Source organism: Colossoma macropomum, unplaced genomic scaffold (genome assembly GCF_904425465.1).
Source record: "Colossoma macropomum unplaced genomic scaffold, Colossoma_macropomum, whole genome shotgun sequence".
In the NCBI taxonomy this organism is placed as follows: domain Eukaryota; kingdom Metazoa; phylum Chordata; class Actinopteri; order Characiformes; family Serrasalmidae; genus Colossoma; species Colossoma macropomum.
This window is the reverse complement of record NW_023494806.1, coordinates 30,149,381-30,293,559: the sequence shown is the minus strand read 5'-3', so window position 1 is coordinate 30,293,559 and position 144,179 is coordinate 30,149,381. Positions and strand designations below refer to the sequence as shown.

The following is a 144,179-nucleotide window of genomic DNA, read 5'->3' as shown; positions in this document are numbered from 1 at the left end:
ACAGTGTGCAGATGCAGCTCTGCAGGATCTTTAACTACAAAAGCAGCACTGACCCCAGTTAAAGACTTATAATAAGTTTCTTGATAATGTTATGTATATGTGTGTGTGTGTGTGTGTCGGTGTGGGTGTCCGTCAATTCAGTCTGTGGGATTTAAAGAGTCTGATGGCTTGTGGAAACAAGGCTTTGCACAGTCTGGCTGTGAGGGCCCAAATGATGCTGTAGTAGCTACTTCCAGATGACAGAAGAGAGAACAATTCGTGTGAGGGGTAGGGCTGGGTGATAAAATGATAACGATAATTACTGCGATATACCTTCCTCGATAGAACTATAAGAAATGTTCGATAAATGTTCGTTATAATAGACCATTCTCACACTTCCACGTTCTAGCGACAGCCCTGGTGGTGTTTTTATACTGCAAGGAAAGCGACACTACTCTGCTGTCGCCACAAGAGTTGTTTTACATGATTAGAGAGGGAGGCGGTGACGAGTAAAACGAGTCGCCAAATATACTTTAGCAATGTCTGACACGTGGAGTTATACATTCCCTGTTTGAGTAGAGCGATCGGCGATCTGTTCTCCTGTGACCAAGTGTGATTGACGAGATAAGCGGCGTAACTGTACTGGCCTGAGGCGAAATCGCTTCTATCGTAACATCCTAACAAGTCTTAGCAACATTAAATCATGTCTGAATCTCACAACTACAGCGCTGTGTTACAGTGCTCAGTCATATTTTAGTATTAGTGCATTCCCAAGCAACAAAAGTGAAAGTGAAACTGAAAGTGAAAGTGAACTGATTTAAATAAACTGAGAATGTCTGTGTGGCATTGGAGAGTGGGAGAACGCTAGTTTCCCAGGCTAGCTGTTTTTATCAGCTGACTAACTTTAAGCAGCGCTCTGTCACTCACACAGCACAGCGAATTGATGTTACTGTAGATCAAACAAGACAAAAAAGCACTGATTTCAGTTTAAACTTAACTAAAAGGATGACTTTGTTTGTCTGGTGTGAGAGAATCACACTGCAGTTAATGCTTTTACAAGCGAGGGCCAGATATATTGCAGTTCACCCCTCAAACTATTACGACAGAATAGAGAAATCCAGATGTCGGCTAGCTTGTGTTTGAATACTGTGATATGCTCTGACATTGATGTGGTAGGAGTGATGGCAGTAAGGCGGTGTGATCCATCACTGACCTACCAAGCCAGCTAATATTTGCAGTTTGTTCGTACAAAGTTGTTGAGAAACTAAACAGTTTAGCACTAGTAACCAGATAGCCTAGCACTCGTCACCAGACAGCTAAAAATAATCTGTTTTCTTTACTAAATTATGGCAATTACAAAAATTGCAGCCATGCTTTTCCAGCTGGTAACAGCTAAACAGAAACTTCCTCTCACTACCCCATGACAGATTTGTGAAATGTTCCACTGTTTGGCAAGTGTTTGTCATGTTCCGATCATAAAGGATAGTTTACCACTCAAAAATCGGCCTTCAAACTTAATTCAAAATAATGATTTGACATTTATCGTGATATGTATTGTTATCGACTGACATTTTTGGTCATATCACCCACCTCTAGTGAGGGGCATGTGTGGTCGTTTACAATGCTGGTGGTTTTTCGAAGGCAGTGTGTGATGTAAATGTCCATGATGGAGGGAAGAGAGACCCCGACGATCTTTTCAGCTGTCCTCAATATTTCCTGCAGGGCCTTGCGGTTGGAAGTGTTGCAACTCCAAACAAGGCAGGAATACAGCTGGTCAGTATGCTCTCTATAGTGCCTCTGCAGAATGTGGTAAGAAGGGTGGGATGGGAAATGAGCTTTCCTTACTTTCTGCAGGAAATAGAGAAGCTGCTGGGCTTTTCTGGGCTTTGTTCAGGGTCCAGGTGAGGTTCTCCACTAAGTGAACACCAAGGAACTTGATGAGGAGTTGTTGATGGTGAGTGGTTGCTCTGTTCTCTCCTGAAGTCAACTACCATCTTTGCCTTGTCCACATTCAGATATAGATTGTAGACTTTGCACCAGTCTGTCACCAGTCACCGTAACTCCTCTCTTTACGCTGACTCATCATTCTTGCTGATGAGACCAACCACAGTAGTGTTCTCAGCAAACTTCATGATGTGGTTTTAACTGTGAGCTGCCGCACAGTTATGAGCAGGCAGAATGAACAGCAGTGGACTGAGCACACTGCCCTGGGGGGCTCCAGTGCTTAGTGTGATGGTGTTAGAGATGCTGCTCACAATCCGGACCGACTGTGGTCTCTCAATGTGAAAGTCCAGGATCCAATTGCAGAGGGAAGTGTTCAGGCCTAGCAGGCTCAGCTTTCCAATCAGATGCTGAGGAATGATGGTATTGAATGCTGAACGGACGTCTATGAACAGCACTGTAACATAAGTATCCTTTTTCTCAAGATGAGTAAGGGCCAGATGAAGAATGGTGGCTATGATGTCATCTGTAGAGTGGTTGGGGTGGAATGTAAACTGGAGAGGGTCCAGTGAATGAGGCAGCTGGGTCTTGATGTGCCTCATTACGAGCCTCTTGAAGAAGATTCATCGCTCCCCAAAATACGTTTACACTGGTCCATGTTCAGTGGCGGCATGCTTTACATCACTCCATCTGACGCTTGCTATTGTGTGTGGTGATGTAAAGCTTGAATGCAGCTGCTCAGCCATGGAAACTCATGCCATGAAGCAGCACAATTTTTGCGCTGATGTTAAAGCTAGAGGAGATTTGTAACTCTGCAGTTATTGAGCAGAACACTAGCGATTTTTATGCACTATGCACGACTTTACATGGTCTTTATGGCCGAGTTGCTCTGATTCCTAAACCCTTCTTCTTTTCAGTAATACCACTCACAGCTGATTGTGGAATACTTAGAAGGGAAGAAATTTCATAAACTGAGTTGTTGCAACGATGGCATCCTATTACAGTACCTATTACAGTCAAACTCGGTGAGCTCTTTAGGATGACCCATTCTTTCACAAATGTTTGTAAAGGCAGACTGCATGGCTGTGTGCTTGATTTTATACAGCTGTGGCAATGGGACTGAATTAAACACCTGAATTCAATGATTAAGAGGTGTGTCCCAATTGTTTAGTCCATATAGCGTATCTCTTTAGCTTCTTTTGCACTAGCTCTTCCATTTTTAATATCTTTATTCATTCTATTTATCATATTCTATATATTTTTCACTAAAAAAGACTTTTACTTTCTTTTTTTCTCTTTAATATTTCTTATAGTTCATATACTTGTCTGGTCTGTTTCAGTGTGTTACATGTGATACCTGTGTGCACTCATTATGACCGATTGCTAGTACGTGTAAGTCTCCCTCCATTATGTCAGATAGTGCGCCAGAATCCTTCAAACGGCTGTATTACCAGCCAGTTTTTGCCAAAGAAAACTAAGAAACCCCGGATCTGAAGCTAAAGCAGGTTAAAGCTTTTCTTGTGTTGGAAAGATTTACCACAGCATGACTAAAAAAAAAATGTACAAATTTTAGAAAAACTGTGATGTGATATATCCCAAAAACTAAAGAAAAGACGAAAGTCATTGAAAGAAAAAAATTTTAATCAGGCCCGGAAGCACCATTCCCTGGAGACTTTTACTCCTGGAATGTGTTAAAGTTACACTTCTTATTTTACTTGCAAACAATGCATGTATGCTGGCCAAGTATGCAAAGCAAGACCCCACCTCATTGCCAAAGACCTGCAGGAAGATATGGCTGGAACAGGAACAGTAATGCACTGGCCTATAGCCCATTTATATATAATGTCTTTATTTTACTTGTATTTCTCTTTTTAATATTTCTTATCTGTATAGTTGTCTGCTCTGTTTCAGCATGTTAGAGGCTACTCACCAAGACAAATTCTTTGTTTGTGTAAAACACTTAACAAAATAAAGTGATTCTGAAGTAGATTACAGTATGAAACAAAATTAAAAATAAGTTTGCATCTATTAGTTTATACAGCGTAGTGGAATACAATAAATGGCTGTATTGCCTGCCAGTTTTTAACCAAACAGAAATGCAAGGTGGTCTAATGTTGGACAATATACCACAGCGTGACTAAGATCAAATTTAGAAATAGATGAAAAATACCTATTCATATTTTTTTATGATTTGATATACCCCAAAGGCTAAAAAGAGTAGACCATCAGTGGTAGATCATAAAGTTTAATATGATATTTTTCAGGTTTACAGGAACATAAAAGAAAACTATTATTAAAAGAATAAAAATAGATAAACATGGAGAAAAATAATCTCAACAGGTTCACACATTGACAAACACACGAATAACCTCACATGTAAAGGCTTAACTTAAAGGCTTTAAGAAAGAAATTAGCAAGCTAAAACAGAGAGAGAGAGAGAGAGAGAGAGAGAGAGAGAGAGAGAGAGAGAGAGAGAGGGAGGAAGTGAGTGTGGCAGAAGTTAAGAGCACCTGCAGGCGTCTTCCCACCTAACACAAACTTGGTCAAAGTTGTTGCACCTTTATGCAAATAATGCAAGTTAGACAATGTACATATAGAATTGCATACAAATACTGAATTATAATTACAAATCAAACCTCTTATAATGCACACATGGATGGGTTTAGGAACATAACTGGACACAGTGAGGTTTAGTCAACAAAGAAAGTGTCCATCATGCACATCCTAATGATGTCAGCAACAGTTGCTCTTACTCAGGCCCGAGGCCTTTAATGTCCCCAAATGCCATAACCAATTCAACAATGCAGGAGATATCCAGTTCCAACTCCTGTACCATAGACCACCGCTATGTCTTTTAAGATAAACTCCTGTAGGGCATTGAAGTCTTGTAAAGCATAAAGTCCTTATTTCATGTCACAGTGCCCTTCTCAAGGAACAATCGCTCTCCAAGCATCTCAAAAAATATGAACACAAGTCTTTAAAAAAGAAAAAAAGTATTTGAAAAGAGTAATAAAAAGGTCATGGAAGAATTTCAGTCTGGCCTGTATGCAACTTTATACCATGTATAACAGACATTTGTAGGCCATACTGAGGAGAGATCACCAGTACATCTGTCAGATAGCTTCATACATCAGTGACTCCATTACAGGATTGTTCAGTTCTGTCCAGCACAGCAAAAACTTCACCATTGCAATCTTCAGGGTCATATCCGCTTCATTACAGTCCTCAATAAGAACACTCCAAACAAAAAGCCTACGGAAAACATCTAATGATTAAAAAGGAAGACAATGTGGCACTTTACTGCAACAAGCTAGTAGTTAACATGTAGGAATCAAAGGAGCAAAAGAGGGGATCAAGAAGCTAAGCACACTGTCAAACATTCATTAAAACATCCATTATCACATCAGACACACTATTGTATGTAAAATATACTAAATTAGTAGGTAAAGAATTTCTTAGTATTGAATGTGGAGCTTCTCGATTGTTTTCAACATAAACTGAATATGAAACTAATTTCGGGGGAAATTTGAAGTACCACTCCTTCTCACTGGGTGTATAAGCTGTAGGCTTGACTGGGTGTTCAGCACAGGAAGTTATGGTTAATTTTTTGCTCATGTTTTTGAAGCAGCGCAAAACAACAAAAGGTGGTTTTCCCTCAAAAAACAGTTTCAAATCTGGGCTGCAAGCACCATTCCCTGGAGAACTGTATTCCCAGAATGTGTTACGGTTATAACTATTATTGTCCATTTCCACCACTGCTCTTAGTGCACTTGTGTGTCTTCACAGTCTTTGAATGCCTGAAACTCTTCCCACACTCTGAAGAGTAACATGGTTTCTCTCCTGTGTGAATGCGCTGGTGTCTTTGGAGATGATTCAGACGATTAAAACTCTTCCCACACTCTAAACAGTGATACGGCTTCTGTCCTCTATGAATATGCATGTGTTGTTGGAGATTACTCTTTTGATTAAAACTCTTCCCACACTCTGAGCAGTAATACGGTTTCTCTCCTGTATGAATGTGCTGGTGTTGCTGAAGATGACTCTGACGACTAAAACTCCTCCCACATTCTGAGCAGTAATACGGCTTCTCTCCTGTGTGAACGTGCTTGTGTTGTCGAAGATGACACTGTTGATTAAAACTCCTCCCACACTCTAAGCAGTGATACGGCTTCTCTCCGGTGTGAATGTGCTGGTGTATTTGGAGGGTAGCCTGTCGAGTAAAACTCTTCCCACACTCTGAGCAGTGATACGGCTTCTCTCCTGTGTGAATGCGCTTGTGCTGTCGGAGATGACTCGATTGATTAAAACTCTTCCCACACACTAAGCAATGATACGGCTTCTCTCCGGTGTGAATGTACTGGTGTATTTGGAGAGTAGCCTGTCGAGTAAAACTCTTCCCACACTCTGAGCAGTGATACGGCTTCTCTCGGGCGTGAATGTGTTTGTGTTGTTGAAGATGACTTCGTTGATTAAAACTCTTGCCACACTCAGAGCAGTGATATGGTTTCTCTCCTGTGTGAATGCGCTGGTGTATTTTGAGACTACTCTGAAGAGTAAAACTCTTTCCACACTCACAGCAGTAGTGAGTTCTTAAATTGCTCTGTTTCTGTGTTTGTCTGTGAGATGTGCTCGTGTGGAGGGTAACAGATGATGTTTGCTCAGTACTGGAATGTTTTCTGGATGCCATACTCTTATATTTAACCTGTTTCAGCAGCTTAACATTCCTCCTGGTGGAATGTCCTGATGAGTTTACAGAAACACGTTTAAGCTGGGTAGGAAATTGCAGAAGACGACTTGAAACAGGACATCTTTTATTTCTGGAAAAAGAAAAAAGAAAATCTAAACTTAACGTGCAAAGCAACAGAAGTAGTCTGATCCAAATCATGAATGCTCCTCTAACATCAACTGAGAAAATAAAGTATCTGATATGAAAAAGGCAAATCACATAATTACTCAAACGACATATAAAACACTTGTGTTGTGTCATCATGCTTTAGCCAGCATCACGCCAATACTGGAGACTCCAAGCTAAGCTGGGTTTCTCCATGACAAAAATGACGGATTATTCGAAAACCTCCACTATTACGTAAAAACAATTACTTCAAGCTCTATAGGTTTAATGTATATTTTCCACTGAACGTGAGAGAATTCTATGCTTTACAAGGTCGTTAAGAAGCCAAAATATGAATTTTGCTTATTCCTTAATCCAAGTAATGTATAGACAATTTCAGATCATAGCAAATTATGTTATCTTTCAGACCTTTGGGTGCATACACTTCACAGCCATGGGCTCAGCTAAACAGCTGAAACTAAAAGCAATTGATTCTTAGAAAGCAAGAGAAGAATATATCTGAGTAAATCCTGCTTATAAACTTTCACTTTCACTGTCTAAAATGACATTAAGAAATATTACTGAAATCAAGGCAAGACTTGACAGACCCAGAAGTTTCTCTGAAAGAACTGCTTGTTGACTGGCCTACTGTGCACTGTTGTTGCACTAACATCATCTGCACACTCTAAAAAAATGCTGGGTTATTTTTTCTACTCAAGTGCTGGGTTCAGGCAGTTGGGTAGTTTTGCTGGGTTATTTATCCCTCACCCTCCTTTACATTATCTAACATTTGTGTTTATGGTATGAACCAGTCGCCGAGTTGTTTTCTTTACGTAGCAGTTGGGTTACCACTCCCCATCGCCATTTGTTACCTTTCCATACACAAGTTTGAATTTCTAACGGAGGCCTGGTGTCACAGATTTAAAGTGACTTAGTAATTTTGTTAAATTACTGCTTGTGAACTATTTTTTTTTTTTTTGAAAAAACAAAGTTGCTTTTTGTTTAATTACAGTTTTCATTTGGCTTTGTGAACTGAGACAGAGTCCCTGTCTGTACAATATCAGCAAACTGTAAGTTAGCTGAAGTAGTTAAATATCAGGGCAAACATATATAACATTTGTTTCTGCTAACTAGCTAACAGAGAACTATTTAACTAAAAGCTGAATTCAATGAATCAAGGATCAGCCAATATAGTCATCTTTGGAAACTAGTTACTAATTAGTTATTAAGAAATTAACTATCAAAGTCAGCAACTTTGCTTATCTCGCAGATGTTGGTTAGCCAGCTAGCTATCTAATATCCAGCGTTTTTTTGTTTTTTGAACCCCAGCCAATATCCACCACACCACTACTCCCCTGTTTGGGGACAAAAGTTATTTTCCTTTACATTATTGTTATTGACAATCATAGTGATGGTGTAGACATTCATGATGGTGTAGATATCATATTTATTACAAGTAGTCGCGAAGCTGTGTACCCCACCCAACCATTAGCCCCACCCTCCAAACACACCCAAGGGAATAAACGATAGATGGTGAAGAAAAAGGGGGAGGGGAGAAGAAAAATGGGGAAAAAGTGAATAAAAATAAACAACAACAGACAGATAAGGCATTAGACAAACTGGGCAGATATATGAAACAGAGATGAGCGCACAGATCAACAAGCAGAACTTGAAAATACAAATTCATATGGATTTTATCAGATGTGTTCCATCACATTATGAAGGGAAAAAAACGTTTGCTGTATGTGGGAGAAGGCTTTTTTCCCTCCACCTTTTGATGTTTTGACCATGACGTGGGTTAATAAAAAAATTATGCGTTTCTAACATTTTCACAGAGAGTATGGGACGAGGAACTAGCCCTGTACATACTGCAGAAAATGAGACCAGGCTTCCTTAAATAATTTAGCTGCTGTGAGTTTTTCAGGTTGGAGTAATCTGTTAGGAGGTTGAGTTGAGGCTTTTTGGAGATTTGGGTTCTGTCTTTCCAGTTTAGTTAAAATCTTTTTGGCAGCGATGAGTAGCATTAAGATAAAAGGTTTAAGTTGGGTAGGTACTGTTAGTGAGATGTTACTGAATAGGAATTCCACTGATTTTTGTCTTATTTGTCTGCATAATGTAATGTTTAAGATGTAAACAAAGACATTCAAAGTGGTCTGATGTGAAACTTACATTTCTTTACAGTCAGATTTCTTTACATAGGTCACCAGAGATCACAACTACCAAAACAGTATAGCCATTTACAAACCCAAACCGACAGTGAACCTACATGTGTCCGAGTTTTAATACATAATGTTGATAATGGTAAAATAGTGATAAATCTGAGCCATAGATTTTCTTTTCTGTAGGGACTATTTTGCCTTATGACACCCTGCATCTTCCTCTCCATCATGAATATGTTTAAAAATTGCGTTAAACTAAAACCTAATTGCAAAACTATTGTAAAAGAATGTCCCAGACATCAGACAGCATATACATAATCATGTAATAAATCATAATTCATGTAATAAAATTCTAAAAGGACATTTTAGAGCAGGAGTGTCCATCAGAGGGCAGATGTGGTTGCAGGTTTTCGTTTCAACAAATCAGAAGCTCACATAATCAGTTGTTTGAAGACTGTTTGGAATGAAAACCAGAAGCCACGCTGGTCCTTTGGATTGGATCGGACACCCCTGTTTCAGAAACATTAAACTCTTCAGACGTCTTGGTAAGCTTCTCTAGAATGGAGCACTTCACACTAAACCACTTTGAATTCATTTGTTTGCATCCTAACCATTTAATTTTAGTGAATTTTTGAAAAATCAGGGGTATTCCCTTTTAAATAGTCCTACAGTGGGGCAAATGGGGATGCCAAAGCCTAGGATCTTGGATAACTGGCTAATGACCTCCAAACAGAAATCATGGATATCAGGACAAAGCCAGTAATTAGTAAATGACAATAAATTACAGTACTGGTGTTCTGAGACTGGGAAATGTGGGTGTATTACTGTGGCTAAATCCCATAAAGTGTAGTTTATGGGTTGTAATGTGGGTTCTAATGCTAATCTTCTCCTTGTAGCGTTTTTTGGAGACTTTATCTGAAGCATCTACATATGTTTTCATCGTTTTCTCGGTCTTCCTGAACCATTTTGCTTGGCTTTTTGTCCACCTGCAAGGTTGTAGACATTCATGAGGCGAGTTCTGTCAGAGCACAGTCAGAGTTGCAGCTTGCCTACCAATATGGCGACGTGGTAATCTTAACGGCGTAACCGAAAACTATGAACGAAGAAAAGCTGAACGGCCCAAAGGCTGACACAACCACTAATAAACGGCCGTGTAACGTTTAGATTTACTGGACTTTTTCACCTTCCGCAGTTACAGTAACTGGAACAACGGATTTGGATCCACAAACTCCCGAACCACCGAGTGGAGTAACAACCTGAACATGTTGACGTTACCTGCTCTTTCATCCGTATTTATCTCCGTTTTGGCATTTTCTACTCAAGGTAGCTAGCATATTAGCAAACTGTCTATGTTCAGACGAACTGCGACACCTTGTCGAAATGTCCTACAGTAGCGCATATTTATAACATAAAACTGTACCTCGGATATTCTGATAGCCTAAACCTCAAGCTGAAGCTTCTTATTCTCCATCCTATTGTTCAGATTTCCCGGTCCACCTTAAATGGGGCCGCAGACACGCTTTGGCGCCTCAGATCACAGAGACACTCAGGGACTATTTAAGGTGGGACGGCAAAATTTCGAAGAAGCTGGAGAATGAGACGCTTATTTGAGACAGGTATAAATCATAAGTAGTAATATTAATCTGATTATGTACTGAATTAACATTAAAACACAATAAGACGTTTAATACACTGAGTTCGACGTAATATCCTGTTGATAAGCGCACACTCGGCAGTGCCACTCGAAAGGGAGGGTATAACGTTACCTGGCTAGTTAGCAAACACTACTGTTTTACTGTGCGACATTAAGGCCCACAAAAATCCAGATTAGCTCAGACGAATCTTACATTTACACTGAAAAGGCAGTCAATCTAATCTAAAGTCTTCGAGAGAAACAGATAAGTAAGCGATAATCGTCTCAGCTGATCAGCGGTCACAGCTTAACCTAATTTACCTCGGACCTCCTACGTTTTAGCTGAAAAACAGCACCGAATAGGAAAAGATGATGTTTATGTGCAAACAAACCAGGCCATTAAAGTCTGATTCTTATTCTGATTACTCTGCTGCCCGAGGTGTGGATCTGGAATAAACACAGAGGCATCAAGTCTGACATTGATGTCAAAGTCTAGATGTTGTTTTCGATACAGCACAAACTAACACACACACTGTTTAGTGCGCCTCACCATCAGCAGCAAAGCTTTATCCGATTCTCTGCTGAAAATCTCAGTCAGTGAGTGTTAAAGAGTCGGACAGCTTCCTACCTTCAACAGTTCAGCTCTTGTTTCTGTTCCCCCATCAACACTATATGACCGCGGAGGCGTGGACTGCTGACCACAACACAACCTTCTGCTTCTCCCCGCCAGTGCAGCGGGAGAAAGGTGTAGTTCCAGAATTAGCGCCACTACCTGGTCTGTAGCGGCTTCACGCGTCACTTTATTTTAAATCCCACCCGTATTCAGGAAGCCCCCGCCTCCAGGGCTCTGATTGGTTAATAGCGAGGACTCGAAGTGGGCCTGTGCTCACCGGTATGCAGCACAGGTACAGAACTTGTAAAGAGGAGAGTTACCACTCTGCAATATTTTCCGGGTTTCTCAAACGCTAGAGGGCGCTCCCAAGCGAGTCCAAAATGAATGGGTTGATATGGAGCATTTGAGCAAAATCATGGTTTATAAATGCTTAAACATGTTTAATGTAAAAGAATGCAATCATTTCCTGAACACTGAATATCATAAACATTTTAACACTGCTGTTATATTTTTTTCAAGCTATAGGAGTTTAAAACGGCGCCTCGTGTATGTTTATGATATCTGTTAGCACGAACAGCCAATGAGCTGCTCCGCTCACCAATCAGTCAGCGATCACTAGCAGTGATGCCCACCTTCTGCTGCCCAAAACCCGTTTGCTGTAGAAAAAAGAAAATATATAGGTAAGATTTCTTTGTTTTTTTAGTGAAATACATCCTTCTACTTTCTAAAATTAGAGAAACGTTCTGGGCGAGTGATTAGAAACTGTTTTTAGCTTTTCGTTTTTAGCCGTTGAGCTCCATTTACTCGCATTCATTGAGGACTCCCTCGCGGGCGCCCTCTGCTGTTTAGCAGTCCTGTTTTTGATATAACGGGGGGATAAGAAGTGGCCAGGCCCCTCATAAACCGAATTAAGTTCCCCGTTTCCTCAGTGCGCATGTTGAAATCATGATGTCTTCAGCTGACGCTGCGGAGCTTAGACAGATTTAATTCGTCCATGTTTTACCGTTATTTCGTTTTGTTCCTCGAGGTAAGCGAATTTTCACTTTGATTGTAAAATGGTTTGTAATTAAACCAATGTAATTAAATTTCCTTTTAATAATAAAAAAAATCTTTTTTTTTTTATAATCTATTCATCTTCTGAAATTCACTATGTGGTCTTCTGTTTTTAGCTTTTAGGATATATCGCATACGAGACATTATGCATGGATGTTAATCAACATCATTATAATGCTGTGGTAAATTACCCACCACTACATAAGCTTTATCTTGCCTTAGCTTCTGTGATCCAGTAAGACCAGGGCTTCTCAGTTCTCTTTGGCAAAATCTGTCTGGCAATTCAGCCATTTTAAAGGATTCCACCAAGCTTTATAACCTATTAGATGAAGGTTTCTTTTTTTTTGTTTGTTTAATTATGTCATCTATTTCAGAATCATACATACGTACATACATACATCATCTAAACCGCTTATCCTTCTGGGTCACGGTGGGGTGCTGGAGCCTATCCCAGCTGTCATTGGGCGGAAGGCAGGATACACCCTGGACAGGTCGCCAGTCCATCACAGGGCAGGCAGACAGACATACACACACACACACAATCACACCTAGGGGCAATTTTAGCACGTCCAATTGGCCCGACTGCATGTTTTTGGACTGTGGGAGGAAACCCACGCAGACATGGGGAGAACATGCAAACTCCACACAGAAATGACCCTGGTCGCCCGGCTGGGAATCGAACCCAGGCCATTCTTGCTGTGAGGCGACAACGCTACCCACTGCGCCACCGTGCCACCCCTTCAGAATCAGAATCACTTTATTTTGCATAGTTTGTTACACATACAGGGGATTTGTCAGTGAGAGCACACATGTAACGTATTAAACAGATGAGACGAGTACAGACAGTAGAAACCATTAAAAAAAAGACAATAAAATTGTGAAAAATAAATAAAATAAAAAATACATAAATAGAACAAAGAATAAGATCATTTATAAAAGATAATGAGAAAGAAGCTGAATAACATATGTGCAGTAACAAGCAAGCAAGCAAAGTTTATTTATACAGCGCTTTTTACAACAGGTGTTGTCACAAAGCAGCTTTACAAGGAAATCAGCATTACAGAAAGAAATCCGGGTCCATACCCCCATGAGCGTCGCCAGAGGTGACAGTGGCAAGGAAAAACTCCCTAAGAGAAACAGGAAGAAACCTGAAGAGGAACCAAGACTCAGAAGGGGAACCCATCCTCCTCTGGTCGACACCGGATAGTAAACATTGTTAGTATAAAGTATTATAGTACAAAAACGGGGAAAACAGGTGGAGCAAATGATTAATTTGATTAGTTTAGTTCATGCAGCAGCAGCAGCATCAGCGGGGTCAGGTTGTGAGGGTGAGGTTTGCACGGCGAGCAGTGGCACCCGATCAAGGCAGAAGAGGCAGCACCATCAGACGCACGGGATGGGCAGCTGTTCAACTCGGCAAAGAAAGAAAGGAAAAACACACAGAGAGTCAGTTCTGTAATGGGTGATTGATTAATTTGATTAGTTTAAATGATTGATTAGTTCAAATGATTAATTTTGATTAGTTTAATTCATGCAGCAACAGCAGCAGCATCAGTGGGGTCAGGTTGTGAGGGTGAGGTTTGCAAGGCGTTGTACAGCAGGAGGCTCAATGGTGGTAAGACGGTCCAGAGGGCTGGCGAGCATTGGCACCCGATCAAGCCAGAGGCAGTATGTGGAAGACAATTATTTACAGTAAAATACAGAATTACGAACATTTTTACAGTTGCATAAGTTGGTGTTCAGCTGTACAGTAAGGGAGGTTGGTTGTATAAAGTTTATGTGAAGTGTTGTGTATGTAAATTACACATAATCTGCCTATAACTGGTATAATTGCTTTGAATGGACAAAGCAATTGTAATGCTGGTCTTTGATGTGCACCTTTAAGGCATCCATACTGTATGCAAATTGTGTCTATTTCAGTTTCTGTGTTTGTACTGAGAACTGATTGTAGCATGTCTTGTGCTGTATATGTTAGTGTTCTTTGGTCTCCTTTACAAAAGAGCCATTTCTAATGAGTCAGCAGGTCTTATCTGTGCTCCCTGAACCGGTGTATTAACTGTATCATGTGTAGTTGCACTCAATGTTGCACGCTTTACTATTAGATACAGCTATTAGACCTGAATGTTCTGTTCACTCAGTGTAGACTGCAGCCCTTCTGCCATCCTTAACATGCATTCCTTCCTTTAACTTTGTTGTAATCTGAAGTCAGTGGACATGTTCAGGGACTGCAGTGTTCTGTCCACCCCCATTTTTAACCAGTTTAGTCCAGACCAGTGTTTGTTTGGAAAGAATACTTAACTCCTGAAGCAGAATTAGTCTTTTTAAAATAATATAATAACTTTTAAAATAATCTCAATTATTTAAAAAAACAAACAAACTAGGAATTAATTTAGATATGCTGGGATCAGAGATTCCGTCTCTCCACAGATTCCCCTTCTCAGAGAGTTCCTTCCATTCTCTCTGCCCCTCTATCCTCTGTCCAAACTCAGAGCTCCTTCACCATTTACCGAACTGTTTTAAACCAAGAGCTTGCTTGTGCTGACCAGTCAAAAGTGACTACATGTTGGAAACCAGGGCTGCTTCCAGAAAATTTAGCTACTGCTCCTCTCCCAGCCCAGAATACAGAAGATACAGAATAATAATACAGAAGAATCTAGGAGAGAAAAAGAGCAGGAGGAATGAAGTGAACAGACAGAAACTGGGGAAAAGGGAAGTTGATTCCTTTCAATATCATCACATTTGATCTTGACTGAGACCTTCACATCATGCACTTGCCCCTAATACTCCTGTACCCAATCATAGCTGCTACACAGAGCCAAACAATTCACATTTTTTTTATTTCAGCCTTTCACCAGGACAGCTGGCAAGGTTTTAGGGTCACCACGTTCTTGTGAAGTTTAATAATGCTTATAGTGGACACAGAGGGGGAAATCTCATTCAAAATTTATTCACATCTCACAGACAAAAAAATCCTAGTAACCACATATTTATTCATCAGTCAATGAAAGAATGACATAATTGTGAACAAAACAAATTCATCAGGATTTCAAACCAAAATGACTTGTATACTGGAAATTGCATTTCTTTTTATGCATATGTTGTAGACAGAAGGCAAAACAACAAAACATGTTTTTTCCACTCTAAAAGCAGGATTTTTATTTTAAATCTGGGCTGGAAGCAGTTTTCTCCAGACTTCTGGCATGGTGTTATAATTACACTCATTAATATATATTTTCACCACTGTGCTTAGTGCACTTGTGTGTCTTCACAGTATTTGCATGCCTGAAACTCTTCCCACACTCTGAGCAGTAGTACGGCTTCTCCCCTGTGTGAATATGCTGGTGTTTTTGGAAAGTACTTTGTAAAGCAAAACTCTTCCCACACTCTGAGCAGTGATACGGCTTCTCTCCTGTGTGAATGCGCTGGTGTCGTTGAAGAGTATTGTGTCGACTGAACCTCCTCCCACACTCTGTGCAGTGATACGGCTTCTCTTCTGTGTGAATGAGCTGGTGTGATATGAGAGTGTTCTGTTGAGTAAAACTCTTCCCACACTTCGTGCAGTGATACGGCTTCTCTCCTGTGTGAATGAGCTGGTGTTGTTGGAGATGCCTCTGTTGCGTAAAACTCTTCCCACAATCTGAGCAGTGATACGGCTTCTCTCCTGTGTGAATGCGCTGGTGTCGCTGGAGATTACTCAGTCGATAGAAACCCTTCTCACACTCTGAGCAGTGATACTGTTTCTCTCCTGTGTGAATGTGCTGGTGTCGTTGAAAATTACTATGATGATTAAAACTCTTTCCACATTCTGAGCAGTGATACGGCTTCACTCCCATGTGAATGCGCTGGTGTATTTTGAGACTGCTCTGTCGAGTAAAACTCTTTCCACAGTCTAAGCAGTAGGGAGTTCTCTCCTTGCTGCGTTTCTGTGTTTGTCTGTGTGATGTGTTCATTTGTAGGGTACCAGATGACATTTGCTGAGTACTGGAGCATCTTCTGGGAGCCATATTGTTATACTTCGTCTGTTTTAGCAGCTTAGCAAAGCAGACACTAGGAGCAAGAGAAGACTTGAAACAGGACGTCAATCATTTCTGGAAGAAGAAAAGAAAAAGAATCTAAACTCAATGTGAAATGCATCAAAGTATTCTGACCTAAGTCATGAATTCTCTACGTACATCAACTGGCAAAAAAGTGCAGAAGAAAGACTTGCTAACATCAGATGGAAGTTTATTATATCATGTCTATCAAACTCTTCAAACAGACATACAGACCAATGAAATCATGTCATCAAGCATAATACAGGGAGATTCACTTGAAAGAGGCCCTGAATATTCTGTAATAACTCTCACTAGCACAAAACAATCTGAACGAAACAACGTGCAATGTGCTCCTCAGTATATGGAGCTTCGAACAAGCTGTGAAGCCCCTGCGTTGGACCAATGAGGTAGCCGCCAGACAGCCATTGTGACATTAAACCTCTGTTTGCAACTTCCGGGTGCATACCCCCGTACCCCTTCATGTGTCTGGCATAAAACAGAGATCACTTCCAGCATCGCATGTAATGCAACTGATACGTCAAGGTATGTAGCAAATTGTTTGGTTCAGATTGCTTCATCCTAACGGGAGTTAGGAATATTCGGGGCCTCTTTTGAGTGAATCTCCCTGTACTTTGTGATCTTTCAAATCTCTTAGGGTGCTTACACTTCACAACCATGAGCTCATCTAAACAACTGATTGAGGCTCTGAAACTAAAGATAATAGATTCTTTCAAAGCAAAAGAAGAATACACACATACATACATACATACATACATCATCTAAACCGCTTATCCTTCTGGGTCACGGTGGGGTGCTGGAGCCTATCCCAGCTGTCATTGGGCAGAAGGCAAGAGAAGAATATAAAATGCTAAATTACAGGATTGACTAAAATGATTTTTTAAAAATGTAAAGTGCAAAGGTTCCCCACAAAAATGTTACACAAATTTCACAAAAAAATATTAATTCACACCATCAACATTGTAATGTTTTATCTGCCAGGTGTTTGAAAACCACAAGTCTATTTAATTCTCTTTTATTGGGATCAAACACAGTTAACTTTGTATTCCTTTTTTTCCTTTTATTCCTTTTGCGTATTCCTTTTAGCCACGATATTTCACTAACTTGCATATTCCACTCAGCCACCATATTTAACTAACTGGCATATTTCCTACAGCAGTGCCGTATTCCACTCGGCTGTGGCCTATTTCACTAACTGGCATATTCCACTCAGCAGTGGCAGTAGTTCGGTAATTTACCTGCTCAAACACACCTGATTCAACTAATCTGTTAACTGCCAGGTTTAGAAGGTGTGTTTGAGTAGGGACACTACCAAAGTGTGCTGGACACCTGCCCTCCAGGACTGGAGTTGTGCCCCCCTGGTGTAATACATTAATAATTTAAACAATATATGAAAAAGTCCACTAACAGCCAAATATGTTCCTCTGAGTGAGTGGCCTGTACCACAAGAGACCAAAATGTTCCAGTGGCACGTTGAACGTCATTTCTTTTCTTGCCAGTGGCAGAAAAATGTAACATGCCTGTCCACTGAAAGCTGCTGCCCCCTCTTGCTGAATAATAAATCGCGCATTAATATCAAAGTCAAAATACTGATATCAATCCAACACAAACTAACACACACACACAAAACTCTATGCACTTACCCCTTAGCAGAACTTTATGCAATTCTCTGCTGAAAATCAGTTCCTGAATATGAAAATCTCAGTCTCTGAATCTGTGCCTGTGGAAAATCTAAAAATCACATGTGGCAGTCATTGAAAACAGTTCTACTAAAAAAATGTATGAGCCTAACAAATGGGTTTAGTGTATAACTAGACCAAGATATTTTAACACTCAAAATTTTGAAAATCAAACTGAATCTTGACCTCAGAATCAAAATAGTTTCAAACCTGAAAACATGCATTATTACACTTACTGAGGCACATGCTCAGGCACTCCTTATATAAAAAAATTATATCAAGACACCACTCTACCACACTGAATTGAATTTGTTACACATGTAGACAAACACAAATGTGAAACGTAATGCAAAGTGGTCATGGTCAGTTTGAACGATAATAATCAGCACAAATAATCACAGTCAGTATGTGTTATGTAATAAATGCAACTCTGACAATTAAATGTAATTGAAACCCATTATATTCCTACGTCACAAATCGACTACTTAAAAATGAACTAAGTTAGCCCAGCACAAACATATAAGGCCGAATCTTTTTTAATCTAAGTAATAAATATTTCCTAGCATGTAAACATTCAAACCCCTTGCCCTCTGCTGTTGCCATGTCAACTGCCCTATCGACTACAATAATTTATTAATTAATTTACGAATTACTTAATTGTGATCATCCAATCAAACTCTATTCACACAGACCTCAAACACCACCATAGACACTCCTACCGGCTCTTAATCTACCAGCCATTGACCAGCAACTCCCACCCAGACATTCACAGCTCTCGGGAAGTAATTTCTCACCACATTTGTACATATAATTATACACCTATACCTATATTGGGCAATATCAGTTTCAGTCAATGTTTCTACACCTATTAAAGCTACATGATCAGTATGGCATGATTTTTTTTTTTTTAAGTGAATTGTTGATAAGATCTGCTTCATATGTTCACAAACTGGACAGTGGAGCAGAGAAAGTCATAAAGGACTCATATTTACAGTTTGTCTTCCAATGAGTGCGTTTACGTTCACACCAACAACACGATCAATAATTAAGGAGCTGACTTGATAACAACCAAACATTCTGGCACAACAGCTCACATTACTCAGCCAAGTCTGAATGAAGCTGCTTCATCAGATCTTATTTTCAGAACTCAAATGTGTCTCCAGCTGTTTGTCTCAGAGTGAATGAAGAACAGTGAGTGTTAAAGTGTCGGACAGCTTCCTACCTTCAACAGTTCAGCTCTTGTTTCTGCTCCTCCAACAACACTGTATGAGCGCGGAGGCGTGGACTGCTGACCACAACACAACCTTCTGCTTCTCCGCTTTAGTGCAGTTGGAGAAAGATATTGTTAGAGAATTAGCGCCACCACCTGGCCTGAAGCGGCTTCACACTGGAACCACGCGGTCACGGAAACAGGCGGAACGATCGTTATTTTATCCCACCCGTATTCAGTCAAATCCCGCCTCCAGCGCTCTGATAGAGTAGCAGCGTATACGATCCTGCTTTTATGCAGCAACAGATACAGCTTAGAAACAAATACTTTAAATTATGAAGTGCAGAACAACTTTAACGCAACAAGACAATCAGCAACGGATACACATTTTTGATAATTGTACCATTTTATCAGGACAGGTCAGCTTATTTGGACTAAACCTACGTAAGTACAATTTACTATCCTCTCCCTGCTGATAAAAGATATTAGGATTAAAACCTGACGGTTGTGGTTCCTAATGGGAATTGGCTCAATGGTTACCATTAGAGACCACTACTTATTAAGATTAAGTGACCCTTTTTAGTCCCACTGAGAAATTTCACTCATCCATGCAGTCAAACACCACATACACACTAGTAAACACACACTAGGGAGCAGTGGGCAGCCCTGTTCACAGCAGAGCAAGGGGTTACATGCCTTCCTCTAGGGCACTTCAGCCATGTACTGTCAGCTCAGGGGATCAAACCAGCAATCTTCTGGTCACAAGGCTGGTCCCCTAACCTCCAGCCCATGATTGTCCCATGACAACCTGTTAAATCAGTCTCAGAACACCTGTTAAACCATTAGAAGAAACCAGACATATATAAACACCAACTCTAAATATATACACACATACGCAATATACACTACTATTGCACTATTTACAATGTACAGTTGTACAGTAATAAATTATGAAATAAAACTATGATATGTACTGTTGTACACATTTTCTTATGTGCAGTTAGTGAGTCTAAGGGAGATAAATAAATGAGATGCAGGGTACACAGGGGATAGAATATTGACATGGAAATCTTCCCGATTATACAAGATATGGATAGAAGATGTACAAGATGTCAATCTATATGTGTAAGTATAGATTTGCTAGACTGAAGGTACAGTAAGATCAGAGTAAGTCTGTTGAGATGTGGATGAGGTGTAGATTGTCCATGGAGATGATGACTCAGAGGTGTAGTGATAAGCCTATAGACCAATGCACCAGCGCTACTGTTCAGCAGCCTGATGGCCGGGGGGAAGAAACCGTCTTGGAACCGGCTGGTTCTGGACTTTATGCTTCTGTATCTCCTCCCGCTTGGCAGCTGTGAAAACAGACAGTGGCTTAGGTGGGTGGAGTCCTTTAGAATCCTCCTGGTCTTCCTTAGGCAGCAGCTGGTGTATAAATCCAGGAGGTTTGGGAGCTGGACCCCGGTGATGTGCTGGGCTGTGCTCTGCAGAGCTTTCTGCTCGATGGCAGTGCAGTTCTTATACTAGGTGGTGATGGAGACTGTTAGAATGCTCTCCACAGTACATGTGTAAAATGTTCTGAGGATGCGGGGGTTTATGCCAAACCTCCTCAGCCGCCTGAGGTGGAAGAGGCGCTTTTGTGCCTTTTTTACCACCTGTGTGGTGCTGCTTTTTTAGAGTACTGGGCTGACTGGAATGGTTGCTTACACACCTTGGCTTGCAGTTTAACTGCACATGTGCAAAACCAGATGAGTATTGTATGAGACTGGAAATGTTTGCCAGATGAATCACTTAAACTTTGAAAAGGCAGCTGGGTTCCTTTGTTGTGCATCTGTCACCAAGGAAGTGCTTGGTTTTCATAATCCCTAATTATACTTACAAAAATGGTCATCCCAATAAGTGGGACAACAAATCATTTATCAATAGAAAACAAACAGTGGCAGAGTGATATAGGTTTAAATTTGAATTAGCAATGAATGAATATCCCCACAGTAAATCTTATTCTCCACTAGGGGGAAATAATAGCACACACATACACACACACATTACCTAAGCCGCTTATCCTCCTGAGTTGTGGGGGAGGCTGGAGTCTATCCGAGCAGTCAATGGGCAGAAGCCTGGTAAGACCCTGGACAAGTTGCCAGTGAATCACAGGGCAGACACACAGACATATACATATACATATACACACACTCTCACACCCACACCTAGGGGCGATTTAGTATCTCCAATTCACCTTTGTGTGCAGAGGTATGTGTTGTATTATTTTTGTGTTATTTAAAGTTATTTAGTACCTAAATTTATCTAAACAGATTACACTATTAAGTGAATACAAATATGAAAATGATTTTCCATTCTAACATTGCTTCAATGGCATGTGCAGTTTTAACTTGACAGTAAAAGTGAAAATAATGCAAAATTGCATTGTATACAACAAGAACTATAGACGAGCCCGTATTCTGCATGCTGCTTGAGCCTGTGGGGTTTTGATGGGCAGAGAATTCCTCACAGTGCATGAAATGTCATGCAGAATGTCCCTTAAACTGCAAAAAGAGAGTGAATGGTCTGTCTGATGCTTTTTCAGTTTTAAAAGAAATTCTGTATTGAAAATTCTATGGTTTTGGATATAATAAAAGCCATTGTTGACTGTGGTTCATTTTAAACAAAACTTTATCAGATGCAATTAAAGCACTTAAATGTTCACAGTTTTTAAGCGACTTGCCAGGTGTTCCCGAGTCAGACATTGTTACATTTTGTTTTTTAAGAGTGTGTAAAATGTGAAAAAGGAATGGGATGCTACTTTTCTTGCTCTTGTTTGTATTTTGATTGCATAGCTATCTTTATGGTAATGTCAATGACAAACAACAAAGCACCAACAAGCCATACACCAACAGTCAAGCTCTCATACAGACACAGATCAACAGCAGAAGCTTCTTTCAAATGACTGGTCAGGAAACCGGGGAATGCAAGGAAAACAATGCTGGAAATAAAGCACCGCACTTCGTCCTGGTCGTCTCCCTTTCATAGGCGGCTCCTCCTGGTGGTGGCTTAGGGCATCGTCCTTGTAATCAATACAGAAAAAGACACACTATGCAAAAGAAATTGGCCTTTTGCAGTCGACATAAAAAAAACAAAGAGTTATGGTCAGTATAGACAACCACAGGCAAATTGCTAGATCCTAAATATACCTCAAAATGCTGCAAGACCAACAGAAGAGCTAATACTGCTTTCTCTATGGTACTGTACACAAACTGATGTTTGTTGAACTTCTTGGAAAAATAACAAACAGGATGCTACACACATCCAGAGTCTTCTTGTAAGTGTACAGCCACAGCTCCTGAAGCACTGGCATCAACCTCCAGCTTAAAAGGTTTGGAAAAGTCAGGGGCCACTAAAACATGAGTGCTACATATAAGAGCTTTAACAGAGTTAAAAGCATGATCACATTCCTCAGTCCACATCGCTGTCCTGTCCTTTTTAAGCAGATTTGTCAAGGGTGCAACAACACTAACAAAGTTTTTTACAAAACCTACGATAATAACCAGCCATTCCTAAAAACGTCTGATATCACGTTTAGTGGTAGGCAAATCAGTTTTTATCTGAATCTTAGCCTCCAATCTTGGCCAACCTGCTTTCCCAAATAGGATGCTGAGGCTTTTCCAAACTCACTGTTATAAAGGTTACATGTAAGTGAGGCTTTCTTAAAACAGTCAAATACATTTCTGAGTGATGTTATATGCTCATCCCAAGTCTGTGAATAGACTACTACGTCATTCAAATATTCACAATAGTTCACATTAGCCAAGACTTTCCACAGAAGTCTTTGGAAGGTGGCAGGTGCGTTACGTAACCTTAATCTATATATATACATCTAATATATACATACATATACATAAATAAAGTTGTAGTTCTGCTTCTAGTTCTGCTTCTTAGCTCAGTGAAGGAACGGCCGTAAAGCGTTATTAATTTTGCGCTTCTGCAAGCAGAGATTCATGTCGGATGTCTGTGGGGAAATAATTAATCACTAAACTACACGCTCAACCACGCACACGGATTTCCTGCGAAAACGGTTCACTCTTCTTACGAGGCTTAAGTCAAATCCCTTTTTTGAATTTCCCATTTCTTCTTAAATGGTAAGCAATTATGGCCTTGCGCCTCAAGCTTCTTACGTGAAAATTTCCATTCCACCTTAAATTTTGTTCCACCTTAAGTGGTGCCTGAGCTGTTTGCTTTCTGTAGGATGTTTCACCCATCAGAGCAGCTCTGAAGAACCCCCTAAAAATGACCCTGCCCTTTATTATTTTGGTAATATTCTGTTATTTTATTAGGGGACTAAACCTGTTTACTGTATAGATATGTATGAAAGGTTCTGTCCACTTTCATAAACACGTTTATTGAAGCCTCTCATTTTTGTTTGAGGTTTTCTTCAGATTATTTGAGATTAAATTTATAGGCAGGTGTTCACTCACTGAACAGTTATCATGAGGTCAAATCAGATTAGAAATAAGACAACTTCTGTTAAACAAGACTTATTTCTGTACATTATTTTTACAAACAAATGTTAAAAGTAAATAAATCTCAGCACTTGAGCTCAAAATGATTCAGATTGCTGATATTCTGCAGGCTTTATTTTTGAAATAGTGATTCTGTTTATTATACTAATTTTATACATTTTAATTGTAGTTTGGGTCATTTTAAATATCCATTACAAATAAATCCATAAAGCTCATTGATAAAGTCCTTATAAAGTTAAACCAGTGTTGATGAACATGGGTTAAAATTCCTTTACATATTAAACAGTGTTTTTGAAAGTATTTTAATTAAAACTTGTTATTGCATTGTTGGACAAAAATGAATACAATTTTAGTTAATTTAATCTATGAAAGTGATTTTTTTAAAATGCACAGACATAGCTGTACATACCTCAAAACAAATAAATTACATAGATTTATATTTATTTGATCAGTTTTAGGTCAATAAATCTATTGATCTTGTTAGTAATTTCTCTCAAAGCCAGTTTAACACTCACAGATATGTTTCCTTTACACACTGCTGAGCTAATTTATCTGTTTTCATGGTAATAAACTGTCATAAGCTGATAAAGGTCTTAAATTTTACCAGGCTGTTTTTGTAAGTAGTGTTTCGTTTAAGAATAATTGACTACTTTTATTAATCTAAAGAAATCTTTCACTGTTTGCTGTCATTTGGATGAAGTGTTTAGTTCTGAAATGTTACAGCAGGAGAATCCTTCGGTAGTTTTGTGCATGACTACTGATTTCATACTGATGTTAACAGTAAAAACTTTCCTAGTGAACAATTGACAAGGAAGAGTACTGCTGTTAAATAGAGCATCAGCTGAAATCTATGTGTGCAGCGATCACTGTTCATTCAGAGGTTACCATCAAAATTTTAACCCTAACCCAAGAGATGGCAAAGTATTCCACAAATCATTACCAAACCTCAGGGTCTGTTTTTTCTTTTGTTAGCCGCTTTTGATTTTTTATTTTTTTTTTCTGGAAACCAAGATGATGTGTTTTACAACACCTAATGTGACCTCATCTGTCTTTAGAAATTACGAGTATCTTTTAATGATAGTGTTTCCATATTTTTGAATGTACTAACTTTTGTTTTGCAATACATCTATTTACAATAATTCATTTTCTCTTGCATACAATCTAAATTATCTGTATAATTTATTACAGCACTTAGGGGGTTTGTTGTGTTTGTGCAGCAGGCACTGGACAAAACTGTGGGGTGAATAGTTTTCCCACTATGCTGTGTCCTTGGCAGATTTCTTTGAGATTACTCTTTGTAAATCACTTAACAGAAGTGTGACATTTCATGGTTGCACTCAATCAATGACTTTATTTAACAATAATGATCTTGTACATCTGAATTTGTGTTTACTTGTGTCATCAGACTGGAATTTGTTTTTTTATGCTGGTAAGGTAAGCTCTATTTTAATTTACGTTGGCTTGGGTTTCCTAGTCACAGATCAGTTTGTTGAACCTAGAGTTTAATGCTGAATACTAGATTCAGACGGTGTTTCAGGTTGGCCTAAGGTGTGAATTGTAGGGACTGGGCTAGCAGTAACAATGCTGATGAATCATGGAGGGATCCGCAACAGATGTGAATGTGGTGGCTGGGTGGATTTACCAATCTTTTTCTGTCAATACAGAGATGGGACCAAAGTATCATTCTATAATTCTTTATTTAGTTCTTTAATTCTAATTACTGAATATTTGCACTTGCAACATGTGTTTTTCAATACTTATCTACACATCCCACAGATCTAGACCATTGTCATCGCAGCGCAATGCCTGTAATCTTATCTGTCCCCTATGGTTGTCACAGTCGCAGACCAGGATGGCAGGTGGTATTGCCAATCTGCAGTCCAGAAAGCTGACTTCATCTCAGCATTAGCATACCTCCAATAAGTCAACGGCTCTATCCTCTTCTTTTAACATCTAGCATTGTCCAACACAGACTGGCCTGGGTGGTGGCACAGGTTTATTTTCTGGAAATCAAGATTATGCGTTTTACAGCAGCACCTAATGTGATGTCATCTGTCTACAGAACTTACTAATATCTTAATGATAGTGATTTCCATAATTTTTAATATAATATTTTTTGTTTTCTATGGGTGTTTAAGTGTACAAATATGGCAGTTAATCATTGGTGTTATATTGGCTGCATGTGCATGCATGTGTTTGGAGTAAGCAGTGACACTTGTCACAGTCACAGACCAGGGTGTCATGTGGGCTCTAGATTTGCCAATCTGCAGCCCAGAAAGCAGACCTCATCTCAGCATTACAGTACCCTCCATTTGCAGCACTTCCTACTTTTGACAGAGACTTGGATCACGCCCCTGAGAAGTCAGCGGCTCTATCCTCTGCTTTTAACATCTCCCATTCTCTGAAACAGACGGCCTGGGTGGTGGCACAGGTTTGTTTCTGTCTAGAAAATGATGTTTCACTGCGTTCTTGTTTTCTCATCCTTCAGCTTCCCCTATTGAGTACCATGCTCTTACTGTATCTTACCACAATAAACTTCGTATAAGTATTATTTATCATATTCTTTGTCCTCTAGACAACTTCATAGATGAGCGAGACAAACTTCTGAGTCTCTTCTCAATGGATGGAACTCCACACGTTCCCTGCAGTGACTTCAACCTTCTAACCAGACAAGCTGCAGTCATTCTGCTTCCCAACACTGTCATCCTTTGATCTCACTCTCAACCAGTCTCCTCCGACACACAAAGCAGTCAAAATTCTGGACGTGATCTTCAGCAGACCCACCCCCCTTCACTGCTCACATGATTACTTTGTATCTTTCACACTCTCTCTCCTTTTCTCTTCCTGTCCATCACCCCGTTGTGTTCTTCCTTCCCATAGCGCATCATGCACCCCATTCTTCCCTTGTCTCTTGCTTCAACCACCCTAACTACCCTTCCCCACCCTGACGCACTTCTCTCTCTCTGTTTGCATCTACAGATGTTTTCCTTTCTTCACCTTCATCTGCAATCAACCATCTGTGTTCCCTCCCCTCCAGGGATCTTCTCCGCCTACCCCTGACAGACAAATGTCCTGCTCAGCACCTGGAGAATACTAAGAAAGGCTGAGAGAAGGTGGAGGACATCCCAGCTTGACTCTGATCTTTGCTCCTACTACTCCTTTCGAAGTTCTCCCTTGAAATATTTGCTGCAATGTCACCCTACAGAGAGAAACTAGAAGCATAAGAATCTGATCCTCGCAAGCTCTTCAGCATTTTCTCCTCTCTCCCTTTTCAAAAACCTTGTTACATCCATAATGTTACTGCATATCAAGGTCACCAGTGAAACTTAAGCTGGCTTCTCGCCAGCTTCTTATCCACATTTTCCGTTCCACCTTAAACGGCACAGCGGTTAGCCTCTAGAGCGCCAGAATTAAACTGACAGCACAACGTTGAGAGAGATGAAGAGGCAGAATGCACGTGCAAGTCCTTTGATTTACTGAAAAACGTTGAAGGAAAAGAAACTACAAAAGTGACTAAACAAACAAGGAACAGAAATGACAAAATACTTTGGCAAAAAGAAAACAGACAAAGGGGCACAAAGTAAACTGGTTACCAAATGAGAAATAACCAAAACGTGGCCTGTGAGAACAAAAAAACAAACAAATACAAAGCACAAAACCAGGGCTAAAAACACACATGCAATGGCCTAAAGCACATGTAACAAGACACACGAGGAAAGATAAAAAAAAGGCAGACACAGACAGAAAAAGCATTTCGGTTCTCATCAGAAAACATTCCCTGCAGCCGCATTTGCATCCTTATCCAAAGCTTAAGGGGGAACTTTTTGACACGACACGACTGAAGACCTAACACAGTCTTGAACTCCATGGCAGATTTCGCAGGAAAGAATCCCAGTGACATCCTCGATTTTATGAAAATGAACTTACTTACTGCAGCCTCCCTAGACTCTACTCTCTTGCATGTTGTCATGATCCCAGCTTCTCGGCTCTGAAGAGGATCAAAAAAGCTATGCAAGAAACCCAACAGGAAAAGTCAAGACTGTCGTCCCTGGCACTCATCACGATCGAGGAGAATTTGTTTAATGAACTGATAAGGACTGATAAGGACATTTAATGAAGTTATCAACCATTTTCTGGCAAAAGGGTGGAAGATGGATTGGCGAGTTTGGTGATGACCTAAATGTTTTGGCTGCCCTGGCATACTACATCATTCTTCTTTGTTGGAATGGTTGTACTTGCTGTATTTATGGATTTTTTTTGGAATGCGTTGCACAGAAAATTAAGCTATGGACAACATGGAAACGTTGTGCTCTTTCACACATGCTACTTATGTCACTTTTAGTTGCATCCCTGGGTTGTTGATCTGTATTTTCTGGGGGGCAGAAGGGGAACCGACAAACCTTTTTTACTGTATAACTCCTTTGAACCACAATGCTTATTTATATTGCTGTACAAATGTTTATATAATGATATATTTTACTGTAAATAACAGTTCACCTTCTCAGACTCTGCACATAGGTATATATTTACATATTACATATCGACATCTGTTCAACGCATTTATTGTATTACTTCTTTTCCTTTGAAATATTTCTCATCATCTGTGTACTCGCCTGGTCTTTTTAGTATGTTACATGTGTGCACTCACTATGACAGATTCATTGCAGGTGTAATGAAATAAAGTGATTCTGAAGTATTTGATGTTTTAGAACGACAACGAAAAAAGAAGGCTGTGTCTATTAGGATATATAGCATGGTGGAATACTTTAAAAGGCTGAATTGCCAGCCAGTTGTTGTCAAAGACAACTGCAAGGTAAAGCAAATGTTGGGTAATTTACCATAGCATGAATAAAATCAAAATTCAGAAATGTATGCAAAAAACTCATTCATAATTTCTGTAATGCAATATAACACAACACTGAATTTCAAGGAGAGAACAGATTGAAAGATTTAATACAAAAAATGTATTGTAGGATTACAGGAACATAAAAAAAATAGATTAAAATTGAAAAATGTAATCTCAACAGGTTACCACACTGAGAAAAATACATATAACCTCACCTGTAAAGGCTTAAGTAAACAAAAGCTTAATAAAGAAATGAGCAGGCTAAAACAGAGAGTGAGAGAGAGCAAAAGAGAGATAGAAAGAACGAAGAGCGTGGTGGAGGTTGAGAGCACCCACAGTCGTCTCTCCCACCTAACACACAGACATGGTTTAAGTTGTTATACCTGTTGAAAATTAAATGCAAATTATACAATCTGCATACAGAATTTGTAATTACATATCAAAACTATTGTAATTCACACTTGGATTGGTTCAGGAACAAAACACAGTGTCATTGGAGAGGTTCAGTCCCATAAATGTCCCTCATGCACATTCTAAAGACATAAGCAATAGTCATTCTCAGTCAGACCCAAGGCCTCAAAGGTCCCCAAAAGGTCACTTTTCATCTAGTTCCAACTCCTGTACCATCAGCCACCACCACGTCTGGTAGGATTGCAGATCTCATATTGCAGCACCCTTCTCAAGGAAATAATCACTCTCTAAGCAACACAAAGAACATCAACAGTCCTCAAAGTGTCTGAAAACAGTTGTTTTAGTTGTGGAGTTGTAGACAGGCCTGTATGCAACTTTATGCTTAAAAACTTAACTGTTGCAGTCTTCAACAACAACACTCCGATTATACAGCATACAGACAACATCTCCTTAAGGTTAAAAGGGAAGACAATGTGGTATTTTCACTATTTTCATTAAACAATGTGTAAGAATCAAAGTAGCAAGAGATAGACTTCAGGAGCGAAGTGCACATCAAATATTTGTCGAAACATTCATCATTGCAACTGGAACACTATACTAACTTAGACATATGAAATTAGAAAGTAAACAACATATTCAATGGGGAACCTTTTGACTGCTTTCAACATATTACGAACATTAGTAAAGAAATTCTTTTTCATTTTAAGCTCATGCATTAGAAACAACATAAAACAACAAATGATAGATTTCCTCTCTGAAAACAGTTCTCTGGATTTTTGAAATCTGGGCTGGAAGCACCAATCCCTGCAGACTTTTACTCCCGAAATGTGTTAAGATTACATTCATTGCTGCCCACTTCTACCACTGCCCTTAGTGCACTTGTGTGTTGTCACAGTCCTTGAATGCTTGAAACTCTTCCCACACTCTGAGCAGTAATACGGCTTCTCTCCTGTGTGAATGCGCTGGTGTTTTTGGAGATTACTCTGATGATTAAAACTCTTCCCACACTCTGAGCAGCGATACGGCTTCTCTGCTGTGTGAATGCGCTGGTGTTTTTGGAGATTACTCTGATGATTAAAACTCCTCCCACACTCTGAGCAGCGATACGGCTTCTCTGCTGTGTGAATGCGCTGATGTTGCTTGAGATTATTATGACGATTAAAACTCTTCCCACACTCTGAGCAGTGATACGGCTTCTCTTCTCTGTGAGTGCGCTGATGTTGTTGGAGATTACTCTGATGATTAAAATTCTTCCCACACTCTGAGCAGTGATATGGTTTAACTCCTGTGTGAATGCGCTGGTGTATCTGGAGATTAATCTGTTGATTAAAACTCTTCCCACACTCTGAGCAGTAATACAGATTCTCTCCTGTGTGAATGCGCTGGTGTTTTTGGAGATTACTCTGATGATTAAAACTCTTTCCACATTCTGAGCAGTGATATGGCTTCTCTCCTGTGTGAATGCGCTGGTGTTTTTTGAGATTACTGTGTTGATTAAAACTCCTCCCACATTCTGAGCAGTGATAAAGCTTCTCTCCTGTGTGAATGAGCTGGTGTCGATGGAAATTACTCTGCTGACTAAACCTCTTCCCACACTCTGAGCAGTGATACGGCTTCTCTCCTGTGTGAATGCGCTGGTGTATACCGAGATGACTCTGCTGAGTAAAACTCCTTCCACACTCTAAGCAGTAGTGAGTTCTCTCCTTGCTGTGTTTCTGTGTTTGTCTGTGAGATGTGCTCATGTGGAGCGCCTCAGATGATGTTTGCTGAGTACCGGAACGTCTTCTGGGTGCCATATTCCTATATTTGTCAACAGCTTAACATTCCTCTTGTTGCAATGTCCTGATTTAAAATGAGTCGGGAAGGGCAGTAGAAGACGTCATTCATTTCTGGAAGAAAAAAAAAAAAAAGAAAATCTAAAATGACTGGGCAATCAAAGGAGTCTGATCCAAATCACGAACGCTCCACTTACATCAACTGTCAGGAAAGTGTAAAGAAAGAAGAACTTCCAGATCTTCCAATTAATCAAACTCCTTAAACAGACATATAGAACACTGAAATCGTGTTGTCATGTTGGAAAATCTGTGTCTAAGCTGGATTTCTCCATGGCAAAAATGACTTGGATTATTCAAACACAGCCACCATCACGTCCTGTGGTTAAGAAAATGACTACAAACTCTATACATTTTACTCTATGTCCATTTTTCCACTGAATATTACTGGACCCTTAGCTTTAAAAGGTTGTTATATTTTGCTACATACATTTTTTGGTAATGTCTCAGAGCATAATTGATTCACTAAGCCTTAATTCAATTCATGTATAGACAATTTCAGAGCATAATAAATTAAGTGATCCTTCAAACCTCTTAAGGTATTTGCAGTTCACAGTCATGGGCGCATACAAGTAGCTTACTGAGAATCTGAAACTAACGATAACTGACTCTTACAAAGCAAAAGAAGCATATAAAGTATATCTAAATACTTCCTGCTTACACATTTTACTGTCTGAAATGGCTTTAAGAAATTAAAGAACAACTGTTGACTGGCCTGTAGACTGGCCAGGTATGCAAAGCAAAACCCCTACCTCACCGTTAAAGCAGGAAGAGCTGGCTGGCACAGAAACAGTGATGCACTGGCCTACTGTGCAGTGTTGCTGCACAAAGATTGTCTACATGGAAAGATTATCAGAAGGTAATATTAACTATCATCTCATCACAAATGTCTGAAGCATACAAATAATGCTTAGATAAATCAGTCATTTTTGTAATCAAGTATTGTGGTCTAAAAAAAAACAAAACAAAATTTTAACTCTGGCTACAATCACCATTGACTGAAAAGGTGGAAATAATTGGTAACCTCTGCACTCTTATAAAACCCAAAATGTAAGCACACTTCAGACTAAGTCCTCTTAAAAAAATGAAAAATATCCGGAGTACTGTGATTGGCTTCCACAATGTTTACATTGACATAAAACAAACCCACATTGCATGCTGCCCCTGTGCGTCTGTGTCTGGGAGATTGTTGCTAACTTTGGTTGATGCTGGACATGAGTTTTTCAAAGTGCAATTTTAATGATAAAGTTTGAAATGTTAATAGTAACCATGTGGAATTTCACTGTGGTTTACCATGTTTCATCACTAGCTGCATGGAGGTGCCCTTCAGCAATAAATCTTGGCCTTAGAATTTCTAGAAGGTTCTAGCTGACATTTTCATCAAAACTGATGAAATTGCTAAGTGTTGATGTGGTGTTTTTTTTTAACAAGTATTGTAGAGTTTGTATTATTAAAAAGTAAAATGTTTCGGAATGATAATCCCACAGTAATATGATAATCTCATACTAAGGGGTTGTGGGACAGCCAATCAAAATTCATTTTTACAGAAGTCCACAAGGTCAGCAATAAGCTGTTCAGAGGTCTCAGCAGTTTGGCTATAAAGCCAGGTTAAATGAGCAGTCAGAGCTTTTAAACAATTTATTAATACTACCAACTAATTTAAAATATACTTTTAAATTTTTATATTTTTTCATCCAAGAAGCAATTATTTAGCAGCAATTGTTAATCTTAGATAGTTAGGTAGCTAACTAGCTAAATTATAGTCTCTACAAAAAAGAAAACGATCTAACTAAAAGCTGTGTTCAAGAAAACACAGATCATTGATCAGTCATTCTGTCCATCTTGGGAGAATATTAGAAATTGAATGTCAAAGTTAGCTAAGTTAGCATTTAGTAGACGTAAGTTAGCCAGCTGGCTCACTATTTTTTTTTTTTGTGTGTTTTGTTTTTCAAACCCAAACCAATATCTGCAACACCACCATTCCCCTCCTTTCCTTTATTTTACTTTTCTTTATCTAACAGAGAGATGAGAACACATAAGAGGTGAACAAGCAGAATACAAAAGTATATACATTCATATGGATTTATGGGATTTTACGTGTTGTGTAATTGAGAGGGAAAAAAGATTTGCTGTATGTGGGAGAAAGTGTTACACCTTTTTACACACTATAACCATGACATGGGTAAATAAATTTTATATGTGTTTCTAGTGTTTTTACAGAGAGAGTGTGGGATGAGGAATTACCTTTCAATATTCTGTAGATTGTTAACGAGATGTCATTAAGGGGGAATTCCATAAATTTTTCAATTTGTCTGCATTATTTAATGGTTGACCATTGAATTGGACCAATATTTTTTTTTTCAGGGCTGATGCGATACTGATTATTAATAATTCGGGACACCGATAACCAATAGTGGGGGCCAATATTTATTTCCCATAAATCTGGTGTTTGTAACGTGAAAAATTATAAGAATACAACTCTTACTCACAACTTACATTAATTGAACATTAGAACATTATAAAAAATAAAGTGCTTTGAGCTTTAGACAGTATACACTGCAAAAATAGTAACTTAAACACTTCAAAGTACCTTTTAAGATAACAAATCAAATATCATTTTAAAAGCCCTTACAGTTAATAGTGATGTTTGTAAGAAAAATGGAGCTCAAAAAGGGGCTAAAAAATTTTGATTAAAATATTCATACAAATGTATTACATTTACACAACATTTATAAAAAACATCTGTAGTGAGTTACTGACAGTGTTGAAATGGCACACATCAGGAGTGAAGCTTGCCTTCTTGGTATATGGAGGCCTAGATAGAAACTTAAAATTGTATAAAGCACTAACCAAATACATAAAAGTGTACATTTATTACAGTAAAATATTTCAGTAAGTATCCGAGCAATCCAAATCAGTAAAAATGATTGCTACTAAGGCAACAACGAGAGACTATTAATGTTACTGTGTTCTTTTCATTTTGGTGTTCAAAAAGTAATCGGAGCACAGCTTTGAAATTTTGCATGTTTGTAAGAAATAAATTGAAGAAATAAATTGAAGTTTAATCTTCTTTTTTTTTTTTAATGAAAATTCTTGATTAACCCCACATAGGTCACTTTTAAATTCTATTGTGTTCTTGGTGGTTCCGATAAATTCTTCTTTGACATTTGGTAAGCATCTTAACAAGTCAAAAAATAACATTAGTACACATGAGCCATCAAAACACTGAAATAAATGCTTGTGTTCCTCAAAAAATGCTCTTACAATAACACTGTTGCTTGATTCGTTTCAAAAATGTGCTTTTAAACAGTGAAATACTAATTTTTAATCATTACTCTTAGTCACCTCTTGACTTCTACACAATGCTACTATAAAGCTGAATAATTAAAGCTTAAAAAGGTAGATAACTTGTAATCATGGATACTGGTTCAGGAGTCAAAAAAAGCACATGTCTCAGATCTTCAGGATAATAACTTACAAAGTAAAACAGCACAAAATATTTTTAGCAGCACAAACCAGCACAAATGAACGTGGCCATTTTGGCATGATTTGGACATTAATGGGGGGGCTGGGTGACATCACACGTCAAATCTTATTGCTTAACAACTTGAAAATTAAAATAGCACAAATATTTATTTTTAACAGCACAAATGAGCACAAACCAAATAGACCATTTTGCATTTTTACACATTGATGGGGGGCTAAGTGGCACCAGAGGTAATAAAATGGTTAATTTCTCAAAAACATCACAAATGATGATTCCTACAGCAAAAACCCACCCCCAGCATAGACACTCCTGCCAGCTGTTAATCTACCAAACACTGATCACTTCATATTTTTCTAGAATAAACCAATATCTTCTCACCACATTTGTACATATAATTATACAATTATAGCTGCTTTGGATAATATCAGCATATATCAGTCAATATTTTTACATTTATTGCAGCTACATGTCTAATCTGGGCTCTTTTTGCACATTGTTTTTTTATGAGTTGGTAAGATCTGCTTTAGATCTTATTTCAAACTGACAGTGGAGCAGGGAAAGTCATAAGGGGCTTATCTTTACAGTTTCCATGACAATGACCCAGCTGGCACATGACCGACCTTCAACGTTGAAATGTGGTTGAAATAATGTCAGTTGTTGTTTCAACGTTGAAAAAACATTGAAACAACCGTTAATGTTAAATAGTTGTGAAATGGTTAACAAAATACTCATAAATCAACGTTGAAATTTCAACTTTAAATCAACATAATGTCTTAATCATCTTGCTTTACAAATATGATCATTATTATTGTTAATTTATTGCCATTTTTTATATTTTGATCATAAGAGCACTTAAAAACTATAAATGTATATGTTAAAAATAGCAAACAACAGAAACAATAATAGTAACAGGTAAGTTTGCGGAGAAAAACTTGTTTGCCGCCCATTGAAACAGCATGAAGAGCTACGTAAACTGACAATTAGCGCCCGTACTGAGGCGGGCTGACTACACCCGTTTCGAGGCTGCCCGAGTGCGCCTGCGCTGCAGCGACGCGCGCGATTCACCAACGTTCAGCTGAGCGGGAAAAGCGTTCAGAGCGGATTCTGGAAACTTCGGAGGCTTCAAAGCGCGTTTGGTGAGTAATACTTGGTTTATTTGACGTGCCAGCAGTTTTAATCGAACACTTACTTAGATTTAATCCTAAAATCTGATAATGTTCAACTCTTTATACAGTAAATCAAACATTAGCGTCACTTGCTAAGTTAGCCGGTGGTCTGCTATGGTGGGATAGCTAGGCTAGTCACCTCTGACTGTTTCTCTCGTTTATGAAGGCAGTTAAAAGGTAATTGTTCTAATTATTATTTTAAATTTGGAGCGACGTTGTCGAATTCATGCTCTAAGTATAGCTAATAAACTGAGTTGCTGTCTAAGTTAGCTCAAGGTTAGCTAACGTTAGCAGGCTGTCTAACAGCTCTGCTGGAAGTCCGGTTCGGTTCCGGCTAACTTGTGCTAAACTCCGACGAATTTCAAGGAAAATGACTCAAATTTGAGCGAGTGAAGTCGAGTGGACGGTGCTGGTGTCCGATAAGCAGAAACTAATCAGGGTTTGTGGTGTGTGGGGCTGTTAGTTTGCTAGTTAGCAGGTAACGGCTTCAAAGCCCAGACCAGGTCTGATTCTTCACTCAGACGAGAGTGACTGGAGCCGGAGTTAAAACTTAAAGGAGAACCCCACTGATTTTCAAAAATTCTGCACAATTAAATGGTTGCGGTGTTTCCAGTCATTCACAGTGGTTTGGCGTGAAATGCCCTGCTGTAGTGAAACCTACGATTGAGAAAATGTTCAAAGTGGAACCAGATGTCCGAAGAATTCACTGCCTCTGAAAACTCTCTCTTAGAAAGTTACTATATGAAATGGTTAGATATATACTGTGTGATGCCTGAACCTTTGTTTTATGGTAGTTTTGTGATTAAAAATTTAACTTGCTGTTTTTTTTCTTTTAATTCATTAATGCTGGAGGGGTGCATGCAGGGCAATACAGTCTCCAGAGAAAGCTCTTTTTTTCCAGACTATTTTTCCCACCATTACACAAAAACACATGTGTTCACTGGTGGTTTCAGATAGTAAATAATGTGTCTATATTTGTGTTGTTGTCATGGTGACCCCTGGTTCCTATCACCACTGTAAAGAAACAATACACTTATTTACAATAAACCATTTTATATCAAACCACTCTGAATGACTCTGCAGCCACATGTTTACATCATTTACATGTTTACATTGGACTGAATTATTCAGGAATTTTGAATTGGTAGAAATTTATTATCCTAACTGGATAGGTTATCCTAACTGAGCTGAGCTATAAATTGGTTACTTTCTGTCCAATAGTTTTACTTGCTTGAATTTGAATATCTAAAGCGATTAACGTTAGGTCAGTGTTCAGCTTTTGGAAATTCAGTATCTGTTGTATAAACTGAAGTTTGAGCATCCACTTTATGAGAATATTAATTTGTGTATGGTAAGTGGAATAAAACCATTTAATGCTTGTACAAGAAATCACTGCGTCACTGACCGGAGGTTATTCAGAGTGATGTTTCTGAAATCTCCTTGTTCTCTTGTTGCAGTCACCTGCGCGTCCTTCGTACACCAGCAGCATCTTTCAGGTATGGAAACAACGTTAACTTAATTTTTTTTAAAGTCCTGTTTCAGTGTCTTTTTCCTCTTTTACTTCTACACTCCCTATTAACCCGCCCTGTTTTAAGCTACGGAAGCCAGCCTTCTCAGCAGGAGTGAGCAAAGTACAAAACTTCTGAACCTGAGTAAAAGTAGAAATTCTTAAAGTACAAATATTTTATTTGTTTTTAAACTTGAGTTAAAGTACAAAAGTACTTTTTTTTTTAAGTTGTGAATTGGAAATCATAATGCAATCTATATTAATTTAAATGCAATAGGACTTTGAATATTAAGTGTCATTGCGAAAACCAGCACATCGTTATTTACAGAAACCCACTCCTTCTTCTATGCTGTTGCACCCACAACTGCTTTTTTCATGTTTCTTTGTAGATTTATTTCTCGTAATGCCTGCTGTCTGCTATCTGGTGAGGGTTTTACTGATCTTGCTGACTTTTTTTCTTTATTTTAGATGCAGCTATGAAGAATCCACAGTAACAGTCACGCAGCAGGTGACAAAGAAATCGACCAGAGACCTCCACGTCTGTTAAGAGCCGAGTACATTTAACATTATTGGGTAGGGGTCAGATGTTCATATTCTGTCTGCCTCTCTCTCTCTCTCTTCCACACATGCTCTATATATACATTCACTGACCACTTTATGTACACCTTACTTAAGCTTGTTTGCAAATTACATTACATCACTGCGTTGCTGTGGCACATACTGGAGGGCAGGAAGTGATTTTCATAGAAGGCACTGTCACAGGTTCTTGAAATGCCTATGGTTTACGTTGTTTATGGTTGCTAAATTAGTTCTAACTGAGAAACTACAAGGTTCTTTTATCAGGTCCCAAAGCTTGTTCATTGGGGGGAAAATACAAGAAAAACACCAGCAAAAAATATGTTTTGCACAGTTCATCTGTGCACAGGTGATATATTTAAAAGGTACAAGCAACACCACTTACACTTAAATCAGGGTTAACAGTTAAACACTAGATGGGTGAACAAACAAGTTGCTGATATCTGCTGCCTCAATAGCAGGGAAGTCTTTCAGTTCAGTTGGGGAAAAAAAACACTCCTTTTGAAAACATAAGGAACATCTGTCCAACATTTCTCTCGTAACATAGTCTAAATTAGCATAGTATGGGCTTGCCTCCATCTTGTTTTCCGCTTTACACTTCCTGCCCTCCATCTGGAATTTGTTCCCTGTTCTTCAATGGTCAAGACCCCATAGGACCCCCCAGGACATTTATTTTTTGGGTGGTGGATCATTCTCAGCACTGCAGTAACACGGACATGATGGTGGTGTGTTAGTGTGTGTTGTTCTGGTGTGAGTAAATCAGACACAGCAGTGCTGCTGGAGTTAAACACTGTCCACTCTATTAGACACTTCTACTTCTGCTAGTCCTTGTAGATGTAAAGTCAGAGATGATAGCTCATCTGCTGCTGCACAGTTTGTGTTGGTCATCCTCTAGTCCTTCATCAGTGGTCACAGGACGCTGTTGGCTGGACGCTGTTGGCTCAACATTTTTGGTTAGTGGACTATTGTCTGTCTAGCGGAGACACTGAGGTTTTTAAAAACTCCAGCAGCACTGTGTCTGATCCACTCAGACCAGCGCAACACACACTAACATCAGTGTTACTTCAGTGCTGAGAATGATCCACCACCCAAATAGTATCTGCTCTGTGAGGGTCCATGGGGGTCCTAACCACTGAAGAACAGGGTAAAAGGGGGCTAACAAAGTGTGCAGAGAAACAGATGGACTACAGTCTCTAATTGCAGAGCTACAAAGTACTCACCTATTGGTGAACCTGATTAAATGGAAAATGAGTGAATACAAGGTAGCTGTAAATGATAGTGTGTGTGTGTGTGTATAAAATAAAGCACAGTGGTGTGCTGCACACTTCAGTTTCGTGTGTATTTTTCTTTAACACGTTTATTGGTATATGTTAACTGTTTATGTACTGACTTCCATTTTGTTAGTGTTGTAGGCATGTACTGTATATTTATGTAGGACAATTAAAGCAGTTGTTTCCAAATCATTTCTAGTGTTGTCATTGAAATTCATGCATGCTTACAGGTGAAAACAGGTGAGCTTTAAGGATGTGTTACTTTACAAGTCATGATACAGTGCGTACTAACTTCATAGATGACGATGCACATTAAAACTGTGACAAACTATTGATTGTTCAGCTGTGTTTGCCTGTGCTTTACTGTGTTCATTGGCTATTGGGTCAGTTGGTTTTCTTTTTATTGTTGTCTGGATTCTGTTACGCTATTTCAGAATAAAAGTGAATGTTAGTCTACATCTTAGCAAATGTTATGCTTTTGGTTGAGGTACATGTAATTATAGAGATTTAGGTTTATGCAGAAACTGTATGGAAGTAAATTGAGTATATTTTGCTAGCTGGGAGTGTTAATAGCACAACGTATCCGGATATGAACCGAGCATTTAGGCCAGAATTGGGCGGAGATACAAACCAAAGTCTCGGCAAACGAGGTATAAGATCGGTATGCAGTATTCAGCCGGGATGTGGGCCCACTGATTTTTGCTATCTGGGAGCCTCAACGTTGAAAGGTAACGTTGAAACAACGTCGCGATATCAACGTTGATTCATCTTTCAAAATCGAAACATAATCCAACGTTGTTTCAACCATGATCTGTGACGTTGATTCAACCGTGAATAAACGTTGAAATGCCAGCTGGGGAGTGTTTTTTTTTTTTTACACCAACAATACAATAAATAATGAAGCTGACTCGATGACATTAGCACTCGTATTGGGCAAATAATAAAAGTAGTGATGGATGAATACTGAATACACTGCCCTAAATGAATTCAGTCAGGTATTCCATTATAAAACAGTACTGAATACATTTGATAAGGACACTGAGTTTTTTTTCACACTGTTCCTCTGTGTTATTGGTTGCCAGTTTTCCTCATGTAAATATTCTGTTATGTTTCTTATATATATATATATATATATATATATCTATATATATATATATATATATATATATATAATTTAAATATGTCAAAAGATTTTCCCTCTCATTGCCTGTTCAGCCCACTGCTCCTCCCACAATCCCCTGAGCAGAAGTCCAGTCTAGCAATCTAGGTTATCACAAAGCTTGTTTAAAGAGACACGTCTTCAGAACTAACTATGCAAAGCCAGCGTTAAAGCGCAAAACAGCATTTTAATCTACTAGAGAAGAGCATTATTAACATAGAACAATGTGGCCTGTTTATAGTGTAAATCATACATAAACCGGGAAAAACAACCATATATTCTGGCCCAGCAGCTCACATTACTCAGCCAAGTTTGAATGAAGCTGCTTCTGTGTTGTCTAATCTAATTTAAACCCATGAAATACTATCAAATGTGTCTCCAGCTGTTTGTCTCAGAGTGAATGAAGAACAGTGAGTGTTAAAGTGTCGGACAGCTTCTTACCTTCAACAGTTCAGCTCTTGTTTCTGCTCCTCCATCAACACTGTATGAGCGCGGAGGCGTGGACTGCTGACCACAACACAACCTTCTGCTTCTCCGCTTTAGTGCAGTTGGAGAAAGTTATAGTTACAGATTTAGCGCCATCACCTGGCCTGAAGCGGCTTCACACTGAAATTACGCGATCACGGAAACAGGCGCAAGGACTTTGGGCTGGAAATCGGAGGGGTTGAGCAGGACCTGTTTAGTAGCTATTAAACAGCGTTTGAAGAACATATATAACGAAAAATTTGACGATTAAATCTCTCTCCATGAATTCCAACCTGAAAATGCAATAGTTTTAATGGTTATAATATGATAAGTGAATCAGGAGGGTGTATGAACACTAATCAGGAGTCCAGTTGTGGTCATTTATCTCTCCCGGGATTGATAATGAGCAGTTGTAGATATGTATGCTTTTATATATAAATTATCCTTTTTTCTGATGTTTTACTACTCACTACATAAAAGCCCATGCATTTTTACATCATCTAAATATCTAATTTACTAAAAAGTCCCAGGTTCAGGCCAGGTGGTGGCTCTAATTTTATAACTATAACTATTCTCCAACTGCACTAAAGCGGAGAAGCAGAAGATTGTGTTGTGGTCAGCAGTCCACGCCTCCGCGCTCATACAGTGTTGATGGGGGAGCAGAAACAAGAGCTGAACTGTTGAAGGTAGGAAACTGTCCGACACTTTAACACTCACTGTTCTTCATTCACTCTGAGACAAACAGCTGGAGACACATTTGAGTCTGAAAGTAAGATCTGATGGGTTTTAAATGAGATTAGACAACACAGAAGCAGCTTCATTCAAACCAGAGCTATGAATAATGTGAGCTGTTGTGCCAGAATGATATATTTTTTTATATAATTATATCAAGACAATCCTTTCATTGTCAAACAAACTGTAAAGATGAGTCATTAATTACTTTATCTGTTGTATTGTCAGTTGATGAACACATGAAGAAAATCTTACCAACCAATATCTCAGAAATGTAAATGTGCATAAAGAAGTCTCCGATATTAATTGTGTATTTGTAATAGGTGTAGAAATATTGACTGATATATGCTGATATTATGCAAGGTGAGTATAATTATATGGATAAATGTGATGAAAAAAAATCACAGTTTGATCTAGAACAATATTTAGTACTTCATTAAAACTGTTAATGTGTGGATGGGGGATCCTGGTCAATGGCTGGTAGATTAAGAACTGGCAGGGGTGTCTATGGTGGGTGTTTGAGGTCTGTTTAGAGGAGGTTGTAGTGTGTGGGAGCCGTTTGGGAGCTTGATGGTCTGGTTCAGATGCTTTCAGTTCCACTCCTGGTGACCACATGCTCCGACTATTTTTTTGAATGAGGTTTGCTAGAAAAAGGAAAGCATAAAATTGTGTATAGGATCTGCAGTACTGTGACTGGGAACTTGTTGTCTAGTTGTATAAATTTCCTAAAACCTGAAAGAACAATGGGCCTTATATCTGTGTGTCAGAATAACTTTGATTTAGGAATACGTTTTATTTCATGTATTATTTTATTTTTAGTTCATTTATTTTGAATTTATTATTTACATTTTTATTATTTTATTTATGTTATATTATGTTATATTCAGGAATGTTTTTAATGGTCAAAGAATCCCTTGTCTAGACTGTACCTCTCTCAATAATTACATAATCTCCTGGTTGTTTGTGCTAATTATTATCATTCAAACTGTACATAATCATATTGCATTGTCATTAGATTCCATATTTTTGTATATTTTTATCTACTTCTTTACTAAGCATGTAATGAAACACAAGTGTAAAACTTCATTCAGTATGATACAGTCGTGTCTTGATACATTATATTTTTCATTACAGTAAAACAAGGAGTGCCTGAATATGTGCCTGGTGTTCATGTTTTAATGGTAATATGTTTGTGTTTGCACAATGTACACTCGGTATAATTACACACATTTTCAAGTTTGATTCAGTTTTATATTCAGAGGTAGTGATCTAATTTAATTTTTTTAACACAAAATATTGAAAAGTAAATGTCTACAGAGTTTAGATTGGTTGGGCATAAATGAAAAAAAAAGTTCTTTAGTAGAAATAAATCCAGAAAGAAAATCCAGTCATTGCACCCTGGCATGTATTTATTTCAAATCAAAATCAGGCAACTACTACCAGAAAAAAAACTCAGGTTTTATTGGCCAAATATGTTTGCACATACAAGAATTTTGTCTTTGGTTACGCAGTACTGTTTTGTCCTCTTTTTTCCCCTTGTTTCTTCTTTTCTTCCCACCTCTCCCTTTTCTTCACCACCTATCGTTCCTTCACTTAGGTGGGTTAGGTGTTTTGAGGGTGGGGTTAATGGGTGGGGAGGGACACAGCTTCACCACTACTTGTAATACATCATATGATATCTACACCATAATAAACTATGAATGACAACAATTCAAGAATAACGTTTTTCCATGTAGAATAGCAAAGAACTTGAGGATTTCATTTTCTATGGTACATCGCATCATTAAAAGATTCAGAGAATCCAGAGAAATTTCTTTATGCAAGGCTGAAGGACAATATTGGCTGGCCGTGATCTTTAGGCAGCACAAAGTGTCCTTGTGGTCAGACAAATAAAAAATATTTTTGGAAATTATGAAAACGGTGTCCTCCAGGCTAAAAACATTTTGGCTTGTTATCAGTGCACAGTTCAAAAGCCAGCATCTGTGATGGTATAGGGGTGCATTAGTGTATATGGCATGGGTGACTTGCATGACTGTAAAGGCACCATTAGGGCTGAATTATATATACAGGTTTTGGCAACATATGCGGCCATCCAGACAATGACTTTTCCAAGGAAGGCCTTGCTTATGCAACAAGACACTGTCAAACCACATTCTGCATGTATTACAACAGCATGGCTATATAGTAAAAGAGTCCAGGTGCTAAACTGACCTGCTGTCACCTACTGAAAAATTGGTGCACTATGAAATGAAAAATGACAAAGTAGACCCTGAACTGTTGAGCAGCTGAAATCCTATATGAAGCAAAATGGGGAAACATTTCACTTTCAGAACTACAGCAAATTATCTCCTCAGTTCTCAAACGCTTAGAGAGTGTTGTTAAAAGAACAGGTGATGCAACAGAGTGGTAAACATGCCCCTGTCCCAACTTTTGTGGAGCATGTTCCTGGCATCAATCTCGAAATGGGCATATATTTTACAATAAACAATAAAAATTCTTAGTTTTAACATTTGATATATTGTCTTCATACTATTTTCAATTAAATCTACGTTTTACATATATGTCAATTCATTCTGCTTTTATGTAAATTATGCACAGCATCCCAACCTTTTGGAAACGGGGTTGTGTAAAAGCCCCCAGCATTGGGCTGTGAAACAGTAGAACTCCATTCTCTGTTAGTAATGGAGTTACAGTACATTTAAGATGAGTTAGAGTGATCTCAGGTCTACGGCTAAGCCTACCCCCCTGTCCAGGAGGAGGGATAACACTATCGAGAATGAATAAGGCTACTGCCCTGCTCAGATGGATAGCTGAGACAAGGTGGTGTCTTGGGACATCTACACATTACACCTACAGGAGATTTTTATGACATCCCGTTCTAAATCCATAGGCATAAGTATGGGGTTGGGAAGGCTTAGGTGTGTCTTTGGGAATTTTTGCCCATTCTTCCAGAAGAGCATTTGTGAGGTCAGAGCCTTCCCCAAACTGTTTCCCACAAAGTTAAAAGCGTACAATTGTCCAAAATGTTTTGGTGTGCTGAAGCATTAAGAGTTCCCTTTACTGGAACTAAAGAGCTTAGGTCAACCCCTGAAAAACAACCATATAGCATTATCCCTCCTCCACCAAACTTTACACTTGGCACAATGCAGTCACAGGCAGGCAATGTTCCCCTGGCATTCGCCAAACCCAGACTCGTCCATTAGACTGCCAGATAGAGAAGTATGATTCATCACTCCACAGAATCCGTTTCCACTGCTCCGGAGTCCAGTAAGGGAATGCTTCCTTTACACCATTCCCCCTGATGCTCGGCATTGTGCATTTTGATCTGAGGCTTATGTGTAGCTGCTCGGCCATGGAAACCCATTTTGTGAAGCACCTAATGCACAATTCTTTTGCTGATATTGCTTCCAGATGCAATTTGGAATTTGTTAGTGAATAAACAGAGGATAGGCACTGTGCGCTTCAGCACTCAGCAGCTCCACTCTGTGAGTTTAAGTGGTCTGAACAGAAGGAGCCTAGTCAGCTAACGATGTGTGCTAACAGTACAAGCTTAGAGCTGCGTTTTCCCCTTTATTTTGTAATTTTATATTACTTCCTGCAGTAATATACCAGTATGATTTCACCCACAGAAAGCTCTCTGAAAACATATATCACGTATATATATTACGTTCCACTTCCACAACCTGTTAATGATTTTGTTGGTTTGTGTTTTTCTTTTCAGGGAACCTTTTTGTCTATGAAGAGAAAGATTCAGAGAGGATCCAGAAACATCTAAAGCAGCTCCATGGAGAAATAGACATGGATTCTCTGACTCATTCTTTTTCTCTTCCATACTTCTCTTTTTTTATCCTTTTCCATACTTTACATTTTTCAAATTCTAACTCCTCTACCTTCTCCCCCTTGTGCTCAGTTCCTCCTCATTCTGTATACAATGAGTGGACAAAGCAATTGCAATGCTGGAGTGTGAGGTGCACCTATAAGGCATCCATATGGTAAACAAACAGGTAGAAGTTATAATGCAAGCAGGTCTTATCTGTGCTTCCAAAACAGGTGTATAAACTGTATCATGTGTAGTTACTCAGATCTAGTAATAATAATAATATAAAGTACTTATAAATCACTTTTAGATTGCCGGATCTGTGGAAGGAGAGTTCGAGAGGTAAGGAGCAAATCTTGAGAATGCTTGGACACCAAAGCGATGGAGGTTTGATGAAGGAAGTGAGTAGCTGAGCTGAGGAGGACCTAAGAGTACAAGTAGGCTTGCAGGGAAGGAGAAGGTCAGACAAATAGGAAGGAGTGAGGATGAACTTTGTAAGTGAGGAGTAAGATTTAGAAATGTATACGGTACTTTATGGGGAGCCTGTGGAGATTTTGAAGAACAGGTGTAAAGTGATGATGTAACTGGGTGTGAGAAAGACGACGGACAAGAGAGTTCTGGACCATCTGGAGCTTGTGAAGAGGAGCTAATGCCGACGAGAACAGAGTTGGAGTAGTCCAGGCGGCTGGAGATGAAGGTAAGGATAAGTGTTTCAGGAGCAGACTGAAAGAGGCATGGTCTGATTTTGTCAATTATGCGCAGGTGGAAGACAGAAGTTTTAACAACAGTGTAAAGTCAAGGATGACACCCAGATTTTAAACGAGAGTGGAAGGAGACACAGTTACATCATCAATGAGGAGAGTAAGAGCACTGAGGGTCGCTTTAGATCCAATGAGAATGACTTCAGTCTTATCACTGTTTAGCATGAGGAAGTTGTGTTTCATCCCATTTTTGATAGCAGATAGGCAGCTTTCTGAGGGACTAAGGGGTGGATTTGTAATGGATTTAGTCCCAAGATAAATCTGAGTGTCATTCACATAACAGTGAAAATCCAGTTTGAAATAAAGTATGATATTGCCAAGATGGAGTATAACTTGTGTAACCCTTTGAGTGACAGCAGAGGTAGTAGAAGTACATTCAGAAAGACAAATGAACTGCTTTCTACTAGTTAAGTAGCATGTGAAACAGTCCAGGGCAGAGCCGTCAATGGTCAGCTCACGCAGTCTTGACAGGAGTATTAAATGACACACTCTGTCAAATCCTGCACTTAAGTCCAGCAATATAAGGATGCTAAGAGCACCAGCATCTGCAGATACAAGAATCTCTCTCTCTCTCTGTCACACACAGGGCTGCGAGAGCCTCAGCAGTTGGGTGGAAGGCAAGAAGCACACTGGACAGACTGCCAGTCCATCACAGGGCAGACACACAGACATAAACTTTCACACACAAATTCACACCTGGGGCAATTTAGCATCTCCAATTCACCTGACTGTATGTCTTTGGACTGTGGGAGGAAACTAGAGCAACCAGAGGAAATCCACACAGGAGAGAACATGCAAACTCCACACAGAAAGGTCTTTGGCCCTTCTTGCTGTGAGGTGACAGTGCTACCCACCACCATGCCACCCTAAGAAGATCATTGATGAGCCCTAATCAAAGCACTTTGCGAGCTGTGGAATGGATGGAATCCTTCCTGGAAAGGTTCCAAGAGATTTTTAGTTTCTCAGTAAACTTGGAATTGGTTGGCAACAGCTTGTTTGAGAACGTTGACAGAAGGAAGATGGAAGATTAGAGATGGGATGATGATCATAAAAATTTGACTGATCTAGGCCAGGTTTTTTCAGTATAGGTGTAACTGCGGCGATCTTTTACAAAGAGGGCACCTGGCCGGAAAACAGTGTTTGATTAATAAGAGTTGTGAGATGAGGGACAATGGCAGGGAGCAAGCTTTAGTTAAAGTTGTAGGGAGGAGATCAAGGGGAGATGGTGGTAGTTTTAGAAGTAGTGATTATGTCAACAATTAAAGAAGAATCAACAGTATTAAAGGCAGAAAAATGAAAGGAGTGTAAGTTGCAATCTACAAGATGTCTAGTCAGAGCAGTAAAGGACAAAGTATTTTTAGTGGTACAGACAGCTAAAGAGTTACTGATGTTAGAGATTTTACTTTCAAAGAAATGTAAGAACAAGTTACAAAGGTCAGGGGATAGAGTTACAGTATTTTCAAAGGGTTTGAAAAGCTTAGTGACTGTTGTAAACAGATGAAGGGAATTTGAAGGGGTGCTGTTGATGAGACTGGAATGATAGAAATATATGCTGCTTATAAGCCTCAACATGAGTGGAGAGTTTGGATTTCTTATAGTCTTTCAAGCCGATGACCCATCTGTCTTATGGTCCATAAATTGGGGATATACCAGAAGCAGGAAGAGATAAAAGAGACGGCTTTAGTTAGATATTCAATTAATGTAGGACAAGTGAGTCACCATTAATATTAACATTATGGACAATATGGATGACTTATTAGAAAGAGAACAAGCATTCAGTAGGAGCTAGAAGAGGTGCTAGAAGAAGCAGTAGGAAGGGAGGCTGAGTAATATGGATTGGCAGTGCAACACAGAGCGTGCTAGCAGACGAAAATTAAGTAAGGCACTTCTTAAAAGAAGATGTGGACTCAGAGAGTCTGATATCGAGGGGAAGACTGTTCCATAATTTAGGAGCACATACAGCAAATGTCTCCCCTTCGCTTCAGTTTACTTCTAGGGACAACAAGAGGCCTTTTATTAGAGGAACTAACACTTCACAAATATATTCAGGCGCTTCACCATGTAGGGCTTTATAAGTAAGAACCAGTACTTTAAAATCAATCTTGAATTTCACTGACAACCTGTGAAGAGAGGCAAGCACTAGGCTGATGTGCTCCCTATGTCCAGTCTTCGTTAAGAGCCGAGCAGCTGCATTTTGGACAAACTAAAGTCTTGCCAAAACTCCTTGACTAAGGCAAGTATATATAGCATTGCAATAATCCAAATGAAATGAGACAAATGCATGAATAATTTTCCTCTAAGTGCTGAAAAGACAAAATCCATCTGATCTGTGCAATATTTCTTAGCTGGAAAAAACATGTTGGAAAAAACCTGTTTCTTAATATGTGCTGAAAATTGTAAATGACAACACCCAGGTTTCTAGGAAAAGCATTAACTCTTGATCTGAGTGAACCAAGAACCACCTGCAAATCCCTAGGAATGTTGTCAAGACCAATGACCAGAACCTCTGATTTATTCTCATTTAACTTTAAAGTTACAGTTCATCCAGTCCTTAACAGCGTCAATGCACTCAATTGGATTACCTACTTTACTAAAATCATTCCCGATTTATGGAAAGAGATATTAAAACGTCTGATTAACACTCCAAGAAGAAGCATATCACCCTGGGGTACCCCACATGTAAGATCAGCCATAGAAGACATCATATTTCCAATAGACACCTGAAAATTTTCTAATAGACAATTAAGAACAAAACCAATCTAGCGCAGTCCCTGATATGCCAACCCATTCACTAAGCCTGTTTTTCAAGATATCATGATCCACTGTATCAAAGGCTGCACTAAGATCAAGCAGCACCAAAAGACATACCTCCCCAAAATCAGAATGCATTAAAATTATCATTTAAAATTCTTTTTTGCAATAAAGAGAAGCTTAAAGATGGGTCGAAAGCTTGAACAATCTTTAAGGTCAAGGTCCGGTTTCGGGATTATGCTTATTAGTTGTAATTTAATTATTAAAATAAGCAGCTCTTGCATCCCTAACCTTATTGTTGTACAATACCAACAAATCTTTCATATACAAATAATGAACCTGAAGCTGAGTCCTTTTCCATATATGTTCTGCCTGTCTGCACTCTCTTTTCAAATGCACATCATCACCATTTAACCAACGAGATTGATTAGTTAATGTTTTTGATCTAGTCTTAAAAGGAGCCACTTCATCTAGAATAGCTGTGCATAAATTATTAAAACAACTAGCCAAATCAGTAACATCTGCAAATTGCAACAACTGCACAGATAAACCATTAAAAATAGTTGAAAATTTAGCAGCTGACTCTTCATTAGGAAACAGAGAGTGTATAGTATGATTAGGGTTTACAGCTTTAGATTGAAAGACAGACTCAAAAATAATAACTTTATAATCAGAAACACACTTAAGTGTAAGCCCCAGAGTAAAGACCAAATCCAAAGTATGCCTGTGATTATGAGTCGGACCAAAATCGTTGCACAAAATTAAAAGATTCAACAATATTTAAAACTTCTGAGGTAAATCCATTAGTAGCATCAACTACATGGATATTAACTCCACCTCCTCGCCCATGCAATCTTGGACAGTTTAAATGTCTATAGTCCAATGGGCACAAGAGTTGACAACTCTCTCCTGGCTTAAACCAGGTTTCGACTATAAACATAAAGTCTGTAAGCATGTAGTCCAGAAAGAACAGATGTTAGTGCCATCAGAGTAGTGTATAGTCCTGTTACGGTTTTGTCTTGAGCCCCAATGGACGTGATGGCGTCAACATTAAAATGCCAGCTTTAAAAGCAGCAATAGCAACGGCTTTAGGAAGGCAGAAGTTATTTAAATTACATAATTCAGAAGTAGCATAAGACAGTACCTGTAGCCTGAACAGGAGCTCAGAACAGCACAGAAATTGAACAAACTCAGGGAAAACCAGGGCAGCTAACAGTAGTGGTAGAGTAGTTAGCAATTGTGCAAGCTATGTCAGAGAATTAGTAGTCAGTCAGTGTGCAGGGCAGAGCAGTAGTGGCGACAGCAGCCACACTCGGACAGCGTGCAGGGCAGAGTAGTAGTGGTGACAGCAGCCACACTCGGTCAGCGTGCAGGGCATAGTCATAATCACGGTAAAGCAGCTGCACTCGGTTGACATGCAGGACAGACTAGCAGGAGTTATGGCAGCCACACTTTGTCAGTGTATGGGGCCGAGTAGCTGCGGTGGAAGCAGCCAAACTCACTCAGCATGCAAGTCAGAGCAAAAGAACAAAAGAACACAGATTATTGGTCAGAAGTGTAAGCTTAAGTCTTTGAGGAGACCGGAAGTTTGGTTGAGATTTACAGACAGTCAAAACAAAAAACACAGAGACATGGGGAGAAGCAACAGTCAAACAGGAGGATGCAATCAATACTCAAGCCTGGAACTTATGGGAGCTGGAGCCTATCCCAGCAGTCATTGGGTGGAAGGCAGGATACACCCTGGACAGGTCACCAGTTCATCGCGGGGCGAAATAAAAACACATTTTCTTTTAAAATATAACAAACATACTGAAATGTTAAAGCACTTATTCACTATATACAACCAGCAAACCTCCCATTCTATATAACACCTCTGAACGACAATGCCTATTTATATAACTGTACAAATGTTCATATCATCCTGTATTTTACTGTAATCGACTTCCTCAGACTCATATTACATAATCACATTCATCTCTTTAGATTCTTTCACATTAGCTCTTCTATATCTGAGTTCTTAATATTTATTCCATTTATTGTATTTTTATTTATTTTTCACTATTTTACTGTTTTTCTTTGTCGTTTTAGAATTTCTTATAATTTGTGTACTTGTGTGGTCTGTTTTAGCATGTTACATGTGTGCACTCACTATGACAGATCCCTTGCATGTGTAACATACTTAGTGAAATAAAGTGATTCAGTCTCTCAATTATATGATATTATTGAACAAAAAGACAAGTAGTCCACATCTATCAGGTTATATAGTGTGGACGAACATCTTAAATGGCTGTATTACCAGCCTGCTTTTGCCAAAGAGAACTACAAGGTAAAGCTTGTCTATTGTTGGGTAATTTACTACAGCATTAGTAAAATCTAAATTTTCATTCATAATTTCTGTGATGCAATATATTCACCAAAAATAAATAAATAAAGAGGGAAGACCACACAGCGAATTTCAAAAGAAGAGCAGAAATTTAATAGTATTTTTTCAGGTTTAAAGTAACATACAAAAATATTTTTAAAATTAAACTAACAATAATTTGACAGCTTATGATGTTCTAAAAACACATGCAAGCAAAAGTTGTTCTACAAAGATGGAGATACCCAGTTCAAGCTCCTGTACCATCAACTGCGACAGGTCTGATAGGAGTCATTGGAGATGGGTATAAGTAAGTCCTTATGTCATGTCACAGCACCCTTCTCAACAATCGTTCTTCAAGCATCACAAAAGCCATCAATAGTACGTATTCTCTGTAATGGAAAGTTCATTAATAAGATTTAGTCTTGCCTGTATGTGACTTTATGCCGTGTAGAACAGGCATGTGTAGACCATACTGAGGTCACCAGTACATCATTCAGATAGCTTGATGTCTTACAGTTCTTCATACTTCTGTGTCTCTTTTACGAAGCTGTTCAGTTCTGACCAGCACAGCAAAAACTTCACTGCTGCAACCTTCAGGGTCATATCTCCTCGGTCCTTAACAAGAACACTCCAAACATACAGCATACAGAAAATCTCCTAAAGTTTAAAAGGGAAGCCAAAGTGGCACTTCAAAATGAAGCAAGCATTGACTAGTTAACATGTTGACATCAAAGATGCAAAAAAGGGACTTAAGGGGCCAAGCACAGTTGTCAAAACATCCATCACTGTATCAGAAACACGCATCATTGAATGTGGAGCTACTCAATTGTTTTAAATTTATATAACAAATGAAACTAATTTTGGGGATAATATGCAGTACCACCATCTTACTGGTTGTATGAGCTGTAGTCTTGTTTTAGCACCGGAAATAATACTTCACTTTTGCACTCATGTTGTAGAAATACTGTGAAACAGCAATGGGTGGTTTTCTTCTAAAACAGTTTGAAATCTGGGCTGGAAGCACCGTTCCCTGGAGACTTTTACTCCCAAAATGTGCTAAAGTTACACTCATTACTGCTCATTTCCACCACTGCTCTTAGTGCACTTGTGTATCGTCACAGTCTTTAAATGCCTGAAACTCTTCCCACACTCTGAGCAGTAATACGGCTTCTCTCCTGTGTGGATGCGCTGGTGTTGTTGGAGAGAACCACGCTGATTAAAACTCTTCCTACACTCCAAGCACTGATACGGCTTCTCTCCTGTGTGAATGCGCTGGTGTTGATGAAGAGAACTCGGCTGACTAAAATTCTTCCCACACTCTGAACAGTGATACGGTTTAATGCCTGCGTGTATAAGCTGGTGTGTTTTGAAATGACTCTGATGATTAAAAGTCTTTCCACACTCTGAGCAGTGATACGGCCTCTCTCCTGTGTGAATGCGCTGGTGTCTTTTGAGAGTGCCCCGTCGAGTAAAACTTTTCCCACACTCTGAGCAGTGATGCGGCTTCTCTCCTGTGTGAACGCGCTGGTGTCTTCTGAGATTACTAAGTTGAGTAAAACTCTTTTCACACTCCAAGCAGTGGTGATTTCTCTCCTTGCTGCACGTCTGTGTTTGTCTGCGAGATGTGTTCATGTGGACGGTACCAGATGACTTTCGCTGAGTAACAAGCTTTGTGGATGCCATATTCTTATAGGTCACCTGTTTAAGTAGCTTAACATTACTCTTGGTGGAATGTCCTGATGTGTTTATGGAAGCATATTTAAGCTGGGAAGGAAAGTGTATGGGAAGTCTTGAAACAGTGTGGCATTCACATCTGAAAGAAGAAAAAAGAAAATATAAACTCAATTTGCAATGCAGAAAAGTAGTCTGATCCAAATAATAAAGGCTCCTCAAACTCTTTATATAGAAATATAGACAACTAATGTCAAGTTGCCATGCCAATATTGGAAACTTCATGGCTAAGCTGGATTTCTCAATGCCAAAAATCCTTAAATCCTCTAACAGTCCTTCCTACATTCATCTCCCAAACACTGACAGCATCATTGTTAATGCAGGGCTTGATAATCCTTCTTGTAGGAGAGTGGTGAGATTTAACACACAGGTTTCCAAACTGTAGCTAAGTGTGGGCAAGAGTGGGTCATGAGGAAGCTGCACATATTTTTTGGTCTATAGCCTGTCACACGGCGCACATATGCTCACATACATTTGAAGCGCAGTTGTGAAGTGTCACACAACACAAGGTCACCACTCAGAGCTTCAAGTTTGGATCAGAATATATTTTTAGATGTAACATCCAACTAAATTTAGAATGAAACATTCATGAGTTCATACTGAATATAAGAGTTGAATGGATTACACCTAAGTACAGGACAAATACCCTATATGGACAACAGTTTTGGGACACCCTTCTAATTATTGAGTTCATGTGTTTCAGCCACACCCACGATTAACAGGTGGATAAAATTAAAGCTAAAACCCTTTTAGTCTCGATAGACAAACACTGGCAGTACAATCGGTTGTACTGAAGGGTTGTACAGGGACTTGGCACTGTCATAGGATGCCACCTTTGCCACAAGTCAGTTAGTGAAATTTCTGCCCTGCAAGATCTACCCCCTGTCAACTAAGTGCCATTACTGTGAAATGTAAACACACAATAGGTCAGCCACAAAGCGGTAGACCACACAAACTCACAGAGTGGGGCTGCCAAGTGAAGTGCACAGTGCCTATCCTCTGTTTAATTACTCAATAAAGAGTTCCAAGTTGCCTCTGGAAGCAACATCAGCAAAAGAACTGTGCATTAGGAGCTTCACAAAATGGGTTTCTCTGGCCGAGCAATTACACACAAGCCTCAGATGGGAGAGTCTGGGTTTGGTGAATGCCAGGAGAACATTACACTTGGCACAATGCAGGAAGGCAGGTAAAGTTTGGTGGAGGAGGGATAATGATATGGGGTTGTTTTTCAGGGGTTGGCCTAGGCCCCTTAGTTCCAGTAAAGGGAAATTTTAATGCTTCAGCATACCAAGACATTTTGGACAACTGTATGTTTGCAACTTTGTGAGAACAGTTTGGGGAAGGCCCTTTTCTCTCCCAGTAGGACTGTGCCCCAGTACACAAAGCAAGGTCCATAAAGACATGGTTGGGAGAATTTGGTGTGGAAGAACTTAACTGGCCCACACAGAGCCTCGACCTCAACCCCATCAAGCACCTTTGGGATGAACTAGAACAGAGACTGCGAGCCAGGACCTCTCGTCCAACACCACTGTCTGACCTCACAAATGCTCTTCTGGAAAAATGGGCAAAAATTTCTACATACATACTCCAAAGTCTTGTAGAAAGCCTTCAGAGTAGAGTTGAAGCTGTTATAGATGCAAAGGTGGAGGGGGAGGGGCAACTCCATATTAATGCCTATGGGTTTAGACATGGGAGTTCATAAAATCTCTTGTGGGTGTAATGTATAGGTGTCCCAATATTTTTATCCATATAGTGTATAGTGAGAGCGTGGTCTCTGGGACTGAGATTGGGAGCATCTGACCTAGCTTATCAAGCTCACTACACCCCCCTCTAAACAGACCTCAAACACCCACCTAGACACTCCTACCAGCTCTTTATCTACCAGCCATTGACCAGCAACCCCCACCCAGACATTCACAGCTCTCAGGAAGCACTTCATATTACTCTAGAACAAACTGTGATTCTCACCAGATTTGTACAAATAGTTACATCCCTCCCTGAATAATATTGTGTGCCATCTTTTTATACATTGTTCTATAAATGAATCATTCATAAAATCTGCTTTATGTGTTTAAACTGACAATGGAGCAAATAGTAATGCACAGGATTCATTTTTACAATTTGTTTCAAAATGAAAAAGTTGACTTGATAACATCAGCACAAAAACAAACAAACAAACAAACAAACAAAAAAACCATAAATACCAAGAATCACAAAGCTTGTTCCATCTATTTTAAACCCATCAGAACTTACTGTCAGAACTCAAATGTGTCTCCAGCTGTTTGTCCCAGAGTGAATGAAGAACAGTGAGTGTTAAAGTGTTGGACAGCTTCCTACCTTCAACAGTTCAGCTCTTGTTTCTCTTCTCCAAAACACTAAATGAGCGTGGAAGCATGAACTACTGACCACGACACAAAATTCTGCTTCTCCGCTTTAGTGCAGTTAGAGAAAGCTATAGCTACAGATTTAGCGCCACCACCTGGCCTGAAGCGGCTTCACACTGGAACCACGCGGTCACGGAAACAGTCGGAACGGTCGTTATTTAAAATCCCACCCGTATTTAGTCAAGCCCCGCCTATTGCGCTCTGAAACGTGGCATCAAAATAAAAATGGACATGGTATTTCTCAAAAACACTGGAAAAACTTTAGATAATATGAACGATTCTGTGATGATGATTTCAATCATAACTAATCATATTATATTTTTCCGTATGGCTCTCCCTGTGTGTGTATGTCTGCGGGTTATCCTGAGTATGCTGAGAAGAACCTGTTTGTTCCATATAAGTATTAAAAAGTCTTTGAAGGAGTAAAGTACATGTGTAGAGAGACTTAGTTGTAACCATATTGAATTAAAGCAATCCATAAAGTGAATAAAGTTTAAAGGCCTAGGCCTGATTGTGGCCTTATGTTACTTCTCGGTTTGGAAATAATGGCAGAAGTTTTGATAAGAAAAATGATGATGTTAATCATGATGTGAATAATAATAAGTAAAGATAATTAAAAAAAAAAACAATGTAAGGTTCAGAAATTATGGTCATAAAGAGTCAGAAAAGACTATAAAAATTAGTTTTCGTAGTTTGGTCAGTTGTTGCGTGGGCCAACTCAGATTAATGCTTGTTTGTGGGAAAGTCTTCATTTTAATGCAAGAAATTGTACATTTCCTGACCATCCTGGTGTTCTGAGCATTATTTTAATTTCAAACCTTTGGGCAAAGCTGTCCATTAGCTGGTTTTTTGCCGCAACTTACCCGGGACCTCTTGCACCCCAGATCGGACCACCGCGGCTGTCGGCCTCTGCGAACGGAACCTGTTTGGCCATGTCAATTTTGCTAGACGGAGTAAATCCACTAAACCCTGAGCATAGACAAACTTCCAGTTTGGTAGATCTGGACTGGAATGAATGAATAGTTTTTCCCACAGAGAGACAAAAAAGCAATGCATGGATTGTATAGGTTAAAGTCAATTATGGAACAGTAATGTCTGTTTTGGAAAGAAAATGTATGGTATATGTTTTTAAAAGAGATAATCCCCTGGGGTCTGAAGCTCATAGAAGAGTAAACTGGTGGATTTCTCCGAGTATGATTGTGCGTAGCAGAATTGCCACTTGCACAACAGTAGCACTGGTCAGAGTTCAACAAATCCAATTACATTAAAAATTTTGAAAAGGGACTACTTTCCCTTATAATTGGAGGGTGGGTGCCATGGGAGCCATGGTCTGAACCACGTTTACCAGCAATAGCTTTGATTAAAAACCAACAACAAAAGTTATACTACAGTCCTCCAGTGCCAACCACTGTGTCAGAATATTTGCAGTGGCTCATAGATTTTTGCATGCTAAGAAGTAGAGCGTCATATATCATCTTTTATACGTCGAAGAGAGAAAGAGTTTTTCCTCTTAATAGAGAGATTACTGTAATCAAGCAAGTCTCCTACTTGTTTTTGGACAAGGCAGGAGCTGAATGCCAATCTAAAGAAATTAAATAACATAATCACCCCCTATTATGTGAGAAAGCAAGAATACTCATGAATGTCAATAGATTTACAACTCCTGCCAAAGGGAAGTGGTGAATGAATTCATATTAAAGGTAGGATCTATTCGAAGGGAGAAGTCCTTTTCAGGCCTCTCTGTATGTATAGGCTCTTTCACCATTTGGTGCACAGCTCCACCTTACAGTCCAAAAAAGCTAGAACATAGAGATACATTCCTAGTTTAAGTCAGAATGGGGAATAACAATGGGAAACAGTCAAACAGAGAACAGCACCAGTAGACTTGATAATCTCAAGATAGATAACAAAAAAGAATGAAATAAAAAACTGTGTGAAGTGGAATAAACAAACAAAAAGATTGAAAAGCAGTGGCCACTAATAGTTACATTTGATAAAGATCTGTGTCAAATGGTATGAGACTTAGAAGAAGAAGAAAAAACTAGAACTTACAAAAGAGTGGAACAAACAAGAACAGAGACTAGCCATATTCCGAGTTACGGAGTCAAGGAAACTGAAAAACGGTATGATAAGATGATGAGAAGAAAAAAGACAGAGAAAATGTACCCAGTGACATTAGCAACCTATGGAGCCCCAGAGGGGACGGAGGTAAAAAAAAATAATTTATTCGAGTGAACGTTTTGAAGTTCGTACGCACGTTTTCTTTTATTTGTGATCACGATTTCTTAAATCGTTCCCACGTTTTCTTTTAAACGTGCACGTTTTCTTTACTTCGTGGGTACGTTTTTGTTTATTCGTGATCACGATTTTCTAATTCGTTCTCGTTTTCTTTTAGTCGTTGTCATGTATCATTTTTAACAGTACGCATGTTATTTTTTTTATTTGTGCGTAAAATCAATGTAGTAGATACAGGTTGTGTTATTTTTCTGCAGAAGTAACTGACAGCTCCCTGACACTGTCTGACGGGTTTTGATGATGGACAGAGGTGCTCATCAGGTCTCATTTGGGGGGGTTATGAGGAAACTGCAGCTCCTCTTCACAGCAAACGGCCCTCAGATTCATCAGTGCAGCTGCAGTTTGGTGGTGAAGCGAAGAAAGACAACAAACTACAACCACAATCTTCACTAAACTGCACTGTCTAATGATCATATTTAACAGAGCTATAGAAGCAGCGCGGCCACAAGCTGCGGTGTTAGAGATCATCACACAATTACAGGAAGCAATGATCAGTGTCAACGTTTCAACAAACTCAAATTAAACACACACAGAAACGTTCATGTGGGATGAGGTCAAATGACAAGAGAGTTTAATAGATCTATGGATTAGATGTAGATATATTAATGTGAGGATGTTGAAACACTGATCATTTCGTCCCGTAATTGTATGATGGTCTCTAAAACTGCAATTTGACCGGGAGCAGAAACACGTGGGCTGTTTGCTGTGAAGAGGAGCTGCAGTTTCCTCATAACCCCCCAAAATCAAAATCAAACCTGATGAGCATCTCTGTTCATTATCTCATCAAACTAACACATCAAAACCCGTCAGACTGTCTCAGGGAGCTGTTAACAAAACACAAACAATGAGTGTTCAGTTAAAAATAAAACATGACCATCGTTAAAAGAAAACGAGAGAACGAATTAGAAAATCGTGATCACGAATTTCAAAAACGTATTCACGAAGTAAAGAAAGCGTGCGCACGATTAAAAGAAAACGAGGGAACGATTTAAGAAATCATGACCATGAATAAAAGAAAACGTGCGTACGAACTGCAAAACGTTCACTCGAATGAATTATTTTTTTTACCTCCTAGCAACGAGACCATCCCACACCTAAAAAAGTGACCAATCCTTTTTCTGTCATTAACTGATGTCCTGTCTTTACAGAAGAACAGACTAAAGCAGATGCCCAGATGGAGGGAAAGATTAAGATCAGAAAAGGTAAGGTTGAGCAAGTAAATGTAGAAACACCTGATAAGGAGACAGGGCATCAAGCTACACCTCATATTACCCAGATGGCAGCGAGAGTGATGATAGAATAGTGCAGTGCAGTCTAGTTCCACATGTGGAAAAGTGACTAGAGTCTGCAAAACAAACAAGAAAAAGAGAGAAAAGACTGGCAGAAGAACTGCAAGAACATGAAAAGAAAATAGAGAAATCCATTGAAGAATACAGACAGATGGAAGCTGAAGATGATGAAAAGCCTAGAGGCATCCATCAGAGAAACAAGAGAGATGAGAGAAAAAAGTTGATCCCATGGCTCAGGGGCTGGAAGTAGATTGGAAATGAGACCAAGTACAGGATGAGGAACTGGAGGTGGATCACCAGCCCAAACGATCAGCCAGACCATGGGAAAAAAGCAGCAAAACAAGTGCCTGTATCCAGTACTGGTGAAAAGAAATGGGGGAACGCAACTATGTCCCATGATCCTGTATAGATCTGAAAGGCCTGGTTGAACAACTACCCAACCTGAACAAAGAAGGCCAGAAATAGATGACTGCTTCTGAAGAATGAACAGTAGGACAATGACTGGGCATTGGAGATTTGAAAGCCATTTTGTCACAAACAGTGGGAAGAGAGAAGATGGAAAACATCTTTACGGAGACAAGGGTAGCCACTACTCAGCAATGTGATCATTGGAAATTCATTGGCTACAGAAATGCCTTGTGGGATGCTGTGAGGAATAAGCCATTAAAACCTGATGGCTGCATCAGTGATCACATCTGTGCCTGGAAGAAACAGGTACATCCTGGAACCAGAATAAAACCAATCGTAGACTATTCCAAGTCATACTGAAGAAAGTCTACCCAAAGAAGTACAAGAGGCGCTTGATGAAGTGGTGGGCTTCAACAACAAACACTGGCAATCCTTTAAGGACCATGTTATGCATTATGTGGAAAAGCACCGGGAAAAAAAGGTGAGAAAAAGAAAATATGGAGAAACTGGTTTCTCAACTTTGCAAAGTTCAACTGAATGAACTCACAAAGTAATAAAAAAGGACAAGAAGAAGGATGAAAAAGAAGCAATAACTCAAGCTGCTGTGGTAACTCAACTAGACCCAATACCTGTGCCTACACCAACCCCATGTCCTCAGGTAACTCCACCGACACCAGTCACACCAGCCTCAACCACACCAGCTGCAATCACACCAGCCATGCCTACTGAGGACAAGGAAGGGGTGAATACAGAGACAGAGGAAGGGGATGTGGATGGATGCTAAGGTCTGTGAGTGAACCACTACAAGTTGGAATGCCACAGACCAACATATCAGCAAACCCAACCACCCCCGATGATGCAACACAGCTGGATTTGTGGACAGATGGGGCACATCAGCCATAACTGCCTAACGACAGCCTCTTTACCTTATAGCAGTATGTTGATGATTTATTCATTTGTAGTCCAACCAAGGAGCAGTGTGAGAGAGACTCTATTGCTGTCCTAAAAGCACTGGCTGAAAAAAGGTCCTAAGGTCAGTAAAGTCAAACTCCAGTTTTGTACAATAGAAGTTGATTATCGGGCAAACGTTTAAGGGGGAACGAAAAGTCTGTTATGTCATGTTCATGACTGTATCGATCCTTGGATAGTTAGTTAATCCAGTTCATGACTACATTGATCCTGGATAGCCTCTTAATCCTATTTTTGACTGAACTGATCCCAGACAGTAAAGTAATCCTGTTCATGACTCTATTGATCCTGGACAGTCAGTTAATCCTGTTCATGACTGTATAGATCCTGGATAGTCAATTACCCTACTTAGTAACTGTATTAATGGATAGTCATTTAATCTAGTTTATGATTGAACTGATCCTGGATGGTCAGTTAATCCAGTTCATGACTGGACTGTATTTTAACTGAGTCAGATTTCTCTGTTATAATCATAAAGTATGCTAATTATTAGTTTTAATTTCACAATAAAAGCATTATTCTGTGTATTACGTAACTGTGAATGATTAAACATTCAATATTATCACAGTGTAATTCCATGTGAGTGTTTCTTATATTGAATCATTAATTGATCAAGCATTTTTTTAGTTGTTTGTTTGACCCGTATTAAATAAAAATTGTACAAAAACACTGTGTTTTATGTTTTACCCGATGAACTGTGATGCCTTCAACGCATTCCAAAAAAGTTGGGACAGGAGCATGTTTATCATTGTGTTACATCACCATTCTTTTTAACAACATTTATTAATCATTAGGGGTCTGAAAATACATTGTTCCAGTTTTGAAAGCATACATTTTTTGACAATCTTCTATTATAAAGTCTTCAGCTGTGCAACTGTACCTGGTAAAATCACCAATCATGTAGTCAGAGATTATAGCTATATCAATGTAAAAAGTAATGCATGTGTTAGCTATCGTCTAGCTCTTTAGAACTGATTTTTAGTATAATTTTAAACAAGAACATTTTTGGATGGTGTGCGATTCTCAACCCAACAGTGGTCTTGATGTGTAAAAAATTCAACAAGACTGTTAGGACCCCCATACCAGTACCATATCACTGTACTGAACCACCAGCTGACAAATTGCATGGCAACATATGGGCTACAGCATTTAATTGTACACCTATATAGTGGGCCCTTAAAGAACTGGATTTACTAGTTATTTTGAAGAAAATTTAATGGTCATCCAGGGCCAGCACAGTTATAGGAGTAACTGGGCATCCAGGATCAACTTAATTGTGAATTGTATTAACGGCCAATACAGGATCAATACATGAACAGATAAAACTGTCTAGGGTCAACAAAAGTCATGATTAGGACTGACTATCCAGGATCAGTGATATATTGAACACAATAGAGCTTACAATCTCAAAACATTGACAGGCAAGGAAGTGGAACTTCACACGAACTGCATGATACTGCCCCCTGGCAGACAAACAAAATTGGAGGGATGTATCTTGTTACATTGAAAAAAATATATGCATGTATAAAGAGTGGCCAAAAAACAAAACAAATCCAGACTCATATACTATTGTGTTTTCAGAACATATTTATTTCATGTCATAAACCAGAATGGTGTTTCAATCAAAGGTGGTCTTCATGATTTGACCTACAAATATTTACAGCACATAAATTCTGCATGCACTGTAACACTGTGTGGGCTTTTTGTGGTCATAGTGGTTACGCTTCAACTGCAAAACACATTTGCATTTGTTCTTGTGTGCATTTTTACAGCAGCTATAAATGATTTGATATTGGTGAAATCCTAACTGGCCCAAGTTTTAATAGCCTATCACTGCAGCTTTCATGTATTGCATGGATCCAAAAATTGAGACTGAGGATAAGGTAAAGCATTGTGTTGTGTGTTGATCAAACGAATAATCGATTATTTGGATAATGAATCACTTAATTACCAAATAACTCTTATGTAGTTATCAGCTTTTAAATTTAGCTTGAGGAAGACAATTAAGATGAATAACTTATTTAAAAAATCACTGTTTTAATGAACTTTCTTGCTAATACAATAGATAAATAAAACTCCAATATTTTTTCCTGACAAATTTAAAACCAAGGATGTGCAAAGTAGCAGCAGTAAAACTAAATCGGTTTTCCTTTAATCAAGTAATTAAGCAAATCAATCTAAATTTACATTTTACATTTACATTTATATTTCAGTGAAATGCTCCCACATTTGAGAATTTTGTTCTCAAGGCTGCCATTGCACTTTTGTTAACTCTCCAGTAAGCGGTAATATCAAAACATTCCTAGTTTAGCACAAGAAACATGCGTGAATGATGTCAGCATCTAATCGTCCTTTAAATTAGGTGCCAACTAACTCGGCCATCGATTTTAGTTGACTACGTCGAATAATCGTTGCACCCCTAGTCAATAATACGCCTAGAAGGGATTTGCCTCACATGTTGAACCTGTGCTTGTGCTCTCTTATCAGACTGCCATGACATGTTCAACAATTGCAAGACTCAAGGTGATTCTGGGGGGAGAGCAACATTGAAAAACTTGCTTCTCCAAATGGCATATCTGAGTCACTAAATAGCTTTATCAGCAAAATAATGACTACTTTTGGGTTAAAGAGCAACATTACACTGCATTACAGGGATCAAGATTTTGGCAACAACTATTTCACTCTGAGGATGCATATTCCCACAAAACGGGAAACTCAGCTCAAGTTGAAAGGGTGTCCAGAGCTGTCAGTACATTCCCTGAAATTCAAAGCTACTAGAGATGCTTTCCCTGCTAAAAAAGTGAAGAGGCTGAAATAAGATGAGCTAATTGGTAGTGGTAGTGTAGAAACATGAAAAGCCTTGAAATGTAAGTAAGGGCAGCTACCAGTGATTCTTTTCATACATAATTATTAATCTAATGATTATTTTCTTGGTAAGTCATTTACTCTGTGAAATATCAAAACATTATAAAAACAAGTCTATCATTATTTCCCAGCAATAATAATCAGCAGATTAATCAATCATCAAAACAATCCAATACATATAATAATTTAATTAATAAATGATGATATTATTGGTAGTTTTGGTAACAAAATAACATGAAAAAATTAATTTTGAACAGAATTAAACATTCTGTTCAAACAACTGTTTGAATTTCCATGAACTGAAAGCAGTGGCTGGCAGGAAGGTGGGTAAAGACTGATTGTCTGATTTGTTTTAGGTCTACACTCTAAAATAAGTGCCTTTTATATTTTGAATTCTCTAGTGTTCAATTACACCATTCAAGTGCAAAATATTCATCAGCTGTAGCTGGTTAAATATGTTTCTGAATATATTGTTATTTCACCCAACTCTATTATGCAGTTTTTTTTTTACTGGTGCGATAATGCTGTATGTGTTGAGACAGTTATGCATATTATGCATATTTGCATAATACTTTATTGCACTACTTTGCACTTTGTTAAAAACTTATTAAATCTATAGTTAAGCATAATAACATTTTGGTCCTAATAACTTAGAAATTTCATGCATATTTGTTTAAAAAAAGGGCATGAATGATACAACTTCTAAGTTAATAGTATGCTTGATTATTCTTATTATGTTTTTATATTTATATAATAAAGCATAACAAACATCACGTTTGAGTTTTGGGTAAAGCAAATAAGTGAGTTGGGAAAATGTGAAACTTTAAGTTGATCGGCCTTAAATTTAAGTTGCATTAATGCAAACTGCTCATGTGAAAGCAATCAGGGGCTGGATTCATGAAAGCTTTCTTAAGAAAAAACTTGGAAAGATTCTTATGACAAACACTATGAAGTTCATAAGAATGGGCCTCGTTCACCATTATCTGTTTTTTCTTAAATTTGTTCTTGAGAAGGGTCCTAAAAAATTCACTTCAGATTGATGACGTGCTCTCAAACTACAGAATTGTTCACACCTTTGAGTGTGCGTAGAGTCTGTTCTTACCAAAGAACGACTCTCATTGGTGAATATCAGAATTTTCATGCAAATTAGTTTTAAGAAGAAATCTCTTCTTAATAACGGTTGGTGAATGAGACCCAATGTTCTTAAATGCAATTCTCAAAAAAACTTCTAAAATATTCTTTAAGATAATCTTCAGAAAAATCTTCAAAAAAAAAAAAACCTAACTTTTGTGTATGCCATTTCATAATACATATGTATGATGACGCTCAGTTCCATCTTTAGAGACCTCCAAAAAAAGTCAAAAGCCTACCTGCTTTACCTAGACTACACTGGAACAATAGTGTCAAAGCCAAGTTACTGTAAGCATAATATTCTGTATTATTCACTGTGCATATCAACAGTCCACCAGCAGTAGAAGGATCAGCACAACTTCACAGTACTGCATATATGATCTGCTCACATGATGAAACTCATGTCTGTGACGACTGCCAAGGTAAAGACAAATAAATCAATGAAGAAGGTGATCCTCTGCTCCTTTGATTTTCTGTTAAATACAGCCTCTCCATTCAAAATCAAGATTCTCTTCAAAATAAATCTGTGTGTTTTCATGGCAAAAAAAGAGCCATGTGATTGCAAGCAGAGTTTAAGTGCTCTGAATAAAGCCATTGACAACCAATCAACAGATTTGCTGGGTACTAGGTTGGTGGACATTTCCACTGATAGAGAATCACATAAAACAAATGAGTTGTAAGTAAAGAAAAGCTCACCTTTTGCATAAGTACTGGCCAGGATTTTTCAAATTGTAGAGGAACTTGAGTCTTTAAAGCAGAGGTGCATATCTCTGATCCAGAAAGGCCGGTGTCCAGCACAGTATGGTCATTTACCTGCTCCAACACATCTGATTACACTTATCTGTTAATTGCCAGGTAAAGTGGATGAGTTTGGGGAGGGAAACCTCCAAACTGGACACTATGACCGGCATTTTGAACCCTCAAGCTAAAGAATGAAAACGAGTAGATTGACTGCCTGCTTAAAGTCTATTGCCATTTCACAAACAGGCAATGGACAGAAGGGCAGATTTTATGGCTCTGTAACATTCTAAAATTTCAAGAAAAGAAATACTGGGATTGCTTTGGTTCAGAGGAAGATTTCATGTTGTGCCATCTCAGTTACCTCCAGGCGACTCCTCCCAGAGTTGTCCATTGCCATCACTAAGAACATCATCAAATCTACTTGAAGTTTTGTGAATATACTGTATTTTATTTTGTTACTGATTAATGATTGTTTACACATCAATAGTTCTGATAATTAAAATGAGTTTCCACATTGTACTTTTATTTGAGTGTGTACAAGACTAGTCTATTTCTTTAGATGGATCAGTTATTCCTTTAAGTGAATTCCTTTGCTTAGTGCTAACATAATTTATTTATTCTAACGTTCGTTTTTTTATTATTTATTTGCATAATTAATTTACACGTTCACTTATGTGTTTGTGTGTTTGCTTGTTTGAAACTGGTAAACGTGTAAACAAATTTTTGAAGATTTCTTTTCACCTTTTAAAGGTAAAAATTATACTTTGACAGTTACTTGCTTTTGCTGTATTGGTTTATTAGTGATGTCATTAGTATTTAACTTTTTAATATATTTACATGTTTGCTGTGTTTTTAATTGACATACTAATGTATAAACCTCATTTTTGAAAAAGCAGATATCTTCTGGATTTTGACCCTCTAAAGGGTAATTTATTTATTATGGTTGTATTTGATTGCTTGATTGATACTGACTTCAATTATTTGTTTGTTTATTGGTTTATTTACTTACTTTTTTATTGTTTATTAGTTTGTGACAGAGTAATGTGTTGGCTGTTCCATGTGTGTAGCACATTTTCTAATAAAAACAGACAAAAGTTGTCTGGTTTGTCTGATTGTCTGATGTTTTGATGAGGTAAGAGTTTGATAATGTTCTTTTATATAATGTTTTGGCTCCTCCTGTTACGTTGCACACTGTGTTTACCTGACAAGGGAAGTGAGTTAGATTGGAGTGTTAAGGTTAGATGTTACATCTGATGAAATGATACTCTTTCCATAACAGGATGAAATGACAGGTTTGCCTTGCTTTGTTGTTTTAAAAAAGGCAGACAAATATCTGAAAAGGGGGAGCCACAATCAGCAGAATATATATTTAGTTTTTTTATTCATTTACTAATGTGCACCAAATCACCCAGGGACTGTCTGGTCACATCTATGATTTCCATGAGAAAAAGGCATACAACCATTCATGCATACAACCACACACACAAAAAACTGTATTTTAACATAGATGCAGCCACTCCTGATTATTGAACAGAATTTGTCCTTTACCTTAAAGACACCAAATACATCTCCTTTAGATCAATACTGTATGATTCTTGGCTTATTCTGTTTTTTTTGTGTCTGTGTTCCTTCATTTTCAAACAAACTGTAAATAAGTCCTTATGTGCATGACTGTTTACTCCGTTGTCACTTTGTGAACACCATTCACTTATAAAACAATGTGCAAGAAAGGTCAAGTCATATTAAATGTGTAGCTATAATTAATGTAGAAATAGTGACTGGTAAGCTGACATTATCCAAGATGAGTGTAACTATTTGAACAGCAGTTTGTTTAGAACAATATAAAGTACTTCCTGAAAGCTGTGAATGTGTGGGGGTTGCTCATCAATGGATGATAGATCAAGAGCTGTTAATTGTGTGTATGGTAGGTGCTTGAGGTCTTTTAGAGGGGGGGTGTAATGTGTGAGAGCCATTCACGAGCTTGATGGCCTATAGTTTACATGTTCTCAATCCCGGTCCTAGAGACCACACACTTTGCACTTTTTTGTGTTTTCCCTACTCTAACACTCACAGTCCAGCATTTAATCAGTTAATGAGTTAATGTGTTGAATTAGGAGTGCTAGATAAGGGAAAGTATAAAAGCGTGTATAGTGTGGACTCTCCAGGACTGGAACTGGAAACCTCTGATCTAAATGAAACTGAAAAAACTGGTGGTCCGTGATCTTTCACTTTCTATCCAGACAGCATGAAGCAAATATAGCATAATGGGGTGGGTAGTACTTCTTCCTGCAGAACCTTTGTGGCCTAAGCAGTAAATTGTTTCTGTTTTGAATGCAGTTTCATTGCTGAAAGTCTTGTGTAAATGTGATGTGACAATAAACATGATCAGATTTTTGTGGCTAATGTGCAAAATGGAATAATTGTTAACATTTTGTTAAAAACAGAATGGGCCTTCCATATCTGCATCAAGCTATTCTTGTCTGTGAACTGTGAGTATCTGTGCTGATGATGTTACCATTCAAACTGAACATGATCATTTTGCACAGTCATTAGATTTCACATTTGTATCTTTTTAAATTCTTTATTAGTCATACAAAGATACACAAAATGTAAAACTTTATTCAGTATGACATCCCCCCCAACCCTCATCACAACCTTTAGAATTTATACATTCTCCAGAAATAAAATTCAGCCATTTGAGTGTAGGTGTGTCAGTAGCATAAACCACGCCCTTTCCCACATACTTTAATCTGATTGGATGCACTCAAGTTATTCTGCTGTTTAGTAAACTAAACAGTTTCACAGTGCAGTGTGCCATTTCAACTTAGTACAATATGTGTTAGCTAAAAAGTGTTAAGAGCTAAATAGAAATGGATTTCTATGAACTTACAGGTGATTTATGAAGTATATATTCTACAGATTCAAAGATTGAGATTCAGGAACTGATTTTCAGCACAGAATTGGATAAAGCTTTGCTAATGGGTAGGTGCACAAAGCTTAATCGATACCTAATGCAACAGCTTAATCAGAATAAAAATCAAGCTTTATTGGCTAAGCATCTTTGCATATACAAGGAATTTGTCATCAGTTACACAGAAGCTTATACAGTAACTAACAATAGAAGTCCATTCTAACACAATAACATAGAAGATTTCTAGAAAGATTTAAAGCTTCGACTTTTGAACAGCGTCAAATCCAAACTAGAGCTCTTTCCGTGAACACGGAGCAGAAACTGAGATAGGCTGTTTATAATAACTGTAATTATTTGCGTCACATTCAGTGTGCAGTGGCTTTTAATCTGTATATTTTCTGTCTTTCTGTGCTGAAAGAGAATGAACACATGAATAGAGATTTCAGTATTGGTATTAGAATTATGTGTGAACAAGGTAATCTTCTTTCAGCCTGTTTCTACATATTAACTTGTTAATGCTTTTTTCAATGAAAGTGCCACTTTGTCTTCCCTTTTAATCTTTAGGAGATGGTTTCTATATGCTGTATGTTTGGAGTGTTCTTTTTGAGGACGATAATGAAGAGGATATAAGCCTGAAGACTGTAACAGTGCTGTGCTGGACAGAACTGAACAGCTTTGTAAAGAAGACACAAGAACATGAAGGACTGTAAGACCTATATGAATGACGTACCGGTGACCTCTCCTCACTATGGCCTATGCATGCTTGTTCTACGCAGCATAAAATCTCATACAGTCCAGGCTACAATGCACCCATGAATGTTCCGTTATTCTTTTTCAGAGACTTTAAGTACTCCAGATGTTTTTTGTGATGCTTGGAGAGTATTTGCTCCTTGAGAAGGGTGCTGTGACATGAGATAAAAACTTTCATGCCCATCTTCAATCTGTCCTCTCAGACATGGTGGTGGCCTAAGGTACAGGAGTTGGAACTGGGTATCTCCCTCACTGTAGAACTGGGAGTGAGTCTTAATGCCTTCATTAGGATGTTTATGAGGTACACTGTGTTTGTTGTCTGAATCTCACCAATGACACTGTGTTTGTTAATGTTTCTGAACCAGACCCAAGTCTGCATTATAGTAGTTTTAATTTATAAAGATAAACCAATACAGTTAAGTCCATAAATATTTGGATGTTAACAAAGTTATTGTTAATTAAAGGTGTCTAGTACAACATATTGTATTTGAAATTAAACAATGAACATGAGCTCAAAATACAAACTTTCAGCTTTAATTTGAGGATATTTACATCCAAATCAGATTAACAATGTAGGAATTAAAACCATTTTTATACATAGCCCCCTCATTTTTAGGGGCTCGAAAATAATCAGACAGTTGGTTGCTGAGCCGTTCTATGACCAAGTGTGTTATCCTCTCATTATTTTATGTACTAGTAAGCAGATAAAAGGTCTAGAGATCAAAACACAAGAAATCTAGCAAAGACATTAGGTATGCCCATCCAACTATTTGGTACATTCTTCAAAACAAAGAATGCAATGGTCAGCGCAGAAACACAAAGACCCAGAATACGATCGAAAACAACTGTGATGGATGACGAAGAATTCTTGCCCTAGTGAAGAAAAATGCTTCACAACAGTTGACCAGATCAAGAACACCTTCCAGGGGGTCGGCCTATCTGTGTGAAAGTTAACAATCAAGAGAAGTAAAAACCAGAGTAAATACATAAAGTTTACCATAAGATGTAAAACAGAATCAGGCTGACCAAATAAAAGTATGTCAAAACATCTGAAAAAGCCTGTATATATCTGGAGCAACACTTTATGGATGATGAGACAAAGATTGATGAAATGAGACACAGATGGTGTATCAGAATGATGGGAAGAGTACAGAGAAGGGAAGGAACTGCTCTTGAATCAAGGCATACCACCTTGTGGAGGTAGTGTTATGGCATGGGCATGCACTGCTGCCAGTGGAACCGGTTCTCTTGTATTTATTGATGATGTGACTGCTGACAAATAAAGTGGGAATAATTCTGAAATATATACAGCTATATTATTTGCTTAGATTCATCCAAATGCTTCAACTGCACTTCACAGTGCAGATGGACAATGACCTCAAGCATACTGCAAAAGCAACTCAGGACTTTCATTGGACAAAGAAAAGGAAGGTTCTGTAATGGCCAAATCAATCCCCTGACCTCAGTCCAATGAAGCATGCATTTAAGTTCCTGAAGGCAAAACTGAAGCTAAAACGCCCCAAGAACAAGCAGGAACTGAAGACAGCTGCAGTAAAGATCTGGCAGAGCATAACTAGGGAAGAAGCCCATAATTTTGTGATGTATATGGGTTCCAGACTTCAGGCAGTCATTAACTGGAAAGTATTTGCAAGTGTTAAAAAAAAGAAAATTTAGTTTATGATTATGTTAGTTTGTTCAATTACGTCTGAACCTATATATATATTAATATATATATATATATATATATGAAATAATCATCATTAACCCCATTTAGATGTAAAATAAAAGCTGAAAGTCTGCACTTTGAGCTCACAGTCATTAATTTCAACTCCAGTATGCTCTGCTGGACAGCTAACATGACTGAATGTGTATGCAATTCTGTATGTAGATTGTCTAATTTACATATAATTTGCATAAAAGTATAACTACTTTGACAAAGTCTGTGTTAGACAGTGGTGGAAGACCACTTTTCCTTCTTCTTTCCTTCACTTTTACTTTCTATCTTTCTTTCTTAGTTTTAACCTGCTGATTTCTTTCTTTAAGCTTTTGTCTTAATTAAACCCTTGCCTATGCGGTTATGTTTGTTTTGTGAATGTGTTAACTGGTTGAGTTTATTTTTCTCCATTTTTCTCTATTTTTTTATACACATAATAATTTTTTTTATGTTCCTGTACTCTGAAAAACTCTGGGCCTGAGAAGTTTCTTTTTAAAACCCACAAATTCTGCCATTCACCAATGTTTGTTATAAAGTCTTATTTGGGATTTGTTAAGAACAGTATCTACACACATTCAAGAGAAAACACCTAAACTGTAAATCTGAGTCTACATATTTATTGCTTAGCTATAGTTTGTGTTGATTCAGTCTTTACATTCTGACCTACAGTTACTGATCATGCACATATTCTGCATTTATTGTCTATGCAACTATTGTCTTTGAATTTTTGTCTATTGTCTTTGCACTACTTTTTTAAATCTATGTTTTATCACTAGAAGAAGTAGCCTGACAGTGTTTTGTTATACTGTACAAACCTATATTGGTATAATGGCAAAGTTGAATTTAATTGACTATGAATAAGCAGGAAAGCATTTGCAAATTGCAGTGTAATTGTTATGTTTTGGATATTATGAACCTGACTGTCAGATTTTTGAGACATTTTGAGAACAAAGAGACAATGCCCTAGGAATCAAGTCAAAGTGTAAACTGATTACACTCTGTATTCTCAGACAATATGTTCAGAGGATCATAATAAAATCTACAATAAAGTTTCTTCTTTTCCAAAGTTTGTCAGTTATACTGTGTCTAAAACGTGATCATCAGATTTTTTTAGAAGAATAAGGCAATAATGCCGTATAATTTAAACAAAGCAAAATTTTCCCCAAACTCTAGTCTCACAGCCTAAACTCAGAGAGTCACAGTAAAAAATACTTGAGTACCATTTTGATTCATTATTTTTCAAATGTTATTTTCAAATACACTGCATTTTATGTATATGTGCTAGTTTTATGATGCCATCTATAGGCGTCAGAATATAACTGTAGCATAATTTAAGGTGGAACTGGAAGCTCAAGAGAAACTGTGGAGTTACAGAAGCTTGTTTATAGTATCACTGAACTTAGAGCTATGACTCCGCCTTGGTTCATCCCAGTGCCTAGTGATAATTTATCACGTATCACTAAATGATCTTCGAGTTCATATGGGTTAATGGAACAGGCATTTGTCTAACAATATCTGACTGAGCATTACTATAGTGCACTGTAAGCCTATACCAATGTTTAAAAACATCAAACCACAGGAATTACAGCAGCAGCAGTGAATATTCCTGAATTCCAGATATTCCTCAAAGCAGATTAGCAGATAATTTGGCTGTATTCACGACTGAATGTATAGCTATGCTACTGGCCTTACAGTGGACTGAGGAGATCTGCAAGTAGTAATATACCCTCTAGCTGCCTTAAAACTAAAATATTCAGTCTGGACAATCCCATTGTAGACAAGATATTGTTGTTAAAATATATCAAGTGTTTTATAAGCTTCAAAAGCAATGCATGTATTACCAGTGTGTGAAATATTCCTTGGTATTTGGAGGTCCCAATGTTGGCTGGCTACTCCAGCGCTGGTGAACTGCTAACTCACCTTAGCTGGTGGTAGTTTTCAATGGCACCAAAATGTTTAATGCTTCTTTTGGAAAGGCCCTTTTCTTATTTACACATCTCCTCTATTGTTTTTGTTTGAGAAATGAGTAACAATACACTCTTTCCATCTCTTTTGGTCAAGAGATTTGGTCAAGTTTTCAGATTTGCTACAGTGCCAGCCTGAGACCGAGCTTCTATCAGCACCGGTACATGTGGGAGTGATTGGGAGAAATCATGGAGAAGGTTGTAAAACCAATGTCTCAAACGACCAGGATGCGATGTAGCAGTTCCACTAAGCAAGGCAGAGGCAAGGGATATGCACGGACATTGTGGCAGAATGATTGGGAACATCAGGGAACATCAGCATAGACATCTGTACACAAGTTTTTGGTGGATATATAGATGTATTAAGGTCTTGCCTGATATTATGAATTTTAGAGTTAAAAAGTATCCAAACTTATTACATCTCTCATTTGATGCTAGTACAGGGGCCATATATGTACGAAACTTAGTTTGTCAACTATGGCAAAGAGTATTTTACTGTTGTTAATATTATTGTTAATAGTGCTGGAGAAGAAGGATTGTCTAGCTTTGCATAAAATTGTCATGCAGCCTATCTTTGAAGATTTCTTTGTAGATATGAAGCTTTTTTGGAGTTGAACTGTAGTAGCAGTTCTCCATGGCTCTTTCTGTTGGCATGACATGGTTTTAACTTTAACTGGTGCAATCTCAACCACAATACTGGCAATTTTCGAGTTTTTAAACTGATCACACTCTGTATTCTCAGACAACACGTTCACAGGATCATAATAAAATCTACAGTAAAGTTTCTTCTTTTTCAAAGTTTGTCAGTTATATTGTGTCTAAAACGTGATCATCAGTCTCACAGCCTCAACTCAGAGAGTCACAGTAAAAAATACTCGTGTACCTTTTTTGATTTGAAGTTATCCAACAAAATATCAACAGAATCAGGTGGTTTGCAGGGTTCAGAGCACATTTAGTTAATGAAAAGTGTAGCTGTGTTTTCATTTATAAACCTTTTCTTTAAGCAGATGTGTCTGGTCTTGATGTCTAGTGAGGTCCACGTTTCAAAGAAAACGGTAATGATCTGATGAAGCGACATCGTTAACAGTGGCTGACATGTTGAGACCCTTTGAGATAACCATATCCAGAGTGTGACCATGACACTTTGTCAGATTGTGTGTGAAATAATTATAGTTACCAGAGGAATTCATCACAGTAAAGAAAATCATAGCTGTATAAACTGCTGTTGTTATTAATGGTAGAAGTGTTCCATATGGGTATCAATTAACTTCCACAGTTTGCAGGATGTGAATATAATGTTTACTGTCTGCAAAGTTCATTTAAGCTAATGTTATGGAGCTAATGGACAGTAGGGCTGTAACTAAAAATGATTATTATTAATTTAGTAAACTACCTGTTATTTAATTCTTAATCAAGAGTAACCCCAAAACAGATTTAATTAAACAGTAACAAACTCTGCAGAGCCTTTCAGGGATTCTAAACTACTTTATTGGAAACAGATAACTAGGAAGTCTTTTATAATCATCTAACCATGAAATGCATGCAATTTATTGTAAACCTTATTCCTTACACAGTTCACAAAAGACGTGTAAATGTGCACTAGCGGAGCACACTGTGATCAGTCTCAGCACTCAAAACTTATTTTCTCTTAATTATTTAATTTTTAAATATTGTTTATTTGTACATCATTCTGTTCTGTACAGGTCTGCTTATTCTTAGACCGACAAATGAAGCAAACTGTTTTAAAGGTAGGAGGATTGTAGTGTGAGCACTGGGGTATCAGGTGTGACTGTGTGGCATTTGCAAATAGTTTCCATGGTCCAAGTATCAGGTAGGAATTTTGCCCAGGGATGTCAGGACCGACTCAGACAACAATGATCAATAATGTTAAATAAAGGTATGGTAGTTGTGTGTTGGTAAACATAGCTTGCTTAGTTTTTCTAAGGTGATGTGATAGAGAAAGGTGAGAATGCCAACTCTCAATATATCGATCCTTGGTTTTGAAAATCACATCCAAGGTATGTTTAATTCGACATTGGGCTGACACAGTTTAGTCCGCAAGTGTTTTTTAGTTGCTTCTCTGTCCACACACTGTTCTCAACTTTTTTACCCCTTACCTGCTGGCATCCCTGAATATACATGGATCCTCTTACTCATTCCTTCTCTTTCTTTGCCACACTTTACATTTTCCCAATTTTAACTCCACCTTTCACCCTTTACCTCAGTCCCTCCTCATTCCACATTCACTCAGTGGTCAAAGCAATTGCAATGCTGTCCTTTGAGGTGCACCTATTATGTGTCCTTACTATAAACAACCAGTTGGAAGTTATGATGCATCTATTTCAGGCTCTACTTTTGTATTGAGAACTTACTTGTCTGATTGTAGCAGGTTTTGTACTGCATGTTAGTCACCATTGGTCTCTTTCATGTGTGAGCAGGTCTTATCTGTGCTCTCAGAACAGATGTATTAATTGTGTAGTTGCTCAGATCTGCTCATATGCAGCATGATTTACTATTAGATACAGCTATTAGAACTAATGTTCTGTTCATTCAGTGTAGACTGCAGCCCTCCTGACTTCCTTAACATGCTTTCCTTCATTTAATTCTGTATCTGCTGCAGTGCGAATGGTCAGTAGGCATGTTCAGGACCTGTCCACCCCCATTTCAAACCATTGATTTAGACCAGTGTTTGGTCGGAAAGAATACTGAATAACTCCTGAAGTAGAATTAGTGTTACTTCAAAAATCATCTGAACAACTAAAAAAAAAGAAAAAAAAAAGAGCAAAATAGGAATTAATTTAAAGATGCTGTTTCCAGTTTAGCACGCAGAGCGGTCAAACTTGAGGCATTTTCACCACTAAAGCTGGCAATATGATAAAGTAGCTGCTGATACATTTTCACAAACAATATGAAAGCTTTAGATCTCACAATGAATTGTTTAGCGTTAATAAAAACAGATATAAACATACTAAAATATATAAATATATATTATTAATATCATTAACTAAAAAAAGAATTTGGTGAGCATAAATAGAAAATAATTAGGTTTGAGTCGCACCAAATTAATATTAAATGAATATAAGATTAAACTTACTCAAAGATATTTCAGAAAAATGATACATTCAGGATTTAAATTAATTGGTTATGTGTTCTGTGTATATTCAACACCTGACCAGTAGTTTTAAAATTAATGTCCTGAAATTTCTATTATTACATTCTATTTTAAAGATTAGATACTATTATACAGGGTGATTCATCCAATTTCGAAGTGCCATATTTTTACAACCGTGAGGTGCCAAGGAACCAATCACATACCAATTGAAAGAGGGGGTCATAGAGTTTCTGTCACCAGAAGATGGCTCCCATCAGTCTGCGAGGAGATGGCAACCCCTGAGCAGAAAGCATTTTGCATTCTCCACTTCAATAGGCGTGAATCTGTCGTAACTAAGCAATGTGATTTTTCGTGGGGGTACGTTAAGGATTCTGTTTGCTCAATCGAGTATGGGATGCATTTGACTATTGCGCTGATGTCCGTACAGCTGGAAGAGGTCATATTGAGCACAAATTACATAATAAACTATGCTCACTTAAACCTTTTACAATTTACTGCATTGTTCTGTAATGATTTACAAGCGAAATAAATCATTTTGAAATCGGATGAATCTTTTTGAATCACCCTGTATTCTATTATTAAGATTAGACAGAAATATCACTAGTAAGTGTTGTAGTATCCAGCTACATTTGCTTTATGTGTCATTTGTTTGTTAGGCAACTAGTTAAGCAGCTAACTTAGTCTAGTTCTTATTATCCTCATCATCATTATCAAGTTATTATTAGATCACAACATTCACCGATGCAGCTCTTAATGGGGATAACTCACATCCACAATTCAACCATTCTGGAAGAAGAAGGTAAACTCACTGCAGTGTTTATTCTTTGCGTTTATTCACTGACACAGAGAAGAGTGAACATCACAAACACAACAACTACAGCTTCAGATTCTTTCCTTTCACACAAACATGAAATAGCACTTAACTTCATACAAAAGAAATACAGGCATATAAAACATATTTAAAAATATACATGAACCTAATATGCTGAAATGCTAAAGTACACAGTCACTATGAACAACAAACAAACCTCCCTTGATTTTTTTCTTTTTTTAATATGTCTGTTTAGTATGTTACATGTCATTCATGTGTGCACTCACTATGATAGATTCCCTGTATGTGCAACATACATAGCAAAATAAAGTGATTCTGATACTGAATTAGATGATATTATGGAACCCCAGAAAGAGAAGTCTTTATCTGTTATATAGTGTGGCAGAATACTATAAACAGCTGTACTACCAGTTGTTGCCAAAGTGAACTGCAAGATATAAGTAAAGCAAGGTACATTTCTGATGTGAAATATCCCCAAAAAGAGAAGACCACAAATAAATAAAAAAGGAAATAGATTATAAAATGTAATAGGAAAAATGTTTTTTCAGGATTACAGAAACATGAAAGAAAAATACAGTAAAAAGAATGGATAAAAACTGAGACGATTCATCTCAACAGGTCAAGATGTTCACACAAACACACATAACCTCACACATAAAAGGCTTAACTAAGGCAAATGAAAGACATCAGAAGAAAATCAGCAGGCTAATACTCTAAGAGTTGAGAAACTGAGAAAAGAGGGGGTTGAAAGCACCAGCTGTTGCCTATTTTCAGTTTGTTGTATTGCAGTCCTTCAAACTCCAGTGTCTCCATTACAAAGCTGTTCAGTTCTGCCCAGCAGAGCAAAAGGTTCTCTGCTGCAGCTTTCAGGGTCATTGAAGTACCACAAAATTTTGTTATTTTAAGCTCATGCTTTAGAAACAGCATAAAACAACAGTAGGTGTTTTCTCCTCTAAAAACAGTGATCTTGATTTTTACATCTGGGCTGGAAGCACCATTCCCTCCAGACTTTGCTCTCGAAATGGTGTTATGGTCATTACTGTCCATTTCCACCACTGCTCCTCATGCACTTGTGTGTCGTCGCAGTCTTTAAATACCTGAAACTCTTCCCACACTCTGAGCAGTGATACGGCTTCTCTCCTGTGTGAATGCGCTGGTGTTCTTGGAGATGACACAGCTGAGTAAAACTCTTCCCACACTCGGAGCAGTGATACGGCTTCTCTCCTGTGTGAATGCGCTGGTGTCGATGGAGAGAACTCTGTTGAGTAAAACTCTTCCCACACTCCGAACAGTAATATGGTTTAAATCCTGTGTGAATGCGCTGGTGTTCGCGGAGAGTACTCTGTCGATTAAAGCTTTTCCCACATTCTGAGCAGTCATACGGCTTCTCTCCTGTGTGAATGCGCTGGTGTTGTTGGAGATGACTCTGTAGAGTAAAACTCTTTCTACACTCTGAGCACTCAAATAGCTTCTTTTCTTTGTGAATGAGCTGGTGTTGTTTGAGATGACTCTGCTGACTAAAATTCTTCCCACACTCTGAGCAGTGATACGGCTTCTCTCCTGTGTGAATGCGCTGGTGCTGTTGGAGAGTACTCCTATGATTAAAACACTTCCCACACTCTGAGCAGTGATACGGCTTCTCTCCTGTGTGAATGCGCTGGTGTATTTGGAGAGTAGTTTGTACAGTAAAACTCTTCCTACACTCTGAACAGTGATAGGGCTTTTCTCCCGTGTGAATGCGCTGGTGTTGCTGGAGATTACTCTGACGATTAAATCTCCTTCCACACTCTGAGCAGTAGTGAGGTCTCTTCTTGCTGTTTTTCTCTGTTTGTCTGTGAGATGAGTTAATGTGCAGGGTGCCAGATGATATTTGCTGAGTACCGGAATGTCTTCTGGAAGCCATATTCTTATATTTAGGCTGTTTCAGCAGCTTAACACTACTCCAATGGATGTTTATGGAAGTATGTTTGAGCAGTGTGGGAAGGCGGACCTTAGGAGCAGGACTTGTCAATCATTTCTAGAAGAAGGAAAAAAATCTAAAGTTTAATGTGAGATGCAACAAAAGTTGTTTAATTAAAACCAATAATCAACTAAGTACCCAAACACAGACACAGACCACTGACGTCATGTCGTCATTATGCCCATATTAGTAACTATGGGTCTAAGCTGTATTTCTGTATAGTAAAAATGGCACCCTGGTTTCAAACTCAATAGGCTTTATCCATTTTTCCCATAAATGTCACTGGATCCTCTGGTTTACCAGGTATTTTAGGAGCCAAAACATAATTTGTTATGTGCAATGTGTTTAGGGACTCAAAAGGCATTACTACAATTCAGCTACAGACAATTCCAGAACATAATTTGTGATCCTCTTAGGGTGTTTACTCTTCACAGCCATGGGCTCATTTAAACAGCTGATTGAGGATCTGAAACCAAAGATAATTTGCTCTTACAGATCAAGAGAAGACAACAAAAGATATAAGAACACTTCCTGCTTGTAATTTCACTGTTTGCAATAGCATTAAGAAATGAAAGTTAAGGACATCTGAAAGACCAAGAAAAATCTCTAGGGGAAAAAAATAAAAAACTTCTTCTAAACTGGTTAGGTATGCAAAGCAAAACAAACAATACTGCCAAAGACCTGCAGAAAGATTTGGCACGGGAACAGTGATGCACTAGCCTACTGTGCAGTGCTGTTGCACTGTTGCATCATCTACATGGTAGAATTATAAGAAGGTAACTGATCTCATCACAATTGACAACATCTGAAGTTTGCAAATTACTCTCAGATAAACTAGAAGCATTTTGGAATCTGTAGTGCTGTGGTCTAATGAAACTCAACTTTTTGGCTCAAACTTTTGCACATGCCACATTTTATTATATTTTTATGTATTCAACTTAGGAAATAAATGGTAATATTGCATTTGTGTTTGTAGAAATATGTCATATCTAAGTTTATTCTATGGAGATGCTGTATTACATTTTTATTCAGAAAAATCAGCCAGGGGTGCCTAAACATTTGCATGTCTGTATAAGAAATGCTCTGAGAATATGGTGGCAGATGCAAATTGTTTATCTGTAATATGTTTGTATTTCTCTTTGTTTTTTTGTGTTAAACATGAAATGTTTATTTATAAGATTGGCCCAGAAGGCTTTGTGCATGTTTTCTTTTTTTTGTATAGGCTGCAGTACATGAAGGTAGTTGGCTGCATGAGGAGATGATTCCATATGACATATTTCTCAAAACTGACTTATGTACAGAATCGCTTAGTGCGGAGCATTGCTATAGTGTTCTTAAACGAGCATTGTGGGACTGTATTGACATATGTGGGATAACCAATCAAAACTTTTTTTTACTGAAGTCAACAAACTCAGCAATAAGCTGATTAGAGGTCTTAGGAGCTTGACTATGAAGCCAGGTTAAATGAAGCCATGGTGCCACTAGTATTTCCAACATGGTGCCAGCACTCTGACAGGGTTTGTTTTCACCCAAAAGGGGGCATGGTCATTCGGACGGCAGGGCAATGACTTATAGTATCTTATCGCAACAGACTTGAGAATTAAGAGTATGTTTAACGAATTCTCATTATACTTATCACTATGACTAAAAGGCATTCATAGGCATTCATTCCCCCACCAAGTGCTGTGACAACAACCAACGTCTTCACTTCGTTACATTAAACTATAAGTATTTTTGTGCTGTTTGCAGTGAAGGAAAACTGACAAACATTTACACTAAAGATCACACTGGCCAACCAAAATGGCGAGCGTGATCTGTAGTGTTTGAGGCACTGACGATAAACTGCTAAAATGTAGGGATACATTGCTCTTTCGCTGCGGTAAGAAGGAAATTCATATCATCACAGCCCTAACTCAGGTGCTTTTGGTTTTGATATTTAATATACTTCCATTGCATATAACCACTTAAAATTGTAAAAATATTGGTAATGTCTTTCGACTTTGATCTTCCAAATATGCAAGAAAAGGTATATTCTTAAGCATAAACAAGTATGTTTAAAAAATAAAATAGATGAAAAAAAATATTCAGACGCTATATTTAAATATACTTATATATCTACAACTTCATTTCCAAAAAAGTTGGGATGCTGTGCAGAATGTAGATAAAAATAGAATGCAATAAAGTGCAAATCATGTAAACCATATAAAATACTACAGACAACATATCAAATTTTATTCTTTTTGGAAAAATATATGCCCATTTTGAATTTGATGCCCACAACATGTTCCAAAAAAGATGGGACGGGGCATGTTTACCGCTGTGTTTCATCACCTTTTCTTTTAACAGCACTCTCCAAGTGTTCGGGAACTGAAGAGACCGACTGCTGTAGTTTTGAAAGTAAAATATTTTCCCATTCTTGTCTGATATAGAATTTCAGCTGCTCAACAGTTCAGGGGCTCATTTGTCGTATTTTTCATTTGATAACGCGCCAAATGTTATTAGTGGGTGACAGATCTGGACTGCAAGCAGGCCAATTTAGCATGGCATTATCTTGCTGAAATAAGCAGCCCCCCCCCAGTACCAACATGAATACTGGCTGAACTGTAAGCTCATAATAAGCCTGGTGGTCTTCAGCCTGGAGGATGCAGTGTCCATGATTTCCAAAAAGAATTTCAAATATTGATTTGTCAGATTGGAATAAATACAGAGGCATTAAAATAATTCATATCAAAGTCAAAATCTTGGTATCAACCCAACACAGTTAACACAAACACATGCACAGCTTTATGCACTTACCCATTAACAAAGCTTTATCCAGATCTCTGCTGAAAATCAGTTCTTGAATCGGACATCTCAGTCTCCGAATCTGTGTCTGTGGAAAATATAAATCATAAATCACCTGTAAGTTCACACAAATCCATTTTTAGCTCTTAACACCTTTTAAACACAAGTTGTACTAACATGCAATGATATGCTGCAATATAAAACAAATACACCTCTTGGTCTCTTCAGAGCGTTTTTCATTTACAGTTGAGTGAAGGGGGGGGGGTAGATTTTGAGTTAGTGTGGCAGGTGTTGAAAAATGTTCTACTGATTTTTTTTTTTTCATTCATATAATCAGAATCTAAAATCGACTCAAATTATACATTTTTTATATCATTACGTGCCAAATGTAATGACAGGGCAACATGATCATGGTCTGTTTGAACGATAACCGTCTACACAAATAATCAAGAGTCAGGGGATTATGTAATAATTGTGAGGGATTCAGCCTAGACAAGAATTCTCTGATCATTAAAAAAACATTCCTATACATTACATTGCTGAGTGTGTGTTCTCCAGGACTGAGGTTGGACCTAACCACCTCAGCCTGACCATCAAGCTCCTGAACAGCTCTCACACACTAGACCTCAAACACCCACCATAGACATTCTTACCAGCCACTAACCTGCAACCCTAACCCAGACATTGACAACTTTCAGGCTGCACTTCATATTTTTCTATAACAAACTATTTTCTCACCACATTTGCACCAGTAATTATACTATACTCACCTTGGCTAATACCAGCATATGTCAGTCAGTATTTTTCTACATTTATTTCAGTTACATGTCCAATAAGGTATGAGCTCTTTTTGCACACAAGTAAATGGTAGATCTGTTTTAGGTGTTGATAAACTGACACTGAAGCAGAGAAAGTCATAAAGGACGAATCAGTTTTCATGACAGTGCGTTTACATTCCCACCAATAATACGATCAATAATGCAGGAGTTGACTTGATAACATTAACACACAAAAGTACAGAAGCACATGAGAAAAGCCAAAAATCACAAAAAAGACATGTTTTTGGAACTAACAAGGCAAAGTTGGCATGAAACCAAAGCGGCATTATAATCCACGAGACAAGAGCTTTATTACCACTTTAAACGAAGTGGTTGTCTAAGTAACAAACACAGTATAAAGCATGAATACATCAGAACCCAACTAGGAATCATCAATAAACCATTCTGCCCTAACAGCTCACATTACTCAGCTCTGTTTGAATGAAGCTGATTCTGTGTTGTTTAATCTATTTTAAACCCATTAAACCTTATTTTCTGAACTCAAATGTGTCTCCAGCTGTTTGTCTCAGAGTGAATGAAGAACAGTGAGTGTTAAAGTGTCGGACAGCTTCCTACCTTCAACAGCTCAGCTCTTGTTTCTGTTCCTCCATCAACACTGTATGAGCGCGAAGGCGGGGACTGCTGACCACAACACAACCTTCTGCTTCTCCGCTTTAGTGCTGTTGGAGAAAGTTACAGTTAGCGCCACCACCTGGCCTGAAGCGGCTTCACGCTGGAACCACGCGATTAGGAAAACAGGCTTAACGTATTCAGTCAAACCTCGCCTCCAGCGCTCTGATTGGGTAATAGCATATGATCCTGGCTTTATGCAGCATTGAGATACACATTGAGATTCACGCGATAAGCAGCACAGTAGCTCCTTCAGTGACAGGCTGGTTCTATTGTTTTTCTATTCTTAATCTTTATATTGTTAACTCCTCACCATCTCCATGTGTAACATAAATCAGTACCTCATGTGCAATACTCTGTGTGAAATATTTTAGCTTTTATTTATTTATAACCCTTTACATTGTTAATTTTTGTGAAGGATAGGGTTTATATTTTTTTATCTTATTTTTTACTTTTAGTATTATTTATTGTCTATATAGTAACAAGTAACAAATTGTAAAAACCTTGTTAAGTAATTATCAAGGTTAATTACTTGCTTGTTAATTCTCTTCTTGTTACTTCTTTCATTTTCTTGAGTGCCTTGCTCTCCCTTTGCTGCTGTAACACTGAGAATTTCCCCGTTGTGGTACTAATAAAGGATTATCTTATCTTATCTTATCTTATCTTAAGACAATCAGCAACGAATACATATTTTTCAAAATTATATCATCTCATCTGGACATGATGATGTAAAAAACAGCTTATTCATACTAATGTAAGTATGTGCTGTCATCCTCTAATTAAACAAAAACATTTTATAATGAATGTTTTTTCAAGGTCATGTAAAGTTACTTTAAGGACGTTTAGAGGACTTTTACATAATGTTAGTTAACATTAAGTAGCATCAGTTGTACAGGTCAAAGTACATTTACTACAGCTGGGCAGCTAGATAACGTTGTTTGCTTGCTAACTCTAAAGTTTTACCTCAGGGACTGAAGTTAGGACAGAGCCAGCTTAGAGGAGCCTGCCACTTCCTGTTTCTCCTGTTATATCAAAAACGCCATAGGGCGCCCGCGAGCGACTCCTCAATGAATGGGGTAAATGAAGCTAAACGGCTAAAAACGAAAAGTTAAACTTGTGTCTTAGCATTTGTGCGAGACCTTCCTTTAATTTGGGAAAAAGGGCTCATCAGAGCTGTGACAGTTCTTTTGTGCGCTCTCTCCCCTTCAGTTTACAGTCTGAACATGAACACATGGCCCACATTAAGCACAAGCAGCTGATGGATGCTAGAGGGGAGCTTAAAAGCGCCTTAGGTTCCAGACCAGGGGCGTCGCCTGGCCTGTGCTTTCGGGACTATGGACTAATAATTTTTAACAAGCACCGACCCATTATAAATAAGGCTAACATATCACAGGGGTGGCGCCACACCTCCAAAAGTGGTGGGGCAAAACAAGCGGCTGGCTGAGTGATGAAATGCAAATCAGGCCACTGACTAAAATCGCTTTTTATGTGATGCTAATGACGTCTTTATAAACCTACTCAGAGCTGGGTAGTAACTAGTTACATTTACTAAAGTACTTGTACTTAAGTAAAATATTGATAGTTTTTATTTCTACTAAAATGAGTAAAGGAATCTTTTTACTCTGTTACATTTTAGCAATTCGTATTTATTTACAAATTAAATTTTTTGTGTTTAATTTCAATATGTTTTGATGATGATGATATTTGTACTGCTTTGTGATTGATTACATCTTTGGAGCTCTGTATTTTAGACCAAAAAAAATCCTAAAAGGAGAAGAACAGAGCTGCACAATCTTCAGTTCCTATACTGATAAATGCTGGATGCCTCAGATAGCAATATTTGTTAGCTAACATCTCTGAAGAACATCAGGCCGTTTCATATCCAGTTCATTTTGGACTTTTTTGTTGCTGCATCCACAAATGCTAATTAAAATGCTTAAATGCAAAAAAGAAACCATATATAAAACAGGATCCAGGAATGCTGCCACCTTCTCTGGGCCAGAGCTGCTTTAAAATGGACTGAGGGGAAGTGGAAAAGTGTCCTGTGGTCTGACGAATCAACATTTGAAATTCTTTTTGGAAATCATGGACACTGTGTCCTCTGGGCTAAAGACCAACCAGCTTGTTATCAGTGCACAGTTCAAAAGCCAGTATTCATGATGGGGTGCATTAGTGCACATGGCATGGGTGACTGGCACATCTGTGAAGGCACCATTAATGCTGAACGATATATACATGTCTTGGCAACATATGCTGCCATCCAGACAACGTCTTTTTCAGGGAAGGCCTTGCTTATTTCAGCAAGACAATGTCAAACCACATTCTGCATGTACTACAACAGCATGGCTCTGTAGTAAAGGAGTCAGGGTGCTGAGCTGGCCTGCCTGCAGTCCAGACCTGTCACCACTGAAACCATTTGGCGCATTATAAATGAAAAATACAATAAAGGAGACCCCAAACTGTTGAGCAGCTGAAATCCTATGTTGAGCAAAAATGGGCAAACTTTTCACTTTCAAAACTACAGCAGTGTCTCCTCAGTTCCCAAATGCTTACATAATGTTGTTAAAAGAAGAAGTGATGAAACACAGTGGTAAACATGCCCCCATCCCAACTTTTTTGGAAAATGTTGTTGGCAATAAATGGGCATACATTTTTCAAAAAACAGTAAAATTTCTCAGTTTCAATATTTGATTTGTTGTCTTTGAAACGTTTTCAAATATAGGGTTTAAATGATTTTGCACATCATTGCATTTTGTTTTTATTTACATTTTTCACACTGTCCCAACTTTTTTTGGAAATGGGGTTGTATATCCTATCCAGATGAGATGGTATAATTTTGAAAAATGTGCATCCATTGCTGGCTGTAATATTGCATGAAAGTTGTTCTGCACATTATAATTTAATTTGTTTTCTGATCTGAATCTTGATGCTACATAAATTCAGGATCACATATTACCCAGTCAGAGCGCTAGATGCGGAGCTTGACCGAATACGGGTGGGATTTTAAATAACGACTGTTCCGGCTGTTTTTGTCATCGCGTGGTTCCGGCGTGAAGCCGCTTCAGGCCAGGTGGTGGCACTAATTCTGTAACTATAACTTTCTCCAACAGCACTAAAAGCGGAGAAGCAGAAGGTTGTGTTGTGGTCAGCAGTCCACGCCTCCGCGCTCATACAGTGTTGTTGGAGGAACAGAAACAAGAGCTGAACTGTTGAAGGTAGGAAGCTGTCCGACACTTTAACGCTCACTGTTCCTCATTCACTCTGAGACAAACAGCTGGAGACACATTTGAGTTCTAGTTTAATGGGTTTAAAATAGATCAACACCGAATCAGCTTCCTTCAAACTTGCCTGAGTAATGTGAGCTGCTCTGAGATATTTGGTGGGTAATGTTTTCCTAGATGGCTTTGGCAAGTTAGTTCCAAAGATATATTAAACACACCGTCAAATAGATGTGCTTTAGATCACCAAGACTTGATGACTCTTGCTTTATTCCCTGGGCTTTTCTTTTGTGTGCTAATGATATTAAGTCAGCTTCTTCATTACTTAACTGTCTTTTTACTGGTGTAAATGTAAACCCACACATCGTCCAGAAAACTGCAAAGATGAGTCCTTTATGATTTTCTCTGGTCCACTGTCAGTTTGTGAACACATAAAGCAGATCTTATAAACCATTCACTTATTAACAATGTGCCAAAAAAGGTCATGATATATTGAACATGTAGATATAATAAAGTGTAGAAGTACTGACTGTTATGCTGATATTGTCCAATCTCTAAATTGTATAGGTATAAGTACATGCTTTCTGAGAGCTGTTAATGTCTGGGTGGGGGGTTGCTGGTCAGTGGTTGGTAGATTAGGAGCTGGTAGGAGTGGCACTAGCAGTTGTCCATGGTGTAGTTTGTGAGAGCTGTTCAGGAGATCTAGTTAATGTGTTTCCAATCCTGGGGATCACATGGTCTGAATATTTTTGTGTCTGAATATTACCAACTTCAACACTCACAATTCAGCTAATCAGTTAATGAGGTGAGTTAGGCATGCTAGGTAAAATCATAAAATTGTGTAAAGTATGTGGTCTCCAGGTCTAGAACTGAAATCTTCTGGTCTAGTTGTAGGAACCTTCCTGAAAACTGGTGGTATTTGAGCTTTCACTCTCTCTCCAGACATATGAATATAAATAGAGCGTAATTCTTCCTGCAGATCTTTCGTGGTCTAAACAGTAAACATTCCCCAGTGATTTAAATAGAAATTCATTGGTGACAGTCTTGTTGTTCTGAAGTTAAAATATGCATTATTTAAAGCAGTCAACGGGGCCATTGCCATAGTAACAAGATGGGGCGGGAGTTTAGGTAGCAGACACGCAGAACAGAATACTTGTGTACATTTCAGCATTAAAAGAATAATAGGCCTCATATCACTGCATCAGGCTAACAGTTGGCTTTGATTTAAGAATGTAATGTGTTGGAATTCGTTTAATCATCAGAGACTTCTTGTCTAGGCTAAACCTCTCATGATTATTACATACATCTCCTGACTGTGATTATTTGTGCTGACTGTTATCATTCAAAGTGACCGTAATCATTTTGCACGGTCATTAGATCTCTTATTCTTTAGTAGTTGTGTAACAATACCCCAAATGTAAAGTTTGATTCAGTATTATATAGTGGTGTCTCAATATGATACATTTTTCATTCCAGCAGAAATAAGGAGTGCCTGAAATATGCCTTGTGTTCATGTTCATAATTTAATGTTTGCACAGTGCACATTAGGGTGGAAATTGAGCACAATTCCAATGTTGATTTTAAATTTGGTTCTTAGGTCAATTTCAATTTTATTTTCAATATTTTGTGTGTTAATGTCTTGATTCTGCAGGAGTCTGGTTATAAACTACACTGATTTGTTAGGCTTAAGTGAAAATAGTTCTTTAGATCTATAGATCACTGGCTAACTAACATCTGCTAGATAAGTAAAGGCGCTAACTTTGATATTTAATTTTTTAGTAACTTGTAGTCTCCAAATGTGATCATATTATTTGATTAATGAACTGTATCCCTTCAACCCAGCGTTTAGTTGGATAGGTCTCTGTTCTGTAAACATGATCATTTAGCTAGGGTGGGAAAAGTCTATATTTTAAATTGGCTAGTCAGTTAGGATTACTAAATTGTTCAAAAGCTCTGACTGCTCATTTAACCTGTCTTCATAGCCAAACTACTGAGACCTCTAAACAGCTTATTACTGAGCTTGTGGACTTGATTGATTATCCCACAACCCCAACTTAGCATAGGATTTTCATGAAGGAACTTTTTGCTTGTTTTAAAAAAAAACACATCACTCAGCACTAAATTATACTGTACATAATCAATTTTGAAGAAAATGTCAGAACCTTATAATTCTAAAGTTGAGATTTATTGTGGAAGGATGCCCTCATGCAGCCAATTACAGACCTTCATGTACTGCAGCCTAAATAAAAAAGAAAAATGCATGGAAAGCAGCAACACCGCACAGAAAGGATACAAGGCCATTGAGGTTGTAACATAACCACCATTTGACACAGAAAACAAATAGACATACAAAATAAGCACATAGTGCACCCATTCCAGAATGTTTTTATTCAGTCATATGTGAAAGTTTAGGCAATCCTGTCCATATTAATGTTTTGTTGTTTATTTAAGTGAAAAACTAACTGAACATCTCCATGGAATAAACTTAAATATGACATATTTCTACAAATTTAAATGCTATCTTAGCATTTATTTGCTGAATGTAATGTATTAAAGAGGAGAAGACTTTATGTGCAAAACTTTGAGCACCCTCTCAGTCAATGGGGATTGTAGGCAAAGGGCTCAGTTTTGGTATCATTTGACCAAAGCACTTGGTACCAAAATACCTCTGGGTTATCTAAGAGTTGTTTCCAAGCTTCAGATATTGACTTTTGTGATGAGATCACAAGGTTAGGTACCTTCTGATAATCTTTCCACATAGATGATGTTAAATTTTATTTCTTAATTCCATCAATAAAGCAGAAGGTATTGAGATGTATTTTATAATCTTCTCTTGCTTTGTAAGAGTCAGTTATCTTTATTTTCAGATGCTCAGTCAACTGTTTAGATGAGCACATTGTTGAGAACTGTAAGCACACTAAGAAGCTTGAAGGATCACATAATTTATTATTCTCTGAAATTGTCTATACATGACTTGGACTAAGGCCTAATGAGTCAAATAAATCCTGAGACCTTATAAAGAAAAAACAACCAATGTAACAAATTTTATATGTTGGCTTCTTAACGGCCTTGTAAAGCAGAGGAACCAATAACATTCAGTGGAAAAAAATGTACATAATGTAAATATCCAGCTTAGCCCTGGACTTTCCAATATCAGCAATACAACACGAGAGTTTGAGGTTAATTAGGTAACTGCGTTTTGCACATCAGATGCAAATTTATTGTTTCTTTACACTTTCTGCCAGTTGATGTAAGTGGAGCATTTATGATTTCAATCAGACTAACTTTGTTGCATTGTACATTGATTTTAGATTTTTTTTTTTATTCTTCCAGAAATAAGTGATGTCCTGTTTCAAGTCTTCTCCTGCACCTCCCTACCCGGTGTAAATGTGCTTTTTGTAAACATGTCAGGACGTTATACCAAGAGGAATGTTAAGCTGCTGAAACAGGTGAAATACAAGAATATAGCATTCAGAAGACATTCCGGTACTCAGCAAACATCATCTGGTACCCTACACATGAACACATCCCCCAGACAAATGCAGAAACGCAGCAAAGAAAGAACTCACTACTGCTTGGAATGTGGAAAGAGTTTTACTCAACAGGGTCATCTCAAAATACACCAGCGCATTCACACAGGAGAGAAGCCGCATCACTGCTCAGAGTGTGGGAAGAGTTTTAATCATCAGAGTAATCTCCAACGTCACCAGCACATACACAAAGAAGAGAAACCGTATTACTGCTCAGAGTGTGGAAAGCGTTTTACTCTACAAAGTACTTTGAAAAGACACCAGCATATTCACACAGGAGAGAAGCCGTATCGCTGCTCAGAGTGTGGGAAGAGTTTTAATCATCAGAGTATTCTCCAAGAACACCGGCGCATCCACACTGGAGAGAAGCCGTATTACTGTTCAGAATGTGGGAAGAGTTTTACTGTAAAGAGTACTTTCCAAAACCACCAGCGCATTCACACGGGAGAGAAGCCGTATCACTGCTCAGAGTGTGGGAAGAGTTTTACTCAACAGAGTCATCTCCAACAACACCAGCGCATTCACACAGGAGAGAAGCCGTATCACTGCTCAGTGTGTGGGAAGAGTTTTAATCGTCAGAGTTCTCTCCAACAACACCAGCACATTCACACAGGAGAGAAGCCGTATCACTGCTCAGAGTGTGGAAAGAGTTTTAATCAACAGTGTAATCTCCAAGCACACCAGCGCATTCACACAGGAGAGAAGCCGTATTACTGTTCGGAGTGTGGGAAGAGTTTCCGGCATTCAAAGACAGTGAAGACACACAAGTGCACTAAGGGCAGTGGTGGAAATGGCCAGTAATGAGTGTAACCTTAACACATTCTGCGAGTGAAAGTCTCCAGGGAATGGTGCTTCCAGCCCAGACGTCAAACTGATTTTAGGGGAAACCGTCTGTTGTTGTTATATGCTGTTTCTAATACATGATCTAAATATAATTTCTTGTGCTGAACATGAAGTCAAGACTGTAGCTCATACACCCTTGTGTACCACCATGAGAAGGTGTAGTACGGCATATTCTCTCCAAAATGAGTTTAATTTGTAATATATGTTGAAAACAATTTAGCAGCTGTACGTTCAATAATAAAATTTTGTTTACTTTGTTATTTAGGATATCTATGCTAATATTGTGTTTGTGATGCAATGATAGATGTTTTGACAAACATTTGGCACTCGGCTCCTTGAGTGAGTCTATTGCTCCTTTGATTCTTACATGTTAATTAGTTAATGGCTGTTGCAACAAAAGTGCCACTTGGTCTTCCTTTTATCCCTTAATGGGATGTGTTCAGTATGCATTACGTTCAGTGTTCGTGTCAAGGACTGCTATAAAGGAAATGTGACCCTGAAGACTACAACAGTGAAGTTTTTGCTGTGCAGATCTGTGCAGGAATAGAGACACTGACTGCAAAATATCAAGCTATCTGAGTGACTTTCTGGTGACCTCTCCTCAGTATGGCCTATGCATGCCTGTTCTTTGCAGCATAAAGTTGCATACAGGCCAGACAACAAGTCATCCTTGGATTTTCCATTGCTGTTTTCAGAGTGTTCAACAACTCACGTTGATGTTCTTTGTGATGCCTGGAGAGTGATTTTTCCTTGAGAAGGATGTTGTGATATGAGAAATGATTTGTTTATGCACATCTCCAGATGTATCTATCATACCAGACACGATGGTGGCCAATGGTACAGGAGTTTGCACTCTGTATTTCTATCGTTGTAGTACTGAGTGAAAAGTGACCACTGGGGATGTTCAAGGCATTGGGTGTATTCTTGTGACCATCTTAACCTGTTGAGATTAATTTTATTATTTTTTTTAATACATTTCTTTATGTTCCTGTAAACATTGAAAAAAATCTTATAATCCATTTTTATTTAAAAATTAAATTTTATTGTTTTCTCTTTTTAGTTTTTGGGGTATATTGCATCACAGAAATTATTAGTCATGCTGTGGTAATCTACCCTACATTAGATAAGCTTAATCTTGGCCTAGCTTCTGAGACGCAACAAAACCAGGGCTTCTCGGTTCTCTTTGGCAAGTATTCCATGCACATACACACTATATAACAGATGCATGCTCCCTTTTTTCCATAATGTCATCTGCTAAAGATACAGAATGACTGTGGTTTATCACATCTTTGGAAAGCTGAGTTCAATTTCCCTAGCCACACCCAGGCCTGATTACTGCCACACCTGTTCTCAATCAAGAAATCACTTAAATAGGACTTGCCTCACAAAGTGAAGTAGACCAAAAGAAACTCAAAAGCTAGACATCATGCTGTGATCCAAAGAAATTCAGGAACAAATGAGAAACAAAGTAATTGAGATCTATCAGTCTGGAAAAGGTTATAAAGCCATTTCTAAAGCTTTGGGACTCCAGTGAACCACAGTGAGAGCCATTATCCACAAATGGCGAAAACATGGAACAGTGGTGAACCTTCCCAGGAGTGGCCGGCTGACCAAAATTACCCCAAGAGCGCAGCGACGACTCATCCAAGAGGTCACAAAAGACCCCACAACAACATCCAAAGAACTGCAGGCCTCACTTGCCTCAGTTAAGATCAGTGTTCACAACTCCACCAGAAAAAAGAGACTGGGCAAAAATGGCCTGAGTTCCAAGACGAAAACCACTGCTGAGCAAAAAGAACATAAAGGCTCGTCTTAGTTTTGCCAGAAAACATCTTGATGATCCCCAAGACTTTTGGGAAAATACTCTGTGGACTGACGAGACAAAAGTTGAACTTTTTGGAAGGTGTATGTCCCATTACATCTGGCGTAGAAGTAACACAGTGTTTCAGAAAAGGAACATCATACCAACAGTAAAATATTGTGGTGGTAGTGTGATGGTCTGGGGCTGTTTTGCTGCTTCAGGACCTGGAAGACTTGCTGTGGTAAATGGAACCGTGAATTCTACTGTTTACCAAAAAATCCTGAAGGAGAATGTCCTGTCTGTCTGTTGTCCTGTCATGTCCTGTCATGTCTGTTCGTGACCTCAAGCTGAAGCACACTTGGGTTCTGCAGCAGGACAATGATCCAAAACACACCAGCAAGTCCACCTCTGAATGGCTTAAGGAAAAACAAAATTAAGACTTTGGAGTGGCCTAGTCAAAGTCTTGTCCTGAATCCGATTGAGATGCTGTGGCATGACCTTAAAAAGGCAGTTCATGCTCGGAAACCCTGCAATGTGGCTGAATTACAACAATTCTGCAAAGATGAGTGGGCCAAAATTCCTCCACAGTGCTGTAAAAGACTATTGCCAGTTATTGCAAACGCTTGATTGCAGTTGTTGCTACTAAGGGTGGCTCAACCAGTTATTAGGTTTAGGGGGCAATCACTTTTTCACACAGGGCCCTGTAGGTTTGGATTTCTTTTTCCCTTAATAATAAAGATCTTCATTTACAAACTGCATTTTGTGTTTACTTGTGTTATCTTTGTCTAATATTTAAATTTGTTTGGTGATCTGAAACATTTAAGTGTAACAAACATGCAAAAGAATAAGAAATCAGGACGGGGACAAACACTTTTTCACACCACTGTATAAGGATTCTATCACAGTGAGTGTACACATATATGACATGTAACATGCTAAACAGATCAGACAGGTTCACAGACTGTAAAAAACATTAAAAGGAAAAAGAAGCTAGAAGTCTTTGAAGTGAAAAATAAAAAACAGTGAATAGGATAAGGGGTTAAAAAGATTAATATGTGAGTATGAAATATTTACCTGTGTTAGATATATACCATCTGTGTGCCTCAAAAGAAACTGAGATTGATTAGACCAGGCTATGTTTTTCCAGTCCTTAACTGTCCAGCTGTCTGTTTTTGGCTGACAGAACTGTGATCCAACATATTTTTTTGCTGTTGTAGCCCATCCACCTAAAGGTTTGATGCCCTGTGCATTCTGAGATGCTTGTCTGCTCTTTACAATTGCACAGAGTGGCGACCTGTGTTAGTGTATCTTTTACTGTCACTTTGACCCAGTCTAGCTATTCTCCACTGACTTCTCTCAACAAGACTTTTCTCTTCTACTCACTGGCTGTTTTTTTCTTTTTTGCACTATTCTGAGTAAACTCTAGAGACTGCTGTGTGTGAAAATCCCAGATCAGCAGTCATAAAAATACTTAAACCAGCCCATCTGTCACCACCAATCATGCCACAGTCAAAATCATTGATATCACATTTTCCCCATTTTGATGGTTGAGTGGATACATTGCACTGCTGCCATATAACTGGCTGATTAGATAATTGCATGAATGTGTAGGTGCACAGGTCTTCCTTATAAAGTGCTCAGTGAGAGTCCATTTTAAATTTGATGCCAGCAACATAGTTCAAAAAGGTTGTGTCTTCATTCTTTGCAGGAAGTGAAGTTGCTGTTGGGCTTTCTTGGCTTGGCAGGTGATATTGTCCAGGTGAGGTTGTCGGTGATGTGCACACCAAGGAATTTGGAGCTTTTAACTCTCTCCACAGTCGAACCATTGATGTGAGGTGGGGAGTGATCACTGCGAGTCCTTAAGTCAACAATCATTTCTTTTGTCTTATCAACATTAAGAGATAGATTCTTGTATCTGCACCATACTGCAAGCTGCTCCCTCTCCTCCCTGTATGCTGACTCATTGTTGTTAATAAGATCTTCTATTGTAGTGTCATCAGCAAACCTGAGAATGTGATTTGACCTGCTTTGAAGGACAGTCATAAGTCAGTAATGTGAATAGTAGGAGACTGAGCACACAGCCCTGGGGTGTGCCAGTGTTCACTGTGGTGTTGCTGAAGGAGTCCTTGTCGATCCTGTCAAACTGAGGTCTCCCAGTCAGGAAGTCCAGGATCCCATTGCAGAAGGTGTTCAGGCCCAGTAAGCTCAGCCTTTTAATAAGTTACTGTGGTATGTTTGTGTCGAATGCTAAACTAGAGTCTAAGAACAACTTTTCTGTTCAGCTAGGCCAAATTCAATGTCCTGGTAGAATTTGGATAGCACTGACTTGAGATTTTGATGTGGTGCACCATCATCACCATGTGTAGTGGGACACGGTGTCACCAGTAGTGTGAGGCTATGTGCAGGAAAGAAGCCTTGGGTTCCCCTTCAATTAATGTCGCACACATCCAGATTGGTTCAAGCGCTCTCAATCAGTGTTCGAGGTTGGAAAACAAAACTAGTTTTTAAGGTGACTCCATCAGCTCCTCAGCTAATATCCTGCAGCCACTCATACACTCTACAGTCTAAACATCAGTCTGAAGCGAATATGTCTGGAGGCCACATGGCCCCTAAGGGCACTATGGCTCCCTCAGCCTACTCTTTTTACTCTCCCCAAGAAACCCCTAAATCAGGCTTTATAGTCCAAGCCCCACCCTAATTGAGGCTGGAATATACCAATGCAGATTATAGGGATAACAACATTGGCTCACCATCAACTATGAGAATATGCATATGCTAAATCAACAAAATTTACATGGCCATTTCTTATTTTAATACTAGTAAGTACATTCACATTCAGCTACAGTTTTAATGAACTTTTTTCTCTTTACAGGTTTTACTTTGGCTTTGCTGCCTCATCTACAGGATAGCTGTGATGTCACTGACATCATCACATCATCACAGATGTGTCCTGTGATGTGTCCTGGCCAGCGACATCATCACAGATTTGCATGATTAACATCCCTTGTGATGATGAAAAACGCATCAGGGTGTGCAGTCTGTAGTTTCTGATGGCCCCATAGAGTTTGCTCATTGTCTGTACACTACAACAATGAGCATGGTAGTAGACTCTCTGAGTCTCTCTGAATGGCCAAGTCTTTACAATTATGAACTCTACCCATGCTGAGCAGTGACTCAATATTACTGCATTTGTGCCACATTTGTTGTTAGTGTAAACACACACTGAAATCAAGCAGGGTCCTGCTAACCATGTTCATCAGTGTTTCAGATTCTTGGACAGACTTGTTTTAGAAACCAGTGTTTCTGATCTTTGGACGGAATTGTTTTGGAAAACTGAATCAGAAATGAGCTGCCACTATCCCATCGTCATGTGTACTTTAAGTTTCATGCCAGCAACACAGAACCGGCAACCTTCCAGTCACAAGGCTGGTTCCCTAACCTCCAGCCCACGACTGCCCATTCTAGTAAAAATTTGGGACAGGGGCATGTTTAGGTCCTCTCTTATGCACTCTCCTCTTTAGCTGACCCCACAGAGTTTTTATACATTTAGATCAGGGGACTGAGATGATCATGGCAGAAGCTTGATTTTGTGTCTAGTAAACCCTTTTTTGTGTCGATCTGGACATATGTTTTGGATCATTGTTCTGCTGGAAGATCCATGCACACATTTTTAGTTTCTTGGTAGAGGCAGACAAATTTTGGTTTAAAATGACCTGGCATTTCATGGCATCCATGATGCTATGTCCCCTAATGAGGTTCCCAGGGCTTTTGGAGGAAAAACATCACAGATCCTCCCCCATACTTAATAGAGGGCATCAGGTTCTTTTCAGTGTAATCATCCTTTTTATGCCAAACCCACCTTGTGTTTGTTAAAAAAAACCCTCAATTTTCATTTGGACCCAGTCAAAGTCATGATAGCATTTAGCAAACTCCAGGCACTTACCTTTGTGGTTAGATGACAGGAAAGGCTTTATCCTGGCATGTCTTCCAAATAGTCTGTTGGCATGGAGGTGGCTTTTGAATGTAATTTTGGAGACTTGATTTGACACCAAGATATGGACACACACACACACACACACACACTATATATGTATATATATATATATATATATATAAAATGTTTCAATTGCATTTTAATTCTAAGAATTCCTAGGGATGCCAATAACTGAGACACATATGGTTTTGTTAAAAATAGTAAATAACAAAAAAAAAGAATCTCAAAGTATTTTTTTTAATAAAGGTTGGATTGTTCTCAATTTTTTGAGAAAAGATAATTCACAAAATGGTGAATTTATTTCAACCCTTTTTACTAATCTTTACCAGGGGTGCCAATAATTGTGGCAGGGACTGTATATAGTTCAGCATTAATGGTGCCTTCATAAATGTGCAAGTCACCCATGTCATTTGACTAATGCACCCCCACAATATCAGGGATGCTGGTTTTTGAACTGTGCACTGATAACACTGATAACTGATAACTCTTATTTAGCCTGGAGGACATGGTGTCCATGATTTCTGTGAATTTTTTTAGACCACAGAACACTTTTCCACTTTGCCTTTCAGTCCATCTTAACCGAGCTCAGCCCCATAGAAGGTGGCAGCATTTCTGGATCCTGTTTATATATGGTTTCTTCTTTGCATGGTATTGAATTGTATCAATTAAGGTTAAATGAATATAAGATTAAACAATGTTATTTCAGGTTCAAAAATGATAAATCGTGGATTTAAATGAATTGGCTCTGTGCTCTGTGTATATTTAACCACTCACCCTATTCTGACCTAAATTCTAAAAGTTATAAAAACTAAATATAAACTGCAATGGACTGGCAACCTGTCCAGTTTTAAATGGGTGGCTGAGGTGGCCAGCACCCTCTGTAAAATCTGATTTGCCACCCCAGATGTCACCCCAAAATTTCATTGTCATTGGCTTCCATCTCGATGTTTTTCTATTGACAGAACAACTCTACACCACCCCACTTGCACATTTACTCCCACCCCTGGTCGCACATTATCATTGTGAGCATGTGTTTGTTGGCGATCAGCGAAACAACTCTTCAACAGTTAACACTGCCACCCTACCAAATTTCCCTGCCTTCCCTCATGCCAACCATAGTAAAATTCTTTGGAACCACAACCGGTGCTGTAATACTGAAAAAAAGAAGAAGAATGACAAACACAAACACACCAACTACTGCTTCAGTCTCCTTCCTTTAACACAAATGTGAAATAGCACTTCTTACCTTCATACAAAAGAAATGCACACATAGAAATTCTCTAATCATGATCATGATTTCTTTCACGTTTGAAGGCTGATTTTGCTCCTGGGTGGTTAACTGTGGTTTTAAACTATCACTTATGGTCCGATCATGACAAACACTCGGCAAACAGTGGAACATTTCACTAATCTGTCTTGGGACAGTGGGAGAAAGTTTTTGAGCTGTTTTTATCAGCTTGAAATGCAGAGCTGAAATTTTTGTAATAGTCATAATTTAAGAAAGAAAACAGATTATTTTTAGCGGTCTGGTGACGAGCACTTGGCTACCCCGTTACAAATGCTAAACAAGTGGCCAACAACAGTGCTAAACTCTTTAGTTTCTCAACAACGTCAACTCGGTTCGGTAGGTCACTGCTGTCACTCCTACCACATCCATGTCAGAGCATATCACAGTATTCAGACACCAGCTAGCGACGACTGTATTTCTCTATGCTATCGCAGTAGTTTAAGGGGTGAACCGCAGTATATCTGACGCTCGCTGTGTAAAAGCATTATCTGCAGTGTGAATCTCAGAGTCCTCCTTTTAGGTACGTTTAAACTGAAAGCAGTGATTTTGTGTCTTGTTTGATCTACCGTATTATCAATTCACCGTGTTTTGCCGGAGCGCTGCTTCAAGTTAGCCAGCAGCTAAAAACAGCTAGCCTGGAAAGATAGCGCTCTCCCGCTCTCCAATGCCTCACAGCTTCCTCAGTTTACTTTCGAACATGAACCCACTTCTTTCTTTCACTTTCGTTGCTCGAGAATGCACTAATACTAAAATATGACGGTTTGGCGCTGTAACACGGCGCTGCAGACGTGATTTAACACCGCTAAAGCTGTTAGGATGTTAGTAAAGAGGTGAGTTCGCCGTAGGACAGTACAGTTACACCACTGACCTCCTCACTCACACTCGGTCACAGGAGAACAGATCGCCGATAACATCCCCTCAGACAGGGACTGTATAACTCCGCGTTTCAGCCGTTGCTAAAGTATATTTGGCAACCCTTTTTTTACTCGTGGCCCCCTCCCTCTCTAATCAAGTCGAAAAATTCGGAAGTGCGCCCTCTACTGGCGACAGCAGAGTAGTGTCGCTTTCCTTGCAGTAGAAAGCGCCACCAGGGCTTTCGCTAAAACGTGGAAGTGTGAGAATGGTGTATTGTATCGAAAATCTATCAAACCTGTCTTATCGCTCTATCGAGGAAAAGTTATATCGCGATACTTATCGTTATCGTTTTATCGCCCAGCCCTAGGTGCATGGTCAGTGATTAAAATGAAAGGCCTACCAGTCAAATAGTACCTCAGTTCTTTGATGGCCCATTTGATGGCCAAAGCTTCTTGTTCCAGGGCGGCATAATGCTAATCAGCAGGGGTAAGTTTACAGCTGATGTTCCTCACTGTCGAAATCCTATCCTCACTGTCGAAATCCTATCTCCCAAACCTTTCTCTGACACATCAGTCTGTACAACAAACTGTTTGTCAAAGTCAGGGTTCCTAAGGACTGGTTCTGTGGTCAGGTGGTAATTTAGCATTTAAGAGGAGAGAGGGTAGAGAAGATGAGCACGAACTGCCAGCAGCAGCTGGCGAACCTTAAGAAAACACATTCCTCAGTCTTAGTGGGTGGGGGACAGTTAATTATGGCAGCAACCTTTTTCTCTTTGGGCCATAAAAGCCCCCTCCCAATGAGGTAGCATTTTGTGGCATTGGCTGTGAGTCTAGCCTTGCAGAGGCATCTGTAGTTGTACAACATGCTCTGCCCACATGGAATTACATCACTAGATCACTTCGGATTGCAAAGGCTGTTTTTTCACATGCCTCTAGGGAGAGGATGACCTGCCAGTATCCCTTGGCGAGGTCTAAGGTAGACACAAAACAAGCCTTATTTAAACACTTAAGGGAAAAGGGTATGAAGAGTCGAACTGCGAGACTTCACTGAGTTTTTGGAAGTTGTTGCAGAACCTCCACAAACCATCAGGCTTAGGTACCATGACGATGAGGCTGGACTACAGGCTGTCAGATAGTTCAGTGATACTGGTGACCAGAATGCGATGAATCTCCTCCGCTATGGTGGTTTGGTAGGACACGGGCACTCTGTAGGGCCGCTGCTGTACCACCATTCCGAGAGGGATTTTTATTTGATGCTGCACACCACAGGTGTGGCCAGGGGCATCTGAGAGCACTCCCCGCAACTGTTCTGCTAGCACAGCCCTTTCCTGGCACTGTGAGGAGGAAAGTTCCTTTCCATAGTGCAGACATGAGTTCACAGCAACATAAAAAAAAATACATTTTTAAATAATAAAAATAGGAAAAAGAATGTTCACAAAAATACATAAACTCACATGCAAAGGTTTAATTAAACAAAAGCTTACAGAAATAAATCAGCAGGCAAAAAACTGAGAGAGAGAGAGAGTGAGAGAGAGAGAGAGAGAGAGAGAGAAAATGAGAGAACACTTACAGGTGTCTCTCCATCTCCACCTGCCTAACACAGACTTGGTCAGAGTAGGTATACTTTTATGCAAATTATATGTAAATTAGACCATCTATATATCTACATACTGAATTGTGTACACATTGATTCATCATTGCAAATCAAAACTATTATAATGCAGACTTGGATTAGTTTAGAAACATAACTGAACAGTGTCATCATGCGCATCTTAATGATGTCGGCAAGAATCGCTCTCTGTGAATCCCCAAATGGTCACCTTCTACCCAATTCTACAAACAGCAGATATCCAGTACAAACTCCTGTACTAGAGGCAACTGCCATGTCTGGTAGGATAGACTGGAGATTGCCCTTCAAGGAACAGCCACTCTCCAAGCATTACAAACAACATCAACAGTCCTTAAAGTCTCTGAAAACGGTAATAAAAAGTTCATTGATGAGTTGTAGTCTGGCCTGTACAGGACTTTATGCCACATAGAACAGGCATGCATAGGCCATAATGAGGTCAGCAGTACCTCACTCAAATAGCTTGATGTCTTGTAGTCCTTCATAGTGCTGTGTTTTCAATGCTGTTCAGTTCAGCCCGGCACAGCAAAAACTGTTGCAGTCTCCAGAGTCATATCTCTTTTGTAGCAGTCCCAACATGTATACTGCTAAAAGTTGAAAGCTAAGACAAAGTGGCACTTCAACTGCCACAAACATTAATCAGTTAATGCATGAAAATCAAATGAGCAAAATAGGGACTCAAGGAGCCAAGCACAAAAATGTTTGTCAAAATATCCATCATTTCATCAGAAACACTATACTATATAGGATGCACTGAATTACAAAGTAAATAACTTCATTTTAATTCAATGTGGCGCTTCTCGGATGTTTTTCCTCAAACATTACAAATGAAACTATTTATGGTTAAGGTTTGACTTGGTCAACACATAATTGGAAGTTATATTTCATTTTATGCTCGTGTTTTAAGAAACAGCTGGTTTTCCTCTATGAACAGTTTGATTTCTAGGCTGGAAGCACCGTTTACTGGAGACTTTTACTCCCAGAATGTTAGAATGTTAAGGTTACATACATTACTCCCCATTTCCACCACTGATCTTAGTGCACTTGTGTGTCTTCACTGTCTTTGAATGCCTGAAACTCTTCCCACACTCTGAACAGTAATATGGCTTCTCTCCTGTGTGAATGCGCCGGTGTTCTTGGAGATTACACTGTTGATTAAAACTCTTCCCACACTCTGGGCAGTGATATGGCTTCTCTCCTGTGTGAATGCGCTGGTGTTGTTGGAGATATCCTTGTACAGTAAAACTCTTCCCACACACTGAGCAGTAATACGGCTTCTCTCCTGTGTGAATACGCTGGTGATGTTGGAGAGTACTCTGACGATTAAAACTCTTCCCACACTCTGAGCACTGATACGGCTTCTCTCCTGTGTGAATGCGCTGGTGTTGATGGAGAGAACTTGGACGATTAAAACTATTCCCACATTCTGAGCAATAATACGGCTTCTCTCCTGTGTGAATGCGGTGGTGTTTTTGCAGAGAGCTTTGTGCAGTAAAACTCTTCCCACACTCGGAGCAGTGATACGGCTTCTCTCCTGTGTGAATGCGCTGGTGTTCCTGGAGATAACTCTGCCGATAAAAACTCTTACCACATTCCGAACAGTGATACGGCTTCTCTCCTGTGTGAATGCGCTGGTGTCTTTTGAGAGTACTCTGTAGAGTAAAACTTTTTCCACACTCCAAGCAGTAGTGAGTTCTCTCTTTGCTGCATTTCTGTTTTTGTCTGCGAGATATGTTCATGTGACGCGTACCTGATGATGTTTGCTGAGTACTGGAACGTATTCTGGATGCCATATTCTTTCAGCAGCTTAATATTCCTCTTGGGGAAATGTCCCAACATGTTTATGAAAGCACATTTAAGCTGGGTAGGAAAGCGCAGATGACTTGAAACAGGACATCATTTATTTCTAGAAGGAAAGAAAATCTAAACTCATTATGCAATGCAACAAAAGTAGTCCCAAATCATGAATGCTCCATTTACATCAACTTGCAAAAAGTGTAAAAAAGAATAAACTTCCATTTGATGTGGTCAATCACCTTGTTACTGTAAATAGACATATACACCACTGAAATCGTGTTGTAATGCCAATATTGGAAACTCTGGGGCCAAGCTGGATTTGTACAAGGCAAAAATGACTGGGAGTATTTGAAACCACCACTATTACATCCTATGGTAAACAAAATGATTCCAAACCTGATATATTTATCCTATGTACATTTTTCACTGAATGTTACTGGATCCTATGCTTTACAAGGTCGTTAAAGAGCCAAAATGTGAATGTGCCGTATGCATGGTATGGTCTCTGAGCTTATTTGACTTGTTACACCTTAATCCGAGTCAAATATAGACAATTACAGAGCATATTAAATGATGAGATCTTTCAAACATCTTAGGATGCTTATAAACATGCTTATCTTGCTTATAAACTTTTACTGTCTGAAATGGCATTAAGAAATAAAAGTTAAGGACAACTGTTGATGTCAAAGAAAGATTTGGAAGGCTAAGAAATATCTGTGAAAAAACTGCTTGTAGGCTGACCAGCTATGCAAAGCAAAACCCTTTAGCTCACTGTCAAAGACCTGCAGTAAGATTTGGCTGGCACAGGAACAGTGATACACTGGCCTACTGTTTAGTGTTGTTGCACAAACAATATCTACATGGAAAGATTATCAGAGAGTAACCTCAACATCTGAGATATGAAAAGAGGTCGTACATGAATCAGAGACATTTATGATTCAAGTGTTAGAATTCTAAGTTTCTACCTGACATTTTTGTCAAATGTATGACATATGTACATTTAATCATTTAGAGTGCCAATGAAGTGTTTTTTTTAAGCAAGCAATTGTACTGTCTGTATTATTAAAAAGTAATAAGTTCATTCATGATAATCCCAATAGTTGGGGTTGTGGGATAACCACTTAGACACAGGACATGCCTTCTCATTCAATATTTTCCTTTATTTTTATTATTTTCCACATTGTAGATTAATGTTGAAGATATAAGAATTATGAAGGAATACATATCGAATTATGTAGTAAACAAAAAAGTGTTAAATAAACCAGAATGTTTTATTTATATAAACCGCATTTCCAAAAAAGTTGGGACGTTGTGCAGAATGTAAATAAAAATAGGAAGCTATGATATGCAAATCTTGTAAACTGTATTTTTAAAGGAAAATACTACAAAGACAACATATCAAATGTTGAAACCGAGAAATTTCATTGTTTTTTGAAAAATATGTCCATTTTGAATTTGATGTCAACAACATGTTCCAAAAAAGTTGGAACGGGGGCAACAAAACACTTGGAAAGATGTGTAATGCTTAAAAAAAAAGAAAAAAAAATGGTGGTTGATTGGCAACACATCAGTAATATGATTGGGTATAAAAAAAAACATCCCAGAGAGGCTGAGTCTTTCAGAAGTCAAGATGGGGAGGGGTCACCACTCTGTGAAAGACTGCATGATCAAATAGTGCAACAATTCAAGAATAACGTTTCTCATTTAAATTGGACTGAGGGGAAGTGGAAAAGTGCCCTGTGGTCCAAAGAATCAACATTTGAAATTCTTTTTGGAAATCATGGACACTGTGTCCCCTGGGCTAAAGACCACTCAGCTTGTTATCAGTGCACAGTTCAAAAGCCAGTATTCATGATGGTATGGGGTGCATTAGTGCACATGACATGGGTGACTGGCACAACTGTGAAGGCACCATTAATCCTGAATGATATAGACATGTTTTGGCAACATATGCTGCCATCCAGATGACGTCTTTTTTAGGGAAGGTCTCACTTGTTTCAGCAATTCCAGATTTATTAAAACAGCATTGCTCCTTATTAAAAGAGTCTGGGTGCTGAACTGGCCTGCCTGTAGTCCAGACCTGTCACCCACTGATAACATTTGGCGCATTATGAAATGAAAAATAAGACAAATGAGCCCCCAAACTGTTGAGCAGCTGAAATCCTATATCAAACAAAAATGAGAAAACATCTCACTTTCAAAACTACATCAGTTGGTCTCCTCAGTTTCAAAACACTTACAGACTGAAGAAGAGGTGATGAAACACAGTGGTAAACATGCCCCCGTCCCAACTTTTTTGGAATGTGTTGTTGGCATCAAATTCAAAATGGGTCTTTTTACTATTTTCAAAGAAATATAGAATTTAAATGATTTGTATATGATTGCATTTTGTTTTCATTTACATTTTGTACAGCGTCCCAACTTTTTTGGAAATGGGTTTGTATTAACAATTACTCACTTGCGTGTAAGTCATCCAAACCCTGGCCCCTCTCTGGTGCCATGGCAACGGCCCTATACATTAAATAAATTCATCTTTTTTTCTCAACAAGATCAACAATTGTGTATTTAAATCACTGAGACACTATTTACTGTTTTGACCACAAAAGGTCTACAAGAAGAAGTAGTTCATCATGAATATTACTACCCACCCTATCACAGCATTTTCACACTCTTGCTGTCTGGAGAGAGAGTTAAAGATTAAGGACCACCAGTTTTCAGGAAATTTATACAGCTAGACCAGAGGACTTCAGTCCCAGTCCTGTAGACCACACACTATACACATATTTTATCTAGCACATATCATTAACAAAAATATGCCTCATCTTTAGTGTTTGACAATGACAATGAGTGTGTTTATATTAATACCAATAAGTAACGTTAGGCCAAGATGACTTGAAACCAAAACAGCATTTTAATTCACTAGATAAGAGCTTTATTAACATAAAAGTATTAATTAACTAGAGTAAAACAGACAAATACATAACCAAATATTCCTGCACAATAGCTCTTGGGTTTGAATGAAGCTGCTTCTGTGTTGTTTAATCTATTTTAAACCCATCCAATCTTATTTTCAGAACTCAAATGGGTCTCGAGCTGTTTGTCTCAGAGTGAATGAAGAACAGTGAGTGTTAAAGTGTCGGACAGCTTCCTACCTTCAACAGTTCAGCTCTTGTTTCTGCTCTTCCATCAACACTGTATGGGCGCGGAGGCGTGGACTGCTGACCACAACACAATCTTCTGCTTCTCCGCTTTAGTGCAGTTGGAGAAAGTTATAGTTACAGAATTAGCGCCACCACCTGGCGTGAAGCGGCTTTACACTGGAAGAACCACGCGGTCACGGAAACAGGCGGATCTGTCGTTATTTTAAATCCCACCCGTATTTAGTCAAGCCCCGCCTCCAGCGCTCTGATTGGGTAACAGCAGAGCGAAGAACTCAGAACATTCATGGTTCAACATGGTGACATATAAATATAATTTAAAGTTTTCATTTTAATCTGTGAAATTCCCCTTTAAAAGCCTACACATCCATCTCTTTCTGTATGTGTGCTATTATGTAACCATATTTGTGATCTGCTTGTATACAAGCGTGTTGTGGGTTTTTTGCTGAAAACAAGTTATTGATTACACACTGTGGTGAGTAATCTTCATAACCGTATTGGAGTGAGCTGAACTGTTGAAGGTAGGAAACTGTCCGACACTTTAACACTCATTGTTCTTCATTCACTCTGAGACATATTGTGTATGTGTATATATTTAGAGTCAGTATGTATACAAGTATAGATAGATAGAGAACACAGAAGCAACTTTTTAACCAGAGCTGTTTCCCACTGGATCAATCAGCACTCAGTAGCGGTAATGCTAGCGTCGTACTGTCCAAAACCCGTTTACTGTGAAAAAGGAAAGATACAGGTAAGTTTTCTATGATTTTTAGTGAAATACATTCTGCTTTCCAAAAAGAAGTTCCCACACAAATGTTAGAGACATGTTTCATGTTTGTTTTTAGTCGTTTCTCTCCACTCTCACCCACACATTGTGTTTTTTAATTGGGGACTCACCCTCTGTGTTTTGCAGTCATGTGTCTGATATAATAGCAGAAATAGAAGGCAGTCAGGCTTCTCCTCGACTGGCTCTGTCCTGACATCTGCCACTGAGGTCAAACTTTAGAGTGATTAGAGTGAGCAAGCAAAACTAACTGACCAGCTAGTTAAACTTAAAACTGAGGATGACAGTATGCTCACATAGGCTTTGTCTGAAAAAGCTTTTTACGATGAGATGAGGCAGTGCAACTTTGAAAAATATCATTTGCTGATTGGCTTATTGCATGAAAGTTGTTCTGCACATTTAAGTATTTGTTTTCTAATCTGTATCACGATGCTGCATAAAACCGTCATATATGCAAAGCGCTGGAGGCGGGGCTTGACTGAATGCAGGTGGGATTAAACATAACGACCTGTCCACGTGGTTCCAACGTGAAGCCGCTTCAAGCCGGGTGGTGGCGCTGATTCAGTAACTATGACTTTCTTCAACTGCACTAACGCGGAGAAGCAGAAGCTTGTGTTGTGGTCAGCAGTCCAAAGAGCGCTCATACAGTGTTGATGGAGGAGCAGAAAGAAGAGCTGAACTGTTGAAGGTAGGAAGCTGTCCGACACTTTAACACTCACTGTTCTTCATTCACTCTGAGACAAACAGCTGGAGACACATTTGAGTTCTGAATAGATTTGATGGGTTTAAAATAGATTAAACAACACAGAAGCAGCTTCATTCAAACAGAGCTGAGTAATGTGAGCTGTTGGGCCAGAATATTTGGTAAATTACTGTTTCCTGGTCATAGAGCAGTTTGTTTTTGACTCATTTATGATTTGTACTGTGGTGGCAGCCACTGGCTCCAGTTTGGGGAAAGGAGCTTCAGGGGTGCGGTTTGTAAAGCTGCACCGCCCCCTCCCCCCTCACTCCCCCTAAAAGGGTATCAGTTGTTTAATGTTGTTAATGTTGTTCTGTTATTGTGTGGTGTGTGTGTATTTTGTGTTGGGCTGTGGGTTAGTGTGGGTCACTATGGCTAGTGTTGACTTTTCCTGCTCTTCACGTCTGTCTTTATAAGACTTTTCTGCTGGTGTTAATAAAGAGGACTTTTTCGTAGCAGAAATCATGGTCTCTCCTTTCATTCTAGTAGTAATGATCTTATCTAGTGGCTTAACATAATGTTTTTTTGCTTTCCGGCCAACATTGGGGGAAAAAGCATTGTGATTCTTGGCTGATCTCATGGGCTTCTGTTCTTTTGTGTGCTTATGTTATCAAGTCAACTCCTTTTTTTTTTTCCAAACAAAGTGTAAAGATGAGTCCTTCATGTGCATGACTGTCTGCTCCGCTGTCAGTTTGTAAACATAAAGCAGATCCTCTTGATCATTCACTCATTAAAATAATGTGCAAAAACAGGTCATGATATATCCAACATGTAGCTGTAATAAATATAGAAATAGTGACTAATTAGATGATATTATCCAAAGTAAGTATAACCATTTGTACACATTTGGTGAGAAGATCAGAGTTTGCACTACAATAAGAAGTACTTCCAGAGAGCTATGAATGTCTGAGTGGGGGTTGCTGGTCAATGGCTGGTAGATCAAGAGCTGGTAGGAGTGTCTATGGGGGTGTTTAGAGGGTGGTGTAGTGTGTGAGAGCTGTTCAGGAGCTTGTTGGGTAAGTTGAGATGTTCCCAATCCCAGTCCAGGAGACCACATGCTCTGCATATTTTGTGTTTTCCCTACTCTAACACTCCCAATCCAGCATTTAGTCAGTGTGGGCAAGCTACTGTGAAGGATAGTATATCCTGTTTGTTTAGCTTGACAGTGGGAAAATGTGCTGAACAAAACAGGTAAACCCCTTAAATGGTAACAGTTTTGAAGAATTTATAGAGACTATTGAATGCTGCTGTTTTAGAAGTTAAACTTATTTGGGTTGGAGTGGGGGCCTCTTCTATAGGAAAGAAGTTTGACCCTAAGAGGTTTGAAGGATCACATGCTTTATTATGCTCTGAAATTGTCTGTGCATATCTTGGAATAAAGCCTAATGTGTCAAATAAGCCACAAGATCTTGCTAACATGCATGTAGTAAAATTTTATATTATACAGAGTAACATTCAATGGAAAAATGTACAGGACATGATGGTGGCGATTTTTGAATAATCCCAGTCTTTTTTGCCACAGAGAAATCCAGCTTAGCCCCAGTGTTTCCAGTATCAGCATGACGACACAACTTCAGTGGTCTATATGTCTGATTAGAGAATTTGGGTTATTGGCTTATTCTATCTTTACACTTTCTGTCAGTTGATGTAAGTAGGACATTCGTGTTTTGGATCAGACTACTTTTGTTGCATTGCAAATTAAGTTAAGAATGTCTATTTTCTTTTTACAGAGAAGAGTGATGTCCTGTTTCAAGTCTTCTCCTGCACTTCCCTACCAGCTCAGTCCAGAAGTCAGTCCGCTACTTAACACATGTCATCTGGTACCCTCCTTATGAATACATCTCACAGACAAACACAGAAAGAAAGCGAGGAGGAAAATCACTACTGCTTGGAGTGTGGAAAAGGTTTTACTCTACAGAGTACTCTACATCAGCACCAGCACATTCACACAGGAGAGAAGCCTCATTACAGCTCAGAGTGGGGGATGAGTTTTAATCAGGGTTATCTCCTACAACACCAGCACATTCACACAGGAGAGAAACTGTACCACTGCTCAGAGTGTGGAAAGAGTTTTAATCACCGGAGTTCTCTCTATCGACACAAGCGGATTCACACAGGAGAGAAACCGTATCGCTGCTCAGAGTGTGGGAAGAGTTTTAATCGACAGAGCTCTCTCAAACAACATCAGCGCATTCACACAGGAGAGAAGCCGTATCACTGCTCAGATTGTGGGAAGAGTTTTAATCAGCAGAATACTCTCCAAGAACACCAGCGCATTCATAGAGGAGAGAGACCATTTCACTGCTCAGAGTGTGAGAAGAGTTTTATTAAACAGAGTCATCTCCTACAACACCAGCGCATTCACACAGGAGAGAAGCCGTATTACTGCTCAGAGTGCGGGAAGAGTTTTAATCAGCTGAGTTCTCTCCATCAACACCAGCGCATTCACACAGGAGACAAACCATATTACTGTTCAGAGTGTGGAAAGAGTTTTACTTTACAGAGTAATTTCCAGCAACACCAGCTCATTCACACAGGAGTTAAATCATATCACTGCTCAGAGTGTGGAAAGAGTTTTAATCAGCAGAGTTCTCTCCTTCGACACCAGCGCATTCACACAGGAGAGAAACCGTATCACTGTACAGATTGTGGGAAAAGATTTAATCGACAGAGCTCTCTCCAACAACACCAGCGCATTCACACAGGAGAGAAGCCGTATCACTGCTCAGAGTGTGGGAAGAGTTTTAATCAACAGAGTGCTCTCCAAGGACATCAGCGCATTCACACAGGAGAGAAGCCGTATCACTGCTCAGAGTGTGGGAAGAGTTTTAGTCGTCAGAGTATTCTCCAACTACACCAGCGCATTCACACAGGACAGAAGCCGTATCACTGCTCAGAGTGTGGGAAGAGTTTTACTTTAAAGAGTTCTCTCCAACGACACCAGCAGATTCACACAGGAGAGAAGCCGTATTACTGTTCAGAGTGTGGGAAGAGTTTCAGGCATTCCAGTACTATGACGACACACAAGTGCACTACAAGCAGTGGTGGAAATGGGCAGTAATGAGTGTAACCTCATTATTCCATTCCTCATTCCAAGTCCACCTTCTGTTGTTTTATGCTGTTTCCAATACATGAGCATAAAATGTAATGAATTTCATTAATAATACTAAAAATATGGTGAAAACAATGTGAAACTCTACATTCAGTAATAATAAGTTATTTTCTAATTCACTGTAGTGTTTCTTTTGCAATAATGGAAGTTTTGACAAACATTTGACAGTGTGATTGGCCCATTGAGTTCCTTTTTTGCTCATTTGTGTCCTGCACGATAACTAATGTTAATGCTGCTATAAAGTAGATACCACCCTGAACACTGCTACAGTGAAGTTTTTGCTGTGCTGGGCAGAAGTGAACATCTTTGTAAAGGAGACATAGGAGTATCACTGCAAGTGATCAAGCTATATGAGTGATGTACTGGTGACCTCTCCTCAGTATGGCCTATGCATGCCTGTTCTACGCAGCATAAAGTCACATACAGACCAGACTACAGCTATAAACATTGAACTATGAACTTTCCATTACTATTTTCAGAGACTTTAAGGACTGTTGTTCTTTGTGATGCTTGGAGAGTGGTTGCTCCTTGAGAAGGATGCTGTGATGTGAAATTTTTTTTCATCCATCTTGATTCTATCCTACCAGACATGGTGGCTGCAGATGGTACAGGAGTTTGAACTGGGTATTTCTACTATCATCCACTCCTGTGTAAAAGAATGGGCCAAGCCCATAATGGCATTTTTCTTTGATTTCTTTAAATGTTGAGGTTAAATCTGGATTTTGACCAGGCCATCAGTAAAAACCATTATATTTTGGGCTTGAACTATTTCTTTTGCCCAGGAGAATGTAACTGGGTGAAGGGTGACCATTTGGAGACCTTCAAGGCCTTGGGCCTGACTAACAGTGACTTTTGCTGATTTCATTAGGATGCAGATTTGAGACAGTCTTTGTTTACTGAACCGAACCGATATGATGCTGTGTACAGTTTTGTTTCTGCATTTGAGTAGTTTTGATTTGCAATGATCAACATGTATGTAATGCTATATGTAGTTTACATATAAAGTGCATTAGGGATGCACCGATTATGGGAATTCTGGGCCACTATCCGATAATTTACATGTAGGTATTGGCCAATACCGATATCAGATATTTCACATTTACATATGTTTACATCTTGGGTATGCAAAACTGCTTTTGTAAAAGGCCATCACAAACTGGATGCATCAGATCACACAGCTTAATATTATTATTTACCCCCTGTTAAGCGAATATCTCCACATGGTCTGCTAGCTGTCTGTACTGTGTGTGAGCTACAGAAAAAATTGTTGTTCGTACACAGCCCTGGCTGTGTAAATGGGAAACGAACAAAAGATTTATAACATACAATACATATTTCAGCCAGTCAGCAACATGGGACATGCATTTGTACAGGACAGGGGGAAGGGGAGGTGCTATGTGCTGGATTCCATGCATTGTTTAGAAGGAGGCATGGCAAAGAAACAGCCAAAGAGGAGAAGATCTGAAGAACGAAAATTGAGAAACAAGTTCCGAGATCAGGCAAGGGGGAGAGCCGTATTAACATCAGTGAGGCTTTTCAGTGGTGCAGAGACCTCTGAAAGTTGACAAGGCTGAAGTTGGCTTCCTGTTCGAATTTTCCCGTGTCACCTTGAATGGAGCAACAGCAACATTTAGGTGCATCGGATTTTCCTGTTCCACATTAAGTGGTGCAGCAGTTCTGGAGTCTGTTGTATGACGCTAACAGAAAGAAACTCACTTCAGCTTTGTCAAGAGTTGAAGGGCATGCAAAAAATGAGGAAATTGTTTTTGTTTAAACGGTGGATAACAATAATAATAATACTGACAATGATAACAATAATGAATTTATTTATATAGCATTTTTCATGCATAAAAAAGCAGCTCAAAGAGATTCACAGTGAAAGTAAATAAAACATCAAAATCATATGTACAAAATAGTAAGTGGCAAAGTAAAAACAATACAATGAAAAATTCTTGTTTAATAAAACTGGTAGTAAATATTAAATAAATAGAAATGTTGAATAATTTAACATTATGAAAAAAAAAATAAAAAATACATACATAAATTTGATCATTTTCAGCTGCTTTTTAAAGCTAGCAACAAATGATTCCTGATGAGTAATCATTGGTAAAGAATTCCAGATTTTTGGTGCATAAAACGCAGCTTCATGAGTCGTTTTGTGCTTCATCCTGGGAAAATTTAATAAAGCAGCACTTGATCTTAAAGCATGATTTGGAACATATTTTGTCGGGCATTCAGGGATGTATGTAGTTGCTAATCCATTAAGAAATTTATAAACCAGTAAATTAATTTTTACATCAATTCTAAATGGGACAGGCAGCCAGTGTGATGATACTAAAACAGATGTTCTCTCTTTTTTGTGTCAGTTAGTACTCTAGCTACAGAGTTCTGAACAAGGTATAGTCAGTTGTGGTTTTGGGTAACCCAGCAAATAATGCATTACCGTCATTAAAAAACAAAAGCATGGATCAGCTTCTCAGCATCTTGCAGTTTGAGAAAAGGTCTAACTGGTATTATATTTCTTAAATGAAAGAATGCTATTTTAGTAACATTACCAGTCAGCTGTGAGGTTAGTTAAGGTGAAGTCTAAAATTACACCAAGATTTCTGATTTAATCTTTTGATTGTGGAGACAAACTTCCTCACAAATTTAAAACTTTTGTTATTAACAGTTATGATCATTTCTTTTTCTTCATTTAATTCCCAAAATTATTGTTCATTCAGTTAGTGATAAAGCACAACAAAAATATTTAATTATGTATCATCGGCATTGCTGTGATAACTGACCACATGCTTTTTAACCCTCTGGGGTCAATAAAGAGGCCGGTGTAGCAAATTAGATGTTTCTGTGTTTCTGTTAATATATTTGTGATAATACAGCGCAGAAATATGCTTTAAACAGCTCCTGAATCTATAGAATCTGCCCTTTTCATTACATTACAAGATCATAGGTGACACATCTAGAGTTATGAGCCAACGAAGATAAATTGAGACACGCCCTCAGCCTTTCATTGTGTAATTGGTGGATTTGCGTTTCCGTCATCTGCCTCACACCTTAATTGGTGGATTCATGTGTCTGTCTATATTTTGCGAGAAACTGACAAATGGACACTCATGAAATTACTAAGGACTTACCTATCATGTTGGAAACACTGTTTTTGTTTTGTCGCTCTTCGGACACAGACGCAAGTGGTGTGTAAAAATTTTGCAGCTGCTGAAGTTGCTGCAGCTGTTTTGGAAAGCAGCGATGAGGATAACATTTATCTCTTATTTTATTCATGCGTTCCACTACTATTGTGAACCTAAGACTTTGGTAAACCCATTTCAAGCACCAAAACAGTTCCTCCACGAATAAAGCTATGTTTTCAGAAGAGAAATTAAGAATTTCTAAAACCAGATTTCATTTTTTTTAGCTTTTTGGCTGAAAAATATATGAATATATGCAAAAATCAAAAAAATGCCTTCAGACCCCAGAGGGTTGATGATATGACCTAATAGAAGCATGTACAAAGAAGAAAGAAGTGGGCCTAATACAGAACCCTGTGGAGCACCACACAGTATGCCATATTTATTAGAGCAATGCTCAGCTAGACTAACAAGGTACTTTCTACTTTTAAGATATGAATGAAACCACTTTAAGACAGTTCCAGACAGGCATGCACAATTTTCGAGGCTGTTCATGATAATATCATAGTATTAAATGCTGCACTTAAATCTAAAAGCACAAGGACAGAATCCCTATTTTTATTACCTGTTGTGCAAATACAATTTTTTTTAATAGTTAAAAATGATATATTTGAAATCTAAAATTATATAAACCCCTGAATCCAGATTTTGTTTCTTAAGTAGAGGCTTGATGACAGCAACCTTGAGAGCATCCAGAAAAATGCCTGTTTTTAAGGAAAAGTTTATGTCTAAAACACTAAAAATAAGGTAAATAAAATGTATTTAAAAATTAAGTTGGAATTGGATCTAAAATACAGGAGGAAGAACTTGATTAAGAAATTATCGTAGAGCTCTAAGTCAGATGTCTTTGTATAATCTAGCATCGTGGATTGTGGTTGAAAAAATATCAGGACTTCAGATCTTGAGTACCTCAGGTTTAATCAAATACCAGTGATTTTAACATTTAAAAAAATGCAAAAGATTCACATTTTGATGTAGATGCTTTGCTTAATCATTTACTGGATTGGGATTTAAAATACAGTCAGTTCTCAAAAATGTAACTGTCCAGCAGAAACAGCAACCTTCTCATCCCTTTTCATGCCTTTCAACTTTCATGATGAAGCTGAAGTCTTCTTTATCGCCAGCTACTTGTTCAAATTTTCCCATTCCACCTTAAATAGTGCAGCAGTTCATTCTCTGCTCAGGACACCATCACTCCATTATATATTTACACAGATAATAGTTGTTGGCTGATAATATTAATGTTTAAAATGTTGTATATAGAACCTTTTAAATATGTCAACCCTTTCACGCACTGCTATGTTTTTAGGAAAAAGCGGTCTATTGTTTAAAACATCTAAAGCATTCAAGGTTGATGGCTTTAAAATACTGTTTCTTTCCAACATCCAGATTCTTAACTCTTATTTGTATTGATTCATGTTTTAAAATACACTCAGTAGTGATCTGAAACTGCAACATTTACAATTTCTTCTATGTTTAAACACAAACTGCAGGAAATAACTAGATCTACTGCATGTCCTCAGTTACAGGTGAGGTTTGTAACATGCTGGTTAAATATTAGTGTTTTTAAAATCTGTACATAATCCATGGCTTTTCTGTCTAAGGCATTATCAATATGGAAATTAAAATCACATAGATAATAGTGCAGAGAACAAAGAAGGTGGGTGTGTATTTTGGCAAGCGGTAAACAGTCAGCAGCAGTACTGGCTAAATATTCTAAAGATGGGAAGATACCAAAGGATATGTTTTGGCAGTTAAAAGCAGGCCATATCATCAGGAGATCGATCCCTGGTGATGCTAAAGCCATCTGTAGCTGGGAGTCTAAGAGAGCACACACCAGCAAAACGGGAGGCTGAGTTATCCATTCACAGAGTTGGGTCTGCCGGTCTAACAATGCCTTAATTTGCCACTTCAGAGACTGGAGATCTTTCTCTGCAGCTGGAGCTCCCAATTCTCCTTAGTCAGCAATCATGTATTTTTTATAAAGCAAATTAAAAACAATAAAATAGATAATTAAACTGAGAATGCATAAAATATTAAATAAAACTAATGGAGAAAAGCAAAGAGGAGACAGAACATGGCACTGAAACAAGGAGCTAGAAATGTATGTATACAAGCAAATATAAGGACATGCAGGTAACTTTACAGGAGAAGAGAAAAAAACCTTTCTAAATTTTAATGTGAATGAACTATTTCCTTTGGTCCATTAACCATGAAACATTCACACATTGCTAAGAGCAGTTGCCATTTTCATATGATGTAAAAACAATAAAACCAGGTATTTGATATGACAGTGATGTCATATTACTCACACATACAACTATAATTCACTGACATGTCACTGTTTTAACATCGAGTCTCAGATGTTAAATCTTCTCTTCTCTCACAGAACAGACCCGTAATGCTGCCAAGAAGAAGAAGAACTCCACACCTTTAAAAATACTTCAAAAATAAAGAGCAGATAAAAGGAATGAGAAGGTGCACTAATCAATGTTATATCAACATTATGTACAGTATTCTTATTTTGCCATTTACTTCTTCCGTTTCCTGTGGAGTTGCCTCTGGAAGTACCATCGCAGACCACCATCTATCCAGTGAACAGTGACCCTTGTCATTTTCTCTTGTTCCTTCTATCTTCCACTTATCTATACTCCATGTCTACCTCTTCACTCCTTACTACTATCCACCTTCAGACATTATTTGGCACATTTGAGTACATTTTAGCATGGATTATTTGAAAGATTAAGATGAAAATAAGTTTCATATTAATTGAATATCAATCAATAATTCAATGTTAATTAGTAAATTAATTAAGTAAAATATGAAAAAAGACTATCAAAAGATTAACTTACCCAGAGAAAACCCTTTGAAAACATTAATCACATCTTCCACAAACTGTTGTTTGTGTTTGTGGGAATCTTCAGGGAATCTTTGTGTCTTTGAGGAGAAGGATTCAGAGGGAGGATCCAGAAACATATCCCTCTGGTCCCGATTCTCACAAGGACTCTATCTCCCAGAACCCCTTGGGAGATCACGTGACTGATGAACTTCCTTGTTCAACCAATCACCGCCCTAGTTCTCCTGAGTACTGAGTCCCTTCACCTGTGTTCTATGTCATATGACTAGTTTAGTTTAGTATATAAGCCCAGATTGTGAGGTATTGCTTCTCTTGTAGAGCTACTGATTGGTTCCTCTGTGTCTTTGTGATTGCCTGGATTTCTGGTTTTTGCCTCTTGTTCTTGACCTCTGGTTGCCTTTTTGTACCTTTTTGCTGTTTTGGATTTGACCCACGCCTGTTTACTGACCACGATTCTTGTCAAACCCTTTGATATTAAAGCCTCATCTTTTGTTTTTACCGCAAGAGTCTGGCCCTTTCTGTCATGTTACAAAACATTTGAGCAGCATCATGGAGAAATAGATGTAGATCCCCTGACTCAGTCCTTCTTTTTCTTTTCCTTAACATGCCTTCCTTAGCATGATTTCATTACTTTTGCTCTGCATCTGTTGCAGTCTGAAGTGTCAGTGTGCATGTTCTGGGACTGCTGAGTCCTGTCCACCCCCATTTTTAATCATTACTTTAACCCAGTATTTGCTTTAGAAAGAATACTGAATAACTCCTGTATCGGAATAAGTGTTACTTAAAAATAATATGAACGAATTGCACCCCTAAACCTAATAACTGGTTGTTATACTACCCTTGGCAGTAACAACTGCAATAAAACATTTGCGATAGCTTGCGATGAGTGATTAATCACTGTAGAGGAATTTTATCCCACTCTTCCTTGCAAAATTGTTTTAATTTGGCTACATTAGAGCATTTTCGAGCATTAACTGCCCATTTAAGGTCTTGCCACAGCATCTCAATGGGATTCAAATCAAGACTTTGACTTGGCCAACCCAAAACCTCAATTCTGTTGCTTTCTTGCTTGTGTGCTTTGCATCATTGTCCTGCTACATAACCCAATTGTGCTTGAGCTTTACATCACAAACTGACAGGTGGACATTCTCCTTCAGGATTTCCTGATAGAGAGCAGAATCATTGTTTCATCAATTAGGACAAGTCGTCCAGGTCCTGCAGAAGCAAAGCAGCCCCTGACCATCACACTACTACCACCATGCCTGATTGTTGGTATGATGTTCCTATGGTGGAATGACTCATCAGTCCACAGAAAGTCTTGGGGGTCATTTGGATGTTTTTTGGCTAGACAAGCCTTTGTGTTTTTTCGGTCAGCAGGGGTTTGCGCCTTGCAACTCTCAGTTGATGCCATTCTGCCCAGTGTCTTTCTTATTGTGGAATTGTGTACATTGACCTTAACTGAGGCAAGTAAGCCCTGCAGTTCTTCAGAAAATAGAGATTTTTTTGTGATCTCCTGGATGAGTCGTCGATGTGCTCTTGATAAAATTTCGGTAGGCCAGGCACTCTTGGAAAGATACACCACTGTTCCAAGTTTTCTCGATTTGTGGATAATGTCTCTCGCTGTGGTTTGCTGGAGTCCCAGAGCCTTAGCAGTGGCTTTGTAACTCTTTCCAAACTGGTAGATTTCAATGAATTTGTTTCACATCTGTATTAGGATCTCTATAGAACATGACATTGTGTGCTGCTTTTGAGACCTCCTAGCCTGCTTCACATTGCCAGACAGGTTCTATTTAAGTAATTTTTAGATTCAACAGTTCTGGCAGTAATCATGCCTGGGTGTGGCTAGTGAAACCCAATAATAAATTGAATTTGGTTAACTGGTTGATTTAGTAGCTTTTTAACTTTTTTACTTTCACCTTTTTTAATAAATGAAATTATCATTTAAAACAGTATTTTGTATTTACTTAAGTTATCTTTGTCTAATATTAAAAGTGGTTTGATGATCTAAAACACTGTGTGACTAAATGCAAAAATAGATGGAATTGGGAAGGGAGCAAACACCTTCACACAGCACAATGTGACAGTGTATACACACACACACACTTTATTTTTCTATTTTGAAACAATAGGCTATGAAAAGGTACAAATATGTCCCTTTCCCATGGAAAATGTGAATGTAGTGTACCTTAAAACTCTTTTTATTATGTGGTATTATATGGTCAGTCTGGAGTTCACAAAGCACTCAGAAGGGTCAGAAGAGAAATACTTTCTTCTCTAATACAGCCTTTTATGATAAAATAGTAAAATACCGAACAATTAGAGCTTGAGTTTGCCCTGTGCTGAAAGCTGTTTGTGTCACCCGTATTGAGTGCAGCCTTTAATTAAGTTAAATAAAGAATAATGTCTGAATTTTCTGACATACCCCCAACGTCATTCGATGTAACACTGGGGGTTCAAATACCACAGTTTGGGAACCACTGCACTAACAGATGCAGATATCTATCATAAACAGGAAATAACTAGGGTTCAGCTGCACCAACCAAGATTAAATAAATACATGATAAATCTTAATCAAAGTGAATCCAGCTTTTAAAATGGTTAATTCAGGATTTAGAAGAATTGGCTCTGTGCTGAGTGAATATTTAACCCCTGATCAATAGTTTTGACATTAATGTCTTAAAATCTCAATTCTATTTAATTCCTAAAAGTTTATTATATGCATTAGATATAAACTGTTGGCAGAATTTGAAGTGAATTTTAAGTAAATATAGAAGAACACAAAAGTTCTTTCATAGGAAGTGCTGTAGTATTAACCAATTAAGCAGCTAACTTAATCTATTATTATCATCATTATCATCAAACTTATTTTTATAAAAATCGCTAATTAAGGTTGATCATGCAAGTGAAAAATTGAAGTCAAGCTTAAACAAAGGCCTGGTAGTTGATTGTAGTGTTTTTTTTATGAAGCGAACAATAAACTCATTTTAAACCGATAAATGTTACTGTCTTGTTTTTCATTTGCACACAACTAAAAATGTACAGTGTTCCTGAAAATGTTCCAGATATTCCTAAACTAGAAGTTATTAAATGATAATTATATTATAATCTGTTTATACTATTTATTGTCAGAGTTCAGTATCTGTTTCAGTATCTGTTTCAGAAGATTTGATCTCTTCTTTGCAAATGAAAGGATTTCTGGATGTTAATTTTATTACATCAATCTGGATGCCCTACCGTTTTCTCACTCATTTTGCAATCATCTGTCATTGTGGACTCAACTAATTTCTTCATTTTCACAGTATTTCCACCTAAATGAACTCCAGCTCTTTTTAAGTGACCCACATCCACAACTCAGCCATTGTGGAGGAAGAAGATAAACTCTTATTGCACATGCAGTTCATCACTCACTGCAGTTTCTTCTTTTTGCATGCTGTAATACTAACACAGAGAAGAGTGACAAACACACCAACTACAGCTTCAGTCTTTCTTTTCATACAAATGAAACAAAACTTCTAAGTTTTCCTTAAGACAAACATAACATGATGAAATGCTAGAGCACATTCACTATATATAGCCAAAACCCCTCTCCTGCATAACTCCTCTGAACCACAGTGCTTATGTATGCAACTGAACACATGTTCATATTGTCCTGTTATATACTGTAAATAAGTTTATTTCCTCAGACTCTGCACAAATTACATATTCACAGTGTTCACATATATCTATTTAGCTCTTGTATATCTAATTACTTACACATGTTTATTCTTTTATTGTATTTTATTTGTTTTTGACTATTTTGCTGTTTTTTTTTTAATATTTCCTGTTGTTGGTGTACTTCTCTGGTCTGTTTAATATGTTACATGTGTGCCCTCACTATGACAGATCCCTAGTATGTATAACGTAGTGAAATAAAGTGATTCTGAACTAGTAAACATTATGGGGGACAGACATAAAAGAATCTGCATCTATTAGGTTGTATAACATGGCAGAATAATTTAAACAGCTGTGCTGCCTGCCAGTTTTTGCCAAAGAAAGAGGAGAAGCCCTGGTCTTGTTGAATCTCAAAAGCTAAAGCAGCTAAAGCTTATCAAGTGTTGGAAAGATTTACCATAGTATGACGACGATGATAAAAATCTAGAAATGTAGGAAAAATGCTGATACATAATAATTTATGTGATACAATATACCCCAAAAAGATAAAAAAGGAAGACCAAACAGTGAATTTCAAAATTTGAATAGATTATAAAATTTAATAGGAAAAAAATGTTTTTTCCAGGACTACAGGAAACACAATATAACTAAAATAATAAAAAAAATAAAATCTCAACAGGTTAACATGTTCACACAAACACACATAACCTTACATGAAAAGGCTTAAGTATACAAAATATTAATAAATAAAAGATATCAGTAGGCTAAAACTAAGGGAGAGATCTTAGTTTTAGCCTACTGACATCCTTCTTTAAGTATGATGTGAGCACTCGCTTAACAGTAGTTATAACTTTATGCAAAACATATAAATAAGACAGTCTAGATGGAGAATTGCATACACATTGATTCAACATCACAAATATAAAATACAAATAGATAAAAATATAATGCGACTTAAAATGGTTCAGAAACAAAACTGAACAATGTCATATTGATTCGGTTTAGTCAACATGTACTTCATGCCTATCTTAATAACATCAGCAAGAGTCACTCTCAGTCATGCCCAACGTCTTAAATGTCCCAAAACGGTCACCCCTTACCCAGTTCTAAAGTGATGGAGATACCCAGTTCCAACTCCTGTACCATTGGCCGCCAGCATGTCTGGTAGGACAGATTGAAGATTGGCATAAACAAGACCTTATCTCCTGTCACGGCATCCTTCTCAAGAAACAATCACTCTCCAAGCATCACAAACAACATCAACATGAGTCATTAAAGTCTCTCAAAATAGTAACTGAAAGTTCATAGATGAGTTGCAATCTGGCCTGTATGTAACTTTATGCAGTGTAGAACAGACATGAGTACGCCATACTGAGGAGAGAGAACCAGTATATCACTCAGATACCTTGATACACTACATGGACAGAAAGAATTGGAACACCCCTCTTAATGATTGAGTTCAGGTGTTTCAGCCACACCCATTGCTAACAGGTGGATAAAATAAAGCACACAGCCTTGCAGTCTTGATATGGGTTGTACTGATAGCTCAGTGATTTTAAACATGCCATTGTAAAGCACGCTGCCACTGGACTCTGGAGCAACAGAAATGTGTTCTGTGGAATCATACTTCTCTATCTGGCAGTCTGCTGGACCAGTCTGGGTTCGGTGAATACCAGAAGAACGTTACATGCCTGACTGCACTGTGCCAACTGTAAAGTTTGGTGGAGGAGGGATAATGCTATGGGGTTGTTTCTCATGGGGTTGGTCTAGACCTCTTAGTTCCAGTGAAAGGAAATCTTAATGCTTCAGCATACAAAGACATTATGGACAATCGTATGCTTCCAACTTTGTGAGAACAGTTTGGGGAAGGCCCTTTTCTGTTACAGCATCACTGCACAAAGCAAGGTCCATAAAGGCATGGTTGGGTGAATCTGGTGTGGAAGAACTCGACTGGCCCTCACAGAGCCCTGACCTCAACCCCATTAAACAATTTTGGGATGAACTAGAATGGAGATTGCAAGCCAGGCCCTCTCGTCCAACCTTCTGGATGAATGGGCAAATATTCCCACAGACTCCAAAATCTTCTAGAAAACCTTCCAAGGAGAGTAGAAGCTGCTATAGCTGCAAAGGGGGGACAAACACCATGTTAATGCCCATGGATTTAGAATGGGATGTCATAAAAGCTCCTGTAGGTGTAATGTGTAGGTGTCTCAATACTTTTCTCCATATAATGCATCTTGCTGTCCTTCACAGGACACAGGAGTACATGTGTCTCCTTTACAAAGCTGTTCAGTTTTGCCCAGCGCAGCAAGTACTTCACTGTTACAGTCTTCAGGGTCGTTTCTCCTTCATTATAGTCTTCTGTAAGAACACTCCAAACATACAGCATACCGAAAACATCTAAAGATTGAAAGGCAAAGACAAAGTGGCAGTTTCATTTCAACAAGCATGAACTAGTTAACATGTAGGAATCAAAGAAGCAAAAGAAGGCTTCAACACTTCTAACACTGCAACAGAAACACTATACTAAATTAAAGAGTGAAACAACTTATTGAGTGTGCAACTTTTGATTGTTTTCATGATAATATAGGAGAAGCAATGTTCCCTGCAGACTTTTATTCTTGGAATGTGTTAAGGTTACACTCATTACTGCCCATTTTCACCACTGCTCTTAGTGCACTTGTGTGTCCTCATAGTACTGGACTGCCTGAAACTCTTCCCACACTCTGAACAGTAATAGGGCTTCTCTCCTGTGTGAATGCGCTGGTGCTTATGGAGGGAACTTGGCTGAATAAAACTCTTCCCACATTCTGAGCAATGATACGGCTTCTCTCCTGTGTGAATGTGCTGGTGTTGTCGGAGAGAACTCTGTGCGGTAAAACGCTTCCCACACTCTGAGCAGTAATATGGTTTCTCTCCTTTGTGAATGCGCTGGTGTTGTTGGAGAGAACTCTGTCCAGTAAAACTCTTCCCACACTCCGAGCAGTAATACGGTTTCTCTCCTTTGTGAATGCGCTGATGTTGGTGGAGAGAACTATGCGCGGTAAAACTCTTCCCACACTCTGAGCAGTAATACGGCTTCTCTCCTGTGTGAATGCGCTGGTGCTGTTGGAGAGTACTGCGTAGAGTAAAACTCTTCCCACACTCTGAGCAGTGATACGGCTTCTCTCCTGTGTGAACGCGCTGGTGTTTTAGTAAAGTACTGCGTACAGTAAAACTCTTCCCACACTCTGAGCAGTGATATGGCTTTTCTCCAGTGTGGATGCGCTGGTGTATTTTGAGACGAGTTTGCACAGTAAAACTCTTTCCACACTCTAAGCAGTAGTGATTTCTCTCCTTGTTGCGTCTTTTGGATTCCATAGTCTTGTATTTAACCTGTTTCAGCAGCTTAACGTTCCTCTTGGTGGAATATCCAGATGTGTTTCCAGGAACACATTTAAGCTGGGTAGGAAGGTGCAGAAGAAGACTTGAAACAGGACATCATTTATTCCTGGGAGAAGGAAAAAAATATATAAACTCAAAGTGCAAAAGTAGTCTGATTCATATCATGAATGCTCCACATACATAAATTGGCATAAAGTGTAAAGGAAGAATAAACTTTTTTCTGATGTGGAAATGCCAATCACTTAATTACTCAAACTTTTCAACTAGACATATGGGCCACTGAAGTCCTCTCATCATGCCATTATTGGAAACTCCAGGGCTAAGTTAAATTCTCCATGGCAAAAATGACTGGGATTGTTAGAACACCACCTCCATCACTTCCTGTGGTTAACAAAATGATTCCAAACTCGTACATTATTCCACTGAATGTTACTGGACCTTTTGCTTTACAATGTTTTTAAAGAACTGAAATATGAATTTTGCTACATGCTAAAGTCTCAGAGCTTATTTGACTCATTAGAATTTAAGCCAAGTCATGTATAGACAATGTCAAAGAATAATAAATTATGTGATCCAACCTTTTTGGGTGCTTACACTTCACAGCCATAGGCTCATCCAAACAGCTGACTGAGGATCTGAAACTAAAAATAAATAACTCCTACAAAGCAAGAATATAAGATATATCTGAATACTTCCTGCTTATTAATCTACAATGTCTGAAACAGGATTCATTTTGTATTTCTCTTTGTTTTCTGTGTCAAACATAACTTGTTTATTCTTAAGGGTGAGGGCGTTATGACCCCAATGGCCTAGTATCTCTTCTGTGTGGTGTTGCTGCTTTGTATGTGTTTCTTTTTTATTTAGGCTACTGTACATGGAGGTCTGTAATTGGCTGCACAGGGGCACTTTTCCACAATAAATCTTGGCCCTAGAATTAAAAGGTTCTATCGGACATTTTCATCAATATTGACTTATGTACAGTTAACAATTTAGCGCTGCGTCTTGATGTGTTTTTTTAAACAAGCATTGTAAAGTCTGTATTATTAAAAAGGAAAAGTTGTGATTGTGGGATAACCAATGAAGTTCATTTTTTCCCCAAGTCCAGAAGCTCAGCCATAAGCTGTTTAGAGATCTTAGTAGCTTGGCTATGAATCCAGGTTAAATGAGCATTCAGAGCTTACCACTGACAGACTAACTAATTTAAAATATAAACTTTATTTAGCAATTATTTAGCAGTGATTGCTAAATGTTAGCTAATCAGTTAGTAGCCAGCTAGCTAAATTATCATATTTACAAAACAAAGAGCTATCTAAATAAAGCTAGAAGGCATGACAGTAATTGTCTAATGAGAGTGGGCAGTGTGGATGTATTACTGTGGCTGAATCTCATATGGTGCAGTTTATGGGTTGTAATGTGGGGTCTGTGAAGGGTTTTACATTGTATTAACTCAAGTTTTGAATTGCTTGTCACAGAGAATGTGTTACTGTGTATATTTGAGCTCACATAATTGTTATATACATGTAGTCCATTTCTCAACGGGAAGTGATGCATTATCTAAAGATAGGGTCTATAAGTGTATAAATTTGGGATAACATTTTCTGAGGTTTAAGGCTGTGTAGTTTTAAGTAGAAGAAAGGAGTGGGGTGACCATTTCTAATGTTGATGGTTGGTGGCTCAACTTCTTTGAGCTGTATATACCAAAAGTAACAGCGGTCATGAACAAGCCATTAGGTTTTATTTTATTTAAGGGCATACTGTTGATTAGAAACATGGGGTTTGTTACATAAAGAAGTGTGCTCAGAAGGAGAAAAACTATAATTGATGATTTAATTACAGCAACCAGTTAGGGTGGTACTTTTGTGCTGAATTAATAAAATTGCTATAAATACATCATACAACTAATTATACACAATATAACTGATTCTATAATCTGGTCTATAAAAGAAATGCTATTGATGCCCAGTTCTTGAATTCAGTGTCTAAAAAAATACAAAAAATTTAAGCAGTGAATTTATGGTATTAGCAAATTTAAGGTGGGAGTGAATTTAAGGTTTTAGTAAATTTAAGGTATCAGTAAGGTGGCAGTGGGTTTAAGGTATCAGTATATTTAAGGTGGCAGTGAATTAAAGTGACTGAATTTAAGGCATCATTACCTTTAAGGTGGCAGTGGAATTAAGGAGGCACTGGATTGAAGGGAGTAGTCAATTTGAGGTAGCAATTAATTTAAGGCAGGCTGAGATTTAAGGTGGTAGTTGATTTAAAGTATCAGTAAATTTAAGGTGGCAGTAAATGTAAAGTATTAGTACATTTACGGTAAAGGTAAGGTGGCAGTGGATTTAACGTAGCAATTAATTGGAGGTAGACTGAAATTTAAGGTGGCGGTTGATTTAAGGTATCAGTAAATTTAAGGTGGCAGCTGATTTAGGGTATCGGTAAATTTAAGGTGGCCATGAATTTAAGGTGTCAGTGGAATTAAAGAGATGTTGGATTTAAGGTAGCAATGAGTTTAAGGTAGCAGCGGATTTAAGATGTGTTTAATAGCATAACAACACTTTAGCAACAACCTGGGGCACCATAGCAACGACCTAGCAACACTTTTCCAGTCACCTTGGATACCATAACGATTACCATAGCAACATCTAAGCAACACTTTAGCAACCATTAATAGTCAACCACCATTCCAATCACCTTGGGTACCATAACCATTACTATAGCAACATCTAAGCAACACATTAGCAACCATTAATAGTCAACCACCATTTTAACATTTTACAGCGACTAGCTGGCCACTTGCTTTATTTAGGCCATGTATTAATTTGCAGGATTTCTCTTCATGCGTGCTTCAACCCACTCCTGCCTGCAGTGGGCTGGTTTCTCGCCCGCTCCCGCGCACAACACTGAAAATGAGTCCTGCGCCGCAAGAGCAGACCTGTATTCGGCGGTTTGTGCAGAAAATATGCGGTTCTCATACGTGTAGCTGTTTGCCGTGGCAGAGCTGCTCTAATCCTCATCAGTGTTGCCAGGTCTCGCGAGACAAAACAAGCAACCAAGGCTACGGTTACATATAACAAGCACAAAAGAAGCAACTTGGCTTGGCCATCAAATCTTATCTTCAGACTGAAATGTGTCTCCAGCTGTTTGTCTCAGAGTGAATGAAGAACAGTGAGTGTTAAAGTGTCGGACAGCTTCCTACCTTCAACAGTTCAGCTCTTGTTTGTGTTTCTCCATCAACACTGAATGACCGCGGAGGCGGGGACTGCTGACCACAACACAACCTTCTGCTTCTCCGCTTTAGTGCAGTTGGAGAAAGATATAGTCGATAAATTAGCGCCACCACCTGGCCTGAAGCGGCTTTACCGAGTATGGGGGGGGGGTGGTCTCTCACTAATGGCTTCCCTTTATTTCAAACGCCAGAGGGCGCGAGCGAGTCCTCAATGAATAACAAAACGGAGGGCGAATGGAGTTAAACATGAAAAAAAAAGAAAGAAAGAGATAAAAACAGAACTTTAACAGGCACGTACACCCCCTAAGACCCGCAACCTGTTAAAAATCATCAAAGATCAGAAGCAAAAGAACAATTCCTGAAGCAAAAAATGTGTCAGCAAACTCGGCAAGTACAAAAAATAAAAGCAAAAACTGGCAACATAAGTTGGACATTTTGATGTACATTAAGTCCTTTTCGTTAATTGTGCTGCTAAACAGCGTTGACATGGAGAGAACCATAACTTCTTAATAAACGTGATATTTAGATGAAGTAAAGACCTGTAAAATGAACATTTGTAATAATTTATGTATAAAAGCGTTATTTGCAAATTGCCGTTATTGATCCCAGGAGAAATAACTGACCACAGCTGGATTTCTGAAAAGTGTTAATATTCCCTCCTATTTCCTCTGACAAGAGTTTTCTACTCGAACCATATTAGTCATTAAAATGATGACAACTTGGTTTGGAACTCTTGTGGTTAGATTAGTTCGTGATATTTTCCGCTGTATTTTTTCCACTGTTTTATAGTTACTAGACAGGTCCTGTTCAACCCCTCCAATTTTCAGCCCACACTTGAGCCCCTGCTATTACCCAGTCCGCGCTTGACGAGGGCTTGACCGAATACGGGTGGGATTCTAAATAACGACAGTTCCGCCTGTTTCCGTGACCGCGTGGTTCCAGTGTGAAGCCGCTTCAGGCCAGGTGGTGGCGCTGATTCCGTAACTATAACTTTCTCCAACTGCACTAAAGCGGAGAAGCAGAAGGTTGTGTTGTGCTCAGCAGTCCAAACAGCGCTCATACAGTGTTGATGGAGGAGCAGAAACAAGAGCTGAACTGTTAAAGGTAGGAAGCTGTCCGACACTTTAACACTCACTGTTCCTCATTCACTCTGAGACAAACAGCTGGAGACACATTTGAGTCTGAAGATAAGATCTGATGGTTTAAAATAGATTAAACAACACAGAGGCAGCTTCATTCAAACTTGGCTGAGTGATGCAGATGTTGGGAATTTTTCCTGCAGTTTGTTTCTGATTTATTTACTTGGCAAACCCGTCAAATAATTTGTTGTAGTAGTAATGCTCTTATCAAAATTCTGATTTTTGCTTTTCAAGTTTTTTCAGGTCAGCTTTATTCAAACCAGAGCTGAGTAATTACAGCTGTTGTATCAGAATATTTGGTTGTTTTTTTTCTGTTTTGCTCTGTAAACAAGCCAATTAGTTAATACTTTCATGATGATAAAGCTCTCATCTAGCTAGTGTATTAAAACCCTGTTTTGCTTTCGAGCCATTTTGGCTGGTTCTAAAGATATATGTCTGTTTGAACGAGACTTTGTAATTCTCGGCTTTTCTCGTGTTCTTCTGTTCTTTTGTGTTATCTAGTCAGCTCCTTCATTAATGAGTGTATAAGTGGTGTGAAGGTAAACGCACTCATTGTCAGGAAAACTGTAGAGATGAGTCCTTTATGACCTTCTCTGCTCCTCTGTCTGTTTGTGAACATATAAAGTATATCTTACTAACAATTCACAAAGAACAGTGTGGAAAAAGAGATGATGCCGTATTGGAAATGGAGCTGTAATTAACGTAGAAATAGTGACTGATTAATGCTGATGTTATCCAAGCTGGCTATAATTTTATGTACAAATGTGGTGAGAAGATCAGTTTGTTCTAGAACAATATGAAGTGCTTCTTGAGAGCTGTGAATGTCTGGGTGGGGGTTGTTGGTCAATGTTTGGTAGATTAAGAGCTGGTAGGAGTGTCTGTGGTGGGTGTTTAAGGTCTGTTTAGAAATGGGTGTAGTGTGTTTGAGCCATTAGGAGCTTTATAGTGTAGTTGAAGTGCTTCCCATCTCAATCATGGAGACCACATGCACTACTTATTTTTGTGAATGAGGTGTGCTAGATAAAAGAAAGCATGAAATTGTATATAGTGTGAGGTCTCCAGGACTGGGACTTAAAAAGATGCTTTATTTATTGTAGTCAAAAGGGCCATTGTTGTGCCAACAGCAGGGGTTTGGATGGTTTACATGCAATAGCATGAATAGCTGTTAATACTTAAAAAAAAAATACTTAAAGAATAGGATTTATATATTTGTGCTAGGATCCCTTCGTTCATTTTTGATCAGATTTTGGATTAAGGATTGTAATGTGTTGGAATGTCATTTTAATGGTTAGAGACGCATTTATAACATAAACTCCTATTATTATTTATGCTGATCATTATCAAACAGATCATGATCATTTTGTATTATGTTTCACATTTATATCTTTACTAGGCATTTTACACAAAATGTGATTCAAATCAGTGTCACAGAATGGTGTCTTGATACAATACATTTTTCAACACAGCAAAAATAAGGAATGCCTAAAATGTGCCTCATGTTAATATGTCAGTGTTTGCGTCATGCGTATGGCATACATGCATGTGCGCTAGTAGTGTAATGATACATCAGGTCTGATGCAATTTTCATTCTAAGGTCAAGACTTAGTTTGACTTTCAGTATTTTCCGAGTTTAAAATGTCTTGATTCTGCAGAGCTCTAATTAAAGGCTACAGAGATTGGTTGGCTCCGATTTTATATATAAAAGTTCTTCAGTGGAACATTTCAATGTGTGCCTCACAATATTTATATTTTCTCAAGACACAGATCCAGAGGCTGAGATTTTTAGGTTTATAACTGATTTTCAGCAGAGAATTGGATCGAACTTTTCTACTGAGTAGGTGCATAAGGCAGTGTGTGTGAATGTTAGTTTGTGTTGATTGAATACCAATATTTTGATTGTGGTATTAATGCAAGATTTGATGCCTCTGTATTTTTTCCAAATCAACACATCCAGGCAGTTATTCTCTGTTGGCCAAGTATGTTTGCGCACACAAAGAATTTATTTTCTATTACACAGTAACTGACAACAGAAGTTGACACTTAAAAATGATGGACATATTAGTTAATATATAACCCCATTTCCAAAAAAGTTGGGACACTGTGCAAAATGTAAATAAAAACAAAATGCAATGATGTGCAGATCTTTTAAAATCTATATTTAATTGAAAATAGTACAAAGACAATAGGGGTGGGAATCTCTAGGCATCTCACAATTTGATTTGATTACGATTCAGAGGGCTGCGATCCGATTATAAAACGATTATCGATGCATCTTGATGCATCTTTTTTGTCTATATATGATTTCTATGTTTCTCACTGTCTGAGGACTCGGTAGTTTTAAAACAAAGTATTTGTAATGATCCATAATGCATTTACGTCCAATATCTTTTATTAATAAATCAAATGGAAGTGATGTGGCAAGTGAACTAGAAGGCTCTCATTCACTGCTCTTGTTTGGAGACGCTGCTGCCACTCATCTGTGATAAAATGTGCCGTTACGGTGAAATAAGATCCAGTGGTAATGGATGTCCACGCAGCACATTATATAGTCTTTAGTGATTTCATAATGTCGAGGAAAAGAGAAAGACAGATGAACATTTGGAGATGAATGGACTTATTTGCCTTTATAAGCAGCGCAGTTGGTTTCCTGGTACATTAAATCCGTGACGAGAGACTGTCAAACACTAAAAAGTTGCGAAGATGAAGTCGCTTCTCTTTCTAATTTTCCCGTTCCACCTTAAATAGTGCCGCTTTTACATTCAGTGCCTCAGTCAGAATTTAAGGCGGAACGGGAAAGTTCAGCAAGAAGCTGGCGAGTGAGAAGCGACTTCAGCCTTGTGAAACAGCGGAACGCTGAGAGACATTTTACAAGAACTATTCAACTTTTGAGGAAAAGTTTTCTGGCGGAGTTGGAAGAAAAGCGGCTATAGCTGAAGCTTAAAGCAGAGCAAAGTAAGTCTGTGTTTTCGTTTATATTGTTTAACCTCTACTAGGACATTATCACATACTGACACATACTGGACATTAAATGTTGCGTTTTGCGTTCTGTCAACATTACGTTATAAATTAAATATTTAGAAAATCAAGTTTTGACATTTGTGAATTGATTCAGAATCGTCCACATCTGCATCACGATGCATCTAAGAATCGATTTTTTTCCCACACCCCTAAAAGACAAGATATCAAAAGTTGAAACTTTTTTTTTATTGTTTATTGAAAAATATTTGCCCATTTTGAATTTGATACCAGAACACGTTTCAAAAAAGTTGGGACAGGGGCAACAGAAGGCTGGTAAAGTTGTGTAATGCTAAAAAACACCTGGTGGTTGATTGACAACAAGTCAGTAACATGACTGTGCATAAAAAAAGCATCCCAGAGAGGCTGAGCCTTTCAGAAGTAAAGATGGGGAGGAGTTCACCATGCTGTGAAAGACTGCACGAGCATATAGTGCAGCAATTCAAGAATAACTTACAAAATAATTTACAAAATTACAAGAATAATTTTTCAACATAAAACGGCAAAGAACTTTAGCTTTTCATCATCCACAGTACATAATAACATGAAAAGATTCAGAGAATCTGGAGAAATCTCTGTAAGGCCAAAAATCAGTATTGGCTGGCCATGATCTTTGGTCCCTCAGGAGGCACTGCTTTAAAAACAAACATGATTCTGTAGTGGAAATCACTGCATGGGCTCAGGAACACTTCTGAAAACCACTGTCTCTGAAAACAGTTCGTTGCTGCATCCACAAATCCAAGTTAAAACTCTAAAATGCAAAGAAGAAACTATACATAAACAGGATCCAGAAATGCTGCTACCTTCTCTGGGTCCAAGCTCATTTAAAATGGACTGAGGCAAAGTGTTCTGTGGTCTGACGAATCAACATTTAAAATTCTTTTTGGAAATCATGGATGCTGCGTCCTCCGGACTAAAGACCACTCGGCATGTTATCGGTGCCCAGTTCAAAAGCCAGAATTCATGATGGTATAGGGGTGCATTAGTGCACATGGCATGGGTGACTGGAACATTTGTAAAGGCACCATTAATGCTGAACGATATATACTTCTCAGTATCCACATTTGATATGTTGTCTTTGTAGTATTTTCCTTTAAAAATATGGTTTACATGATTTGTATGTCATTGCCTTCTATTTTTATTTACATTTTGTGCAGCATCCCAGCTTTTTTGGAAATGGGGTTGTATATAATATTAACAACACAACTAAGATTAATTGTGCAAGGTCGCCCTCATGCAGCCAGTTACAGACCTTTATGGGCTGCAGCCTAAATAAAAAAAGAAAAAGCAACAACACCACACAGAAGGGATACTAGGCCAAAAGACTCATTAGGAATAAACATTTCATGTTTAAACACTTTTTCCGTCTCCCATGACTTTCTCAGAATGTTATCTATATGGTCGTATGTAAGTTTAGGCACCTCTGGACAAATGACATGTTTTGTTGATTTTCTACAAGTTTAAATGCAGTGTTACTGTTTATTTTTGACAAATTTAATACATTAGAGGAAAAAACTAAAAATGTGTGTGTGTGCAAAGTTTGAACATCCTTTTAGTCAATGATGAGCATAGTCAAGAGTTCGGTCTTTTTCATTAGACCACAGCACTTGATTCAGATATATACTTCAGATATTGACATGTGTGATGAGATTGTTCCAGCCTAATCTTTCTGTACATCTTTGGGAGAGAGGTGGGGGTTTTGCTTTGCACACTAGGCATGTATACAATCAGTTTGTTTTATAAAGTTTATAAGCAGGAAGTATTCAGATGCATTTTATATTTTTGTCTTGGTTAGTGAATTGTCTATATTTTCAGATCCTCAGGCAGCTGTTTACAGAAACAATGGCTGTGAAGTGTAAGCACCCCAAGAGGTCACATGAAGGTCACATAACTTATTACGCTCTGAAATTGTCCAGGCATCACTTGGATTAAGGCCTGATTAGTCAAATAAGAGGGTAACAAATGCATGTTTGCAACTTTTCATATTTTGGCTCCATAAAGACCTTAGGATCCTGCAGCAAAGGATCCAGGATTAACAGTGATACTGTCAGTGATTGGGAGAAGAATGCAGGGAGGACTCTTAGGATAAAACGCATCGAGTTTGGAATCATTTTGTTAAGTACAGCATGTGATGGTGGTGGTTTTCAAATAATTGCAGGCATTTTTGCCATGGCGAAATCCAGCCTAGTCCTGTAGTTTCTGATATTGACCTGATGACACAACTTTAGTGATCTATGTCTGTTTGAAGAGTTTGATTAATTAGGTGATTGACTTTCCCACATTAGATGAAAATTCATTCTTTCTTTACACTTTCTGCCAGTTGATGTAAGTAGGGCATTAATAATTTGGATCAGAATACTTTTGTTGCATTGAACATTTAGATTTTCTTTTTTCTTCTTCCAGAAATGAATGATGTCCTGTTTCAAGTCTTCTCCTGCACTTTCATACCCAGCTTAAATGTGCTTCTGTAAACACGTTAGGACATTCCACAAAGAGGAATGTTAAACTGCTGAAACAGGTCTTATTTAAGAAAAATGCCATCCAGAAAACGTTCCGGTACTCAGCAAACGTCATCTGGTACCCTCCACATCAACACATCTGCCAGACAAACACAGAAATGTGGCAAGAAGAGAACTCACTACTGCTTGGATTGTGGAAGGAGTTTTACTCTAAAGAGTAGTCTCAAACTACACCAGCGCATTCACACAGGAGAGAAGCCGTATCACTGCTCAGAGTGTGGGAAGAGTTTTAGTCGACAGAGTTATCTCCAACTACACCAGCGCATTCACACAGGAGCTAAACCATATTACTGCTCCGAGTGTGGGAAAAGGTTTAACGTACAAAGTAATCTCAAAACGCACCAGCGCATTCACACAGGAGAGAAGCCGTATTATTGCTCAGCATGTGGGAAGAGTTTCAATCGTCAGAGTTCTTTCCAAGAACACCAGCGCATTCACACAGGAGAGAAGCCGTATTACTGCTCAGAGTGTGGGAAAAGTTTTACTCTACAGAATACTCTCAAAATACACCAGCGCATTCACACAGGGGAGAAGCCGTATTACTGCTCAGAGTGTGGGACGAGTTTTAATCGACAGAGCTCTCTCCAACAACATCAGCTCATTCACACCGGAGAGAAGCCGTATCAGTGCTCAGAGTGTGGGAAGTGTTTTAATCGTAAGAACTCACTCCAACAACACCAGTTCATTCATACAGGAGAGAAGCCTTATAATTGCTCAGAGTGTGGGAAGAGTTTCAGGCATTCCAATAGTATGAAAATACACAAGTGCACTAAGAGCAGCGGTGGAATGGGAAGTAATGAGTATAATTGTAAGACATTCCGGGAGTAAAAGCCTACAGGAAATCATGCTTCCAGACCAGGTTTAAAAAAAGTCCAGATAACTGTTTTAGATTGAAAATCCAACTTTTGTTGTTTTACACTGTTTCTTCTACATGAGCATAACAGGAAATAACATTTTTATAATAATATTAATAGTGTGGTGGAAAACAATTGACAAGCTCCACATTCAGTAATATTCTAGTTTCTGGTTTAGTATATCTAAGGTACTTTGTGTTTCAATTGCAGTGTTGGAAGTTGTGACAACCCTTTGACATTGTGCTTTGCTCCTTGAGTTTTTCTGTTGCTCCTTTGTTAACTAGTTAATGCTTGTTACAATGAAAAAGTCACTTCCCTTTTAATCTTCAGGAAATGTATTCTGTATGCTATAGTAAATATGTAATTTGGCATTTCAGCAATTCTGTGTTCTTGTTAAGAACAAATTAAAGAGATATAATCCTGAGGACTGCAGCATTTGTTGTACTGTGCAGAACTGAATGGCTACGTAAAGGAGATACCAGCGTATAAAAGACTGCAAGACATCAAGCTATTTAAGTGGCGTACTGGTGACCTCTCCTCAATATGGCCTACGCGTGCCTGTTCTATGTGGCATAAAGTTGCATACAGGCCAGACTCCAACTCCTGAACTTTCCACTACTGTTTCTGAGACTTTAAGGACTATTGTGCTTTGTGATGCTTGGAGAATGATTGTTCTTTGAGAAGCGTGTTGTAACATGAGATACAGACTTTTATGCCCATCTCCAATTTATGCTACCAGACATGGCGGTAGCCTGTGGTTCAGGTGTTGGAACTGGGTATCTCTGTCATTGTAGAACTGGGTGAAAGGTGACCATTTGGGGATGTTCAAGGCTTTGGGTCTGATTGAGAGCAACTCTTGCTGATGTGCATAAGGACACTATCTTTGACTAAATTTCACCAGTGACACTATGTTCAACTATGTTCCTGAACCAATCAAATCTGCTTAAGTCTGTTTGTTAGTTGTTTATAGTGAATAAGTTCTTTTAATATGAATATAACAGCTCAAATGTTATATTTTTAAAGAAGATGTATGTTTGTATTTCTTTTGTAACATAGTGTTGTTGGAGGAATTAAAACAAGAGCTGAACTATTGAAGGTAGGAAGCTGTCTGTCTCTTTAACATTCATTGTTCTTCATTCACTCAGAGACAAACAGCTGGAGACACATTTGAGTTCTGAAAATTAGATTTGATGAGTTTAAAATAATCTAGACATCACAGAAGCAGCTTCTTTCAAACCAGAGCTGAGTAGTTTGAGCTGTTAGGTCAGAATATGTGGATCTTTATTTTTTTTCTGACTTACTCCATTAATAAACAAATTAGTTGATTAATGCTTTCATGTTAATAAAGCTCTTGTCTGTTGTATTAAAATGCTGTTTTGCTTTTGAGCCATTTTTGGCTAATTGGTTCTAAAGACATTTCTATTTGAAATTCTTGGCTTTTCTCATGTTCTGTTCTTCTGTGTGTTAATGCTATAAAATGAGCTTGTTCATTATTGATTGTATAATTGGTGTGAATGTAAACACACTCATTGACAGGTAAACTGTAAAGATGAATCCTTTATGACTTGATTCACGTTGTCAATTTGAGAGCACATGAAGCAGATCGTATCAATTATTCATTTTTAAAAACAATGTGCAAAAAGAAACCATGCCGTATTGGAAATGGAGCTGTAAATAATGTAGGAATAGTGACTGATTAATGGTGATGTCAACCAAGCTGGCTATAATTGTATAATTATGTACAAATGTGGTGAGAAGATCAGTTTGTTCTAGAACAATATGAAGTGCTTCCTGAGAGCTGTGAATGTCTGGGTGGGGGTTGTTGGTCAATGGTTGGTAGATTAAGAGCTGGTAGGAGTGTCTGTGGTCGGTGTTTAAGGTCTGTTTAGAGATGGGTGTAGTGTGTTTGAGCCATTAGGAGCTTTATAGTGTAGTTGAAGTGCTTCCCATCTCAATCATGGAGACCACATGCACTACATATTTTTGTGAATGAGGTGTGCTAGATAAAAGAAAGCATGAAATTGTATATAGTGTGAGGTCTCCAGGACTGGGACTAAAAAAGATGCTTTATTTATTGTAGTCAAAAGGGCCATTGTTGTGGCAACAGCAGGGGGCAGGGGTTTGGATGGTTTACATGCAATAGCATGAATAGCTGTTAATCCTTTATATATTTGTGCTAGGATACCTTAGTTCATTTTTGATGTAGTCAAATTTTGATTAAGCATTGTGTTGGAATGTCCTTATAATGGTCAGAGCTGCATTTATGACTGAAACTCCTTACTGATTATTTATGCTGATCATTCAAACGGATCATGATCATTTTGTATTATGTTTCACATTTATATCTTTATTAGCATACAACAGCATAGAATAAAGCACTCGCTACAACAGACTGGTAGAATGTCCATCGGAGCTTAGTGCACACACCAAAAGACCTCTGCCTCCTCAGGAAGTAGAGACGGCTTTGGCCTTTCTTGTACGCAGTCAGAGTGTTACAGCTCCAGTCCAGCTTGTTGTCCAAGTGCACACCCAGATATTTGTAGGTCCCGACCACCTCCACATCAACTCCATCAATGGTGACTGGTGACAAGGCAGGTTTGGACTTCTTAAAGTCCAGCACCATCTCCTTAGTCTTACTGATGTTTAGCTGCAGCTGGTTCAGCTTACACCAGTCAACAAAGTGCTTGACCAGCTTCCTGTATTCCTCTTCCTGTCCATTCCTCATGCACCCCACAATGGCCATGTCATCCGAGAATTTCTGCAGATGACCTGACTCTGTGTTGTACCTGAAGTCAGAGGTGTACAGGTTGAACAGGAATGGAGCTAACACAGTCCCCTGGGGTGCCACAACTCTGCACACAGCCATGTCTGAGACACAGCCCTGGAGTCACACATACTGGGGTCATCTAGTCAGATAGTCCATTATCCATGAGATGATGGATTCATCCACCTGCATCAGCCGTAGCTTCTCCCCTAACAGCACAGGCTGTATGGTGTTTAATGCACTGGAGAAATAGAAAAACATGATCCTCACAGTGCTGCCTAATGTGTCCAGGTGAGAGTACGTTCTGTCCAGCAGGGAGAAAACTGCATCATCCACTCCAATGCCATCCTGGTTTGCAAACTGCAGAGGGTCGAGAGCTGTTCTGACCAGAGGTCTCAGATGAGCTAGCGTGTCTTCATTAAGTGGGATGTCGATAATCATATGGTGCTGTCGGTTGCCTTTTCTTGGGGACAGGAACCACACAAGATGTTTTCCACATAAATGGGACTCTCTTCAGGCTGCAGCTCAGATTGAATATGTGCTGAAGAATTCCACACAGCTGCTCCGCACACAGTTTCAGCACCCTGGGTTCAATGACATCAGGTCCCGCTGCTTTGCGTTTTTTCAGTTCAATCTTCACCTGATTAGCAGTGAATGTATTATCACTGGACATTCCAGTTGTGGGGGGTAGGTGAGAGGCGTCCATTGCAGACAGTGGTTGCTGATGGTCACAGGTGTGAATGGCTGTGGTGGAGGAAGGTGAGGCTGTGGATAGGGCTGGGCGATAAAACGATAACGATAAGTATCGCGATATAACTTTTCCTCAATAGAGCGATAAGACAGGTTCGATAAATGTTCGATATGCACCATTCTCACACTTCCACGTTTTAGCGAAAGCCCTGGTGGCGCTTTCTACTGCAAGGAAAGCGATACTACTCTGCTGTCGCCAGGAGAGGGCGCACTTCCGAATTTTTCGACTTGATTAGAGAGGGAGGGGGCCACGAGTAAAAAAAAAGGGTCGCCAAATATACTTTAGCAACAGCTGAAACGCGGAGTTATACAGTCCCTGTTTGAGCAGAGCGACTGGGGATCTGTTCTCCTGTGACCGAGTGTGAGTGAGGAGGTCAGTGGTGTAACTATACTGTCCTACAGTGAACTCACCTCTTTCCATGCATCCTAACAACTTTAGCGGTGTTAAATCACGTCTGCAGCGCCGTGTTACAGCGCCAAACCGTCATATTTTAGTATTAGTGCATTCTCGAGCAACGAAAGTGAAAGAAAGAAGTGGGTTCATGTTCGAAAGTAAACTGAGGAAGCTGTGAGGCATTGGAGAGCGGGAGAGCGCTGTCTTTCCAGGCTAGCTGTTTTTAGCTGCTGGCTAACTTGAAGCAGCGCTCCGGCAAAACACGGTGGATTGATGATACGGTAGATCAAACAAGACACAAAATCACCGCTTTCAGTTTAAACATACCTAAAAGGAGGACTCAGGGCTCCCGAGTGGCGCAACCGTCTAAGCGTTGGCCCTATCATCAGGAGATCGCGAGTTCGATCCCTGGTGATGCTACAGCCATCCGTAGCCGGGAGTCCGAGAGAGCACAATTGGCCTCGCTCTCTCTGGGTGGGTGGGATGGCCCCTCCTTCTCCCCCGCATCACTCAGCGCGATGCTAGTCAGCGCAGGCGTCTGTTAGCTGACGTAACAGATCTGGCGGTTGGCGCTTTCCTCCGAGCGCGTTCGGCTGTCCAGTGACGTTGCGTGAGCGGCAGCTCGAAAAGAAGCGGTGGTTGGCTTCACAGGTCTCGGAGGAAGCCTGTGTTAGCCTTCACCCTCCTAGCGTTGATAGCATCGTGTGATTGGGGGAGTCCTAACTAGCGGGTGGAATTGGAGAAAATCGGGTAAAATGGGTAAAGGAGGACTCTGTGACTGGTGTGAGAGATTCACACTGCAGATAATGCTTTTACACAGCGAACGTCAGATATACTGCGGTTCACCCCTTAAACTACTACCATAGCATAGAGAAATCCAGTCGTTGCTAGCTGGAGTCTGAATACTGTGATCTGCTCTGACATGGATGTGGTAGGAGTGACAGCAGTGACCTACCGAACCGAGTTGACGTTGTTGAGAAACTAAAGAGTTTAGCACTGTTGTTGGCCACTTGTTTAGTCACCAGACAGCTAAAAATAATGTTTTCTTTCTTAAATCATGACTATTACAAAAATTGCAGCTGTGCTTTTCCAGCTGATAAAAACAGCTCATTCACGCTTTCCATATGCTGGAATAGGGCTGCGTTGGTTGAAGCCGTGAGGTCTTTTAAGGCCTCTTCAGACATCACAAGTGTTATTCAGCTCTAGTTTGTTTTCCAGCTTGGACTTGTACTCCTCTTTGGCCTTCTTAATTGAGGTTTTAAGCTCTTTTTGCTTTAGTAGTGTAATATGTGTTTTCAGGTCTGATGCAATTTTGATTCTAAGATCAAGATTTAGTTTGATTTTTCAGTATTTTCTGAGTTTAAAATGCTACAGAGATTGGTTGGCTCAGACTGTTAAAAAAAAAAAGAAACAGTTCCTCAGTGGAATTTTTCAATGCCTGCCTCACATGATTTCTATTTTCTCCAGACACAGATCCAGAGGCTGAGGTTTTCAGATTCAGGAACCGACTTTCAGCATAGAATTGGATCAAGCTTTGCTAATGGGTAGGTGCATAAGGTGGTGTGTGTGTATGTTAGTTTGTGTTGAATGAATAGCAATGTTTTGATTGTGGTATTAATGCAAGATTTGATGCCTCTGTATTTATCCTAATCAACCCATCAGGCAGTTATTCTGTGTTGACCAAGTGTGTTTGCACATTCAAAGAATCTGTCTTTAGTTACACAGTAACTGACAACAGAAGTTCACTCTCAAAAATGCTGGACACATTAGTTAATATAAATAATAGTAATAACACCAAGTTCCTTATTTACAAATATGGCATGGTTTATCAACACATCAAGTTTTCCTTGGTTACCTAAAGATGCACACCAGCGCCTACTTGTGGGGGTTATGATAGCCCATTGGTAGGAATATGATGTCCAGGAAAATAATGTTCAGACAAGCTGCCAGAAGCTCTCCTTTCAGCCTGTTTTAGCCAAAGAAAAGCTTATAATTCAAGTGCTGTATTGACCAAAGTACAATATGAAACATGCTAACAGTTAACTCATAACAACCAAACTAATAAATGAAGTCTAACAATTAGCAGGTAAGAAAAAATCTTATCTAGCTCTTTCTTTCCCATTTACTTTTCTTTCTCGTTCTGCTCACTCTCTCTCTGTCTCCCTTACTTTCCTGTGTCTCCCTGTGACCTGAGCTGCATTCATATGATGTTAACAGCCAAATAACTGCAGGTGCATTATGATTTTCACAAAGAGCAGATCTCAATCTTTAATAATGCTATGAAAATATCCAGACAGTCATACCTCTCTAGTGTAATTAATAGACATAAAGATAATACCAAAATCCTTTTTTCCACCACAGACAGACTAATTAACCCCAGCCTTTCTGCTAGTGCGTCTCAGGGTGATTTATCTCCTTAAATTTGCAAAGAGTTCGCAATTCATTTTCAAAATAAAATAGACCTGATAAGACAGTGCATAGCTCAGCCAGCTGAATCAAGCTCCTTTTATGTTCCCGATAAGCCATCTACATCAGTAATGATGTTATTCTCTGTTATCAATTATCAGGAACTTACTGAACTGTTGTAATCAAACTAGGTTCGTCCACTTGTGATCTTGACCCTGTTTCTACTTCATTCCTTAAGATGGTTTTTGATTGTGTTCACAGTGATGGTTTAACTATTGTAAATTGTTCTCTGTCAACAGGTGTTTTTTCAAACACTTTTAAAATTGCCTTGGTGAAGCCACCGCTAAAAAAAGAGTAGCATGGATCCTTCCATAGTAAATTAATTTTAGACCTATTTCACTTTTTTAAGTGAAGTTTTAGAGAATTTGTGTTCAAATAATTAAATGCGTATCTAATATCAATCAAGTTATATGAAGTCAGGTTTTCGTTCTAACCATAGCACAGAGACAGCATTGATTCACATTATGAATGACTAAGTACTGATGCACAAAATCCTTCTGGTTTTAGTAGATCTTGATGCAACTTTTGATACTGAGCTGTTTTATCCTGGATGTAACATGTTCATGCATGAGTTGATTACTGTAATGCTCTTCTTACTGGACTTCCTAAGAAAACAATACATCCCTTACAACTTGTACAAAACGCGGCAGCACGGATCCTAACAAAAACAAAAAAGAGAGATCATTTCACTCCCATTTTGAAAGAACTGCGCTGGCTACCTGTATCGTTCAGGATATATTTTAAAGGTCTGCTACTAGTGTTTAAGGCTCTAAATGACCTAGCACCTACTTACATCACAGAGTGTCTGTTCATGTTCCAAAGTGTGATCTTAGATTCCACCAATACCTTCTGTAAAATACAGAAAACATGGAGAGACTCTTTGTTATTATGTTCTAAACTGTGCAACTCAATTCCACCTTTTATAAGACAGTCAAGCTCAGTACTCACTTTTAAAAAGCATCTAAATAATTATCTCTTTAATTTAGTGTTTAATTAAAAACTATGTCTCGTGGTATTTATCATTTTGATCTGTGTCATTTTCTTATTCTAAATTAATACTTATAATCTCTTGTAACTATTTTATTCCCTGTCTGTAAAGCACTTTAAGCTGCCACCGGCATGAAAAGAGCTATATAAAATATAACAATAATAATAATAATAATAATTATTATTATTATTATTATTTTTATTATTGTTGTTATTCTTATTAAATATAGTTGGTTGTCTCACCATAAAAGTACAACCTGTGTGTACGCTACAGCTGAAAGATAAACAGAAAGAGTACAATTTTCAAATTGCAAGAGCTGCAGTTTTTATTATAGAATACATTTATTAACGATGTTGCCGCAACAAGTCTTAAATGTGAAAATCTAACACAAGTTTGAAAACTGCCTGTTGATTAGTCAAACCAAGCAGAAGCTACAAAACACCAATGTGCTGTATATGTGACATCACAAGCACAGCTGGTAGTCTGGTGCACTCAGTATTCAAGCTCTATTAGCACTCTGGTCTTTCAAGCCAAAAAGAGCAAATATTGGCTGATACGGATATGATTTTGATATTATTGTGCATCCCTCTTCTGAGCCCCCAACTCAGAAATACCATGCCAGGGACCATGCATCCTTGCTGCTGTCATTCACACAACACTCAATAACTGTTCCTCTGATGAAATTTGAAACGTTATCAAGAATATGTAAACTTTTAGTGTCTAAGGACAGCACACAATTATTTACAATTGAAAAATGGACTGTAAAATATAACAATAATGTGAGCTCAACTGGAAATACATACACTATCTTTGTCTTCATATACATAATTTCTGGTCATAGATTATGGGCAAGTTATTTGAGATCCTTGGCTTTGGCATCCCCATCTGCCCCACTGTAGCAATCCTTAAAGGGGAATTCCCATGGTTCCATAATTATTTTAAATTATAAATTTCTGCGTAATTTATTTTAATTAAATAAGATGTAAACAAAGTTATTCAGAGGTTATTCAGGGTTCAGTGGTGGTTTGGGATCGTAAATAAAATGGTTATATTTATGTTGTGGGTTCCTATCACCACCACTGTAAAGAAATCAGAGTCAGTAAGTTTTTCTCTGCAATGAACCATCTCGCTTCAAAACACTCCGAATGACTTTGTTTACAGGGAAATTGAAAAATCAGTGGAATTTAATGGAACATCTCATTAAAAATACCCGAACATTTTAAACGCTAAACGAAATACCAAAAAGTATTCTACTGAACTGGAAAGACAGATAAAACCTGGACATTAGTTATATAGCTGACTAACATCTGCTAGTAAGATGGATAATTCTCGAAGATGATAATTTAGCTAACTGGCAACTAACTGACTAATTTTAGTTAGCATTATCAATCACTCATAAATAATTGCTTCTTGGATGAGGAAAAGTCTATTTTTTTTAAATGAGTTTGGTCAGTGAGTTGTATTACCAAATTGTTCAAAAGCTTGTTTAACTGGCTTCATAGCCAAGCTAAGATCTCTAAGCAGCTGATTGCTGAGCTTGTGTATTTGGGCAAAATAGTTCATCCCCCAACCCCAACCTGGTATGAGATTATCATGAAGGAACTTTACCTTTTAATATTGCAGCCTCTACAATGCTTTTTTAAAAAAAGACAAACATCAACACTCTGCAGTCAATTATTAACTGTACAAAAGTCCATTTTGATTTAAATGTGAGGCTAAGATTTATTGTGCAAGGTCGCCCTCATGCAGCCAGTTACAGACCTTTATGGGCTTCAGCCTAATTAGCAACACCACAGAAAGGATAATAGGCCAAAGGACTCATTAGGAATAAACATTTCATGTTTAAACACTTTTTTCCATCTTCCATAACTTTCTCAGAATGTTTTCTATACAGTCATATGTAAAAGTTTAGGCACTCTGGTCAAATTACATGTTTTGTTGATTTTCTACAAGTTTAAATGTAGTGTTACTGTTTATTTGCCAAATTTAATACATTAGAGGGAAAAACAAACAGTGTGTGTGCAAAGGTTTGGACATGCTTTCAGTCAATAGTGATCGTAGTCATTGACTGAAAGCCATAGATCATAGAGTTCAGTCTTTTTCATTAGACCACAGCACTTGACTCAGATATATACACTATATTGCCAAAGGTATTCACTCACCCATCCAAATCATTGAATTCATGAGCTCCCATCACTTCCATGGCCACAGGTGTATAAAACCAAGCACCTAGGCATGGAGACTGCTTCTACAAACATTTGTGAAAGAATGGGTCACTCTCAGGAGCTCAGTGAATTCCAGCATGGTATCGTGATAGGATGCCACCTGTGCAAGTCCAGTCGTGAAATTTCCTTGCTACTAAATATTCCACAGTCAACTGTCAGTGGTATTATAACAAAATGGAAATGATTGGGAACGACAGCAACTCAGCCACGAAGTGGTAGACCACGTAAAATGACAGGGGGGGGGTCAGTGGATCCTGAGGCGCATAGTGCACAGAGGTCACCAACTTTCTGCAGAGTCAAATGCTACAGACCTCCAAACTTCATGTGGCCTTCAGATTAGCTCAAGAACAGCATAGAGAGCTTCATGGAATGGGTTTCCATGGCTGAGCAGCTGCATCCAAGCCTTACAATGCAATGCAAAGCGCTGAATGCAGTGGTGTAAAGTGCCGCCACTGGACTGTACAGCAGTGGAGACGTGTTCTCTGGAGTAACGAATCACGCTTCTCCATCTGGCAATCCGATGGACGAGTCTGGGTTTGGCGGTTGCCAGGAGAACAGTACTTGTCTGACTGCATTGTGCCAAGTGTAAAGTTTGGTGGAGGGGGGATTATGGTGTGGGGATGTTTTTCAGGAGTTGGGCTCGGCCCCTTATTTCCAGTGAAAGGAACTCGTAATGCTTCAGCAGACAAAGGGATTTTGGACAATTTCATGCTCCCAACTTTGTGGGAACAGTTTGGGGATGGCCCCTTCCTGTTCCAGCATGACTGCATACCAGTGCATAATGCAAGGTCCATAAAGACATGGATCTGACCTCAACCCGATAGAACACCTTTGGGATGATTTAGAGGGGAGACTGCGAGCCAGGCCTTCTCGTCCAACATCAGTGTCTGACCTCACAAATGCGCTTCTGGAAGAATGGTCAAAAATTCCCATAAACACACTCCTAAACCTCGTGGAAAGCCTTTCCAGAAGAGTTGAAGCTGTTATAGCTGCTAAGGGTGGGCTGACATCATATTAAACCCTATGGATTAAGAATGGGATGTCACTCAAGTACATATGCGTGTGAAGGCAGACGGACGAATACTTTTGGCAATATAGTGTACTTCAGATATAATTTCAGATATTGACGTGTGATGAGATCACAGCTACAGTTTCTTTCTGATAATCTTACCATGTAGATGATATTTGTGCAACAAAACTGCACAGTGGACCAGTGCATCACTGTTGTCATTCCAGCCCAATCTTCCTGTATGGCTTTGGGAGAGAGGAAGGGTTTTGCTTTGCATACTATGCATGTATACAATCAGTTTGTTTTCCTGTTCTTGTGAAGTGTATGCACCCCAAGATATTTGAACGGTCACATAATTTATTATGCACTGACATTGTCTAAACATCACTTGAATTAGGGCCTAATTAGTCAAATACGAGGGAAACAAATGCATGTATTTACAACGTTTTATATTTTGGCTGCTTAAAAACCTTAGGATCCAGCAGCAAAGGATCCAGGATTAACAGTGATACTGTCAGTGATTGGGAGAAGAATGCAGGGAGGACTTTTAGGATAAAACACATCGAGTTTGGAATCATTTTGTTAAGTACGGCATGTGATGGTGGTGGGGGTTTTCAAATAATCGCAGGCATTTTTGCCATGGCGAAATCCAGCCTAGTCCTGTAGTTTCTGATATTGACCTGATGACACAACTTTAGTGATCTATGTCTGTTTGAAGAGTTGAGTTTGAAGAGATGAAAGTTCATTCTTTCTTTACACTTTCTGCCAGTTGATGTAAGTAGGGCATTAATAATTTGAATCAGACTTCCTTTGTTGCGTTGAACATTAAGTTTATAGTTTCTTTTTTTCTTTTTCCAGAAATGAACGATGTCCTGTTTCAAGTCTTCTCCTGCACTTTCATACCCAGCTTAAGTGT

The 144,179-nt window shown here is 38.6% G+C and overlaps 5 protein-coding genes across 7 annotated transcripts; 1 reads left to right on the top strand and 4 right to left on the bottom strand.

Annotated features, from left to right (window-relative positions):
* Positions 1–5,178: 5,178 nt before the first annotated feature.
* Positions 5,179–19,258, bottom strand: LOC118827382 (zinc finger protein 420-like). Its single transcript, XM_036598723.1, has 5 exons — positions 19,163–19,258; positions 17,905–17,992; positions 17,018–17,073; positions 15,465–16,297; positions 5,179–6,461 (listed from the first exon to the last, which is right to left on the bottom strand). Exons 4-5 carry the CDS (start codon positions 16,211–16,213, stop codon positions 5,657–5,659), a joined length of 1,554 nt encoding a protein of 517 aa, XP_036454616.1. The 5' UTR covers positions 16,214–16,297; positions 17,018–17,073; positions 17,905–17,992; positions 19,163–19,258; the 3' UTR covers positions 5,179–5,656.
* Positions 19,259–29,029: 9,771 nt separating this feature from the next.
* Positions 29,030–82,137, bottom strand: LOC118827381 (zinc finger protein 883-like). The gene is made up of 6 exons (XM_036598722.1): positions 82,042–82,137; positions 80,660–80,735; positions 77,001–77,920; positions 51,940–52,107; positions 50,742–50,748; positions 29,030–30,576 (listed from the first exon to the last, which is right to left on the bottom strand). Exons 3-6 carry the CDS (start codon positions 77,804–77,806, stop codon positions 29,764–29,766), a joined length of 1,794 nt encoding a protein of 597 aa, XP_036454615.1. The 5' UTR covers positions 77,807–77,920; positions 80,660–80,735; positions 82,042–82,137; the 3' UTR covers positions 29,030–29,763.
* Positions 82,138–85,221: 3,084 nt separating this feature from the next.
* Positions 85,222–133,094, top strand: LOC118827063 (zinc finger protein 850-like). Its single transcript, XM_036598277.1, has 4 exons — positions 85,222–85,310; positions 88,647–89,596; positions 107,647–108,785; positions 131,813–133,094. The coding sequence occupies exons 2-4, from the start codon at positions 88,718–88,720 to the stop codon at positions 132,639–132,641; spliced, it is 2,847 nt and encodes a 948-aa protein (XP_036454170.1). The 5' UTR covers positions 85,222–85,310; positions 88,647–88,717; the 3' UTR covers positions 132,642–133,094.
* On the bottom strand, positions 99,088–104,295 carry LOC118827374 (zinc finger protein 239-like). 2 transcript variants are annotated; one of them, XM_036598713.1, is made up of 2 exons: positions 103,506–103,715; positions 99,088–101,156 (listed from the first exon to the last, which is right to left on the bottom strand). In XM_036598713.1, exon 2 carries the CDS (start codon positions 101,041–101,043, stop codon positions 100,261–100,263), a length of 783 nt encoding a protein of 260 aa, XP_036454606.1. In that variant the 5' UTR covers positions 101,044–101,156; positions 103,506–103,715; the 3' UTR covers positions 99,088–100,260. The 2 variants fall into 2 exon arrangements, with proteins under 2 accessions (XP_036454606.1, XP_036454605.1); XM_036598712.1 differs by lacking the exon at positions 103,506–103,715 and adding an exon at positions 104,200–104,295 and having other exon boundaries at positions 99,140–101,156.
* LOC118827376 (zinc finger protein 239-like) lies at positions 119,113–125,209 on the bottom strand. 2 transcript variants are annotated; one of them, XR_005008860.1, is made up of 3 exons: positions 125,111–125,209; positions 120,751–122,023; positions 119,113–120,654 (listed from the first exon to the last, which is right to left on the bottom strand). XR_005008860.1 is itself a non-coding variant. In XM_036598714.1 (2 exons), the coding sequence occupies exon 2, from the start codon at positions 121,891–121,893 to the stop codon at positions 121,180–121,182; it is 714 nt and encodes a 237-aa protein (XP_036454607.1). In that variant the 5' UTR covers positions 121,894–122,023; positions 125,111–125,209; the 3' UTR covers positions 119,113–121,179. The 2 variants fall into 2 exon arrangements, 1 of the variants encoding a protein (XP_036454607.1); XM_036598714.1 differs by having other exon boundaries at positions 119,113–122,023.
* Positions 133,095–144,179: the final 11,085 nt, after the last annotated feature.

What these genes read in the sequence shown, in the direction of transcription:
- LOC118827382 (XM_036598723.1), bottom strand. Translation starts at nt 16,213, where the DNA reads ATGGCTCCCAGAAGATGCTCCAGTACTCAGCAAATGTCATCTGGTACC. An exon ending in AATACTGTGAAGACACACAA is followed by an intron (nt 6,462 to 15,464) that starts GTGCACTAAGCA and finishes TCTTCAGAGTAG; the next exon opens with TCTCAAAATACACCAGCGCA.
- LOC118827381 (XM_036598722.1), bottom strand. Translation starts at nt 77,806, where the DNA reads ATGGCTTCCAGAAGACATTCCGGTACTCAGCAAATATCATCTGGCACC. An exon ending in GAGTGTGGGAAGAGTTTCAG is followed by an intron (nt 52,108 to 77,000) that starts GTATTTAAAGAC and finishes GAAGAATTTTAG; the next exon opens with TCAGCCGAGTTCTCTTCATC.
- LOC118827063 (XM_036598277.1), top strand. Translation starts at nt 88,718, where the DNA reads ATGTCAGGACGTTATACCAAGAGGAATGTTAAGCTGCTGAAACAGGTG. An exon ending in GTTTCCGGCATTCAAAGACA is followed by an intron (nt 89,597 to 107,646) that starts GTGAAGACACAC and finishes TTTACTCTACAG; the next exon opens with AGTACTCTACATCAGCACCA. An exon ending in AGCAGTGGTGGAAATGGGCA is followed by an intron (nt 108,786 to 131,812) that starts GTAATGAGTGTA and finishes CTGCTGAAACAG; the next exon opens with GTCTTATTTAAGAAAAATGC.
- LOC118827374 (XM_036598712.1), bottom strand. Translation starts at nt 101,043, where the DNA reads ATGGCATCCAGAATACGTTCCAGTACTCAGCAAACATCATCAGGTACG.
- LOC118827376 (XM_036598714.1), bottom strand. Translation starts at nt 121,893, where the DNA reads ATGGAATCCAAAAGACGCAACAAGGAGAGAAATCACTACTGCTTAGAG.